Raw genomic sequence first — 144179 nt, forward strand, 5'->3', positions numbered from 1 at the left:
CGGCAGCTCGTCGAAGCTCCGTGCAGCTCCGTGATACAAAGCACAAACGTTAGTAACAACAACCCCGTCGATCGCTCGTCGTTAGTCGTCAAGAGCGTTTGGAAAGTCGCCAGATTTTGCGAGAAATCACTCGGATAGCAGCTTGAAAACCCCGCGATCTACAGTAGTGTGGATGAGGAACGGACGGCGCCGGCGAACGTGACGAGAGGTAAACGTGGTGGGAGTGTCTGTACTCTGTTGTGAGCGCACATGTCTGTGGCTGTGAGTTCAGGGGGCGTCAGCCAGAGCTGTCGGCTGTGTGTGTGTAGATGTGTGTGAGACAGAGAGAGTGAGTGAGACCGCTGCCTGCTGACCAGAGGAAGCTGGATCTGATCTAAAGCGCCGTGTTTCGGCTACAAAAACCTGTCGAACTGATCCGCGCGCGCGCGCGCGCACACACACACACACACACACACAGACACACACGCACGCACACACACACACACACACACACGTATGCACACGCACACGTCACGTACGCACACACACTAAAAAAAAGGAAAGAAAAAGTTGTAACTCAAAGAAAAGAAAGAAAAAAGGCTGCAGTAGTGTGTGTCAGTAGCTAAATATTTTGTCTTTTGTCATCAAAAGTCATTTGTCAGTGTTGATTTAGTTGTTGTTTACAAGAGAACAACTGTACAGATGTTGAGGCATCACTAAAGCAAAATATAAAGGAGCCAATTGTACTGGTTCACCTGAAAATGACGGCCGACACAAAAACCTCTTTTTCTCAAGATTTTGGTGCCAAAATGGCATTTTGGGCTAAACTAACCTATATTCAACCGTCAATTTCACAAGACTGGAACAAGATAGAAACAAACAGGTTTTTTTGCTGGAAACTAGAGACCCTCTTCTTTCCTTTGATGGGTTGAATGTGTATGTAGTAACAGTACATAATATTATGGTGGGTCTACGGAAATCAGTCAAAAAGCTGGAAAATGCCTGGCAAGCTGGAGGAAGCTGCTGTGAGAATGGCTGGCAGTCAAAGAGTTAAGAACCCCAGCTGTCACCGCATTTGTCTCTTGTTATTTCTGATTTGTTTAATTTAATTAGTTTGTTGAGTGTGTGACCACCCCCCTCCCAGCTGTCAGTTGGTTGCGCCCATGTAGCGGCGGCTTGTTTGAAGCTCCGCTCCGAGCCTGCAGTGACGGGCTACAGGAGCTCTGATGTCAACAGAGGGAGAGAGTCAGTCCACCTGTAGCTAAAAGAGGACTAGCAGGCATCAGACAGTAAGCTACTACATCTCTAAATAGCAGTGTTGTCAAAAATGACCGCGATAAAATTTGAATTCATGTGAAATATTAATCGCGTTGTAAACGGATCAGTTTTAAAGCTAGAGCGAAGATACAGATATTATATGAAACCAGGAGATGCTAGGCTTCTGTTGGTACCAACCATGGCATGATAGCTTGTCAGAAAACGGGCTAAATAATGCTCCAAAGTTCGGCTAGATTCTGGTGGGGAAAACTTTTAAACAGTGATCCTGAACACTCCTGTCATCATGTGTGTGTTCCTCTCTCTCTCTCTCTCTCTCTCTCTCTCTCTCTCTCTCTCTCTCTCTCTCTCTCTCTCTCTCTCTGTCTGTCTCATGCGCCGTGTGTGTGTGTGTGTGTGTGTGTGTGTGTGTGTGTGTGTGCTGTGTATGTGTGTAATGTGTTACTGTAACATGCATCTGGTACTTTATAGCTTGGCTGTGTTAAGGAAAATAACATTTAGCAGTAAAAACAGATTATTTAATGATTAATTTAAAATACTAATGATATCTGGTGACACTGCAGGCAGCACAGACAGACAGGGAGAGAAATGCTGTAGGGAGAGGCCAGACTGAGACATGCCCTGAAGATGCAGAAGATCAGGTAAGACACAGGAATATATAAAAACAGCATGATAACAATATAGGCTAGGTAATATATATATTTTTAAACCTAGTCCAAATAAAACTACTAATAAAAGCAGAATATTCAAATTAAAATGATTCTCAGGGTCAGTCATTTGCACAACCCCCCAATGTCTATTTCAGCTCAGAAAAAAAAAAAATCTGAAATTTCTTGTGGAGGTCCTGGTTGTGTAGAAGATGAAGGGGTTTCTAGGGTGAAATGTGCACTCTTTACCATAAATATCTGCTCCAGTTGGAGTCGCACTTCATTTCTGTTGTCTGGTCTTATTTGAAAATGTGAGGAGGTCTGGGTGAAATCAAAATGAGCCAAAAACAGCTGTATTTGGATGGAGTGTATAACCATTATGACACAGGCTACTAGTGAAATATAATTAGTTTTCCAGTCCACCTGGACATATCCATGATAGTCAAACACCTGAAATATTACTCAGGTTCACTTTTTTTAGCATCTACTTTTACACAGTAAAATTCAAAAGTAGTTGAATTCTTAGATTCAACTAGCCCATGATTCAATACTCTAAATGTACTCTTCTAAATATTGTATTTTTTCTGGGCCATTGTAAAAGTTCGTGCTTGCGCACTACATTTGCTCACATCCTGTGCATCTACTGGGGGCTAAGCCCCCCCTGTCCTTAAAACCTAGTGACGCCCCTGATCTCACACTTCTTTTTTCTGTCCACAGTGAACAGCAGCAGGAGGCAGTGTAGACATAAATAAATAATTGTTAATAAGACAAGAATAATTGTCTTATAGGAATAATATATAATGTCATACATGGATAAACTAATGACTATATAACTTCCATGTGGACCAGGTCTGTGTTTCTCAAACTCACCTGCTCATCTGTCAGTAAACAGCAGCTCAAGTTTCAGAGTTAAAACCAGATAATGATAAATAACGGTTAATGAGACAGACCTGTTGAACTGCTAATTAACGAATATAGAATATAATAGTTTCTACATTACATTATAGTGAAGGTCATCTGCTATAAATCAGTAGCGTATACTCTCTTTTTTTCTTCCACAGTTCACAGCAGCAGCTCAGGGAAGAGCGAGGGAGTGAAGGAGGAGAGACAGACCACGAGGTTGCCAGTCTTTCACAGAGCCGGCAAATAGAGACAAACAAGCATTCACACCTTAGAGTCACCAGTCAACCTAACCCTGCATTCTTCTGCTAATGTCTGGACCACGGGAGGAGGCTGGAGCATGTTTCTAACCACATGGAGTCATCTGTAAAACTGCAGCAACACATTCATTTAGACTCCTCATCAATGTCAGGGAGACTCCTACCCAGCCTGCATTTTGGGGAGCCCTCAATAGGTTCCCTTAAAGGAAAATTCCAGCCATTTTTGACCCCTAAATCGTTTTCCTTATGGTCACCCAGTGTTGGTTGGAGCAAAAAACGTGACTAAAATTGATGCAGGCAAACCAAAGTTACACCATGGCTGGACAACGCTAAGGATAGCGACACCGCTAACCCATGGGGGCAATTCTTTCAACCACAACAAACATTTAAAAAACAATCAAATATCTCTGGTACATGACTGGAATCCTTAAGACACACCACTGAACTCATATGCTGCTGTATTTTTGCACCTGGGATTGCGACCAATTTCGTTGTGCTTGTGCAATGACAACAATAAAGTCTAAGTCTAAGTCTAATATAGTGTACAGTTTAAACAGTATAAACTTTGTGTTTTTGCATGTAGTCATCACCTCAGACAGCCGAACTCTGAAACATCCTGGAAAGACATAAGGCTACTATCCGATCGCAGAGCGCCTGCTCTCCCCACCACAGAAACAAACACTTTTTCCTTGTTGTGATGATTTCTTTACTAAAATAAACAGTCAGAGATATTATGGACATTACCACTGCACTGCTCCACCGTTTATTTTTACAAAGTTTATACAGTTTATACTGTACAGTTTATAAGTTCAGTGGTGTCTCTAAGGATTCCAGTCATGTACCATAGATATTTGATTGTTTTTTTGCATGTTTGTTGTGATTGAAAGAATTGCCCCTATAGGTTAGCATTGTCACTATCCCCCAGTACCGTCTAGCCATGGTGTAACTCCGGTTTGCCTGCATCCATTTTAGTCACGTTTTTTGCTCCAACCAACACTGGGTGACCATCAGGACAACGATTTAGGGGTCATCATCATCATCCTCTGTGTTTATAAGTTTCTAGTTTCTACTTGGCAGGCAAGATAATTCAGGTAATGTGCTTTATGGTCTGTCTGACCTGGTGATGAATGCAGAAAGCTTTGTGCAGCTCTATTTTGTTCTCATCTTTGGTTGGCAGGGAGATTTTTAGGAGTTACTTTCAGCAGATTGTCATGGATGTCAAAAAAAAAAAAAACTAAAGCAAGGCCTGGACCGCTGTGAGCACAGTGTGAAGGTAACTGGAACCTTTTCCTCATTGTGAGTCTCTGCAAAACATTTAAATTGTAAAACACACATTAGTGTCGCTTAATTAGTTTACATTGAACTTGCTACATAGCATTGCACCTGAATTCAAGGTCCAGCAGCCTGAGTAAAAAACCTTAATATTCTGTAAATGTTTCAACAGGAAAATGTATCCACATACACTGTAGGTGTAGGTCTTTATATCCACCAAGTTACATTCATTTTCTGTTGATGTTCAGGTGGAACCACTTGTTTGGGCTTCAGGGCGATTAATTAATGCATTTGGCATAAAGACGACCGTATCGGAAACTGTTTTTATTTTTCAAGAACATCATGATATTACTTAGTTTCTCATAAAATTACAACTTTATTCATATGATATTTCGAGTTCATTCTTTAAGATAGATAGATAGAGCTGTGAGAAGTTTCAGAGTCCTCTCTTCCTTCTCTGAGTTACAGGGGGGTCCGTGCAGCAATATTTGTCCATATAATGGTTGTGAATGGATACCAATTTTCTTCTGTGGTATATTGATGTGTTGATGAAAAGAAGGGATCACCGCCGACACGTCTTCACTTGCATTCAAAAAAGTTGTTTATTAACAAGAAGAAGAACAGCGTACAAAAAATGTCGAATCTTGGAGCATCTCATGGTGCCAATGTGAGATCTCTCTCTATGGCTCAAAACCACAATCTTTATATGCTTTCTAACTCCAAAACTCCACCTTCTCCCAACATAAGGATATAGCTTACCATATTAGGCATTAACTGTTCAACATTAATGGAAGCATTCTGTAAATCCAAACAATAGCTGTATCTGTCTAACATACACAGTTCATGTATTGTGTTCATAAACACAAGACAGGATCTAGCCTATATATAATTTTACGACTTTGAGTTCATGCTTCGGACAAGGCTGAACATCACTGCCCTACAAAGCAAAAAGGCAGTAACTACGCAGAGTTCCGAACTGAGAAAAATGACTTTAAAGTTATCCTGTTGTCCAGCCTAAGTAGTTGTAGGTAGATTATTGGACATGAGGCAGTTTTGTTACTTTGTATTAGCTTATTCTTTGTACATATTAATTCTCATATTTGATGTGATGTTTCACCCCTATTTTGCAGTTACTGTATTCTTGCTTTGTATTACTTGCCAAAAATGTGGCACCATACCAAGCAAAAAGGCAGTAACTGCAAATTCTTCAAAAACTATTCTGTCACAACTTGTGCTCTAGGCATGTTAGATACACTGTATTTGGACTAATTAGAACCATTTGCTTCCCTGAACATGGATATACCAAACCCAAAGTCATCTGACCATTTTAGGCCAATATTTTCCACCCCGAAATTCTGATGCTGAAATTGCTGCTTAAAGTGTCTCACATTCCTAAGCTGTATCAAGGCCCAAATTAGGACAATTTATTTTGAATAGTACCACATTCTTTTGTGTGAATATTAGATTAATGTGTGTGTTTATCTAATGTATCGCCTATATCTACAACAAATCACATTAACTTTAAAGCACTGTCAACTTCACTTTGAAGCAATATAGGCAAGTTAGGCTAACTCCAATTCAACAGGGCAGAACTAAATAATTTTGATTGAGTAATGATAATGAGGAAATATTGGAAATCATAAATATATTTTTATATTCAGAAGAGGAAACCGGGGTATGGGAAACATGGAAACAGTAACTTCACTCTGCGGCAACACCGTTGTTTTTAGGTTAAGTAAAACAAAGCAAAAGTACAGTAACTGACAGAGTAACGGTAGTTACTGTCTTCTTGCTTTGTTTCACTAGGGCTTTTTGCAGTTACTGTAAAAACGACTACCATTTTTCTCCAAAACGACACACATTTGAGATAAGATATTTTGTCACATAACAAAGGATGCCTTGAATGTCATGAAAATGATAATAACTCATTTTCGACCAAAAATGCAGTTACTGCCTTTTTGCTTTGTAGGGCAGATCAGCTTAAGGCTCTGAACAACAAAAACACATTCACCTAGGGTGCATCTCACAAGGGTCACTCATGTCTCATCTATTACCGTTACTAAACACTTACACTTTCCTTCAGTTCCAAGAAAGAGAGAAGAACATAATGCATGATGTTAAAGCTAAAAGTTCAGGTGGATAATACACTACACTTCGTCCAAAAAGACACACCAAAAAACATCCAAATACCTCCACACAGCTCGTCTGTAATGTCCCTCCTGTATTGAAGCCCTGACATGATAAATTGTTCCGAGAAAATTAAATAAGTCTATATTTTAAGCTTGTTTGTAGCGGAAGCTCCCAGTGTCTCGGTTCACTGCTCTTCCTGTGTCAGTGCAAATCACCGGCGGAACAATTTTGGGTGAACTATCCCTTTAATATTGGCTCTGAAAGGATGTAGGTATGTGTGTGTTTCTGGGTTTGCTTTTGAATAGATGACTAATTTCATTGTAGTCCAGAGTTTCTGTCAGCTCTCTCAAATGTCACAGACAGAGAGGGACGGCTGCTGTGTGGGCGGGTCCAGGCCCGGCAGGCCCCGCAACAATGCTGTGGCTGCAAAGCTCACATCAAAGAAAAATGCTGGAGCAGCTCTAGGACAAGTCTCTGGCTGTCACTGAGTGACCCAGGCAAAAACCAGACTAAAACCCCAACCAACATCTGTGGAAAGACCTGAAGATGTTGTTCAGAGGCACTTCTCATCCAATCTGACACTTTGAGAGGATGGAAAGGGGAAAAAAATGGGATTAACTGACCAAATCCAGGTGAGCTAAGCTTGAAGAGACTTACCCAAAAAGATCCAAAGCTGTACCTGCTCCCTGTCCTCTACAAAATACTGAATTAAGGATTCAGATTCAGTTTTTATATGGGTAATCCATCCACCCATCCATCCATCCATCCATCCATCCATCCATCCATCCATCCATCCATCCATCCATCCATCCATCCATCCATCCATCCATCCATCCATCCATCCATCCAATGTCTATAATACTTATACTTATAACTGAGTAATTTAAAATGTTTAGAATATTCATTTCATTATAGTGAAAAAAATAAATAAATACATTTAACAAATAAATTTGAGAGCCCTGTGATAGACTGGCGACCTGTCCAGATACCCCGCCTCTCGCTCGAAGTCAGCTGAGATAGGCTCCAGCTTACCCGTGACTCTAGTGCAGGATAAGTGGTATAGAAAATGAATGAATTCATAAAAAATTAATTTGACTATTACAGGTTAGTAAGTGAGCTTGTTAGAAACACAATTAAGAGTGCACAAGTAGCACTCAGGTCAGGTTCAGGTCCAGGTACCTGACCTGTACTTTAATTGACAGAGTGCTACTTATGCACACTTTGTGTTTCATTCATCATAATCTTGTTTTCAGACGTATTCCTCTTTTTATCCTATTTATCCTTTTTATCCTATCCTATGTATGTGTATATATATATATATATATATATATATATATATATATATATGCACTGTCCATAGTGCACTGTACACATTGGTGACAGTATGAAGCTCACTAAACACCCATCTGATTGACTTCATATGTGTGAAAAAAAAAATCTGAAGTCACATCTCTCTCTCTCTCTGTCTTTGTCTCTCTCTCTCTCTCTCTCTCTCTATCCCCTGCCATACACTTAGTTTATTTCTGCACTGCAGTGAAGAAATGACTTGTGTGGGTTTCATCTGTGTCAAGTCACTGTCATTGAAAGGAAAATTAATGCACAAACAGTCGAGCAATTACCTGATTTTCACTGTTTTTTTTTCCTTTCTTTCTTTTTTCTTCCCCTCCCTCCGACCTGATCTCTTTCTCTCCCTCTCTCTCCTCAAGACCAATCAACATTTGGTGGCTGCTTTGAGAATGAGGCCAAGTGTTCTGGCAACTAGAAAGAGGCTCTGCACGCATGCACGCACATACACACACGCGCACATACACACACGCGCATACAGAGAAAGTCTTTAGAAGTGTTGGTGAATTGTAAGCAGGAGACCTAAAGGGAAAGACAGCCACCATAACCTATTTGCAAGGTAAATGCAGCCTCATTACATGGGGAAGCATGAAAAGCCGCGCCTCCGCCACACATCACATGAAAAGCTGGCATTGTTCCGCCACTACATGAAGACACTCTGTCTCTCCATTGTGGAAATAATAAAGTAGAGAACCCTTGTTCTGTTGAACCTTTCATTTCAACAAAAGACAAAAAAGTGTCTGATTCACTGTCTTATTCATCTGAGCCCGGTCGCCCTGCTTCGCAGAAAGAGAGGAAGTAGGAAAAACCATCACCTGCTGAAATATGTGATGCAGCTTTGAACTAATCAGGTAGAGGGAATCTTTTGAATTTGGTGTTATTATCATGCAATGTGCTTTTTTCTCAGGGCGCAGCGTGTCAGACAAATTCACACGGCAGGAAGTGCAAGTGCTGCCTTGAAGAGGGATGAGACGATAAGGCACTTCTTTATTATTATTATTATTATTATTATTATTACTTTGACATTATGTTTGATTTGTTTACATGATATCTACATTACAGACTTGTGTTTCTGCCTACCATGGAGATAATAGGGGCCATGGTTATTATAGGAATCGCATGACAAAGTATAGCTTGTAAAGCGATACATGTGAATCCAGGATTGTGATGATGATTTATGTCTTTATACTTATGTGAAAAACAAGCAACTTGTTTGCCAACTTTCCCATTTAAAAAGGTGAATGTAAGACGCCAGCATGTGATTCACTGGGATAATAAGCCCCCAGCAATGTTTTTAAAGACAAAAACAAAACCAAAACATCTTCAAATGAGGTGAGTACATGTATGCATTGGTAACAATGTCAAATTCATGACAAGTATGAATAATAATAACAACCTTTCTGAGCTTCTATCGGTGTGTATCTGATATAAATTAGCATTGAAAGATTGTATAATCCACCCACAGACTTTTCATAAAGTTCTAATGTTGACTGGAGAAACTGCGAGTGCAGTGTCTGAGGTCAATGAAAGTATGCCATCACTGCAGAGTGAGTTCGTTATGAGTTGAAAATGTTGTCAGTTAAAGCACAGTTGATGGTCTTCATCAGTGAACACAGGCGTCCTCAGTTGTCATCACATTAGCTAATGAACCGTCGGTCACATGATCACAAGGGAAAGATGGCAGAGATGGTGTGAACGTTTTTTTTTTTAAATCCTGATGACAGCAGCCATCCAAATGAGGACAAACAAATGTAGAAAAGCAGGTATGTGGAAGTTAAAAAGTTAGATATATGAAGGACACATCAGCTTTGTCAGCGCTATACTTAATGTTACATTAAAGGAGACATATTATGACACCTTTCCACTAATTAAAATAGTTCCCAGGTGTCTTAAAGACATGTCTGTGACATGCTTAGTTTAATTTAGTTTAGTTTATTTATTCATTTGGTTGATTAAAAAAAGAAGAGGCTGACAAAATGCATAGGTTGGTCAGTAATACATGCAACCAAAAGGTGTAGACTGAAGCAATGGCTTAATGCCTATACACTTTATACGATTTCGATTTATTTACATAGTGAAAATAAAGAGCATTAAAATAAAAACAAACAAAATACAAGCAAACAACTAACAACAAAACATAAAGAGCTTTGAAATAAAAACAAAGAAGCAAACAAACAAACAAACAAGATACACACAAACTAACAACAAAACCAAACCAAAACAGATCTGAACAGAGTTTGTGTTATGACTTGTATTTGCAAATCAAACAAGACTAAGTCTTGGGTTTGGAGAACAAACAAAAGACTAAATAGGCCAGACAAGCCGATTCTACATGGGTCATGGAATTGCCCTATCAATAATGTTGGATTTGTACATTTGTTTTGAATCGGTAGATTGAAATACAGTTTTTTAATCCATGATCAAGGTTGTTCCACAGGTTAAATCCCTTCATGGATGTACAATGACTTCTGACTACTTTGTTTTTGAAGATTCCAAATCCCCTTAGGTTTTAGCTTTGGTCAAAATACCCAAAGGATCAAACACCACAGCTCTTTTCATACAGTACTCTCAAAGCAGCACTGGTCCCTACCTGGGGCCGGTGCTATTTGCAAATTTGAATCCTAGTTACATCACTGGAAGACAACTGAGGGAACAGCTGGTAAGATCACATGGATTTCAACCTAGAGAGCCTGCACATTACAGATTTGTTTTTGTCAATTCTCATATTTTGGGGGTGGGAAGGCAAGACAAACACCCAAATATATGTTAAAGAGCCTTCAAGAAGTGACACTGAAACCAGCCGTTCTGAAGTTCTGCAGTTTTGAGAGGAGGAAAAGAGCTGTGATGTTTGATCCTTGGGGTATTTTGACTGAAGCATGTCACAGACATGTCTTTAAGACACCTGGGAACTATTTTAATTTGTGGAAAGACAACATCATATGTCTCCTTTAAGGTCTTGGCTCCACGAATGACTGAGGACAATCACTGCATGTCGAGGTCAGGGCTCTGTACAGGCCAGTCTTGTTCTCCCCGCACCGAACAGGGAAAGGTGTTTCTTTATAGAGTTCAGAGACGTTGCCATTTCCATATTGAACCAGGATATAAGCAGCACCTAGATGACCTCACCTGGTAGAGCACGACCTCTGAGGTTTAGACCAAACTGTAGCCGTCTGGGTGTGAGTCTGACCTGTGGCTCTTGGCTGTGTGTCAGACCTTCTCTTTCCACCCAACTTTCCCCTTTCTCTATCTCACTCTAATAAAAGTGTAAAAAGCCATTAAGAAGAAACAGGAAATGAGGAAATGCACACATTAAGAGGATCACTTTTGTCTAAAATATCACTGTATTATTAAGATTTCCTTTCATTAGGAGCTAAAGAGGTTGAGTCTCAGAAAAGATGTACGGCGCTTCTGGCAAAATCATTTTATGTCACTATCTTGTGAAAGGTCTATCTTTATCCCCTCATTTTGTAAAAGGCACAATGACTAAGATTAGAAGACATGAATTTTCCAGTAGTGTAGTTTGCAGGATGGTGGCAGTTTGGCGACAAGTTAAATTTGGTTCCAGACAACCGATGATGACTCTCAAAGGAAAATGACAAAGGATAAGGGATCGGAATCATTTTCCTAATGAGATCATTTTGTTGCTGACAAGACGCACAATATGCTTTTTGTGTCACCTTAATTAGAAGGAGAATATGATCTAATGGAAATCCTCGCACACACATACACACATCTTTGTGAGAGTGAGCTTCATTTCTTCTTATATTGAGATGTTTTCATCTCAGCACGCTTTGATATTTTACATGACAATTTCCTTGTACTGTTAACATTGAAATATACAGTATGTCCATGTTTAGTAACACTGTGGCCTTGCTTTGCCATTATGAATGAAGAAGTATTGAATTGAACCTTGTCAACACTATGTCAACATCATAGCTCAGTAACTGAATAGATATAACTGCTCGGCTCCATCCTAGTGCACCATTATAGTGTTTCAATGTATTTCATTTCTTTATCCTGATCAGCCATGCAGCCCTGCTTTTAGAGGGATGTGTAACTTTTTGTGGTTCTATTTATTTGTTTATTTTTTGCTGATCGAAATAAACTCAAACTCAAACTCAAATATGCATCAGTATATGGCAGCGTCTGTTTGCGCTCCAAACTTGAGGTCTTACCATGTTACATTGAATTTCATGGGTGTGTTTGTCACATTTAACTGTTATGGACATTTGTATTTCTGCTGTATGGTTGGACATTTTAACATGGGAGTCTATGGGGGATGACTCACTGTTGGGACCAGACACACAATATTGCATTGTGGCTTCTTTTTTCAGCACTAGATGTTGCTGCACACGGTGTGTGACGACGCTTTGATAACTCCCTGAGAATGAACCCTATTCATGGTAGTGATCGTCCTAGAGTTATATGACACTTAGAGAGTGTCTCTGATTAATCTTGAGCTGCTTTCCTGTCCATCTTACTGTCCACTCATCTAATTACCCAATAGTGTTGTGGTCTGGGCCGTCTAACCTGAGACTAAGTCAAGACCAAGACTTTGAGGGGGTTGAGACCAAGGTAAGGCCATTTTTTAAGGCCATTACTGTATTCAGTACCAGCACTCATAATAATAATATGGCTTGATATTTACATATTTCCTCAATTTAAACGATAATTTGCTATACAATCTAAACCACATTTGATTGAAACAAAATTTGGATTAAACAGAAGCACACAGCACAGAACCTGCTGAAGTCTCCTCCCACTGTTGACACTTCAGATGGTCAAACAAGCAGATACTTTGGTATTTTAATTATCTATCTTTAAATCAAAGTGAGCCAGTGACAGAAAGACATTTGTGGTTAAGTGGTCTTGACTGGTCTTAAAGGTGTTCAGAAAATAAAATTGTATTTGATCTCATGGGTCTCAAAATTAGTGTAATCACTCATCTGTCATCTATCAGACGATGTTAGAAAGCTATAACGTAGCTAGCCTACTAGCTAAGAGTTAACTACGTTAGCTAAACACTCTCTGTCACACACATACCGAGCTGGACAACATCCAATCAAATTCCCTCAAAACACTTTGTCCCACCAGGTCCCGCCCCAAACATCGAACATCCCGACCACTCGATAACGCCCAATAAAATTTGTTTTCCTTACTCGTGGAAACTTGTGGAAGGAGGTTGGACAAGCAGGTCAAACGGTCATTTCTAAACACCTTTAAAGCAGTGGCGTAGGCAGAATTTTAATTTTGGGTGGGCCAGTACAAAATTGGATGGGCCATCTTTTCTCAGGACAGTGCATTTAATCTAGCGCAGATCACTGTTAACCATTTTTTTGCACAACTTTTTTCTTTTTTTTTTCTAACTTGCTCTTGACCAACACTAATATTTGATACATACAGATGAAATGATCTTTCCTGCCACTATGATGATAAACTGTATTTAACTGTACCTATGTAAACAGTAAAACTCAGTAACCAATCACACAGGCAGCTCCATGTTGTCCCTGTGTGATGTTCAGGGACAGGTCAGGACAGTCTGAGGACAGACAGCTTTGAGGTTGAAGTCCTATAAAAATGAAATGCACCTGTGACTGTGAGGTCTGTAGCTACAGTACGTCTTGACCACATGTCAGCTGATCAGCTGTAGTAGAGTAAACTCCACTCCACCGCGAGGAGCGCTTTTTAAAATTTTTTTTTAATCAAGCTTCAATAGCGACTGGCTAATATACAGGAGGATAGGATACTGTAAACCAGCGCGGATCCACTGTTTATCAAAGCATCACCATGCTGAAGCAGCGGGTCTGTTTGAGCTGCGTTCATGAAGTAAGAGGCTGCTTTCAAACTCTTCAGGCAGTGATCAGTTATCAGTGTCTGCAGCTTTTTGACTCGTTATAGCCTACTCACTGGTCTCTGTGTTTTAGCGACCATGCTACATGGCTGAGCCCAGTATTATACAACAGGTAACATTGTCTCTTTTCACCTCCTCTCTCCCTTGTGTGCTCAGTGCGCTGCACCAACGTTTTAAACAGAGATCCGCTACATGTCTGTCGGCTTTGTTTGTTTATATTTCACAGAACAACTCCCATTGAAAACAAACGATTAACTGCAGTTAATTTAATTTAATCAATTAAATTTTTCTTCTTATGAAATGTGGACGGGCGGGCCAGTGATTCTTGTGGGCGGCACCGGCCCGGCCAGGCCCACTCCTGCCTACGCGCCTGCTTTAAAGGTACAATGTGTAGGAATTACTCCCATCTAGCATTGCGGTTGTACTATATCGCAAGCAACTCAATCGTATTTTTCATGCTGCATTCACATCAAATTGGGCAGACGGCAGACAGACGACAGCCGCTGCACGTAACAGCATAAACAAGCCTCTATGTAAACAAGTGGTCCGTCAGCATGAGACAAAAAAATACATGTGACAATACGTTGTCATGGCGATGTTGTATTGTTTACCTTACACACGTTTTTACCGGCTTTCTCTCGACTTCTGTGACTAAAATGACATCTGGCATCATGACCGACGGCCGTCTGCCCGACTGCAGGTGAATGCAGCATCGACTCAAGACCAAGACCTTGAAGATGTGGGCTCGAGTACTACAACACTATTACCTATGATGATAAAGAGTTTAGATTAGAGATTAGAGTTTTGATAGAGAGTCTGGACCCAGCTCAATCCCCATATCCGCTTCACCCCTCCCCTGCTTCCTCTGTATGTCCTCTTTCTGTCCGTTGTTCTGGACACCATGGCAGCTGGATTCATGTTAGCAGCGGAGCGGAAGGTACAGCCGTTGTGCCTGCTGTTGCTGGTTGACATGTACCGTAAACCAACGTGAAGCGGTAGCGTGTTAAATGACCAGTGTGTCCCCCTCAACACTGAATACGCACCAAGGTGTTTGATGACATTTTGTAATGACAGTGATCGTTACAAATATTGGAGGAGACTCCGTCTGTCGCACTCCCTGTCACACTAATTAAGGACAGAGAGAGGGGACACCGTCATCTCCCAATCTGCCACATACACACAGGGTCTGTGCACGGCCACCTCGCAGGCTTACACATTTATGTGCTAATTGACTACCTCTGCTGATGCACTGCCGCCATCTGCATTCACACAAATTTAGCCATATGTGTTTGTGTGTGTATGAGTGTAAGGGAGAGGGAGGCAGTGGGAGGCAGCCATTACAATCAGGGCCTTGTATTTAACACACCGGACTGTCGTTAAGGTGCAATGAAAAGCAGCAGTGTGGCAGATAACTCAGCAGGAATATTACTGTCTCCATGGAGAGGGACGAGGAAGAGCAGCTCCACCTGTTTTCTCAAAGACTGGCCGGTATATATTGTATATATATGTGTGTGTGTGTGTGTGTGTGTGTGTGTGTGTGTGTGTTAACCTTGACAGTAAAGTGTGTAATAAACACCATAAACATACTTAGATGTTCCTAATCATCTGATTTAAATCAATCACCTGTATGTCACCTTGCCCTCAGAGGTCACAATGGTGATTTCACCTGCTTAGTTTTAAAGGAGACATATTGTGCCCCCGTTTCCACATATTAAAATAGTTCCTAGGAGTCTTAAAGGGATAGTAGCATTTTTTTTAAAGTGGGGTTGTATGATCTACAAATAGCCCCTAAGTACTTTAATTGCAGTAGAAGACTCTCTGCACTCCTCCCGTTAGCAACGCCAGCCCATAATAGCCCTGCCCAGAGATTTACAACATGCAGTGTTGTGAATGGACCCAAAGAAAGGGCCTATTTTCACGGCCTTAAAGAGAAAAAACACAGTTCCATTGTTCGCTATAATATAATTTTTTCCAGCCCCTCAAAGTGCAGGAAAAACGCAGTTTTTATTTGGGCCATTAGGTCAAACAAATGAGATGATAAATAATAGTTTTAGTGTGTTTTACAGCTGATTTAAGACTCGGGTCAAAACTGACTCTAACACCATAGATGGTAGCAGAAAGCTGACAAGAGGAAGGTTCAATTGAAGCCAAGGGTCATACTGACAAAAAAGGCCCAGCGGCCCACACCCAAAAATATTAAAACCAATATTTCCATGGATAAGGAAGCCTAACAATGTAACCAAGAGATGAGAAACAAATGAGATGATAAATAATAGTTTTAGTGTATTTTACAGCTGATTTAAAATACGGGTCAAAACTGACCCAAAACACCATAGATGGCAGTAAAAAGCTAACACAAGACGAAGGTTGAAGCCTTCAAAAAGTGATATTTCCATAAAATGTCCCCTTTAATGAGTGAGATTCAGTTGTAACTTTCAAATGTAGGCTGTGATGGCTGGAGGAGTCTCCAGGGCCTGCAGCCAGCTCATCAGGCTGGATGACTGGCACCTGGTGGGGAGTGGCCACCAGGCCGGAGCAGAAAGGCTCAGCTCTAAAGCCACTCTCTCTCTGCACTCCAGCTGACCTGGACCTCCAGCACATTACCTGTGGGGGGGGTTTGGGCCTTTGTCTCTTTGTTTAGTTGTTTGGTTTGTGTTGGTTTGGGTTTTCTTCAGTTTATGAATACATTTTTTTTTTTTGTAAAAAAAAAAACGCTAAGCTCATGTGTAGTCTTTTGTCCAGTTCCTGGAACACGGAACATGACAAGGCTTACAACTCAAACATCCTGTTATCACATGAAATTATGTGTGTGTGTGGTTGTGTTTCATATAAATGTATGGGACAAATAGCTCAGAAATTTCAGTGATAAACAGCAGAGATATCAGAGGAGGCTCTCATTAATGAATTAGTCACAGCTGTGGCTCTGGCCTGAAGCTCACAGGTTGTTATGGTGACTAAAGGGGTTACCACGACGATAAGTAGACCCCTGGCAAAGGCAGGTAAATAAGTGGAGAAAGAGGGTGAATTTCTGCCTTGGTGATAGGCTCATATTTGGGCTGATTTTGACAAAACAGTAGCTCCTATGAGAACTAGAAGCAGACCGTGAGCAGACTGAGACCTTCCTGAACATGTTGAGATGTTTTTGGTGTTTCTAGAGGTAAAGCAGAAGTAAGCAGAATGTTTGTGTTAATATAAGTCTTAAATAGTTCTATCTTCCGACAGCAATCACTTATTCATGGGTTGCAGTGACGTCACGTCGAAGGGACCGCCGCCATATTTGTGTCCGATTTGACAGGTCTCCTCATATGACAGCATGCAAACCGCAGGATGGAAATGACAGATTCTTGACAAAATGACAGGGTTTCATACATCTTGTCTGGGTTTATATCTCTATAACAACAGACTAACTCTATATTATCCCACTTATTACACAGTTTATGAGTGAATTAATTAATCTGAGACGTAATGTTGATCAAAGTCCTTAGTCCGGTCACTTCTCCGCTGTTTGCTCCTCACCCTCCTCCCGGTCGACTCGTGTGTAGTTGTTTTCAACAAGCTTTTGATAATCAATCAGTAGTTTGATGAATTATCATGTAAATGTTACGATGTGCGCTGTGATACGGGACACGTTTGTGTCACAGACTCGCGGTGGCACAGACACAGCTGGTCACAGCTGTGACACTGCGCTGGCCCGTCCTCTCTGTCCGCTCTGGCGGCGTCCCTAGCAACGGCCCGTTTTACTTAGCAACGGTCTGTTATACAGAAATAAAAGACCCTAAATGCAGAATCAGTGAGTAATTAATAAGAAAGTAATCAAAATGCAGAATTCAATATATCCATGTTATTAAAAAAAAGTGAATCCCCTCTTTTTGTGAGACTTGTCACAGCCCATGCTGCGACTGATAGACAGCCTGCAGTCAACTATTTATTCCGCCTATAACTTTACGTCTTTTGGGATGGAATAAAACTGCAGTCCGGGGTTTCTTTGGCGACTGCTATCACAGTCAACAGCACAATTTAATCCTGGCATCTTTCAAATAATGTCAATTTTCGGTCTCTTGCTGATTTCCTCCTACTACTCCACTTGTTCTGGTAACGTGACGCTGTGATCTGTGCCCAGATTGCCCTGATTCGGACACAAATATGGCGGCGCAGAAACACAGTGACGTCATGTGAATCTAATGAATATAGAGTGTTTGGTCTGAAACACGGGTCTGTCAGTCACTCTGCTCTGCTGTAAGCCGAGGAGAAAACTTTCCTTGTATCCTACAACCTTTATCCAATGAGGAGAGAGAACGGCATAAAGAGGCGGTCCTTTAATATTATCTCCAAAATACCTTTTTCGGTCTTAAAATGCCATCTTATCTTTGTACTTGCAGTCATCATTTTTGTCTGGATATTCTTTTTTTTTACTGCATCCTCTAAATTCTGGGCAAAGTCAAGAGAAAGCTGGCCAACTTTTGTCACAAGTCATACCTCTCTCATGTCCATAGTTTCTATTGTTGGTCCAGATCCACAGTGAAATATTGACAACTGTATATTCCAAAAACCAACATGGTGAACATCTGGTGCCAGGAGGTGGAGTAATGTAATATTCCAGGGAAGTAGTCCCATGACTACCTCTGGAGCCCTGTGGGCTTTGGCTTGCATGGTCATTCCAAGCTGAGCTGGTTTCGCTGGACGGGCCAGATCAAAATCGATCAGCTTGATCTTGAAACGCTGATCCTTCCCATTGACAGGCATTAACACTCTCTGGTTTTAAGTCTGTGTGCATGATTCCAATGATAATTTTTTCTTTTTCCTCAGAATACAACCATGTTTTTATCTAGGTTATAATAATGAACAGAAAGAAACAGATACAGCACAAATGGCTGTCTTGGCCTCACCTCTCTATGCTGAATAGCATTCAGACTCTGCAGGGATAATGTGAACACCCTAAAACCAATTACATGGACAAAAGCTAGCAGGAGTCAGGAGTTCTCAAACCTGGAGACCAGTCAATGAAAACAAGTGTTCAGCCGACACGACTCCAAAGGGACAATGCAGGTGCTCAATGAGGTGAAGGAAAATAAGCTCCGTTAAGAGCTAAAGATTTCAAGGAATGATTGGGGCTGGTTAACAGAGTTCAGAGCTCTTTATTGTCCCTTGAGGGGCAAAACTGATTTACAGCAGAGGGCACACCAACACAACATGCAAGAGGACAGTGGATATTAATCAACGCAGTTACAGCAAACAACCAAATAAAAAAGATGTATCAGTACGTTAAAGGTGTCAAATCATAGGAATGGTAGCTGTAATAAAGATCTGTTGAGCAATGCAGTCAAGGTTTAGTGCATATTAACCACATTTATTACACTGGAACAAAGGGACATTTAAAACATATTGCATCAAACCCAGAGCGACCTGTACCTCTGTATCTCCACCCAGCTTTGAGAAGAACAAACACGTCCCAGAGCTGGACAATATCGACTGTTCCGTTCTCGGAGGTTGTCTTGCCAAATACAAACCTCAGTATTCCAATTCTTTTACTGCTCAAATAAATTAGAATTTACTAGTTGCTTTGCACTGTGCGGTACGAAATCTCCTCCTGAACATGAAAGGGGTAGGGTCATATAAGTTTTACTTCTACCTGCACCTTTTCGGACACTGCTCTTTTGTTTGTATTCTTTTTTTGTTTTTAAATTTTTATTTTTTTATGTTGGAAATAAATAAATAAATTAATTAATTAATTAATTCAACATTATGCAGGTCTGATCAGCAGCTACTGGAAGACTTATCTTACTGTTTCCACCAAAACCCTGAAGGTTTCATATACATAAGCATGAGCAATTGAAAATAAATCATTGGTGAATTTTTTTTTAATCTTACCTTCATTATTATTTTAGTAAAAAAAAGAAAGAAAAAAAAGAGTAAAGAATGAATTAACTAATATTAATGGCGTATTGTTACCTGTTATTTGTAAAATGTCAGACCTCAATCATTTTTTTTTCACTGAAGTCCGGTTCCATGTCATATTTTATTTTCTCATTTATTAATTGATTGATTTTTCTTCTCTCTTTTTTCTAATTAATCAACTATCTTTTAGGTACAACAAATAAAAGCTTTGGTTTCTGGTGGTGTCTAAGTCAGAGTTCACTTTGATATTGTACTAACAAAAAGTAAAAGAAACCCTGAAATGAACAAAATCACTGTTGATGAATTTGCTGTCTGTCAGTGAATGAATTTATCCAGCATTCATTGCAGGTCTGAAGTCATACGCCCAACCTAATTATTTCTACACACAAAAATCCAGGAAATCAGGGTTCAGAACTAAAACGGAGATTGGCAGTTGTTACATTAATGAGCCCTTTGTTACCGGCACAGTGCTGACTGATGAGGCACGTAGCTACACAAGATGCGGGTATATAGGACCAAGCCAGGCGGTGTGAGGCACATAAAGTACATGGTTAGTCAGTGTGTGAATTACACCACGCTGTGTCACACTGTGCAAGCTGTGGAGATGGAGAAAGTAATGAACAGGGCATTTCTGTGAGGTTGTAAGGTTGTACCATGCAGTGATGCTATAGTAACCACAGTGTTATTAGTTGTTGTCCTTGTTTTTGATCAGTGGCTCACTGAAAAATAAAAAAATCTATGTTTTTTTGTTGTTGTTGTTGTTGTTGTTTTTAATGCATTAATATTGTGCATCTCTCATATTTTTGTTTTTCTACCACACTGTGCTTGGACCAGACTACAAAGAATAAACCATCCCTTGTCCGTCACTGAAAACTGAACACAGTTGGTGTGATGCCGTGTGTGTTGAGAGGAAGTGTGCGGACGCATGCCAGAGCCCTGAGAAAGTGGAGCAGGACAGCATACTTCATGTCTGCTTACTTTGGCTGCCTGCTTCTGGCAAACCAGAGCTAAACGGAGGAGCATACGGTGACCTCTGCCAGCACAGCTGCAGGCAACTAATGGACATGACATATAAAGAGTGCATGCATGTAATGTGGATATGACACCAGAGAGCAAGTTAAGTATGTAGAGATGTTACATTTCTTTACAACAAATACAAGAATGATTGTTATTTTGTGACTGAATGAAGCGCTACATTTTTGAATTGCAGTGAGTCGAAGAGGATGGTGAACATAACGGTCACGGTGAGCAGGGTTGACTTCTCCATCTGTGGTTAGGTTCAAAATATATGTCTTCATATAGATTTAAACTCACATATATATGTACTAACGATCTAAAAGAAAAAAAAAACATTCACATGTTCCTACGCCTGCACATTCATAGCAACATGGATGCATTCATACTCACACATGCAACCATTCACATGCACACATACATACATCATTATAAGTGCATACGCAAGCACATATTCATCCACCTGAATGGAAAAAAAATAAACAGCTAGCATATGCAGGCTCCCATAAAGTACAATCCTGCACAAAAGACATGATGGGGACACTCTAATCCATTACACAGATCCAGCTGGTCATTCTATATGTGCAAAGGCTGGCATGCCGGAGCGATGTCAGGTAAAAGATATGTTCTCAATAAACTCTATAAAGGGAGTCCAGGTTTTAATAAATCTGTCTTTGCTACTGTTACGGCTATATTTCAGCTTCTCCAGTGGAATCATAGAGAGAACCTTCTTAACCCAGTTATGGATTCTTTTTTCGTTTGTTTCCTTGCTTTTTGTTGTTGTGGGTTTTTTTAAAGTCAGATCAGGGAGTTCACCAACTAAGTGCTGAGAACAAAACACACACACACAAAAAAATCCTGTAATAATGCCGGAATCAGAGAATTTCCTCACAGAAATGTTGAGAGTTCCACGGGTGATCTCTGTTAACATGGTAATCAGACCCATGACCTTCAGATCAAGAGTCACATATTATACAGACAGAGGTAATCAGACTGGCAATCTCTGGGTGCGTTCCGATCGACCTTTAGTTCCCTGCGCAGTGGACTACACAGGGTGTGCCGCCATGTTAAGTGTGGTTCCAAACCGCAGGGAGCAGTTTGAAGGGAACTGTGAACTGTGCAGGGAAGGAGTGAACAACGGTTCCTCACTTCGCCCAGTTCACCGGATGTTGACAACCGATATTACCCATCAGCCATTGCGGTCTGTTTACGTGCGTTACGTAAATTGGTAGGGCTAACGGTTACCTGTCTAACTTTAATAGCTCAGTGGCTCAATAAACGGTCCATGAAAAAATATTTTTTCCGGCGAATATCTTAGTTACAACCTGATTGAGCTAACAAGAGTAGTTTCATGTCGTGTCCGAGGGTTTTAACAGCTGACGTCCTGTTAGCTTAGCTGCGTTAGCTTAGCTGCCGCCGTTAGCTTAGCAACAGCCGTTAGCTTTCCTGTCAGCTGAGCCACTGATGCTTTCTACACATCCTGATACCCCCAAACTGAATAAATACCACGCATTGTAACACAAAACTGCTTTGCTTGTGCACACAGAAATAGTAATGTTTCTTAAATAATTTCAGATCTGTCTAAACGGTGATAGTGGCGTGAAACATTTTGAAACTTAAAAACTTTATTTTTGAACTCGACCGGAAACAGCTGTGACGCTGCAGGGTGTTCCGATTGGTGTAATATCGGTTAAATGAAGTTTCCTACGGCAGATTCCCTGTGCAGGGAGTAGGGAGTAGGGGGCTCTGTCCAAGTAAACTGTGGATCGGAACGCAGCTACTGTGTGTCAGCCTGATACCAGAGGTTACCATGGTGATTTTACCTGATTAGTCTTTACTGCGTGAGATTCAGTTGAACTGTTCCTCTCAAACTCAAGCTGACAACTTAAATATCCTGTTACCACATATAGTTACCAGTGTGTGTGTGGTTGTGTTTCATATAAATGTATGGGACAAAGGGCTCAGGAATCTCAGTGAACTATGTAGTAGATAAACAGCAGAGATATCAGAGGAGGCTCTGATTAATGAATTGGTTTCAGCTGTGGCTCTGGCCTGAAGCTCAGAGGTTGTTATGGTGACTAAAGGGGTTACCACGACGATAAATAGACCCCAGGCAGAGGCAGGCAAATAAGTGGAGAGAGAGGGTGACTGTCTGCCTCGTGCTGGTCTCACATTTGGGCTGATTCTGACAAAACAGTAGCTCCTATCAGAACAAGAAGCAGACCATGAGCAGACTGAAACCTTCCTGAACACGTTGATATGTGTTTGGTCTTTCTAGAGTTAATATTTGGGAAAGGGCAGTTTTGCTTTTCTCTGGGAATCTGCTCCAAATCTTGTATTGTAGTCAATGGGAAGCTGGATGGGACTGGTCTCACTCTGGCTCAAAGTTCACATTCTGTTTGCCTCTCTACTTTTTCGAAAACATTGTGACAAAGATGGTGAGTTTGTCTACAACTATGGATGTGTGTAGAGTGTAATATGTGGCCTGGAGCAGCGTGGAAAGAGAAAAATGTCTGACAATTTCAGACAACCTCTCTTGTATAGAAATTAATGTATATTTGGCAATTTCTTTAGACTTTGTATCATATTCTATTCATGTTTCACTCTATAGTAGTGTTTCTCAACCTTGGGTCATTTGAAATTCAAATGGCGTCGCCTGAAATGTCTAGAAATTAATACAAATAATTACTGATAAAAATATATTTCTTAACACATTATTATTCTTTTTAAAATTATGATTAATGTAACTGACTGTATACTTTCACTTTCTCAAATATAAATTGAGTTCATATAAAGCAACATATTAAAATATTTGAGCTAGCGCATTTTGATTGACGACTTGATGGGTCGCCAGATATTTGGGGTCACAAGCCAAAAAGGTTTGGACCCACTGCTATATAGACTCTGTCAGGGGCGGGGTGGCCACAGGGAGGTTCAGGAGGATTCCCGAACGGCCGGTCTGTTCTGGGCCGAACCGGCCGGTGGTCAGATTTTTTATTTATTTATTTTTTTTAATGTAAAACGGGGCCGCGGCCCGCGATTAAACAGGCAGCCTGCCCTTACAGCCCTTGTAGGTGGCAGATTGGAACGCCAGACTGGGTCACTCTAATATCTTGCATTTTAAGGGGGGATACGAGCGCCCCCCCTCTCAATTTGAGCTGATCCTTGTTCCTATTGACATGTGATTGGCTCAGCCGCTCAGTCAGAAGAACGGCTGTTTTCCTGTTAAAAAAACAAAAAAGGAAGGAAGGAAGAGGGGCAGGATCGCGATGATGAAAAGAAAGAAGCCAGAGAAAGAGATGGGTGGAGCAGAGAAAGTGAGGATGAAAAAGAAAAGAAAGTTGATAGAAGACGCAGCAAAATGCGCGAAATTAACTGATATGTTCCGTCGTGGTGGGACCAAGGTCGGCCAGGCCGGTGATGACGACACGGGTCCGAGCAGCACGGCCACAGCAGGTTAACAAGCACCGTCTACACCGCGCCATCATCCCAGAAAAGTAAAGTAAAGTTACACAATAAATAAATCATTAATTTGCTTTGTCAATTAAAAATAAAATCCATAGGCTACCACCTATAAAACATAAAACACTAAAATTCATTGCAATAATAAATAAATAAATAACATTCTGTTTTAAAGATATAATTTAAAATTATAAATATATATATAATATAATACGGCTATATTTCCTGTTATGTTTCTGCATTAGTGTGTGTGTGTGTGTGTGTGCGCGCGGCACTTTTCTTAAATTGAATTTTAGATTTTGTTTGTGTTCTAACACTGAATTATTTGCAAAAGTACTATAAATGTTATCATTGTTGCTGTTAATGTTAGACACAGATAATGCCAGTCATGAGAGTGAGGAGGAGAGAGGGACAGATGAGGAGGGACAGGAGAAGGAGGAGGAGGAGAAGGAGGAAGAGGACGAAGAGGAGGAGGAGGAGGTGGATGAAGCGGAGGAGGCGGAGGAGGGGACTGAGGAAAGTGGAGCAAGAACAGTGCCAGGTACAGGTGCAGTGTGAAGGTCTGGGTTAGCAATAGGTCTTTGCTTAGAATTATATGAAGATGTAAAGTTCCACAGGAACAAAAAGCTCATCCACCATTTCTGAATTATCCGTTTTCTTAATGACTTATTGCTAATCTTCGTTATTACTGATGCTCTTTTCATGCAGCACAAGATGCACAGGAAAAGGCAGGGCCAAGCACAAGGGAAACAGAGCCAGGGATACAACCAGCTGAAGATGAGGGTTTTGATTTTTACGCACGTCCCGCCTCCAAAGATTTAGATCTGTTTTTTTCTTACCATCCTCAACAACCCCCCAGAAAAGGGATGTCTATCTATCAAACCAAAGATGGCATTAAGAGAAAGTGGCTTTCCTACTGTGAGAAAGAAAACTCACTGTACTGCACAGTATGTTTGGCATATGCAAAGCCATCTGCAAGTGATAGTGCATTTGTTAAAGGTGGAATGAAAGCATGGAAGCATGTACATCAACGAATAGAAGAACATGAACAAAATCAAGTGCATCGAGAAAGTGCTGAAGCATATTTCATGAAGGCCACCCATGCAGACATAGCAAGTTTACTTGGAGGAAAACAAATGTCTCTCCATCGTGAACAGGTCAGAAAAAAACGTGAAGTCATGAGCCGTGTCATAGAAGTGATAAAGGTCATAGGAAAATGTGGTCTGAGCTACCGGGGCACTAATTTTGAGGCTGCCCACACTTGGGAAAACATGGCTCTTAACCATGGACATTTCTTGGAAATGATCCTGCTGTTGAGCAAGTTTGATGTTTCTCTCCAAGAACATGTGAGTGAATGTATAAAGAAAAGCAAGAGTCTACATGAAACAGGGTCTAAAGGAAGAGGGTCTCTCGTTACCTTGCTCTCTAACACATCTGTCAACAAAGTGATTGACATCATTAGCAACCTGATCAAAGAAAACATTTCAAGGGAAGTAAGAGAGGCCGGAATGTTTTCTGTGCAAATTGATACAACGCAGGATATTACCTCCACAGACCAGTGTGCTGTTGTCCTCAGGTATGTAACTGACACAATCCATGAGAAGCTCATTGGTGTTGTTTCATGTGAGTCGTCAACAGGAGATTATTTTGTTCAGCTACTCAAGGAGACTCTGGCAAAGGTCAACATTGATATCCGGAACTGTGTCGGTAACTCCACAGATGGAGCAGCAAACATGCAGGGCCAGTATAAGGGGTTCTCCACTTTACTGTCGTCAGAATCCCCAAACCAAGTGCACATCTGGTGCTATGCCCATGTGCTTAATCTGGTTCTGGGAGACACCACAGGTGTTGTGATAGAAAGTGCATCTCTTTTCTCCATCGTGAATGACGTTGCAGTTTTTATCAAGGACTCGTACAAGCGTATGAATATGTGGGAGAAAGTGAGTGATGACAGGCGTCACAGAAGGCTGTCCCCCATTGGGGAAACCAGGTGGTGGGCCAAGGACCAAGCCCTAACTAAGATATTTGGCTCTTTTGGTAGCCCAGACAATGCCTTGTTTGTTGATTTGATCCTAACTTTGAAAAGAATTGTGGAAGATATGTCAATGAAAGCACAAGTCAGGGCAAGAGCTAAGGGCTACATTGAGTCCCTCCTGAAGCATGAGACCGTGCTTACAGCCCAGATATTCTTGAGGATCTTTGAGATCACCTCACCACTGTCCAGATACCTTCAGACTAGCCACATGGATCTAATCACTGCACATCGGCTTGTAATGGGGGCCATAGATAGCCTAAAAAGATGCACCAGGGACATGGATGGTGTCACAAAAGCATCACATGTATTTGTCAAGTGGGCAAACGAGAAGCTGGAGGAGGGCGGATTTAAAGAGATGGTTCAGGTGGGTCTACCTGAATTAAAGAGCAGGAAAAGAAAGACCATGCCAGGTGAGGCAGCAGAGGAACAGCAGAAGTTGAAGGCAGAGGACCAGTACAGGGTCAAGGTCCACAATGTGATTTTAGACACTGTCACTGAGAGCATTCAGACTCGTTTTTCCTCAAATGGAGCTCTTTATGATGACTTTGCTTGCCTTGACCCAAAAAACTTTGGAGTCCTGAGAGAGAGGGAGCTTCCATCTGAAGCCCTCCAACAGCTCAGTAAGTGCATCCTTAGGTTTGATGATAGGGCCACACCTGGAAGGCTGAAGGCTGAGCTCTGCAGTCTTGCCAGCCACTGGGAGAGACTTAAGTTGCCCCATTTTGAGTCATACACTGTCTGGACAGCAGAAGAGACAGAAAATGGAGAAAACATGGAGCTGAAAAACACCAGTTGTACCTCTTGTAAAAACTGTGCAATTTGTGTTTATCACATACTCTCCAAATACAACCTGCTGACTGATGCCTATCATGTCATCGGACTAGGCTATAAGTTACTGACCCTGTCTTTCAGTCAAGTGGCCTGTGAGAGAACTTTCTCAACTCTTAAGTTTGTAAAGAATAGACTGAGGAGCACACTGACACAGGAGCATCTTGAGGGATTTATGCTAATGTCAACAGAGAAAGAGACCCTGATGACTTTGGACAATGATACAGTCATAGACAGAGTTGCAGAGAGCAGTGCATTGCTCAGACGCTTGCTGATAAAGTAAGTTAGGACAGTTTCCTTTTGTTGGGCAGGTTGAGATGACAAAAGCATGAGAGCATCTGAGAGTTTAGATGAATAACACAATATTAACAGAGGATAAGAGTAATAGAAACAGTGATGGGCATACAACTGAATAAAAAAAATCAGTGTTGATAAATTCTCAAGAGAGAAAATTACAGCAGAATGTTAACATCTAAACAGGTCAGAAAAGGTACTCACACTGTTTAGATAATAAGGAGAGGAGGAAGAGAATGAGCAGAAGGAGGAAGAAGGACGAGGAATAGGAATACATTGAGGAAGAAGATGAAGAGGAGGAGGAAGAAGAGGAGGATTAAACAGGGAGGAGAAAGAAGATGAGGAGGAGAAAGAAGAGGAGTAGGAGAAAGAGGAGGATTAAACAGGGAGAGGAGATAGAAGAGGAGGAGGAGGAGAAAGAGGAGGATTAAATAGGGAGAGGAGAAAGAAGAGGAGGAGGAGGAGTAGAAAAAGGAGGATTACACAGGGAGAGGAGAAAGAAGAGGAGGAGGAGTAGAAAAAGGAGGATTACACAGGGAGAGGAGAAAGAAGAGGAGGAGGAGAAAAAGGAGGATTAAACAGGGAGAGGAGAAAGAAGAGGAGGAGGAGGAGAAAGAAGAGGATGGGGAGAAAGAGGAGGATTTAACAGGGAGAGGAGAAAGAAGATGAAGAGGAGGAGAAAGAAGAGGGGGAGGAGGAGAAAGAGGAGGATTAAACAGGGAGAGGAGAAAGAAGAGGAGGAGAAGGAGTAGAAAAAGGAGGATTAAACAGGGAGAGGAGAAAGAAGAGGAGGAGTAGAAAAAGGAGGATTACACAGAGAGAGGAGAAAGAAGAGGAGGAGGAGAAAAAGGAGGATTAAACAGGGAGAGGAGAAAGAAGAGGAGGAGGAGAAAGAAGAGGAGGGGGAGAAAGAGGATGATTTAACAGGGAGAGGAGAAAGAAGATGAAGAGGAGGAGAAAGAAGAGGGGGAGGAGGAGAAAGAAGAGGAGGAAGAGGAGTAGAAAAAGGAGGATTAAACAGGGAGAGGAGAAAGAAGAGGAGGAGAAGAGGGAGGGAGGGAGAGAGAGAGAGAGAAAGGAGGAGCAGCAGTTTGTACAGTATATTGAACAGGTATTTTTTCACACACACACACACACAGTAGTTTTGTTGGTTGAAAATAAAGTATTTGTGTTTAAATTAAAGGGATAGTTCACCCTAGAATGATATTTCGCTCATTATCTACTCACCCTCATGTTGACTAAGGGCTGGAAGAAGTTTCAGATTCCTCCGTGGCTTCTCTGAGTTACAGGGGGTCTCGGCATAGCAGTGCATGTCCATATAACGGTTGCAAAGGGACACCGGAGCTCTTCGTAAAAAAACACACACAAAAAAACATCCAAATACCTCCATGATGCTCGTATGTAATGTCCGTCTTGTGCTGAAGCCCCAAATTGCGTAATTGTCCCGAAAAAAATTAAATAAGTCTATATTTTAAGCTTGTTTGTAGCGGAAGCTTCTCGAAGCTCCTCTTCCTGGTCCGTCCAAATCTCGCGTGATTTGCGCCGGCGTCAGCATGCGTCAGTGCGGTTACTGCGAATCACGCGAGATTTGGACGGACCAGGAAGAGGAGCTTCGAGAAGCTTCCGCTACAAACAAGCTTAAAATATAGACTTATTTAATTTTTTTCGGGACAATTACGCAATTTGGGGCTTCAGCACAAGACGGACATTACATACGAGCATCATGGAGGTATTTGGATGTTTTTTTGTGTGTGTTTTTTTTACGAAGAGCTCCGGTGTCCCTTTGCAACCGTTATATGGACATGCACTGCTATGCCGAGACCCCCTGTAACTCAGAGAAGCCACGGAGGAATCTGAAACTTCTTCCAGCCCTTAGTCAACATGAGGGTGAGTAGATAATGAGCGAAATATCATTCTAGGGTGAACTATCCCTTTAAATTACGGTTCTACTTGTGCCCTTCGTGCGATCGGATAAAAGGCCTCTCCAAACCAAGCTCCCGGGCTGAATTTCAACCCCAGCCCGCCCCTGGACTCTGTTGTCCGACAACAGTCATTCATTTTGCATGTTGTTTCAGACAAATGAACTTCTTTATGTGCAACAATGCAACTATACTCCAGTGTTTTATCCTAAGGAGAGTTGACCAAACAACCTTCACCTGTGTTGGAGTCACATAGGACCAGGAGGATCTGCATTATACTGCGACTCAACACTTTATTCAGCTCTGTCACTAACCACTGTGGTTATCGGTCCCTATAGCTGTCAACTGTACACAGCAAACTGCACCACCCTCACTCTGTCCTTCAGTCTTTCTTCATCATGCTATTGTTATTATCATTGTTGTTGCTCAGATTTCCACCCCTGTGCATTCTTCACTTTGCTTCTCTCCTCCCACCCTCTCAACTACAGCAACACTCAGACGTCAAGCTGTAAATCTGGTTGAGCACAGTTTCTCTTCCTCTATTCTTCTCCACTCATGCTATAATAAATGTTTGATTTTATATAGCCTTTCAGCTGGAAGAAGAACCCTACTCAGGACATTGTTGGAACATTTACATTTACATTTGACTTGAACACCTTTTTTCCCCAACAAATCCAGTTGCAATAAAGAAAAATTAAAAATGAATAAAATAAAAAAACATTCAAGACGTCAGGTTTTACTCTTGGAGAAGTTCAACTCCAAAGTCAGTGCTCTCATAGCTGCTTCCACATTTCATCAGTGTGTCATGAGGACTTATTTCTTCCTCAGCATCTCTCAGTACCACTGTTTTGCCTCTTCAAGCACCTTTCAAAACATTACCACGAGTCTCTGCTCTCTCAAGACGTAAGCACATAACACCCGGCAGTTAGACTTCTTTATACTCAAACCTTAATTGATGGGGAGAGTGCAGTCAAGTTGTAATTCACTGTAATACACTCTGCAGGATGATTCCTCTCACCGTCACACATCTTGCTCTGCTGCTCCTATCGCCCAGAAGAATCTGTAACTCTTTGGGCTGTGCACATTATTTCAAGGTCAGTCAATTTCTTCCCTAACAAAATATCAACTTCTGCTAAATCATGTTGGCTTTTACAGCTGATCTCATATTAGTGTTACCCTCAGATCCCAACGTTGGCAGTTTGCTTCCTGGGCCCAGTTGTTCAAAACAAAATCTAATTTGATTTTGCATAATGGAGTGGATCAAATCTTGAAAATGGGTTGTTCAAAACTAAAAACATATTCTGAGATCAGATTGGATCAGGTAATCCAGTCTTGGTTTTAACTCGTCGTAACACCCATTTTTACTCCTTTCAACTCTGCATAAGACTCTGCTCTTGTTTTAGTGTTTTATTGTTTGCTTTCATTTATTGTTTTATTGTTTCTAATTACTTTTAAAACAATGAAACAACTGTTCTACTGTCTGTTTTATTTATTGTATTGCTTTTAATTGTTTCATGTCTCTATGTAGGCCTACTGTACAGCACTTTGTTTTCAACTATGGTTGTTTTAAAGTGCTATATAAATAAAGTTGAGTTGAGTTGAGGTAATCCGGAACCCCCCCCCAAAAAAAAAACACAAAAAAAAACAGGATTATTCTGATCCCAGCTGTTTGGTGGAGGAACAAAATGTCATTTAAATGCAATTCAAATTGGTCAAATAAGCAACATTTATAATGTAGCACATTGATATTTTTACATTTTAGTGTTAAAGTAAATAAAGTTAACTTTTGATTATTTCAGAAAAAAATACTTGTCCCCAACAAGTAGATAATAAAATGAAAATTGAAATTTGTATTTTGAATTTTGAAGTTCGAATTTGAATTTTTATTATTTATATTATTAATTTGTTGTGGGTCAGACAAGTTGTGGCTGAGGAAGAAACAAAAAACAGCACAGAAAACAATGCATGCACCCAATTTTCAAATAAACAGACAAATGAACATTTCTACCTGTTTTTTTTGTTTCTTTGTTTTGTTTTGTTTTACCTATCAGCCTTCAGTGTGTGTGTCTGTCTTAAAAAGTTTGGATCTAGATCAGACTGTTACAATCCAACTTTGCTTTGAACAACTGGAATAAAATTAAAACAGATAATGCCGTCCTGCATAGCAAAAAAATGGATTTCAAAATCTAGATAATTTTGATCCAGATTACACCTTCTGAGCAAATGGAGCCATGACAGTGCTGCACACACTGCTCACACATTTGTAGGTGACTCTCATACACGCTTAAACACATGTGCAAGCCGAGGGAAAGATGAGAACCCTCTTCAGACTCTTCCTGCTGGCTGCTCATCTGCATGTGTTACTCACCACCGCAGCAGTGTTCTTAACTAGACTGCGTGGTCGTCTCTCTGATCAACATTAAAACAACAAAAGATAAACACAGTTGCTTCCTGCGCTCAGTCAGTGTGACTGTATAAGGACACACTGTCACCAGCTGCAGCAGCTGCTATTGTTTTTTTGTGAGTCTCTCTGTGAATGTGTGTGTGTGTGTGTGAGTGTGTGTGTGACTATGAAACTTCATGAGTATATGATGGACATTCAGGCTTCATCTCAGCTCTCCAACCAGCAGCTGTTTTTTCCATAGTGGACACATCAACAGCCCATTATGATTCATGCATGTTGTTTTATCTCTTTTAATCATGATGCTTGATTTAAAGTTAGTTTTTTATATTTTATGTTCTATCAGGTAGTTAATCATAAAAAAGTGTTCACATGGTTGTAATGGGCCCACGCGAGGTAATAATTTGAATAGGTTACACTGTATCTCACTGCGTATGCGGTCAGGTATTAATGTCACACAACAGCGTTTGCTCTGCAGTGTGTTTCAAGGATGAATCATCAGACACTGTTTTTGCTGAGAAGAAAGCTGCAGCCTGTGATGAGCTCTGGTAACCAGACGTCTCTTTAATAAATAAATAAAAAAAGCAGAGGGTGGAGGTAAACACAGAGGAAAGACTGGCTGGTGGGAGGTACAGAAGACCGGCAGGGCACTGTGGGCTGCACATAATCTCTCTCCAAATCGTAACTATCTGATGGAAGATATTATATGAATGGTGTGTCACAGGATGTACACACATATGGGTATAGACACACACATACACCTCTGTTAGGAGTTACTCAGTTGTACTCATCACATAAAGCTGCATAGCCACTCAATGAATGAGTGTTAGTGACAGCAGCAGCTATCACACATGGCAAACAGTAATGACAACTGAGTACTGATGCAATAGTGAAGTGATGGGTAAGGAGTACTAGTATGATAAAGCAGTAATCAGTACTACTGGGTGTTATCTAATTTGCTGACATATGGTATCTATCTATCTATCTATCTATCTATCTATCTATCTATCTATCTATCTATCTATCTATCTATCTATCTATCTATCCATCCATCCATCCATCCATCCATCCATCCATCCATCCATCCATCCATCCATCCATCCATCCATCCATCATCCATCCATCCATCCATCCATGCACCCATCAATCCATCCATCCATCCATCCATCCATCCATCCATCCATCCATCCATCCATCCATCCATCCACCACCCATTCACCCATCCATCCATCCATCTATTCATCCATCCACCCACCCGTCCATCCATCCATCCATCCATCCATCCATCCATCCATCCATCCACCACCCATTCACCCATCCATCCATCCATCCATCCACCCACCCGTCCATCCATCCATCCATCCATCCATCCATCCATCCATCCATCCACCCATCCATCATCCATCCATCCATCCATCCATCCATCCATCCATCCATCCATCATCCATCCATCCATCCATCCATCCATCCATCCATCCATCCCCCCATTCACCCATCGATCCATCAATCCATCCATCCAAACTGTAAGGTAGTAACCTTAATCAACATTAACATAAGTGTTTATGTAATATTATATTATATTTGCGTTAGCAATATGTACACAACAAACCTTTCAGGTTACCTAGGTTTCCACCTTCCTGAGATAAACCTTCATGTGAACAGTTACAAGTCTGTAATTTCACGAAATGTCCACACTTTCCCTCTCCTACCAGTTTTAACATGCTTCTACTTGTAAATGGTTGAGCTCATCAAATCTCCCAGCAGCAGATCGCAGCAATCACACACATTTTCTACAGGAAAAGAAAAAAAAAACACCCCAAACTTTGGTTGTATTTTTATTTTATTTTTCATCTTCATTCACTCTTTCGTCCATTCACTTCATTTTAGGCCAAAAGAATCACTGAGGCCACGCATACATTTTCAGTGGTGTGGAGAGTACTCTTAAAACAGATTAAATGCACCAACTAATCTGAACTTTTTTTATTTTTTATTTTATTTCATTTTGAATGTCTATTTTAAAGGACAAAGTTAATGTAGGACCAATGTGTTTAAGCCATGGCTTTCATCTGAGTCACGACTCATTATATTCAAGATTAAAGAGCATTTAACCCCTTACAACCCACTGGCCTGTGGGTTGTGATGCTTCTAATTAATGCTGGGCCTGCTGGGCCCAGTGGGTGTTGAGGGTTTTTAAGTGAGATGACAGCAAACATGTTTTTTTCTTTTTCTTTCTTTTTTCTATGTTTGATAAGTACAAACATAGAAAATGTAAATGAAATATACAAAATGCATCACCCATAGCAACTCTAAACCTGCTTAATGAATGATGTCATCGCACAGTTATCAACTGTGCATACAAACCATTCACAGGTTGATGTAGAACATTTAATTAGCTGACAGAGTTGGTTCAGTTCAGTTGCCAGAAGAGGAAGTTTAAATAAATACCTCATTAACCAATATGATAAATAGAAATACTATATCACATAGTGGTTATTTACACACGTTCGATCTGTCATATGTTGTTGTGCCTTGGCATGTTTCGCTGGGCGTGTGCGTGTGCGTTTTAGCGAAGTGAGGGAGGGGGAGGGAGAGACTAATGGAGGCGTGTGATATAAATAGATAGACAGATGGAGAGATGGACAAATAGAGACTGATGAAGACAGAGAGACAGAATCAGACAGACAGACAGAGAATCTCTCTCTGCCTCTCAGTCTGTCTGTTTTCCATTCGTCCCTCTCCCCGGCCTCATCTGCAGGCTGCCTCTCCATATTTCACTCTGCTCTCCTCTCCCTCGCTCCAGACATAACTCTGCATCAAATGGTCCTAGGGTGGAGCACAGTCGCTCCGCACAGCCCACATGCACGTTCATTAAGGACTGCAGGGTACTCAAGCATCTTCATTCACCAACGCTCGGCCTTCATTCTTCATCTTCAATCGTCCTCTGAGTTTTGGGCAAACAACCGGCGAGACAGTGATGGATTATATAATGTGTAGGTTACAGTAATTTGATGAGGAAAAAGGGCTCGTACATTACAGAGAACAAGCAGGACGCATTCATGTAAATCACACAAGAAACTAATTTATCTCTAACTGCACAGCCAAGGGGGTCGATGGGACTACGTGCAGATGTAACTCTGACTCTGGTGAGGTGGGTGATCCAGTCATCTGTAGTGATGGGTAACGACATTCGGTGCCATAATGGAACCAGTGCTGATGTAAACAGTAGTAACCAGACCGAAAAACAACGCAGATTTCGGTGCCACTGCATTTTTAATTAGCTCTACCGCCTCCTTAGCTCTATTGCTGTGCTGCGCTACACGTGTCATAAAGTCAGTTTTTTCTTGTGTGACATATAGAGCTGCCTGATAATTATTTTTTTTCTTCAGTTGCCTGTTTATTCAGCTGCAGCAGTGCGCCTAGTTTACAGCATCACAGCTTTTCCGGGGACCACTTGCGGTACGATCCACGGAGAGCGATCCAAACGGATCACGGATCAACAGCGATCCGTTGCACCACTACCTGTCCATTCCTGCTCACATGAACACAATGGATGTGATGCTGCACAGCTGTAGCTTGTGTGTAATGTGTTTTATAACATTGGCAAGAAAAAAAAACTGATCGACACAAGCTGCTGGTGTTGATACACTGTTGTTTTTAATATGATATTGTAATTATGACAGTTTATTGCTAATTTTATTTCATATTGGTTAATTTTTTCCTTACTCTTAGTTGTATTTAGCACCGGTTCGGGCACCGTTTAAGCACCGGCACCATTTCAAAAGTACCAGTTTGGCACTGGTATTGGATAAAACCTAAACAATACCCATCCCTAGTCATCTACACTAAAAAACTACTCATAACTCTGTGAAATTTTGACCATATATAGCTATTAGTTAAACTATTTTTAATTTAATCTTGTACATTTTCGAGAAAAGGAAAAGGGCCCACAGCAAAGGTTTGACCACCATGCATAGTTAGTACCTATAGTAGCCCCCCATTTGGAAACTATCACAGTGTGTAAATAGTAAATATCTTGTCTGATACCTTGGTCAAGGTTACCTGAGAGCTCAAGTCTCCTGGGTTTCTCATTCTTTTGCAGGCTGCTGCTTTGTTTTCCTTTTTCACTCTGAAGTTGTAGAAAACAAAAATAATACACTGGTATTGCTTCAAATATTGCACCCTTTTGGAGATCATTTCATCTTCCATGCGCTTAACTGTTCATATTGACAGAAATTTTGACTTTTGCATGCCACTCCACTGTGTCTGTGCACAGTGACGTGCCATGTTCCAGTTCAGCTTCTCTCCAGGAGCTGATTGGCTAAGGTCCGGATAAGGACTGGGAGCAGGAGCAAATAGCTCAGGTTTCCAACGCTGAGCAGCAGCAGCAGTGGTGGTGGTAATCACACACTGTACTGAGTTGGTGGCAACCTGCATTTTGGAAGTGGTCAGAACTCAGTGCAATATTTCTGTCACATAAAACACAGGAAAACCTTCTTGGTTTTTTTTTTTTTTTTTACGAGCATATAAATAACAGCCTCTTCCTTCAATGGCTTGGTATTTAAAACTTCCAAGTTTATGTGCAAGTCCTCCTTTTACACACTCTTTGCCTTCATGTTTTGTGTTGAAAAGGTCACCGCTGTGTTGTGTTTACGCAGCATCAACCTTCCTCTTACCTTTACTCTCGGTGGCTCATTCCGATCCTTCCGCCGTTACACACATCACCTGCTGTAAAGCGCGGTCAGCGATGACCCACGACCGCTCTGTATCACTTAATGGCAGAGACTAGCAAAGCAGACAGCTGTTGATGTAAAAATGTCACGAGCTGTTATCTTGAAATTCGGTTGGCAGTTGATGGAAACAACTCTTGACAGACTGCAACATGCACAAACAGGCTGACGGACAGACGGGCTCGTGGAGAGATGGACAAACAGACAGACAGACGTGCAGAGAAACAGATGCTGGCTGATCTTTTCGCATCCCTGGGGCAATGGACAGATTGGTCTCCATGGATACAGGATTAAAGCAGCATAAGACCATCCTGCTGTTAGGGCATGCATATGTATATGTGTGTGTGTGTGTGTGTGCGTGTGCAGATTCAAAAGGATCTGTGTATTCACCCAAGTATTTCAATGACTGTTGGCAACTTCATCAAACCAACCAAGAGCATCATTTTAATAAGTTGATGTTACACTTTTTAAAGATGCCTCTGATAAGAATCAAGTGTTTAACCTTGTTAATGCATATATATATAAACATCTGAGAGGGTTTTCCCCTTAGAATCTGTTTGAGGCTGTGTGGGGAGTGTGAAGGATCAGACAACAAGAGTGGTTCAGCAGGAAGTGGAGCTTTAATTCTGCTTCTTTAGGGCCTCAAAAGGATCAGTCTTCATTTAAACCAAACAACCGTAGCTCTGTCTCAGATTCCACTTTTTTGTACGTCTCTCGTTCAAAGGCCACATTCCTACGTCAACTGTTAGAAAAAAAGGAAATACTCCAACTTCCTTAGTCTCGTGTCAGCCTTCAAGCTCCCTTTCCAGCCTCCCTTTGTCTGTCTCTCTTTGCCTTGGTTTTGAATCCCAAACACCTGTCTGCTTCTCTTGGCATTGTGGGAGATGTAGTTTCTGGCTGAACTCTGGAGATGCCTGTGGCCTGCTAGTTGGGGAATCCTAGTCTGGGGCCGTTGCCTCGCTGTTTTGGTAGGAAACAGAAGCAGGGTAAGAGACACAGGCCTTTCCTTCAAAATAAAGGCACCAAGCTAATAAAATGTGGTGAAACTCTTTAATTTAAGGAATATAAATTACAAGAAAGTCCCAAGCCATTAAGTTAACATTTTGCTTTTATTGTATTGCAAGTTAATGTCTATTTTATAAGTTTTATGTTGGTGAACACTATTATTTTGGCGAATTTGGTGATTTCGGTATCCGCTACAGATGGGAAACAGAATGCAGACGAAATTCAGAGTAAACAGACACCAGGCTCTTCACTTGTCTGAAGAGCCTGGTGACGCGAGGCTAGGGGAATCCTGCCACAACATGAACCCAGTGGGACATCACTATACAGGTGTATTTCAGTAAACTAGAACATGATGGAGGTCAAGATAGTGAAGCTACTGAACCAGACTAGAGACCATTTAAAGGCTCAGGCTCCTTTTGCAGGTGTTTAGAGTTCATAAGCTGATTAGAGTGTGACACTTTTTTCACTATAGTCTAATGTTTTGAAATTTGGGTTTTCATTAAATGTAAGCCGAAAGCTGAAATACATGAAATTTTACATGATATTTTAATTTACTCTTTTTTTTATTCATTATAAAATTAATTGAGATGTTAAATGTTCTATATATATTCATACAAGTACATTATACTACCATTTAGGCTACATGGAACATTTAATTAAACTTTTTTGTAACACGAGTTGACATTTTTTTGTGGTTCTGTGTAAAATGTCTGAACAACTATTTGATTTAATGCCATTACATTTGGTTTAAATGGTTGTGTTATCATCAAGACAAACTCTGCTGGTTTTCTTTACCTTCAGATCAAAATGTGAATTTTTCCACCTGCAAAACAGATTATTTTCCCATCATCCTGATCTGTGTGACAGCCTGTTAGTTAGTTAGTAGCCTATACTCACTGTTGTGCCCACTTTTAAACCAGCATTATTCTAGACTAATAAGTGCCACTGAGGCCTCCTTCCATTTCATCCACAGTAGCATTCTGTTCTAACATTCTCACAACCAGCTGTCCTCGTCTGCATCTCATCTATAAACAGGCTTTTGAAGGATGTCATCATGAGACGTGGAGAACTCACGAGGAGATCAACATGAGAGGTTGTTATTGTGCCACAAATTGCTTGAGCAATGGGCGGAAACGTTTCCGTGTCCCAACAGGCTTCTCTTTCAGCTCAGAGTGCAAGATTATCCACATCTAACAATCTAATTGGAGCCGTGGATTCTGATCTGGTTGCGAGTCTGAAGGAACACCTGTATCACCGGCAGACACTCGAGACTGTTAATGCATTAATGGCTGATTAATGAACAGTACACAAATTTTGTCAGCAGCTCCCTGATCAAACACGGCCAGAATATCTTAATTAGGCCGCTATTGATCTTGTCAATGTCACTGGTGGAAACACAAACCGACACTGGAAGGATTGCAGCACGACCACAAACACATGCAAAACGACAGAAAGTGCTGCAAAACACAAAGACAAAGAGAGACACAACTTTTCCACAAAGCGAAGCAGAATCTCTACAGAGATGCAAGACGTCTAAGGAGAGATTTAAAACAAGAAACACAAACCAGCCTGTAGCGCCGCACACTTTATTTGACGCTTGTCTCTATAACGCATTATAACCATACTTATAATTATGCAGTTATAGCACTGTATAATTATGAACAATCATAAATGATCATAATGCTTTATAACAATAATCACAACACACTATAAAGCAGTGGTTCCCAACCTTTTTTGGCTCCTGACCCCCATTTTGACATTTCATTTGAACTCAATTTATATTTGAAAAAGTGAAAGTATAGAATACTGTTGTTTAAGATTGTGTGTGGTGTTTTAAAATCATAATTTTAAAAATGATAATAATTAGTAAAAAATATATATTTTTATCAGTCATTTTTTTTGAGTATCAAATACTAGACATTTCAGGTGACCCCATTTGAATTTCAGGCGACCCCACGTGGGGTCCCAACCCCAAGGTTGAAAAACACTGCTATAAAGAATTATCATGACTTATAAGGTCAGGTATTATAATACATTATAACTGTTAGTAACTCGCTGCATTATGATAATTTATGAGTGTTTATAATGATGGTTATACACATTTATAAGCCAATTATAACACATTATAACTATATTAAAATGTTGTGTGTTTTTAACTATAGTTATACAGTGCTATAACTGCATCATAACTCATTATAAGTATGATTATAGAGAAAGGCGTCAAAAAAGTGTTACCAAAATTCTTAAACGCAATATAAATTTTACATATTTTTATACATACATTTTACATAAAATTATTACAACATGTGGGTATTGCACTTTTTATGAAAAATGTGGTAAAGGTCAAGAATGTTATTACTGTGGCAGATTATTACAAAATGTGGCATTATCACCTCATGAGGTGAAAGTTTCTTACATTATTACATAATGTGGCGCTACACAGCCACAAATAGCTGCAGCAAGACTGCACTGAGACCCTGACTGACACCCTGAATGACCACAAAGACGCCCCCACAACAACCACAGAGGGACTCACAACAACCGCAGAGGTGCAAAACAACCACAAAGAGATTCAAAACAACATTAAATGACACGGCTGCGCGGGCATGACTAGTCGGCCTCTGCAAACACTTTTGTTTGCGGCATGTGTGTTTCATGCTCCATTAAGTTACGGCGCGGAGAAGTGTTTTTGTGAGAATGAGTGTATTTGAGTTGATGGAGGTGGCAGCCCGCCCACTAACCTCTAGCAAACAATCACACCCATCTGTCTCACTATCCCATTCAAAATCCATTTAGTTTGGTTAACTTTCAGTTTCAGATATGGCTGTGTGCATGCGTGTGTGTGTGTGTGTGTGTGTGTGTGTGTGAGAGCAGTCCATTGTGTTCATCTAGTCATTATTCAGGGCTGCCCCTCATCCCTCGAGTGGATGATGAGTCACCAAATGTGACTAGATTGTAACCACATTTTGTTTCCAAATCAGAGCCGTGCATGTGCTCACACACACATGCACACACTCACACGTGCAGTAATGTGTGTTAATGGGAGCAGGCAGCAGCCCCCCTGCAGTGCCATAGATCAATACTGTTTAAAGCGTTGCTGTGCACTGGCAGGAGGGCGAGGTGAGTGCAGTGAGAGTGTGCTGTAAAATGCCACAGGCCTAATTAAGGATTACTCTGTATGAAGTCATTTGGTTTTAAAAAGGAGGAGAACAGGCCCCATGAGTTCTCCACAACAAAACAGCTCCCTCGTGGCTCTTTAGCTCGGCTGTGATTTAGGGAGACAGGAGTGCAACTAAAAAATCACACCGTCTCTAACACGACCGTCTACAGCCCCGGTCTGGTGAATATATACGGCCCCGAGGGCAAATCCTCCGTTGTTTTAGAAATTTACCGTGGCCGTAACAATATGAAAATGAAGCACATTAAAGTCCCAGTTTGCCGTCTACGGTAATAATCAGTTGTCTATCATCGGAGAAATGAAACCACTTAATTTTAATGAGGAAAAAAATATCTGTTTCCGACGCAAATTAAGACGGAGAGACCGAGCGCCGATACCGGAGGATTCAGTCGTGCAGTTCGTTCATGTGGAATGTACGATGACGCACTCGTCGCCTCCTCACAAAGAAACATCAGTGACATCAGAGCAGGCGACAGGAAGTGAAGGTAGAACTCACACTAATGCTGCTGATATAATGAGCAAAGGAAGGTCAAAGATGGTTAAGAAACAAGACGCCCCACAACCATTTAGTTTTCTTTACCTGTGTCACGTGGGTTTCTCCACCACCCCGGCCCTTTATAGGAGAGCAGCAAAAGGCCTCAAGTCTGCTGACTCCAATGCCAACATTTTGGCATGAAAATGGCAAATTTCAAACAGACACATCAGGAGAAAATGAAATTTGTTCCAGACCTGTCTCTGTCTCAACAACACACTATCGCCATCTTGTCATAAGGTGGGTGTATATGGACACTTTATCCTCATTCCGAGTGAGTTTTTCTGGTTAACTGTTTACTAATTATTAAATTATATACAAACAACTATTTTTTTCCCTTCTTTTTTTCAGGCTGAGAATTAATACTGTGAGCCGCGTCAAGTCCAGGCTTCAACACTCGCCGGTCTGGTCCGGTCAAATTTGAATTTTCAGGCCTGTAGTGAACTCTAGTAAGCAAAACATCCAGCGACTGATCAAAGATGGAGATCTATGGTCTGATTAGCACAGTAGTTGTAATTGTTTCGACACTTTCATTCAAGCATCTGCAAGCTAAACAACACGGAACATGCACAAAAACAACGCAACCAGACGTCATTCTGTTTAACCTTTAACATTAGCCTATATAATTTTACCCTCAATTGGTCTGGGTAAAGGAATATTCCACCCCTGTGAACATGAAATAAATTCAGTTTGGTTTGGACCTGTTTATTCTGATTGAGGTGCTTATATGGAGCATTTTCATTGTAAGCCCATAGCTATAGTAGAATATCTTTGGTTAGGTACAGCACTGTCCATGTGTTTATTACTGTAACCATGGCAACCAAGGTCCAGTATGCCACCATAGGAGCACTATTTCAGGAGACAGTACTGTCTGTGGGTTAAAAAAAGCGGCCTCTGTGGTTGTTGGGGTTTGTTGGGAACAGCATCAGTGCAGCACCACGGTTAAAAGGCTGCTTTATATTGCAGCGAGGAGAGTGAGTACTTGAGTATAGTGCTGTGGAGTAGATGGCCAGCTGGCAGGCTTCTACACTCCTCTTTATTTGTTTGTTCATATATATTTTAGATGTATTAAATATACATTTTTGTTTGTGGAAAGACATAGCATATTGATTCACCACCAACTGGGGATTGTCGAGGCAACTACTAAAGGAAGCATTATCTTTATTTTAATATTTGTTTTTGCTTTTTTGTGTTGTTTTATTTTCCCCTGTAATTACAATCTTTATTTTTGGTGGACGCTAATAAGTTAATCTTATGAGTGGATCACAGGCTCCAAAATCCTGAAGGACACAATAGTCTTTTCTGAAGATCCGTCTGCTTTCAATATCACAGAGCTCCCTCAGGATGGTCCAGTCAGACCAGCTTTCCTCCTGTACCACACTAAACCTGCAACTTCACAGTTTCCTACGAAGCTGACTCCTCTTTAAGGACTTACAGTCCCGGCTGCAGCAGCAACACTACTAACACTAAGTAAGCAGAGCCGTTTGATTAAAATCAATGTTTTCCATGATAGCTACAGCATTTACAGATTTAAAACCACAAGTGACAAGAGTCAGACTGTATTACAGAGATCAATAAAATCAAGCTGAAAAGGACATGGTGTGCCCTTGGCAGCACATTTAGGCATCTGTGTCTTCATGACGTGTGACTCTGCACCTTCCAGACAAGAACATTGCTTTCCTTTTTTGGGAGACGCTGCTCCGAGCACACTCCATTACAACGTAACTGTCAGTTCACTGCAGCAGGCGACGCTCTGCTCGCTGCATCTGCACCTTCATGCATGAAAATAGGGCCATTAAGGAATAGTTCAACATTTTGACATAGGCAGTGATCTCTTTCTCTCTCTCTCTCTCTCTCTCTCTCTCTCTCTCTCTTTTTTCTTTTTTTTATTTCTGGGAGTGAGAGGAGAACACTGATGTCATGATATAATTAAGCAAGGGGATGGAATCAAGATATGGTCAGCTTAGCTTAGCATGAAGCCTGGAAAAAGCAGGAGTTTCTTGTTTGCCCCTTAAGCTAAGCTAGGCTAACCATGTCCTGTTTCAGCTTAATCACAGGCAGAAGATCATTTCCAGTTCCCCCTCTCTCCATCTCCCCCCTACTTTTCTTAGCATTCGCAGCTGTTCTTATCAAGCCAAGAGGAAGCGTTCAGCATCATCTCTCCTACAGTGAAAACAACACAAACCATACATAACAGACTCAGATTTAGGACAATGCACATTAATGAACATATCAGCCCGTTCCGATTTTATCTCATAGCGTGGTGAATGTGCAGGTCACAACTTGTCCACCAGAGCGTTGTGGAGTTGTTGGATTGTGTATTTGATGAGGGAAACCAAGAAATCCCATGAGCCTCCTTGGTTTAGCTCTGAGCAGCTCGCCACTCGGCTCGGATATTAAAATAGCTTGCACCGACAAATAAAGGTAACAAACCTACTGCTATGACTATAGCGATTATGACATTGGGCCAATTTGCCAAAATGTTGAACTATCCCTTTAAGCATCAATGCAAATAGTCCGTAATTAGCGCAATTGCTAAATTACAATCATAGTCCTATAAGGCAGCTTTACAGGACACTTCAGAAGACATTTCACAGGACATCACAACTATGTCCATCACGGCATCTCACTACTTTGAATAATCTATTGGAGGATTGTCCTCTGAGGCTAACTTTGTTGTTGTTGATGTTTCTTCCTTCTTTTTTTTTCTTTTTTTGACCTTTTCCTGCCTTTGTTTGATAGTACAGTTAAAAAGGGAGGAAATGAGGAGGCAGAGAGAAGGGGAATGACATACAGTAAAGGGCCACCCGATGTGGGATTCAAACCGGGGCCGACTGCAGCAAGGACTATAACCTCTACATATGGGGCGCCTGCTCAACCCACTGCGCCACACGGCGCCCCACCGTTTCCATTTTTTTTAGCAGATTATGCGGTTCAAGGTTAATTTATTGTCATTATACAACATGCTTTCACCTGGGGAAAATGTAATTGACAGAAAAAAATTAAATAAAAGATATATTCATTTACATAATCAATGCAAGTACGAAAGTCCTGATTATTTGATAATTAATTATCATAAACCATGATATCTGTAACCAGGGCTGTGCTGTCACTGAGTGTCATTTTTAATATTTCATCCCTCTGAAATTGGAAAGGTAAAAAAGAGAGAGAGAGAGAAGAAAAATAAGAAAATAACTCAGTTAACGAGACACTGAGGTATTTATTCTGGCAGCCTAAGAGCAGAGAGGTGGATGAGTGGTATTAGATGAGGCAAATAACTTCCTTGGGGGGTGAAGCGCTTGCTTTTAGTGGCATGATTTATACATTTTCAGAAACACACAGGTGGCTTTCATAATTTGAAGGGGCCACTGTAGAGATCGATACAGGAATAATGATGTTTCAGCGGAGAAAATACTTCCAACTGCATCAGAGAGCACTTCCCCCGCTGAGAGGTCTGTGAGCTGCCACCGCTGCCTGGGTAGAAAGCCAGATGAATAGATTCAAAAGACTAATTGTTGTGCATCCACTATGTTCTGAATGAAAAAAAAGGCTCTGTTGGAAAGGAAATGCAACATTCATTTGGGTTATATAAATAACTTATCTTTCGACTTTTACACTGGTCTACTAGATCAGGGCTTCCAATGTTATGTTTTTTGCGGTTGAGCCATACTTGTATTTAACTTTTTCTTAGCCAACTGTGTTGCCTGCTAGGGAAAGGTCATGGATACTGTAATCAAAAAGGGAGATCTAATTGCTTGTATGTGATGGGAAACAAACATCTGTTTCTTATGTGAATGCCAGAAATGCAACATGGCCATTCACCAGCCCTCAGTATACAAAAAACAACAATAACACACTTCGACACTTGTTGGCATTACACTGAAGAGTGGCATGAATTGTTTGGTATGGAAATGTTCAATCTGAGTGAATTTCATCTCTCAAAGTTCTTCTATCTCCCTCCTGTGAATTTATTTTTACTTGGACTGATTAATTGCTGTTTTTGATAAGCTTGTTAATGCGTCCATCTGTACCTCCTAACTTGGTTAACAGCATGAAAACATGCTGGAGAAATGATAGGTCACTTAAAAGGTATCTCCTCCCACTGCTACAGGGATGATATTCAGATATATGCCTCCTGTAAACTGCACTTTGCCATTCTGTTGGCTTTTACCAAATGTTATTAAAAAATGTATGGCTGATTTTTCTTTTACAAGCAAGCAACCTTTATAACTGGGGGGAAAAATGTGTTTCTGTTCCTTCAAGTCTTGTTCTCACAGTTGCGGATGGTCTGGGAAATCTTACAACAAATGCTGAAACCTCTGTTACAACAAGGGCCTTGACTCTGGACCAGGGTGTCAGTCTCCTCATCTGTTCTTCATTCTTCCAGTTGAGGAATATTGTGAAACTCAAGCCAATGGTGTTTCATCTCTGGACCAATTACAAGAGTTTCAGGAATGCAGCTGCCGGGCTGTTTAGAACACCTGAAAGAGCTCATGTCATTCCAGCTTTTATATCGTTCCACTGACTCCACTTTAGAATAATATTTGAACTTATTGTATACACTTGGTCAAGCCACTACTGACATGAGATATCTACTGCAACCACAGTCACCAGCAGGTCTCTGATGTCCTCAGACCAGGGTTTGTTGGCTGTCCTTCAGTCTCGACTAGAAGACTAAAACTAGAGACTGTGGTTTTGACTCCCTCCCAGTTGCTGTTGTATGATGTTTTATTGTGTTGTACATTGTCACCAAGCAAGTTATTAACCCCAGCCCACATGTGAACTTGAGGAAATTGTTAAAGATGAGGAGAAATGAAATGTTAACATTGCATCATGTCGTCTTTCTGTTTGAACATGTGTAAATTCCTGTTAATTCTTCTACCCAGTATTTCATTTCCAACAGCTTTACATTTCCTATACTGTCCCTCTACGGTCAAGAGTTTATTGGAAATACTGTTTTCACAAGGTGATTATAAGCACAACATGATGAGGATAATTAATACAAGTGGTATCCCATAAACCTGATATCCACAGCACAGATGGCTATCACTGTCACATAACCTGTGAGTGTGTGTGAGTGTGTGTTTGAGGGCTACCATGATAGAAGGAAGGTAGTGCAAATACGAAAGCTCAGATTTCCCCTGAGACTATACAGGACACAGCCTCTGCTGCTGTTACTCTCTCTCACTGTGTGACACACACGCACACACACACACACAATGGGAGCCATAAGGTTTGGAGTCTTCAATGATTAATGTCCCAAGCCAAGCCACATCACAAAGCCAGCCCAGATGAATGACAAGCCACAACAGCTTGGAGAAGCTGTGTGTGAATGTGTGTGTGTGTGTGTGTGTGTGTGTGTGTGTGTGTGTGTGTGTGTGTGTGTGTGTGTGTGTGTGTGTGGGTGTGTGTGTGTGTGGATGGGTGAGCTCCATCAAAGCCATCAATAATACATATTAACTTTGAATCAGAACATTTGTAATGAAATGACAATGTTATGCTCTATTATTTTTATCAGTCTGACTCAGGTGACTCTACATTATCATCATCCATCAGCTTAACACACGGGATCAAACTCTTCTCTCTGTCAAATCTGTGTTTTTTTCCTCACAAGGAATCATTTAACCTGAGTGTCATTAAGGGTGCTGCTGTTTTTTTTATTTTTTTTATTTTGCAACTCATTTCTCAAATGGAAAAATTCTTATGACCTGACACGGCTTGAAAATTATATAGCAGAGCAAAAGTACCCGATTACTGCTGTGAGCTGTCCGGCCCACAAATAGTTCACGTTTAGCCTTAATGGTTGTTTGTTAGATAGATAGATGGACAAAGCAATCGCAGCAGACATTTTGCGTTTTCACCCTTTACACGGGGATGCAACAGTGGAGCGTTTTTAAGATTTCCACTCTGGAGGGTGGTTTCACTTTTTTGCGTTTTCAAGCCCCGAAAACGCCGTTGCCGTCTAAACGAAAGAAACATCCGATTATTTTGCCGTTTTTATCCACGACCGTTGTCGTGTAAACAGGACCTAAGGTTAAAGTGTAGAGTGGTGGGGGGGTATGACATCATCGTTTCACAAAATATTAGTTTTGGGTGTGTACATGAAAAGGCAGGGGCGGCATTTTGAGATTTTCCCACTCTGGGACACGTTTCTATAAAGTACTGTTTTCATTCCCCCAAAACACTGTTTCCGTCTGGATGAAATGAAGAAATGATCAAAAAAAAAAACGTACGTAGATTCACTTAAACCCGTATCCGTGTGGACGGGCTGTTAGGAAAGTGGTTAGGTAGGTAGCTAGGTATGCTTGTATGTAGGTAGGCATTAAAGGAGAAGTGCCGTATTTTACAACCTGCATCTTATTTCTGGCATAGATTATGGTCATTTACTCACCTATGACTTTGGTGTCATTAGGAGTCCTTCAGACGATATTCAGATCCATTCGAGAGCCGCATATCCATATAGTGGGAGTGATCAGGGCACCAAAATCAGCCTCTAAATAATGCATTATCTGCCGCGACTTGTTCATTTCACCAATATTTTGTTATGATTCGCTAGTGCTATTCCACAAGAACACCACCAGTTACCAGTAAACCGTATTTTATGCCAGAAATCAGGTCCAGGTTGTAAAAAAACGGCACTTCTCCTTTAAGATAAGTAGGTAGATAGGTTAGTATGTAGGTGGGTAGGCAGCCAGATACGTGTGCTAGGTAGGTTGGCAGGGAGGGACGGTCATCTTCCAGGGAAATCCAGTTATTAACAGTTATTCATTTAAAAACGGCAAACTGAATACAATGCTTTCTGAACAATAGTTATATTTACATAATCATCATATAAGAATGTGTTGTTTTAGCTTCTGAATGCACCCCTCCTCCTCCTCCTCTACATTGTCAGTCAGTATGCAGTGGTTCTGTCTGTGTCAACAAATTATTTTTTCAAATAGTCAATCAAAGTATAATCCATTTTAAAAGTTGTGTCTGCTATAACAGTGGCGCTGGCAGCCAGACAGCCGCCTCGTACACAGCAAGACTTTAAACAACAATCCACATGAGCATTAGTGATTGTGCGTCACTCCTCTGCCAACACTTTTACATGTCGGTCATCTTGTGTACTTTGGCTCGTCCAATGAACAGAAAACTCTGCTAGCGTTAGATTGAAATTTTTAGAGCTGATTAGCATGTCAGCTGTGCTGCATTAAGAAACACTGTTAATGTCATGACCACATAGTTGAAATGCTAACTAGTGCGGTTGCTAATGCTCAGCAATCTCTGCTAACAAAATACTGATTGTGCTTAATGTTACACTTAGCAGCTGAGAGATTTTTTATTAATTTTTTTTTGCATTGATGACCCTGCTAGCTTCAGCTGTCAGTCAAACACCCACTCAGAGATTTTCTTTTTCCTATGATTTATCTCCGAAGACTTTTTTTTATTATTCAGTGAAAAAAGAAAAGAAAAAGAAAACGAAAACTTGAAAATAACTGACATGAGTGGTGTCTACCAGAATTTTTTTCATGATTTCAATTGGACTTGAAGTGAGTTAGTATAAAGCCTCTGAGTGTTAGTTGCCAGGTGACAGGAAAAAATTCTTTATTCTTGTACATGTGAATGAGACTCTTGGATGGAGAGTGGTTTGCTGTTGTTTTTTTTGTTTTTTGTTTTAATCTCACCCACTTGGTCTTCCTGTCTCCCATGGGCATGTCCACACATTTTCGATAGGGGAGGACAGTGCTTAAAAAAAATAAGTGCTGGAACCTTCCTTGTTCAAAAAAAGTAGAATAAATTAGGCGGTGGGCGGTTGGTACCAGCAGATCATTCAGTGATGCATTTATTGAAGTTAACCCACTTTATATAATGTCTTGATCCACTCAAAAGTCCTTTTTCAGTGTTTGTGCACTTGAATACTGGCCCAAGTGAGGTCTTCAGAGGGGGTCCTCAAATAGCTTGCACTGGAGGAGGCTGATGGTCAAGGGGACTTGAACTGGCACTAACCATTGCCTATGAACACACATACATCAGTAGATGGATAAAAGATGGACACCAGACTTGGAGAAGTAAGCTATGCAGTTGACAAGTAAAGAAGAAGTCCCAGTATGCCACAAAAAGTAAAATCTAGAAGTGCGTATCAGCCTACATAAAGCACTGGGGATGGCCCACATGGGGCACTGAATTACGGTGGGGTGGTATGAAGCGTGAGCATGAGCGCCTGTGCACACACTGTACGTACTCATGTTACACGTGCACACACAAACACACGCCCACACAGGTTTTGGTCATAGCCAATTTTGTCTGCAAAAAACAACATCTACTTCAATTACTAACACTGCAAGAAAAATTAGACCTACTCTGCCCTACAAAGGCAAAGTGCAGTATCTGCATTTTTTCTTTTTTTTTTTTTTTGACCAATCAAAAGTGTGGCACATTCTATTTAATCTGGTAGAATTTGATATTCGTACTGCAAAAACAATGGAAAGTGAAAAAAAAAGTGCAGTATCTGCCATAAACCGGTGCATATTCTCATTTGCCCAGGTCATAGTATTTCAAAGGAGGTTAAATCGAAAGCAACTGGACTTAGTTATTTGTCTAGGAAGACGTTTCACCTCTCATCCAAGAGGCTTCATCAGTTCATGTACGCATCTGACCAGGCTGGGACTGGTCCAACTATCTGGTGTGGAGACTCACTATTTAACCTCTTGTGTGGGCGTTCACAAGGGTGATGATGTCACTGGTTCCCTTTTGTGCTCCAAGTGCCAACGACAGTCAACAATCTAGCCTCAAAGAACAACCACTGTTCACAAGTGGCAAGTGACCCCAACGACTGTCGTTATAACACAATAGGGCACTAACGAAGTCGAAACCAACTTTCCATCAAGGCAGTCATTTTACGACTGTCGTTGGCACTTGGAGCACAAAAGGGAACCAGTGACATCATCACCCTTGTGAACGCCCACACAAGAGGTTAAATAGTGAGTCTCCACACCAGATAATTGGACCAGTCCCAGCCTGGTCAGATGCGTACATGAACTGATGAAGCCTCTTGGATGAGAGGTGAAACGTCTTCCTAGACAAATAACTAAGTCCAGTTGCTTTCGATTTAACCTCCTTTGAAATATCTGCCATAAAAGGGTCAAAATTGGTCAGCAAGACAAGCTACAAAATGCATTTAATTCAGTCCACCTTTATCTAATCAATTATAGACTTAGTTAATCGTAATTTGATGCTTAAACCTGACAATGGAAAACACAAAAAGCTGTTTTTCATTTTTACAGATACTGCACTTTGCCTTTGTAGGGCAGTACTAGTCATAATACAGGTGTGGCAACATATAATTGTGATAGAAAACCTCAATGTTTTATTCTTGAAAAAAAAAAAAAAAACTTGACAAAAGCCAGTACAAAGCAATCAATATAATGCCTCTGACTGGGCATATAGCCCATTATATTTTTGGTGGCCAATCAGATTTCAGGGGTGGCCCATGCCACCCAAGGCCACTCCCTGAACATGCCACTGCTGTCTCCCTGAGGTGTCAGGGAGCTGTGCCATTGGTGGCCCCTCTGTGGACGCTGACACTATTAAGAGATACGCCCCCTCCCCCCTCACTCCCCTCCAGCTCTACAGCACTCCCTCCCACCCTCAGTCGGGCCACTTAGACAAATATAAATCTTCAGTCACACACATGAGGAGTCACCGATGATGAATCACCGGGGAAGAAATGGGACCTTTACTTGGAGTGCATTGTCACGCAAGCAGATTATAAAAGCATCCCAAGTAGAAATCAATTTGAAAGAATGATTGGCTGCCTCATCCAAAGGAGAAGGAATGTGACTTCCTGTGAACTACTAAATGCTGTTATTGCTAATATTGGAGTTATAATACTTCCCCTTTTTTTCCAGATTTTTTTTTTATTACTTTTTTTTTCACATTCTTTTGTCGTCGTGCTGTTCAGACAGGTCCAATCGAGCAGCCTGAACATGAATCTTGACATCACACTACATCTCACAGGTGCACTTGGCTGTGTGGACGGTGCTTAGTCAGCTGTGAGGAATCAATTTTAGTGGCTATTTGAAAGAATTTGCATTCCCCACCCATTCTATTTCTCTTAGATCATGCACAAGAGTGCCAGCTTACGTTAAAAGGGTGCTTCAGCAAATTAGTTTGCACTTGCACGAAACTGGTCAAATGGTCCGACATGGTGGCGGAGGAACTATGGAGCCTAATATATGTGCAGACACTACGCGTGGTAAATAGTCTTTTGGCTGAGTCTTACATTTTTAAAGGGGAACGACAGTGACTGAATTGCAGTGGTATTGAACGTCCTTAAATGTGGAGGACTCACACATTGGATCTTACACCTCTATTGATGCAACTCAATTTGCTGAATCCTGATATCCATGATTTTCAAACCTTTGTTTGACAGTTGTTTTTTTATTTATTTAAAGGGGAACTATGCAAAATTTGTACCTTTTCTTAAACAGCTTCAGAGTAATTGTTACGGAAATTACTTGTTACAGGGAGAATGGAGGTTCTCTGCCTTCCGCCTAGCGTCTCTTAGCCATTAATTTCCTTCTTGCCTGCTTTGTTGAAAACAAACGCACATGGCCAAGGGGGAAGGGAGGGAGGGAGGGGGGTTAGCTGTGAGTTCTTACGACAGTCAGAATATGCACTCCAAAACTGAAGGGGGAGCTCTGTAGAGAAGAAAAGCGACCAAAAAACTGAAAAAGTGACCGGACTTGCATAGTTCCCCTTTAACCTTTATATAACCAGGTAAGTCAATTGAGAACCAGGGTCGCATTTACAATGACAACCTGTGCCAGAGGTAACAATAATATCATAGAACAAATAGGCACATTTAAAGCATGGAAGCACATGAGACGCCATGCCTACCATGGTCATTATGAGATCACAATAGCATCATCAGGGTTATTTTCACACCATGGACAAGCTCCAGCAGTATCCAGCATTCAACCTTTCCATGAAGTGAGTAACAGTTAGTATGTCAGTGTATAAAATAAATGAGTTTTTGCTTTAGTCTTGATTTGTCATGTTTTTTTTCCAGCAGTACAATTGTTTCAGTGGCAGCCACAAACTGTTGGACACATTTATCTGACATGTTTGTTTCTATAAAATGTTTGCTAACCCTCAGAAAAATCAACTCCCTTCGTCTTTTCTTCACTTAGGGGCAAAACTCCCAGTGAGTCATTTTCTCATCACCTCTAACCTGAACACGGCGTCAGTGGAGAAAACATGAATGCAGCGGCTGTTGTTTTAAAGGAATGAGACATGACAGGGCTAAAGTGACTGTTTTTTTTCTGACAGGGTAATGGTTAAAAAGAAAATCCTGCTTGGTTCCTCACAGCAGCCGAGACACAAGGCCCAGCTGTGAAATGATAGATGTATTGAGATGTAATGGGCCTATCAGTGGCAAAACCAACTTGTGTTATGAGGCCCCTGTTGTAGAGTGATGGCTGATGTCCGTTACCGGGCTGACAGCGGTGCTGCCGAGATGGGATTTTTTTTTTTTTTTTTTTTTTACGTCTCTCTATCTCTGACAACATCAGCTTTGTGACTCTGACAAATGTGCGGGGTGCATCACAACAGTCTGCGCGTTCTCTGAGAAATAAGACTGGAGGGGCAGATAATTAAAGAAGAGGCAGAGGGGGGAGTGGGGGGAGATGGAGCCGTGTTAGGCAAACCAATACTGCAGGCTGAGACCGGCCTTTTAATGAGAAAGACGCTCCCCTTGTTCAGCTCCACCTCACACATTACGCAGTTTAAATGATTTCACATTTTAGTTGTGTTACATCACGAACCCACAGTGATTTTTAATGACAGGTTTGATCAGATTGGACCGCGTGAGCCTCCGTCTGGGTGCTGCTTTTCTAAAAATGAATGTACGGAAAAATATATAAATACATAAATAAATAAAAGATGCCTAGTGTTAGTACATAAATGATGCACTGTGTGGTCGTTTAGGTAGAACTGCTTCCATCACAGCATGATGCCAGTTGATGCTGTATGATGTTGCAGATCCCCTGTCTTCCCTATTTGTCATGCACGTTGTGTTTGTCTCCAAGCAAAAATGGACAGAGGAAAGACCTGTTGATGTCATCACACCAACATCCACTGTGGTTTTCAATGTCATGGTTTATTCTATTTATCAAAGGGAGAGTTCAACATTTTGGCAAATTGGCCTATTGTCATAATCCCTATAGGTTTAGGAGTAGGGTTGTTACCTTTAATTGTCGGTGCAAGCTATTTTTAGAACGGCGGAGCAGAGCCACAAGCTGCTCAGAGCTACGCTACGGAGGCTCATGGGATTTCTTGGTTTTCCTCATCAAACTCATGTTCCGTTATTATCTCATTATTATCTCATAGCGTGGTGAATGTGCAGGTCACAACTTGTCCACCAGAGCGTTTTGGAGTTGTTGGATTGTGTATTTGATGAGTTTGATGAGGGAAACCAAGAAATTCCATGAGCCTCTGTAGCGTAGCTCTGAGCAGCTCGCGGCTTTGCTCCGCCCATCTAATTAAAGGTAACGGACCTTCTCCTAAAACTATAAGGAATATAATAATAATATAAAATAATATTTTTTTTTTTTTTGGAGGGGGTGTTTTTTTTGCTGTTATTTAATGACTGGAAAGCAGGGAGAGCGACATGTGCTAAATATCATCTCAGTTGAACCAGTGCTTCAGGTATATGTGCCTATGGGATGTGCTCTAGAAACCGCTCGACCAGCGAGCACAACTATAGGTTTAAGTTTTAACCATTTCAGCAGCTGTGTGTAGAGACAGTGACATTTCTGTTAAAGGGGACATATTATAGAAATATCACTTTTTAACAGCTCTTTAACGGGCAAGCAGTGCTTCATTTGCATTTAAAGGGACAGGCACTGAAACCAGCCGTTCTGAACAGAGCTGATTTGAGTGGATGAAAAAAGAGCTGTGATGTTTGATCCTTGGGGGATTTTGACCGAGGCATGTCACAGACATGTCTTTAAGACACCTGGGAACTATTTTAATTTGTGGAGAGGGGGCAGAATATTTCTCCTTTAAAAATAAATCAGGAGGAATTTCTAATGAAAATAACTTAATAAAACTGCCTGCAAACTATATACTATATACTACCCGTGAAGACGGGTTGGTGGCCGTGTGAAGGAGCTGCAGCAGGTCAGTTTCACACATAGCTGCTGATAAAATTAGCATTAGGACTAGATTGAAGAGCACAGGGACTTCATGACAAGATTTACTTCTTTGCAGTAGCAGTAAATGTGCTTTCTAATGACATAGAATAAAACTAGATAATGAGAATATTGAAGCTTGCATGATTGAATAATACTTTAGGGAGCTTTATTTGTGTGTGTGTGTGTTTTTATTTTTTGTTTGTATGTTATTTTTTTCCAACCATGTTATTTCCACTTTATTTGAAGGACAGCTCCTTTTTGTGTGTGGGCGGAAAAGCACATATTGGCTTTCTGCCTTTCTTTTTTCCTTTGCCACAAAAACATTTTTAAAAAGTATCATTGACGTTGACACTGATTCCTGCTGCCACACCCACTGGATATGTATTCCCTATGATAACAATTTTGTTCTTGTCTCTCACTTGTGCCGTGCACTGTTTGTTTCATGTTATCACTGCGTGCACTCCCACTGTGCACCAGTGACTGCACTTTGCATCGTGCAGCCTAAGTGACAGGGATGACACGAGTGCACTGTGACTGCACATTTACAAAACTCCCAGTTCTCTTATAGAGCCACTCAAGAATCCTCTGTGTAGCTGGGTCCTGGGAGACTTGACAATACGCTGCTTGCCCAACCATGATATCTTGATTGCCACAGTAACAGCTTCTCTCTCTGAGGACCAATCAGCCAGACTCTTTGTCAGTAAAGCAGACTGTTTTCTCTTGCCTGGCTGAATTGACCTCTCGCAATTGCTGCTTGACCCGTGTCACGGTGCAGACAAGAAAATACACACCAGCGGCTGAGAAGACCATCTATCAGCTGACACAACTAACATCCACACAACACAGCTGCCAGGTGAGGGGAGGAAAAGAAATGAAAAAAAAGAAGAAAAAAAAAAACCACTGACATTGACATTTGACACAATGCTTTTTCCAACCAGCCCACTGCTTCTTGCAGACTAATTCACAGCTTGTGGTTGCTTCACTCTCTTTACATGTCCTCAGACTGTTTGGAGTTAGGTATTTTACTTGCAGAGCACATCATAGATATACTATATATATATATAGCTACAGGTGCATCTCAGTGAAGTAGAATATGAAGGAGGTCAGCAGTCTTCTCCACTTAACCGGACTAAGAGACCGTTTAAAGCAGTGGTTTTCAACCTTGGGGTCGGGACCCCATGAGGGGTCGCCTGGAATTCAAATGGGGTCGCCTAAATGTCTAGTAATTGATAAAAAATAATTACTGATAACAATATTTTCTTATTCATTTAAAAATTATGATTAAAACACCACATACAATCTTAAACAACTGTATTCTATACTTTTACTTTCTCAAATATAAATAGAGTCCAAATAAAATGTAGCAAAATATCTGAGCTGGCGCTTCTTGATTTATCGGCGTGATCACGATCATCGCGGGGTCGCCAGAAATTTGTGATGTCAAAATGGGGTCACGAGCCAAAAAAAGGTTGGGAACCACTGATTTAAAGGCTCAGGAAACATTTGCTGGTGTCTGGAGTTCATTAGCTGATAAGAGTGTGACAGCATCAGGTTACAACAGGCGCGTTTCCACCGCAGGAACTTTGGGGTAATTTTACGGGGCCGAGACCGTTGGTGTGTGTCTCCACTGCAGGAACCTCCTCCACAGGGCCGTTTACAGGAACCTTTACGGGGCCGAACGGAGTCCCTGCCTGGGGGTAGGTACTCAGATCGGCCCTGAAAAACTCCCGGTGGGGCTTGAGATTTACTCTACGTTGATTGGTCAGACTCAAAGCAGGATGTGACACTAAGAGAATGCCCCGAAATGAGCAGCATTTTTAAAACACCATTAACCACTACTAAAAATGGAAAAATTGATGGAAAAAAGAGAGAATAACTCAGTAAAAAATGAGAGTAGCAGTAGGCCTGGTAAAAAAAAAAAAAAAAAGCGTGATAAGTATGCGTTCGTGGGATTACGTGACGATCAAGATGGAAATTAAGAACCCCATTTTTTTTGTTATTTTTTATAAAGCGTCTGTACTGCCAGAAAAAAAACAACAACAACAAGAGCAGTAAAAAAAACAAGAGTGTACAAAAGTTGAAGAAAAAACACAAAGTTGTATGCAAATAAATATTATTCATTTTGTCTGTTGAAATCCTTTTTGTAGACAAAGTCATGGAATCTTAGGTCAGTCTGATCACATTAACTACCTCCAGTTTGAGTTCTCAACTGACCAATCCCAGCAGACGCACTGGTTCCATTGGGGCGCAGCTGACTGATTTAAACTGTCTCTGGGAGAGACAAATCCTCCAGGAAGCCCCAAAGTATCAGCAACAGCGATCACGCTCTGTCCGAGGAATTCACTCTCATGCCGTCATGTCACCTGCCCCCACCCAGGAAGACACACCGTTACCCCGGGTCACTCATCCCCTCTGCCATGAAGCTGCTGAATGCAAAGTAGGTTTCCCATGTGCAATGTACTTAGTCACTTAGCTAACTCTTGTTCAGAGCAACAAACTTGTGCAATACACCTAGGCACTTTTTTATTTCTTAAAGTTGTTTTTTTTACGCTAGCTTATTGCATATTTTAATTGTTTTATTCCCTACTTGCTGCACACTGCACCCTTGTCTGAGACTGTGTATGTGTTTGTCTTGTTAAGTCAGTGACTGTAGGAACTGAATTGCCCTTCTGGGACAAACAAAGCATTCTGAATCTGAATCAGAATCTGAATATGTGTTTCCAATTTGAGTTCTCAACCGACCAATCCAACTAGACGTGCTGGTTTGTGCCGAAAATACAGTATATACAAATGACTTGGGTCGGGCCTCCGGCTGTTTTTGTGTTGTTTATAGTGAAATACACTGAATCAGATGCTGTTCATTTCAGTGATGATTATCTGCCGACAGGAGGATGTAGAAGTTAGTTCAGCTTCTACACAGCTCTCCTGCCTCCGGTCCCATTTGGCGTTTCATTCAAGTTTCATCAGGTCATTATGGTTGGTAGATTAGAAAATGAGTTTTACCATCAAGGTCAAGGTCAAGGTTTCTCTATTAGTACCAGATGGTACATTTGTTGTGCAGACGGGAACTCAGCAATCCCAATATAAAAAGACATGACAGACAGAAGAACGGACAGAAGAACAATACAATCATCCCCTCCCAAAAACTGCCCCCCCCCCAATTTCTGAAAAACAAGAATTGTCCCCCCCAATAAAAATATCCCAAATTATTCAACATTGAACAAATATATTTTCAGATTTCACATTCTTCACATTTTAGACTCACATCTAAAAAGAAATTATTGAAATGGTGGAACAAAAATATTTCTGACTCCACATCCCATCTCTGGTTTCCTCCACTATAATGCAAATGAATGCGTAGTTTATTACACAGACACTGATGACACCAGCAGACGTTAAAGAAATGACCCCCTCAGTCTTAGGGCTTCATATTTTGATATTCATCCATATCAATTAATCATGCATAAAGTTCCATACTGTTTAGGCTGTTTAGGACAAATAAACAGGAAAGGTAAGCACAATAAATGATTTCCTGTGTAGTACTTTTTAAATGATATGCTGAGCCTCTGCAGAGTTGTGATTTATGGTGGCATGGTATGAGATGCATATTGCATATGGGCAAAAAAAAAAAAAAAACACTTTTGTGCCCCCCCCCCCAATCCTGACATCGGATCAGCTGGCTTCCCCCACACCTTTTCAAGATCTGACTGTTTTTGTAGCAGTCTCTTTCACAACCTGACAAACAGGCTTACTTGTAGAGCAACCAGTCTCCACATATTACTTCCCTCTGATCTATATAAATAATTGAGAAGCAACACAAAGTGTGCAATTAATCATACCCCACCTCTCCATTATGTCAACCTATTGCCTCACCTCTCAGCAGGAGAGAAACACAATTTAAGACGTGGTTTGATGATCCTTTTTATACACCAGGTTTTATTTGATAAAGAATCCTCCTTAGCTTTCCCAGCAGGTCTGGGGATTCATTCGGATGTCTAATTTATGTCTGCACAATGTCTCAAGGAGCAACCCCCGAGAGGGAAAGACTGTCCATGTTGGTAATGGTTGTAGTTTATCAGCTTTTATAATGTTGTACTTGCCATGCTGATCACCTCCAGGAGCACAGGGACATCAAGAAACCTGTCTGGTCACCTGATTACTTGAATTTGATTCCTTGAAGTCCTTTAGAATGACAAAGACAATACAGCTGTCAAGATTGTCTGACAACATGTCCGCCTGAGAAGCTGAGAGATGTCATAACCTTGTAAAAAGAAGTCAATCCAATGATATCACTGGCCGTGTGTGTGTAGGTGTGAGAGCGTCTCCTCTGTAGAGATCTCCTGTGTCATTCTTCAAACAACTACAATCACATCTTAGCAGCTGAATGTAACTGTGAGAACGACACTAAGACACTGAAAGTGTTCGCCCTGATTCCCAGTGGTGAGGTTCGTCTCATCATGACTACAAAGACATGCTCAGCTTTTATACACTCAATCCCTCTGAATCTGGGTTCAGATTCCACCTCCTACTGAGTCTCAGTGCAGATTCTTTTTCTTCACATCAAAGGTCATGGCGTACTGCCAGGCCGATCGACCCTCTGCTCTGTAATTTAGTTAACCTTACTCATTTGAAATGTGTTAATTTCGTGCAATAGGTGTTAGATATGGAGAACCCCTGGGCTCTGTTCTTGAACCCCTGAATTTATATCTTTCTATTGTGCTTCTTTGCCAAATTCTGTAAGTGTAATTGACTTAGAGTTCAATTAAAACAAAGATGCTGGGCATTGGCCTCGTCCAACATAGACACTGGTATGAACAAGTAACATTATGTGGCTTATCAACATATGGCAGTTGATATTTGTAGTGTTATAGTTGTTCCTCGCATCTCTTTTGAGTCATCACCAACACCCAGAACAAAGCTAATTCAATATTTTCCATCTGTGGCAACAGATGAAGCCCTAATTCACACATTTGTTTGATGCTTACCATACGCTAAAGTCTTAAAAAAGGTCTTTCTGATCTTCCTGTATATTGCATCCTGTGGTCTTCACAGGGCCTCAAGTGGAAAAGCATCTGTGTGATTCTGTTGAGGCATTTATCTCATCCTTTGTTTCGTCCATAAAAACTATTCTCTGCTGCCTCATTGAAGTCCATGGACGCTGAGCTTCAACAGGCTTAATGCACTGAGACGCTATGGGAATGTGTGAGAAGAAAATTGCCTAACTAATGCATTTTTAGTGAATGAGATGTATTTTTTTGTTAGAAACTCCTGCACACGTTTCAGTCCTAGACCTTTATCAGGGAACCAGTTTGATGACAATGACAATGACATCCATATATATATAAATAAAACTGAAAGCTTCCATACTAAGTATGGGTAGCCTACTCTGCATAAAAAAAATAAAAAAAACCTTCTGTTGCAGTCATGTTATATTAAAAACCCACAACAAAAACCATTTACATGTCATCATAACAGAATCAGATACAGGAGGCCTAGGTCAATTCTTATACATATAAATAGACACATAAAGTAGGTCATCCAAAATTTTAAATGGACCTAACCTTGTGTATAATAAACATGGGTTGAAAAAAATATATGTATCTGAGAACACATACCTATCAAACAACCTTAAAGAAAAGCACTTTCGACACAACAGCTCATATTTGACCTTATTTTTTTGACATTTAAGAGGAACCAGAGCTTTCCATGCAGCCTTAGGGCAATCATGCCTGGTTTACAATTGTCTTCTCTAAATTTTGTGTAACTATGCTGTTATTTGATTTGTTGTTCTCCATGTCTTTCTTTCTTTCTTTCTTTCTTTTTCAAAATGTTATTAAGGATATTTATGAAGGATGTGCTATAATATTTTTTCTTACGGTGTGAGGTAACCATGAAAGAAAACCCAATTTGAAGAGTAAAAAAGAAGGAATGTACAGACCTAATCCAGACACAGAGCTACATCTGGCTACACCTTTGGAATTCCCAGCAGACAGCAGCACTCACCAGCAATCTAATCTAATTTAAAGTTAGTCTAATAACATTATCCATCATCCTCACTTTTAAAATAAAAGTTACTAAGGGCATTAGAGTTTTAAATCCCATTGTCTTTCACTCCTGCTGTGCTGTGCTAATTACTGACAAAGAACCATATGCATATGCTCATCTGACTGAAATAAGATGCGGAGTCCAGCAGTGTCGATTTGTTTCTTTGACAAGCTGTCACCAGCTGCACTGCCCAGGGGTTTCACACCGTAAAAACTGCTCATACTACACGGAAGACGTGATCTGCCCTCCCTTGTATATCTGCTGCGCTATTTGTAGCTGCCTACTTGAATTGTAATATGAGCTCAATGCTAATTAGAATGACAAAAGCGTGGTGACGCGCCCCCGATGCACCTGCATCAACACATAAGAATACTTCAAAGCCACCAATGTCAACACAACAAGGGGAAGACGGAGAGAATGAATAATGCAGATGCTCATGAGTTTGTCTGTGCATACATACACACACATATGCACATCCGTCCACTGCTCTCACAGAAAGAGAAAGGATGTGAGTCAAATTACAGAAACAAAGCCCAGGGGAGCAGCAACCATATTACAAGTTCAGTGTGAGAGAAAGAAAGCTACATTAATGCATCTTTCATGAGCTTGGCCCCCGTGGCCCCTCCAGTCCCTCAGCAGCCGGGATCACCAGCCGGCTAGCTGGCTATCTCCCAGCGGACCCTGGGTCCCCCCCCCCCACACTGTTACCCACATGCAGCACATCTGGGGACTGGGCGAGCTCTGGCTCTCAAACGCTATTGGATTACCCTCACACACTGATAGTTTGCACACACACTGTGCAGCTCTGCAAGCACACACCACAGTCTTTGTCTGTTCTGACTAGTTCACAGTTTAACATCCACATTAAAGGGATAGTTCAACATTTTGGCAAATTGGAGTAGGTTCATTACCTTAAATTGTCAGTGCAAGCTATTTTTAGATCGGCGGGGCAGAGATGTGAGATGCTCAGGTAACGCAACGGAGGCTCATGGTATTTCTACGTTTCCCTCATCAAACTAAATACACAATCCAACAACTCCAAAACACTCTTGTGGACAAGCTGTGACCTGCACATTCACCACGCTATGAGATAATAACTTATAATTATGTAACGTTACAACACATGAAGCAAATACTTGAAACTACTTGCGCTTTTGAGCAGCCATGGCCTGGTATCCGGCTACATATTTGCCTCGAAAACAACTATAATGTTACATTATTTCATAGCGTGGTGGATGTGAAGGTCACAACTTGTCCATGAGAGCGTTTTTGAGTTGTTGGATTCTGTATTTGATGAGTTTGATGAGTGAAAGGCGAAAATACCGCAGGCCATGCAGAGCTCACGCTTCTGCCCCGCTGATCTAAAAACAGCTTGCACCAACAAATAAAGAAATATCCCTTTTAAGCAATTAAAAGTTAAAACAAATGCCATAGAATTTGGTTTAAGTGGATGGGATAATAATAATAAGTTTACATTTCCTTCCTCTCTCTCCAGCTCTGCCAGTGACAGCACTCTGGGGCCTTGTTGACGCACAACTTCGCTAATGCAACATGAAATGTAACAAGAGCTCTCGCCGGCTCTCAACTCAGCGGCCTCTTCAAATTCCAACTTCAGAGACTCAGGTACAACAGAAAAGTTACAGTTCGTTCTCTTTCTATTTGTTCTTTTTTTTTTTTTTTGCAGTCTGTGTTTATTGGCCACAAACAGCCAATGGATGTGTTCCCAGACTGACAGCACTGTTGCTGTAACAACATGCTCTGACTGTGTGGGAGTGAAATGTGCCTGTAAATGTGTGTGACAGCTCAATCTCATACTCAGACTGATGATCATCAAGCACTTACTAGGAACTCTACTTTTTTTTTTCTTTTTCTCTTCTTCACCTCCCTGTCTGTTTACATTAGGGAAGATAACCAGCTCCATATTTTCCTGCGGCTTTTGACAATCCCCAAACTTTTCCCTCGCGCCCCATGGACACTGTGTCGACGCTGAGTTCTGACAGCTGAAACAGTTTAATCCTACAAGTAAAAAAACTGTTTCACACTTTGCACATCACTACGCAATTACACCTTCTATCAACACAAGCCGATGCCTTTTTTTTCTTTAAGTTTATAGGACCTAGAGGGATGCACATCAACAACAACACTACAATTATAATTAAAAAGGTGCAGTTGTTAAATTAACATGCACATCTCAACAGTAAAATGGTTTCAATAGTTCATCATTTGGGGGTTTCTGTCCTTTAATGGTCTGATATTTTGTATGGTATGATAGATTTATTTCTTTTTTAAATCATTTGTTCATACAGCAGGTCCACCCATCAGACATGAACATTCTGAGCACTGACAGGTGAAGTGAATGACACTTCATCATAGCTTCTGTTAGTAGGTGGATATGTCCGTCAGCAGGTGAACATGTTGTCCTCAGAGTTGATGTGTTAGAAGCAGGGAAAATGAGCAGAGGGAAATATCTGATCCTGTTTGACAAGGACGACTGGGTCTCTCTCATCTGAAAAGCTGCAGGAACAGTGAAATGGCCACAGGTTTATTGATACATGTATTGTCCCATCCAATAGACCAGCTACTGTTGCTCAAACTGCTCAACAAGTTCATGCTGCTTCTGATAGAAAGCTGTCAGAACACACAGTTTGTTGTGTATTTGGTAGCAAAAGGGACCAACATAATATTAGGCAGGTGGTCATCACATGATCTCATAACAATGAAAATGTCCTTGCCAGATTTAGTCTCTTCCACTTCTGAGTGTTTGAGACCAAAAAAAAAAAGTAAGAATAATCTTTATGTACCAGATCATGATCGGCAATCTAGCAGTTTACAGAAAAAAAACAAAAACATGATTGTAGTTCATGTGTGGAGCGTCCTGGGGCTTTGGTTGCAAAACGCGTTTTGAAGTCAGATAAAGGATTATTTCAACAGCCTTTGGCGCTCCGCGGAGAGATCAGCCACAGGTTAGAGGTGGACGCTCACGCTGTGCGCAGCATTGTCTGAGACCTCACTTCCACCGCGGCCTCCGGGGTTTTCACACATACACACAACTTAGACAAAGCTGGCCTTTGTCTACCACTGAAGTCTTTCTGGATCATCCAGGTTTGGTGCACACAATGGCCATCAAAGACCTCTGCACACACGAGGTGATTTTTGCCATAAGAGGTCTGAGGCTCAGAGTCGTTTTCAAAAGCTCTGCTCTGTCAGAGGTCAGTGTCGGTGCTTTATTGATATTTTGGCCAAACAGGTGAACTTTGGTGAAGTTTTGATGCTTTTTTTCTCTCTTTGAAAGATTCAATAGATCTATGTTTTTTTAAAAGGTGAGCCTGTACCTGCCCACATACAGTGCACTATTGACTAATTATATGTTTTTATTTGCAAAAGCATCATTGCACTACAGTACATACAGTTGTTATGTGCTGCAGATGTTAAGCTGATGACATTTTTGTGGAACAGTGCGTCTTAGAGCAGTTTGCTATGAACAAAAAAAAAACCATATTTCTTATTTCTGTGGAGCATTACAATGCTGAGGGTTAGATATAAAACTGAATACTTGCTGAATGACTGAAATGAGTTCACAGCACTGAAAAAAAAAATCATTCCCTTGGAATTGACCTTTCGCAAAAGCTCCGCCCCCCTTAGTTACCGTTGCTAGCCCGACAAGCTTCTCGATGCTGCCAGAGTGTCAACAGTGTTTTTATATTGAGCGTCTTGAGGCATCAGAGTCTCAGAGGCATATGAGCGCTATATTTATGAATATTAATAATCACTAAACATTCTGACACCACTACAAAATTGCGTGGTCACAATGTAAACATAATGATGATCAAAATACGGCTTTTATCGATTCCTAAATTGCATCATGTGGCGCATCTGCAAGAGAATACGGGTAACAGGACGTGGTGTTTGTGTCGTGGACCGAGACCAGAGCTTCTTCTTTTCTTTTTTTCTCCCCACCGAGAGGATTCAATCTGTGGAAGTACACTATAGTAGCCTACAGTGTTTCCTCATACGTACAGCTCCTTTTTAAAATTGTCGCAAATACACCGCTGCATGTCTTCCGTTCATTCATCTCCTCATAGCGTTGTTTGTTATTGACATTTACACACAGAGCTAGAGAGAGAGAGAAGCGCGCATGCTGCAGCAGTGCGTGGTGAAAGTGAAAGTTGTAAGGTCCGATCACCCCCCCCTTAAAAAAAAATCCTAGAGGAAGCACTGTGGTAGTGAGTGATTTGGGATACAGCCCTAGTCCTGCTAGCTTACCTTGGAGCAGATGTAGGCTGTATGCTTGTTTATTTTCATGACATTTAGCTGGGAGTGGGAGAAGGGTCCGGCTGCGGGGGGCTTCCACACGGTTTGACCCATTGTAGGCACCTCTCCTGTTGTGTTTTCAGCTTTGGGAAGGGAAAGAACACGACTCCCCCAGCCAAACTCTTCGGGTAACTACTGTCCGACAATACACTTTGCTTGTCGGAGGTCCGAAGCTTGACGGACCTTGTTTACATAGTAACGGTTGCTATGATGTCTGATTGGACAATGACCGTTCGGGGGCGGGGTTTTGCGAAAGGTCAATTATAAGGTTTTATCTGACAATTTTTTTTTTCAAAATTCAGTTATTCACATATTCCAGTTCTGGTACTTCATAATAGGAGGTGTTTTATGTATTTTTGGTCATTTAATCTGGAAAACAAAAGGGTTCTATCTATAAACTCAAACTCTGTCTTGGTTTTATGAGGTTCTAAACCTCTATATCTCAAATCTGGTCAGAATGCAGTTATTTATTTATTTATGTATATAAATCATAAACCAAATGTTATGACAGAAAGTTGTATTACAGTAGGTCTCAGTTCCAAAAAGATGAGAAAAAATAAAATAAAACTACTTTGTACTTTGTGGCTTGGTCACATGCCAAATAGATGAACACCTGACTTTTTAAGAAGGTGTTGTATTATGTGCAGTCATGTATTATTCACGTGTATGTATTCAAGTGGGACAACCCTAGGAGCTGCACTGAGCACGGTGAAAAGCCTGTAAGGACCTTGGGGCAGAACACCCGGGGGCATAACTTAGAGCACTGTATCTGCTGAGAACCAGGCACCGCTCATCATCTGGCTAATCCAATCCCTACAGTCAAGCTGGGTGGTGGGGGGTGGTGGGTGGTGGGTGGTGGGGGCTGCAGGGACAGGGAGGCTGATCAGAACTGAGGGAATGATGAGTACAGACAAAAAAAAAAAAAATGGAGAGAAATCTTGCTCCACTCCAGAGTGCACAGAGCAATGGTGCATCTCTCAGCACAAATAGCACACAGAGAATATAGAGCCAAGATGATGATGATGATGATGATGATGGAGCCGCTGTCGTTGTCCTTGAGTGACCCGGGCAAAGAGCAGACCCTGTAGAACCTCTGTGACCTGTTGAATGAAGATCGTTGGAGATGTTTCCCGTCCAACCTGACAGAACTTAAAGGTCCAGTGGGAAAACTGTGACTCCAGCACTCACCCCTCCCGTCTGCAAAGTGACGGTGGCCTCCAAGGACAAAAAACTTGTTTACCACGACTGGGATGACTGGGAGTATTTCAGGAGCAATGAGATGAAGATCTAAACCATTTTACAATATGTCCGCTGTTTCCTCCTCCTTCTTCTTTCCTTCCGCCTTCTTCTACGTTGGTTTATGAATGAACGTGAAACTCTTGAAACGTTCTCTCTGGCTGGCTGGATTTTCCATTCAGGCTGCCGTACAAACATGGCGGCGCAAGATGGGGACACTCTCTAAAGCAAGACCCTTGCTATATGTATAAAAGAATAATTATAACCAAACAAATTTTATTTTATAGCGATTATACACTTACACAAATGTATTCATGGGTAGTATATTCAGATTTTGCCAATAAACCTTGTCAATTATTACACACTTGACCTCCAAAATGGGATAAACTGACCAAATCTAGGTGAGTAAAGGGCCTCTATTGATGCCAATGGGGCTTCAACCAAGTATTTCATTACCGGTCTGAACACTTTGTTTTGTAAATGAGTTTTGCATTTCTACTAAACCTCTAAAACACTCTGTCATTATATGATGTTAGCAGCATTGTTAGCTTCACCAAAAAGCTTTTATAGCAGACTGATAATGATAACGAAGTGCAGTTATGTGGCACTTATCATTATAACAGATCACAAAGTGTCTCTCAAGGATAAAATAACAAAACAAACACATGCAAACAAATCCATCTCCATCAACAAATGAAGAAATACCACAGAAAGAGAAACACAAGCGTGAAATAAGAAAAAAAACTGTGAAAGAATCATGGTTTAGAAGTGATGAAGACCCAACCCCCATCTGTCCTCCCTCCTGCCCATCTATCCACCATGGGACTCAATCATGGCTCAAAACAGACCTGTTCAGACTGGATTACTCTCATTCTGGTTTTACTGTCTTTGTTCTGCCGTTTTGTATTTAATTATTTTTTATTATTGTATTGTTTTTCATGTAAAGGTGACCTTGACAGCCTTGAAAGCCGCCTCTATATAAAATCTATTACTATTGTTTTATTATTATCATTTATTTATTTTCTCTCCAATTGTATTGGTACTTTAAGGATTCTATAAAAGAAAAAAAAAAAACACTTCCACTCACCAGCTTTTACCTGTGACTAAACTGTGAAAAATCTGCTTTGAGTAATGTTTGGATACAATTTGATTCTGTAATTAGGAGAAGTATTTTTAACTTACATAATTTGGCAAGGGACAAACACGTTGATATTAAAATAATCTGTAAAATATTTACAGACAACACATTGTCCCCCGGTGGCTGAGGTTAGGACAAGATGGTGTGGTCTAAAGCAGACTTGAGACACAATGTGTTTGTTGGCTGTGAACTCCAGTCTCTGGTGTGACAATGGAGCGGAGTGTTGAGCTGCCATCGACCACCTTCTGCCAACTCCACCGCCGTTAATAAACAGAGCGCTTCGTTTACTCAAATAATGTGTTGCCCCTGAACGTAGCACAGTTTACACTCCCTATGTTCTCCTGCTCGCTTTAAAGAACTTAAGATCAACTTGTGTTACTTCTCTCCTCAGGCAAACTGTACGACTTTCTTTCTTTCATTTTTTTATACATTTGTATTTTGCCATTTTTAAAAGTGATGCACATTCAGAATCAGCACTTATTGACTTGACTTATTGTACACTATAATATGGGTTATAGCCCTAAATTGGAAAAAAAAACAAAAACAAACAAGAGAACAAATGTGATAAGCACAAACAAAGAAACAATAAAACTCCTCCAAATCTAGTATTTCAGAAATGGACAACGTGGGTGATACAGATTTATTGCAATTTAAAGAGTTCTTGAATCAGGACTTATTTAAATTCAAAGTGATAGTTGAGCTTATTTGATGTGAGGTTGTGTGTAGTGCTGATCTACAGTCAGTTTATTACCTGCAGTAGATCTGGACTGGTGGGCTGTCAGTTAAGAGAGGCAGCATCGGCACAGAAGCTGAGTGATGAGCTGCTGTGGATGAAACCCTCTCTAAAAATATAGTTACACACCCACACATACACACACACAAACACACAAAAACTCACTTTAAGTTCATGTGATATTTTGAATATTTTCACTGCCATCAAACAGCCCTGAGCGTGACTGTGTTGCCTGCTGTGTTCCTCTGTAGGTCAGCTGTTTGAGTCAGACAGAGGAGAGCAGTGGTGCACTTGTGTGTGTGTTCATAGCCTATATGTGCTGCTGTGGCCCTGCAGCCTCTGTGCTGCTGCCTGATTCTCCAAACTGAGAAGGCCTACATCTAGATTTACTCCAGGTGATACACCAACTATGTATACATAGTTGGTGTATCACACACATACACACATACTCACACAACCACATGTCGAACAACCTGACCTGCCCCCTGCCTCTAATAAGAGGTTTGAGTCCAGACTGTGGTCCTTGTGGTCCTACTTTTGAATTTTCCTGGTACCACTTCACAATAAGACACCATTTATAAAGGATTTATAAATGATTATGAAGAGGTTTTAAATATAGTTGTTAAGTCACTGTAAATCATTAATAAACAGTTAAAAATAAGTTATTTCACAACTTTCATGTTTTGATGCAGGCTCACTACTTGACAAAATCAACTTAATTCTTGTTTGTCACCAACTACAAACAAGTTCAACTCTTTTTTGATTTGCTGACAGCAGCGCTTGACGATACAGATGCATGTGGGCTCACTACTTGGCAAACAGCAGTTTCACTGTTCCTAATTGTTGTGATGTGAATGGTTACATGCCGTCATTCTGACATCCCACTATTCCAACATACAACCACTCAGACATACCGCTATTCTGATATGCGAACGTCCCACCACTCCGACAAGGCTATGTGTGCGTTACTCAACAGGTGACTCCCTTCTTTAAGATGCTGACAGTGTTGCCAACTCCTCAGTAAGCAAAGTCGCTATTGGCTGTCGTAAAAGTTGCTAGAAGTCGCTAAATGACGTCATTACCTTGGGGGGGGGGGGGGTGCCGGCGGCGGTGGCGGCGGCGGTGGCAGCGGCGCTATGTCTATGGCGTGGAACAGTGCGACAGCTCCGTGACACAACTGTGTAGGCTGACTACCAGTGAGTGCTCGCGGCAGCGCCGCCGCTCGTTTAAAACAGCTTTGATAACAGTGCTTTCAGGTCCAGAAACGTCACTGGAAAAAGTCGCTAGATTTGTCGCTAGTCGCTTTTGACAAAAAAAGTCACCAAGAGGGTTTGGAAAGTCACCAGATTTAGCGAGAAAGTCGCCAAGTTGGCAACACTGGATGCTGATAGAGGAATACCCATGATTGTGCGTAATGGGCTTTATGCACAGCTCCACTACTTCCACCTGGATTAATCAATTCATCCAATAATGTAAGACAGGAAATAAATGAGCTGGCTTATTTCAGGAAGTAGTGGAGCTGTGCATAAAACCTATTACTTATCACAGCATCGCAGCAAGGCCTGTCCCAATTTGAAGGCTCACCTCGCCTATCCTTCGTAGCCGCCTTAGTAGATTATTTGCGGCCGGTTATTATTAGCCACCTAGCATGCTATCAATCAGAATGTTGATGCGGTTTCACAATGTAGGACCTGTTAAAGGTGAGAAAAAGCCAGCACTTTCAATTATTTTTACATTAGGAGATTGATTACGTTGGGAAGCATTGGAAAAATGCTTCAGAGACTAGACCGTCCCATTTACCAATGGTTAACATGGCCGAAGGTGCCTTAAGACTAGCCTTGTAAACCAGCCGCTCCCGGAAATGCATTTCATTTCATTTCTGAGGGAGAGTCTGGCCTCATCCCCGTTGTAAGCGTTTGGCCTGAAACCCTCAGAAGGCCGAGCCAATCAGCGTCGCCGCTGGTGCAAAGCCCCTTCACTACACCAATTTGCTGATTGGCTGAATAGGGTTGTCTGTCAACGCTACTACTCCCGCCCACCCCAAACGCTTACAACGGGGATGAGGCCAGACTCTCCCTCAGAAATGAAATGAAATGCATTTCCCGAAGCGGCTGGTTTACGGGGCTACCTAAAGACGTCCATTCCACCTGACTATGTGGGGGCCTTAAAGGGGTACGCAACAACATTTTTTTTTCGTGTCTTGCCTCACTCCCGAGTCCATGACCAGCAGATAGACACCATCCTTTCGACTGTGCATTCAGTAACAAGGGAGATACGGGCAGAGCTGGCGCCCTGCTAATTAGCTTAGCTCAAACACTGGAAGTGCATAGTGTTAGCCTGCCTCATACCCGAGCCGAAATCAGCAGTCAGAAGCTGATTTCATTTTAGCTCTAAATTCTGCAAATACTGTATATCACTTTATCGACTCCGATTTCAAACATTTTTAGGCGAGAAAGTAGCCGTTTAGATCAGCAGTGTGTCACTAATTTGTCTAAATACCAGTGTGTCGTTAATTTGTCTAAATACCAGCCTTTCACAAAATAGAACACCCGTTGCCCTTTACATACAGAAAACCACAACGATAGAATTTGTGCTTTTACTTTGAAATAGGAAGCTAACCTACCCTCGATGTAGCTAGCTTGAACCAAAATAAAGCGTCTTTGCTTGAACCCTCCGTTTTGACCGATCTCGTCCCGTTACCGTCATTTGACCACTCAAGATGCCTTACCAGAGAGTTTTGTCAGCTCTGAGACGAAGATCGGCCCCCCGGTTTCCGTTTAGAGTTGCTGAAGAGTTTCTCTGATGACTTTAGGTGGAGGCAGGCTAACACTACCCATACACTTCAAGCGTTTGAGCTAAGCTAATCAGCGGTGCACCAGCTCTGCCCATATCTCCCTTTTTACTGCACGCACAGTCGAAAGGATGGTGTCTAGTTGCTTGTCATGGACTCGGGAGTGAGGCAAGACATGAAAGGCTGTGTCAGTGTTGCCAACTTGGCAACTTTCTTGCTAAATCTGGTGACTTTCCAAACCCTCTCGGTGACTTTTTTTGTCAAAAGCGACTAGCGACAAATCTAGCGTCTTATTCTGGTACTGTTACAAACGTTTCTGGTTTGAAGACTCTGACATGAAAGCACATTATCACTGCTGTTTTCAACAAGCAGCAGGTGCTGCCGTGAGCCCCGCACCAAAGCACTCACCAACGGTCAGCCTCTGACCCAGCGCTGCAAAATCATAGTAAATACAGCTTAAAGCAGAAGTAAGCGGAATGTTTGTGTTAATATAAGTCTTAAATAGTTCCATCTTCCGACAGCAATCACTTAGTGTTTGGTCCGAAACACGGGTCTGTCAGTCACTCTGCTCTGCTCTGAGCCGAGGAGAAAACGTCTTGTATACTTCCTTGTATCCTACAACCTTTATCCAATGAGGAGAGAGAACGGCATGAAGGGCTGTGTGTGCAGCCAAGGGATGCGCCTGAATGTGGTGACGTAGGGACGAGGACCAATAGATCCATGACGAGGGCGAGGGCTGCTAACTCCATCGGCTGACAAGAAGTTAGCCAAAACGACTGGATCGCTTACTTCTGCTTTAATACTGCTCAGTCTTTGTTTTAACTGGTGTGTGGTGCTAGATATAGATGTTGGTTATAAAATCTCAAATCAACCACCAACATAGGTTTTCACCAAGCCTTGTTTATATCTTTTCCTAACAATAGAAGGAATAATAATGATAAAAAAGTAATGAAAAAAAAAACGGTAGTACGATAGTTGCTACTCTGATCCGCTCTGTGCTATGTTCAGCACCTTTTCAGTTGCAATATACCTAAAGTATAAGGTAAAGCTTGTTAGGCCAATACTCTGTGCAGCCCCATAATAATATTCTCTGGTATGATGTCACGGTCTACCTTCACTTGATCTTATGATGTTGTATTAACCATGTAGTGTGAGCGGTGCCAGATGTTGATGTTGATGTTGCAAAGCCAGATCATCAAATATTTGTAAGAGTGCATGCTCTCCGGGAAACAACTTGCTCCACATATCAAGAGAGAGATTTTCTGATGTTTACAGGGGGGCCGGGGCTTTTTGGTGGAATCAATGCAGGAGAGCTGCACTTTTTTTTTTTTTTTTTTGTAAAGCAACAGACAACTAAAGAGTTTGTGAGTGAGTGGGTGAGTGTGAGGCTTCATTCCACGAGTCAAGGAGATAAACAAGGAGGGAGACAGGCTGAAAGTTGAAAACAAAAATAAATACCATGTAGTTGAAAAAAAAAAAAAAAAGATCAGCTATCGTGTTGCTTCTCCTGCAGCAGATGTGATCCACGGCCGGGTTCCCTCTTGACGGTGATGGATGAATTGCTCCTCTCAGAGCGTGGGTAGTCTTCAAAGCAGCGAGCTACATGTTACAGACAAAACAGAATGGTAAAAGAAGCTGATGGACTTCATTTATTAAATCTCCCAGTAGAGCTTGTTTGACATTTTTTTAATCACACTCTGTGGTGCTGTGTAGCCAACAGTAATTAAATTCAAACTGGCTAATTCCTCAAAACATATACTATCACGCTGCCATAATTTCCTTTCAATTAGTGCATTTTGGAGTCTGGGGATACATTATCAGTCTCCGACTCAGTGCGGTAAACAAGCCACCGGCAGCAGCAGCAGCATGAGAGGAGATGAGCGCTGGGAGAGCATGGAGACATTTCCTTTCATCTTGATATGCAAAACCAGCCTTCATGTCTGCAGTGACTGGAGTGACTGGGGGTCTGTGTGCTTACATGTGTTTTTTTTTTTTGCTGGACACTGACATAAATGTGACAAGATCTTCACTACCAGCTTCACATTTAAACTTGACATGGTTTATGCCAGAAGTACACGAGGGGCCGACTTGACCATCATGGTGGAGGCAAGTTGAGTGTAAGGTATTGTAGAGGCTGCACATGTTCCACCGCTGACATGTGAAGCTGTGGGTGAGGAGCTGGGAAACATGTACAGATACAGATACAGGAGAGCAGCTCTGGAGTGCAGTATCTGTAAAAATGCCAAACTGAGAAAAACAGCTTTTTGTGTTTTTCATTGTCAGGTTTAAGCATCAAATAACTACCAAGTCTATAATTGATTAGATAAAGGTGAACTGAATTAAATGTATTTTGTAGTTTGTCTTTCTGAACAATTTTGACAGTTTTATGGCAGATACTGCAGTTTTGCCTTGGTTTTGGTGCAGATACTGCATATTGGCTTGGTATTAGCTACAGATACTGCACTTTGCCTTGGTTTTACTCCAATGGAATTACAGAGTAAATTATAGAATGTAGGCAGTACAGTTACTCTTTGCAGATACTGCACTTTGCCTTGGTTTCACAGTGCTTTTTTGGATGGACAGTCAAATAAAAAGCTCAATAACTTTTAGCAGTACCAATATTAAATTCTACCAGATTGAAGAGAATATGCCACACTTTTGATTGGTAAAAAAAAAAGAAAAAATGCAGATACTGCACTTTAGCTCTTGTGTTGAGTTTTGTCCTTCCTTTCTTACTGTTCTTTGACAGTGGTTGACTATACTTCAGCTCAGCTTTCATTTCAGTATCAGACTAGGATTGGCCAATCAGCAGTGATGGGCATGTTACTTTGAAAAAGTAATTAGTTATAGTTACTGAGTTAGTAACAGACAGTAACATGTAATGATAAAAGTAATTAATTACAATTAAAGTAACTTTTTTATAAAATGCTCAAATGTGTCCAATTACTTGTGCTGTGCTTCCCTTCCTAACCCCCGTTTATCTAACTACTGCACTAAACAACCAGTGTTGCCAACTCCTCAGTAAGCAAAGTCGCTATTGGCTGTCGTAAAAGTCGCTAGAAGTCGCTAAATGACGTCATTACCTTAGCGGAGGGGGGTGCCGGGTGTTGGCGGTGGCAGCGGCGCTCTTTACATGTCTGTGGCGTGGAGCGTCTCTGAATGCAGCGGAGGCAGCTCTGTGACACTACTGTGTAGGCTGACTACCAGTGAGTGCTCGCGGCAGGGCCGCTGCTCGTTGAAAACAGCTGTGATAACAGTGCTTTCAGGTCCAGAAACGTTTGTAATATCACTGGAAAAAGTCGCTAGATTTGTCGCTAGTTGCTTTTGACAAAAAAAGTTACCAAGAGGGGTTGGAAAGTCGCCAGATTTAGCGAGAAAGTCGCCAAGTTGGCAACACTGTAAACAACTCAGTATTCCTCCACACAGGCAGGCTCCGCGACGCGCTATATCACTCCACCTATCTATTTAGATCAAGGAAGAGGTGGAGTGATACAGCACGTCGCGGAGCCTGCCTGTGTGGAGGAATACTGAGCAAGTTGGTTAGTTCCAAATAAACAGCTTTTTCCGACCAGTTGATGAACTGAAAAAAAAATGTATATAACATCCTACACTTGTACCTACAGTGTTTTATTTTCTGATGGGACTTATTAAGTCAAGTAATGGCACATTTTATTGTCATAACGGCGTTCTAACGGAGGAAACATTAACATTTTGGATTACCCGTTACCCGTTACCCTAACCCGATCCAGTGGTATTAGTGAGAGATGCTCCTAAATTCGGTTGTGCTTTGCTACTCAATCACAAAAAGGAATGTTCATTCATTTATTTATTCACCTTTATTTAACAAGGAAGTACCATTGGCATCAGAAATCTATTTTGCCTGGCCAGTGTAGCTGTGGCAATATAAAATCAGCACATCAAGATACACAATAAACGTGTCAATTCTTAAACGTCGACAAGTGTATCCACCAGGAAGTAAACATTTCTTGAGAGTGGCCGGTCTGTTTGCACTGATGAAATGAAGTGCAAGAGACTGGTTAGGACCAGGTTATAATATCTGACCAACATGTACAGATCTCTTAAGATCACTATTTTTCTGCATGTACTATTTATTACTTACATACAGTAAAAAAAAAATAATAAAAAAAATTGCACGTGTCTCTTGAATAAAATGCATGTTATAAACATTCATAATCATGAATGCATCAAATGACTGTAAATGTGCATCACAATGAGCAAGCCTGTAAGACAATGAAACAAGTAAGTACATGTTATATATATGGAAATATATGCAGGTGAAGTGCTGCTGAAAAACAAGTCATGCACACATGTCTAACTGATTATATTGTATTATTAATTGTTTGTGTTTGACTAATTATCTGTTGCGTCTCTTTCAACTCTACATGTGAATATTTTTAGCTAACTCTAAGATATTATTGTTTTGTTTGGATTATTTATTTGTTAATTTGAAGGGGGGCAGTGTACATTAATAAAACATTATAAAAACAAATGTAAATGTACCCAAGTTAGCTAAAAGGCTCATTTTCATTGGTAGTCCCTCTGCCTGATGTTAAAGGGCATCCTATAAAGAAGACAGCAGCAATAAAATACCACATAAAAAAAGATAACACATTCTATATTATATACACAATTGAAATATTTTTTTGTCATCTCTTCTAACACTGCACATCAAAATCAGTGTATTTTTGCATAGTAATTTATATCTACTGTACTGTGGTATATATTATAAAACTGCTGTGTTTAATTACAGTGTGAATGTAAAGGTCCAAAAAGGAACAAGAGCTGAAAATTAGCAATATGCTGTACACTCGTCGCACATTGGTTCCATTCTTTGTTTTATACGTGTGTTTAATAGAATTGTGCTTTTTAAAAATTGTTCAGCAAGTGATTTTGTGTGCTATCACCTTCCCACCCACTCTCTGTCTGTTCCATCCTAATCCTGTCATTTGACTCCTGAATCCATCTCAAATAAATGTTGAAATAAAACTGCGCAGGTCTGAGTACATCAAAGAATTATTGCAAATGTCAATATCACACTTCTACACTACATTGCTTTCAACTGAAGACTGGATGGTAATTATTAAAGGAAAGAAAAAACTATATGGAAACGTATGGAAAGTCATAATGCAGTTGTGGTCTCCTCCCCCCATGAGAACCATGTCCTGGTGTCAGATGTGGAGGCTTGTGGATGCGCTGGGACTTGTTGATGTTTCCTGCATGTTTCCTGCAAACACTCAGTCCAGACATCCAGTTGGCGATGCAGACAGCGTCCTCGGAAAACAATGCAAACACATCTGAATGCTGAGCTGTAGGAGACCAGGCTGCACACAAACACAGCACTGCCACTGCTTGGGTAAACATGTCCAACACCCTGCTACCAACTGATGCAGGGTTAGTTCAAAAATAATTCTCACAAACACTCTCTAATATGTTTAGGCCTGTAGTTTAACCATCATTTAGTTGAACACTCTACATCCTGAATAACTGAATATCAAAGAACACATATTGCTGTTTTTCACATGTCACTAAATGTCTTAAGAGATGACAAGACTTTTATTTTGAAAGCAGTCAAATTCCTAAAGTGTTATAAAACGCCATCTGTGGGTACACTGCTTGAATGGGCAGTGACCCTCCGAAGGGACCAGATGTTCATCCACCGTAACGTCTGGACTGGGACTGGAGATGAGTGGCAGGAGCTCCGCCCACTTGTCCTCAAACTCTGGGATCACACAAAGCTTGTCGTGATGGTGGACAGCCAAGTCGGGTGTCTTCTGTTGTCAGAGCGGTTCACCCGTAACAACACGTGAAATATCTGCAATAACATGGAGACCAAAAAAAAGTAGGAAAAAAAAGCCATAACTTGTGAATTAATTCCTGGATCATGATCATACAGCAGATACAGTGAGGACCAGTCTACCTGCCTCCACTTGTCTCTCAGGACCTGTGTTTCTCTGTGACTGTGGTTTAGATTGGCTCCGTCAGGACCACTTACTTTGTGATTATCTGCTAATCATATTACCTATTACATGAGGGTATTACTGTAAAATGAAAAATGATTAAACATGTTCAAAAAAAAAGGTTTTGCAGGTAAAAGACTCAGCCCTCATCATTTGATCGTCTCTAATCAACTGTCTCATGGTCTGGATCATATTCTGTTTTGTCGTCCTCTAACATTTCCTCCTGTGATGCGTTGTTGCTGTCAGCTTCATGCTATAACAAAGATCTGATTAAGAGTTAATTGTTTGTTCACTGCTGAAAGGAAAGCTTTATATACCAGGCTGCAAATTGGATACTCTGTATGATTGAGTGTGACAATATTTCCATTATCTTTGAATATGATATATATAATATAATTTAATATAATATAATATGTTTTGTCTGGTATGTGTTCTCACTGGTGTTGGTGGTCTGTGTGTGTGTGTGTGTGTGCAGACAATGGAAAAATAGCAGATTTAAAGCTTTGAGTCTCCAGCCCTGCTCTTCCCTCTCTGATGTGATGTTGTGATGCTGGTGGAGCTCACTGCTGTCTAACACACTGCTTCACCGTCTCCCATAGGTGTTCCACTCGGTTGAGATCTGATGGCTGCGGGGCCGGAGCATATGATTCACATCAGTTCCTTACTCATCAAACCGCAATTTGTCACCTGTCCATATGTGTTATGTGTGTGTGTGTGTGTGTGTGTGTGTGTGTGTGTGTGCCCCTAAACACATTGAAGAAGAAGAATTTGTTTTTCCAAATACAGCAAAACATGAAAGGCATTTAAAACACACTATAAAATAAAACATATACAAATAATGACAATCAGGCGAGGAATAACACAATTCTTTGAGATGATATTTTCCAACATATTTGTGTATTGGTTAAATTTGAAGGATGGATAGATGGCAGCAGCCTTGTTGCATTGACATGGATTTAAACCATCATCATCATCATCATCATCATCATCATCATCATCATCATCATACAGTGAGAGAGTCAGATTATGTTTTTACTCTGAAAAAAGATGCAGATCTCATCAAGCAACACATCTCAACTGAGAAATATACATATTTATTATCCGTATTCATTCATTTTCCTCATTATTATAACTACTACTTTCATAGGCCTTCTTTTGATGATGTTAATGATGATTGTGGAAGGAAGACAGGAAATGAGGCAGAGAGAGATAGAACAGGAGTCACTAGCCTGCGATATGCCAGTTAACCCCGCTCACCCAAAAAAGGGTTCTATGTTCCCTGCTTACTAAAAAAAAGGTTCAATGTTCCATGCTTATCCAAAAAAAAAGGCAGGAAACATGGCAGTAATATGTTGTTTTAACATCTCTAAACACACACAACGGAACATAAGACAGAGAAATCCCGGTGAAGATAGAACCTTTTTGGGGGAACATGGAACCTTTTATTTACTAAGCCGGGAACATAAAACCCTTTTTTGGGTAACTGGGGAACATAGAACCCTTTTTCCGGTGAGCGGGGAACATAGAACCTTTTTTGGGTAACTGGGGAACATAGATCCTTTTTTGCAGGGTAAGAGAGGAACATAGAACCATTGGAACATAGATACGCTCCCCCACCCTAATATTTGGCTGTGCTTACAGGGTTTTAGAGGCAGTGCAGCAACTTGAGTGTGAATGTGAATGAAGAACAAAATTGTGAAGCACTTAGGTATATGTACATGGAGGCCATTTTCAACACATGGCTGCTTAGTAACATGTCCATGTTGTAGCAGTGTACCCTGTATTCTACATTATATACATAAAGTGTGTGCTTAACAATGGCCGCACTCCAGCACTGAGCCCAATAAAGTCAAGCTCCCCGCTTGGAATTCACTGCCAAGACAGTGTCATTCCAGCCTCAGAGCCGAGGCTGGAATAGATTTCTGTCCTGGGCGACAATGACACGGGAGGGTAGAAAGGACAAAAAGCTTCAACAAGACAGAGGAGCTTGAAGCGAATCGCTGGGCCGCACCGAGCAGAGACGGCCGACAGAGCTGCTTAGGCAGCCAGCAACATTTAACACCAGCTGCATTAGAAGGAAAGCTACATCCTCCTCCTCCTCCTCCTCCTCCTCTGAGGTGGCTGCCATGCTCGCTTGTCTCCCTGACACACACACACACACATCCTTGTCTTATTGTATTTATAGAGACCTGTACGTTGGCCCTGAGACACACTTCAACTTAATAAAACTCACATTCAGAAAACATATTCATCTGTTTGACAACACTCGCTGCAAATACACACATCACAACTCAAGTGTTTCCAGGGCACACTAGAAAGTGATGAACCCAGCTGGGACGACATTTGTGCGAACATATTATGGTAAAACCTTCATGTATTATAATGCATGCATTGTTAAGCATCTGTGTACACTTGTTGTTCAATGATTTTACCTTCAAAACTCACAAAGCCAAACAATAGTGAGGGGTTGTTGTGTCAAGTGTTGCTCCTCGGTTGGGAAACGCTCTGCTATAGTGTCTTTGTGTCTGGCTGATTCTGTTGACTCTTCTGTTATTTAGACAAGCTTTTAGCTGACTGGATGGCGTGTTTGTTATTTCATTTCATTTCATTTCATGCTTTTACATGTTTTAATGTGATGTATTTATGTTGTGTTATTTTAATTTATTATGCCACTTTGTGATTTAATCTGTGATAAGTGCTCTAGAAATTAAGATTAGGCTACTTACTATTTGCAACATTCTGATCTGACACATGTTACATGATGGTGGTGTCCTCAGACAACATGAGGAGTAAGTACAGCCATAATAATAAAAATAATTATACATTGGATTTGTACAATGCTTTTCTAGGCACTCAAAGACGCTTTACATGAAGTGTTAGAACAAAGACAAGCACATAATGACACAATACTCAATTACAAACTGAAGCAGTGGGGACAGATGACAGATTCACTGAATGTACTACACAGAGGTTTGTGGCCAGCACAGCGACAGCACGGGAGGGCTGCTAGACCTGCTAGCTGTCCGGAAAATAGCTAAAGTGCTAGTGGTGGATGCTAGCTGTCACCGCTAGTGAGGTTAGCGTTGAGCTAGCAGGTGTTAGCGGTGGCGACTAGCACTCGCTTCCCTGCTCACTACAACATCCCTCCTACTCATTACAGCATAACACTGGGGGCTCTCGTTGTTGGTGACGTCAGAGTATCGCTGGCGCTGCAGCACTTCACTCGGACTGTAATTCCTTTCCTTTGCGGTCCTGACAACTGCTGCTGTCAGGGGCAGGAGGCTACACAGTTGAGCCCAAGAGGAGGAGCCCAGTTTGAATGTTTTGTTTACAAACTGCAATGAACAAACCTCCAGACTCTACCTTTAAAACATTAGACCTCAGCCCAGAGTGACAGTACGTTCAGTGAACGCATCACTGAACATACACTGTTCCCTCGCAATGAGTCTCCTCCATCAGATTTGTGAGTGATTCAGTGATTCAAGGACCACACTCTAGTTCCACTGCCGTCCTGCACTTTGCTGAGCTCAACTGGACCGAGAAAAGAAAGACTCAGGCCAGGAAGTGATCCCGTTCAGTTTGTTCACTTAAAGGGACATTGTGTAACTTCTCCTGTTATCTATTCACGAAAATTGATTATTTCGTTCCAAAGTATGTTTTTCATTAATCAGTTATCCCCCCGATCAACAAACTGAAGTGTTCCTTTCAGCTCTGAATTAGCCGTTCATATCATTCATATCTCCATGGAGCGGGTAAGCTGGGTGCTGCTGCCATGTGGTGTCGCCATGTTTTTACCTTCAGTGACAGCGTGACGGTAGGAAACCACGGAAACTCAGCGGAGACACCGGAGCTGTCGGCTCAGGTCGAGGTGGCGTCTGTGAAAAGTCACGTGGTGCAGTGTTGCCAACTCTCAAGTGGCTATTGGCTGTCGTAAAAGTCGCTAGAAGTCGCTAAATGACGTCATTACCTCAGCATCGCTGCTCGTTGAAAACAGCTGTGAGTCTCTAAACCAGAAACGTTTGTAATAACACCGGAAAAAGTCGCTAGATTTGTCGCTAGTCGCTTTTGACAACAAAAGTCGCCAAGAGGGTTTTGGAAAGTCGCCAGATGTAGCGAGAAAGTCGCCAAGTTGGCAACACTGCCGCGGTGCAGTGAGGAGGAATGGAGCGTTACACTGATGCTGCATTCACCTGCAGTCGGGCAGACGGCCGTCGGTAACAAACCAGATGTCATTTTAGTCACAGAAGTCCAGAGAAAGCCGGTAAAGCGTGGGTCAGGTAAACAATACGACATCGCCATGACAACATATTGTCACGTGTATTGTTTTGCCTCGTGCTGACGGACCACTTGTTTACATAGAGGCTTGTTTATGCTGTTACGTGCAGCGGCTGTCGTCCGTCTGCCGTCTGCCCAATTTCACGTGAATGCAGCATGAAAAATATGATTGAGTTACTTGCGATATACAACCGCAATGCTAGATGGGAGTAATTCCTACACAATGTACCTTTAAACAATTTGTTCTTTTGAGCAAAACGTCTGCGAATGAGACAACACTACTCCCCAAGTCCATAGTTTCAGAGTTTGCTGTAGTGGGGTGAGTCTAGTGGGCAGAGGGACAGATATACTGTACTGTTGTGGAAAAAGGCAGGGGGTCACACAAAGGTATTTACATCTTAAGGTCTTATTTTCACACTCAAATTACTAAGAGACAGGGAAAAAACCCACATTGTTCTTGGACAGAAGTATAGTGGACTGACAGTTTTTCTGGATCCCAAAAATATAAAACTAGCTCACATACACACACAGACCGAGCCATAAACACACCGCGCACACACCCTCTGTCAGCCAGGGAAATGGCGAACGCAGAAACCGTCTCTCGGGGGGGGGGGGGGGGAGTCAGGACATCAACACAAACACTGTGAAGCAGAGAAGTGACAGCGATGGCAGGGATGTGCACATGTCGCTCAGCAAACACAACCACACACACACACACACACGCACACACGCCTGACATTGCGAGGTGTGGAAAAGTCTTGCACAAATGTCATTAAGCGCACATCTCGTCTAATTAGCTGTCTCAGTTTGTGTGTGTGTGTGTGTGTGTGTGCGTATGCATCAAGGAGCAGCCTCTCAGGTTGACTAGAGTGTGTTGTAGTGATTTGTAACTCTTAAGTCATGTCGACTGCTTCGCCACTTTCAATTTACAGCCTTCCCTTAACAAGCTAACCCCAGGCTCCCGTGACATCCCCGACGACCCCCCCCCTCTAACACACACTATTTCCAATCATTGCCCCACCATGACAATCCCAGCCCTTACACCTTCACGCTTTGTTTCTGACAGCCCCCCCTCCCACCCATCCGTTTTTTTTTATTCCCCCTAAAGCAGCGGGGTGAGGAGGGGGGGTTGTGGGTGGGATCTGACTCCCGTTTTGTCACCAGAAGGCAAAACACGCAGAGCAACAGACAAGAAAAAGTGAACGCTCCACTGCCTCCCCTGCTTTCCCTCCAACCCCCCCGCCCCTCTCTTGCCTACGATGCTTCGCCTGTGGGGAATTAACAAACAGCCAAACATTATTCCTGTGATTTCCGACACGTGTTTACTGGAAAGTTTTTTTTTTTCTACCAATGAAAGGGAGGGGTGGGGGTGATGGAGGTGGTTTGATGGAGGGGAGTGGGCTTTTTTTGTCGCAGATGAAATCCAGCGGATAATGAGTGGAAAGCCGAGCGCCGCTGACTTGCTCCGTGTCTTTCGTGGAATGCTTTTGATTGTGTTTATGCCGGAATCTCTCTGTTGTCTCCTCTTTCTAAACTCATCGGGATCATGAAGAGATTCCTGTCAGACATCAAACACCCACCCCAACCCCCGGAGGAGGGGGCCGAGGGGAAGAAGGAGATGTAGGTTCACATTTCGGGATAGCCTCGAGATCTCCCCCCCGTCGACCCCAACCTCCAGCAATTCATTCACACAAACACACATCTGTTGCAGCATGTGAAGACATAATTGTCTGGGTTCAGTGTTAGACATCAAAAAAACATCCAAAGCCCCTAATAGGCTTCACTGAGGAGTCTTCACTCTAATGCTGCACACTGATTTCAGACTTTTCTCTGGCTTTAACTTAAAGGGCCCTGTGTGTGATCATGTTCAACACAAATCCCCCACTGTATCTGTTTACATTCTCTTCATCCTATGTGTCACATTGGTTACATTCAGTCTACTGCCATTTCTTCCTCACTGCTGACTGTGTTGACTCTCAGTGTGTACACCTTTTATTCACTGTGATAGAGGAAGTGTGTGTGTGTGTGTGTGTGTGTGTGTGTGTGTGTGTGTGTGTGTGTGTGTGTGTGTGTGTGTCTTTGGGAAAACAGAAAACTTTATTCAACTTTATTGACGCTGTCTTCTCTTTCAACAATATCCACCATGTGTTTGAAGCACAAATCAGCTCAAGTCTGACTATTTTACATCCTGTATACATTACATGATTCGTTAATACATAACAAAATAAAACGTTATGATATAATAACGATACAATCAATATCAATATAACTGATCATTCAATCAATGAATCAATCAACTGGTGGTTGATAAAACATCTGTATTTAAAAGATGCTGTTTCGCAAGTAATTTAAATGGAGTTTTACAGTTCTCTTGTTTGATGAGTGAGTTTCATTCCTGCATAGCTCTACATGACTGTTCTTTTTATAGCATTTGTCTTTGTTTTTGGTAATGACAAGTTACCTCCTGTGGCATGTCGGGTGATGCAATTATGTTGTAAATGATAAGTTTTGATACAGAATAAGTGGAGTCTTTAAAGGTATAATGTGTAGGAATTCCACCCATCTAACGGTGCGGTTGCATATCGGAATGTATTCTTGATGTTGCATTCACGTGAAATCGGGCAGACGTCAGACAGACAACAGACGCTGCATGTAACAGGATAAACAAGCGTCTATGTAAACAAGTGGTCCGCCAGCACGAGGCAAAACAATACAGGCGTGACAACATGTTGTCATGGTGATGTGGTATTGTTTACCTGACCCACATTTTACCGTCTTTCTCTGGTGGAGTAAAATGACATCCGGTTGATTTGCCGACGGACGTCTGCCTGACTGCACCTGAATGCAACACCAGTGCCTCCGTCCTTCCTCACACTACACAGTTTTAACAGGCCGAGCCGACAGCTCCGCTGAGTTTCCATGGTTACCTATGGTCACGCTGCCACTCAACGTAAAAAATGGCGATGCAACATGGCCGCCTCGGTTCGGTGCGTCGCCCACTTATGTATTTGTAACAACTTGTAACAACTCATTCTAAGGTACCAGAAAGCTTTCATTTGTATGCAGGTGTGATTCCACTTCAGTGAAATACGTATTTATGAAAGCAAATGTTGATTTTTGCTAATAAAAAGCCAAATAAGTTACACACCGGGGCTTTAAAAGTGACATTTCTAGTAATGAATATTAATCTGTTTTTCACCAGTAACCAGCTAAGTCTCTTATGCATTTCAACAGTTTGTTCTGTAGTTACAGTTGAGTACTGTGCGTGTTGCTCTGTTGTGTTGTAATTTTCTGATCATGTTTATAGTAGTATTGGACCATACTGCTGGGCAATAGTCATGGTTGGATAATATTAAGGCCCACTTGTGTCTTCGTAGGTTGATTAGAGACTCTAAATGACCCCTAATGTGTGAATATGAGTGTGTGTGTGTGTTACTGGTTTCTATATGTGGCCCTGTGATAGACTGGAGACCTGTCCAGGGTGTACCCTGCCCACACCATGGATGGATGGACAGTTGGATACGTGGATGGAAAAATACAATACATTGATAATCAAGCTAACATTGAGGGTGACTGTTATATGGCCCATCCTCACTGATTTGAATGAGGTGGACAAAATAATGGACACACCTGCCAGCAAACTGAAATGCACTTCAACAAGCACTACAACATGCACCACCTCTCTTCCACCCACTTGTCACACTGACCCATTCACTCTCCCATTCACACAGCGAAGGCAGTGGCTATTCAGGCTTGAGTATCCAGCCCAAGGACACTTGGACGGACGGACTGTGGGAGAGAGAGAGAGAGAGAGCGAGAGAGAGAGAGGATCCGGGGATCGATCGGCCAACCTGCTGACAGGTGGAATGACCTGTTCCATCTCTTCAGCCACAGCTGCTGCCCTGAAAAACTGTGAGTGTATGTTCCTGAATGAGAACATGTCATTTCCTGAGGTAGCTCACAGCCGTGTTTATGTTGCGCTGCCAGCCTGGATAATACTGTGAATTGTTTTGAGGTCTGGATGGACATGAATATGACAAAACCTTGGCTGAAATAGTATATATTCCTGTGGCGATACCCCTCGAGAATTCCTCCTAACGCACCCAATGTATGACTATTTATTTATTTATTTATTGCGTGACATGTATTATTTTGTAGTGTGTTGCTTATTTTCTGTATGTGCGTTGACTTGGGTGTTGAACAGACAATTAGATAATAAAGGGGATAAAAAAGACTGATTGAATTATATATATATAGCAAAAACTTGGATAAGTTGGATTGGATGGGCAAGTATTGCATTGCTTTTGATATATGATGCGCTTTTTGTCATTTTACAACATATGGATGAATCAGCTGATTCCTGAGCCCAGTATGTTGTAGTACACTACTAGTCAAAAATTTGGACACAATGTTTTTTCTTAATTTTCATTACTTTCTACAGTGAAGATTCAAACTGAAGATATCAAAACTGTGAATGAACACAATATGGAATTATGTAGTAAACAAAAAAGTGTTGAAGAGTTTTGAAGAGATGGCAGCTTTGCACACTCTTGACATTCAGCTTCATGAGGTTATCACCTTGTTTTCCAGCAGTCTTGAAGGAGTTCGCAGAGGAGCTGAGCACTTGTTGCCTGTTTTACCTTCACTATATGGGCCAACTCATCCCAAACCATCTCAGTTGGGTTTAGGTTAGGTGATGGATAACACATTTGTTTTAATGAAAGTTTTTGTGTATATATATATATATATATAATCCATGTTCTCCTTCATAATTTGGATGTCTTCAGTATGATTTTACAATTTAGAAAGTAATAAATGAAGAAAGACAATTGAACAGTCATGTTTTATGTGACATATGAAGCCAAAATCATCATCAAAAGTATTTAAAAACAGCCAAAAATAGGCTTAGACCCCTAACGGTTTAGTAAGAGAATCTTTGTGGTGAATAAATGAACAATAATTATAATAGAGAAGAAAAAAAGCATGACCAGATTGCATGTTAACACACAGGCTTTGTGGTTTGGTCTTGAGATGAGGACAGATGACTGTCCATCCTTTCCATGAAGACACAGAGCTCCTTCTGCCTCCTCCTCCAGTCTGAGTGCCCTGTGTGAAGAAACAATGTCCTCTCTGTGCTCCTCCGCCTCTGTCTCATTACCAGCAATATTAACTTATCTGCCACCTCTGACCCCTGGCCCCTGACTTCAGACAGGAAGTGGAGAACAAATTAAAGCACTGTGCTTTCAATCAGCACAGGAAGCCCCCTGGCTGTCCAACTCCATAATCAGTTTTATTTTAATTCCTTTAATTAATCTTCCTCTATGAAATCCACTGAACCAGGTCACATACCGGGGCGAGGAAGGACCGGACCCGACATCTGGCTGGGAGGAGTGGTATTCTTGCTCCTGTCGTTCTCGTGTCCAACATGTAACATTGTTCTTCTGTATTAATAATGAATGAAGCTTGGCCAGAGGTGGAGGTGTTTGATGTGAAACCCTCCTCAGCTGCCACACTCCGTCCCTGAACCGTACAATATTTCCTCTAAGTCCTCACTCAGTATTCATGCGACATCTCCGACATCTCACTCTTTAATTTGACTCTCCCTTTATCACTTGACTTCCTCCAGAATTCATAGTGGCTCTCCGTTGCTGTGCTCGGCTTTATGTGCTATTTTAAAATGGCAGACTGAAGCAGACCTGCACGGCTAAGTTTTATAAATTGTAGAATAATACACAGTACATTGCTCGTGGTATTCTTCCAATTTCACAGATATCTTTTCTTAAGGGTCACTTCAGCCACACTCACACTGAAAAGTAGTTTTGGTTTTATTTGTTCAGGGTCTCAAGGCGGCACAAGTATAAACTGTGAGACTGACAGCATGCGACCGTCCTCCTTTTTAAAACAAAATCTAACCCAGAGATCATCTGGGCAGCAGGATATTGTGACTTATAGTTAGGTTTTTGTTGCTAGGCAACATCTAGTGGCTGTAGTAATTACGACAGAAGCAAACTAACAAGGCCGGTGATGGTGTAGAAAGAGTGTGTAAGTGGTCGTTGGATGGACCCACAAAAAACAGAGATGTGATACATGAGAGTAGGTTTTCAGGCCCCACATGAAAAAAAAAAAAGTTTAAAATGGTATCCATGACAACAGAGAGTATAACTAAGGTATAACATCACTAGTGTCCATTAAAATGAAGGTAGAAACACCACTATCCATGTATTCCACATGTTTATTATTGTGTTCATGACAACTGAGGCCCACTGCAAAGGAGCACTGTTTTAGCCTATGGGTCGTATCAGAAAAGAAAGGGAAAAGAAAACAAAATGGTTGTTCGGTTGGAGGACTGGTTGATTACTACTGTGTGTACAGAAAGAGGGAGCTGGGATCCTCTATATTCCTCCCTCTCACTTCAGAATTCCACTGAATGCCGGGGACCCACGAGATCTCGCAAATTCACATGTTACAATAATCAACACTGTGTAAATTGTATTCGTACATAATACTCTTGAAATGATTTTGTTCATAACTGTAGCCTACATAATGTCTTTGTGTTTTATTTTATATGTTTGTTCTATAATGTTATATATTTGCATATTTTTCTACCTTATGACCTTCTTGTTGTATTAACATTCACATCCACATTTCCCAGTCTAATGTTGTATGTCTTATGACCAGCAGCCTGGAAATAAGGCGCCCTCACAGTATAAACATGGCAGTGCTTGTATTTTTAAGGACTCATTTTATTTCAGTGTTGCTGTTTGCCAGTTTCATTTATGTTTTTGGCTTGACTGCAACAGACTGCTGACTGACTGCTGACCGACCACCGGTCATCTGAAAGTAGTGTGATTCAGCCATTAGATTGACACCATTGGTCGGCCACGCGAGTGTCAAAGTTCCCCCACTAATTGGTGCTGTTATGATAGGCAAGGCAAGGCAAGGCATCTTTATTTATGTAGACCATTTCAAGGCAACTCAATGTGCTTTACATAAAGACAAAACATTTCATAAAACAGCATAAGAGAAAATTGTAAACATTAAACTGAAGAGAACATTTCCTGCAGAAAAAGCATGTAAATACTGAAAGCAGCTGAATGCTATTGCTGAAGCAATGCTGAATTAGCTGAAGAAACTGCTGAAGCAAGGTTAAAAAAGGCTGACGCTAAAGCTGAAACATACACGTGCAGTAAAAGCAGTAGAAATGTTAAAAAGGTAGTAGAAAACATTGAAATCCTTCATGTGTTAAATATAACAGCTGAAGAGTGGAAATCTGCAGCTAACCTGAAAGTAAAGAAAACGGATGAACCAATGCTAACATGGATGAAGCAACAAATGAGAATAGATTGAAAAGTAGATTTTGTAAGAAGTAGGTTGGTTTTTTATGAAATGGTTGGAAATTACTTGAATTGTTGAAGACTAGTATGAAGAAAATGAAGTAGGCTGAATGACATGACATGATGGAAATATCCCTGAATTGTTTTAGATAAGTGTAAATGATGTGTTAAAGGTCAAAAAGCAGTAGAAATATTGAAAAGGCAGAGGGATTTTTTTTTATTTATTACATTTAACAGATGAAGAGTCTGGAGATAAACAAATGATAGAAAAAGCAGAGTTGTAGACTTCGTTGCCAGATTTAGGCAAGACTGTGGTTGCAAAATCAGTGTTTTATCAACATCATGACAGTGCTGATTAGTATTAACACTAGAACGGCCATGGCGGTCATTTTGACCGTTTTGATATTTATATGTGCAATAACTTTGTTGAAAAAAAACATACAATCCTGCTGGTACCTGACTTTTCCTAAAAGTGTCTGTATTTTAATTCAAAATGTTTTTTAAATAAATCACACAAAAGGCAAAGAAAATATGGTCACTTTTACCTATTTCGGCCATACGCGGTCATTCTGACCGCACGGATTTCCCCGCGATTAATGTTACAATTTTGGTTGCTCGGCAACTAGCCTACCATTGTTTATGTCAAGTGCCGGTCTCGAGTGATTGTATTTATCAACATTGGAGTGACTTCAGACAATGGCTGCAAATAAAGAGAAGAGAAATATGACGGCTGCATGACGCACCAGGTGAGCTCCGCTGTCCTGTCCTGATCACCAGCTGAGCTGCATAATGTCCCACTGATAGATTCTGTCCTGTATAGGGCTGTAAAGTCGACTGGTCGATATTTCTGGCTCATCTTCATCTTCCTCATATCACATGCTCTCCTCACTGTGCTGTCGGACCCATGTCTATGGTCGGACCTGGCTCTGTCTCCGTTGCGCACGCTATAGCGCTTCATGTCAGAGCATTTTCACGTTGTGTGCTCCAGTCCGTCCGGTCCCGACCGGGTTACGGACACGTGTCCGGGTTACGGACACGGACACGTGTCCGGGTTACGGACACGGAGCACGGAGCAGAGACCAGGTCCGACAGTGCAAGGCTGTCCCTCTCTGAAGCAGAGGATCAAGTCTGCGTCACTCCCGTCAGTCTTCACAGACAGTCCGCAGACTTGAAAGAGTTTCTGATCGTTGTCAGTTTGTTCCAGGCGACAGAGTTTGTTCTTTGTTGTAATGTGAATTACTTTAAGTTATTACCTTTTTGAAATATATGTGTTGGTGTTATGTTGTTTAAAAAAGATATCACAACACAATAAATTAATTAACTTTTCAACTTAGTATTTTTTTGTGAGAGATGACAAGGTTTTGAATCAAACGGTCATTTTGACCGCTTATGGCCGTTCTAGTAGGTTTGGAATTCTGGCACTTCTAGTGTTAATGGACAACACAAGCAGAAAAAAACAGCTGTATTGTGAATGGTTTGTATTAAAATACTACACAGAGAAAACGAGAAAAAAAAGATCAAGTGCTGAATCTGGCCAACATTAGGGAAAATAGAAATAGCCTCTTTGACGCAGTCCAGCCACATACTACTGTAGGTCTTGACCTAGTCTTACTGGTTTCAGTGCTGCAATGGCATTGGCTTTGTTGTTTTCCAATGGCACAGATGGAGGCTGGTGAAAAGAGTTTCTTACAGATGTGAATAGACTGTTCGTAAAAATCCACTACTGGCAACCAACGCAGCCTTCAAATGCCAATCTCATAACACTCCTCAGTGCATAATCCCAGACCGTCTGGGTATCATAGGAGTGGCATGACCTGCGGGGGGGTCAGAGGGTGATGAACTGAATTTTAACTAGGCCTACCTCAGACAGATCATGGGAGTTATTTGAAATGTTAATAGAACACCCAAACCAAGTCATCTGCTGTGAATGGACATGCCCCTCATGCTGTTGTCTCTTAAGTGGTGTAACTTGGATTTCACACAAAATAAATTGAAAACAAAAAAAGTGGAAAACTGAATCTGAAGCTGGTTTACTGTTACTTCCTGACTGAGAAATGTGGATTATGATTTAAATCCCGCCCACCACCTGCCTGCTGCAGATTGATAGGTGATAGCAGAGAGCATCAATATGGATCAGAGGAGGAAACATCAGAGAAACCGAGCCAAGGAGGAGTCTGACCAGAACCAGCAGCGGATGGACTGGAACAGTTAGCATCTTTTTAGATGTTTCTGCAGTAAAGGGCCACCCAACCGGGGGCTGACTGCATCGAGGACTGTAGCGTCTGCACATGGGGCCTACTCAACCCACTGCGCCACACGGCACCCCATTCCCTTGTAACTTTTAGTTGCTTACACAGTGTAAGTGGTTTTGCCAGTGCTAAGCCTCCCTGTAACCCTATAGGTTTCTAGGTGTTTTATAATTGGGTGTTTGTCTTGCTTTCTGGCCCCCAAAATGTGAGAATTGACAAATTAATCTGTCATTTTCAGGCTCCCTAGGTTGAAATCCATGTGATTTTAATATCTGTTTCCTCAGTTGTCATCCAATAATGTCATTAGTTTTCTAATTTTCATAGTACCACCCCTACCTGTGTGTACTGGTACCAGTAGAAGGGACGGCGCAAGCAGAGGTTCATTTGCATTTAAAGGGACAGGCACTGAAACCAGCCGTTCTGAACAGGACTGTCTTGAGCGGATGAAAAGAGCTGTGATGTTTGATCCTTGTGGTATTTTGATCGAAGCATGTCACAGACATGTCTTCAAGTCACCTGGAAACTATTTGAATTTGTGGGAAATATGTCTTCTTTAAGAGAATAATTACTGAAAGTAGTAGTATTATTTTAGGGATGTATCATGTAATATGTTTTGCCTTGAGACTGCATTTGAAAACTAGTTTCTTATCTAATACTGGCACATTTACAGAAATGTTGATAAATGTGTGCTAAAAGTAAAGTTAATATGTTGCTAAATTTATGATTAAAGGTTGGCTTGGATGTTTTATTCTGGATTTTTTTTTTTTACTAATGCTACCCGATTGCAAGTGAGTAAATGAAGGCTTTTCACAAAAATGAAAAAGATCACTTGCCTGGGGAATGAACAAGCCTTGAAAAAACACCATCCAATCACGTACAATCACATAGTCAGTTGGATCGCAATGTGTCAATCAAGCTACCGTCTCTCTACCTTTCTCCCTCCTCTCATGTGCACGTTCAGAGACTTTTGACTTGTGTATCTTTAAAATGTGGCCTGATAGGACTGATTTTCCAGGATCTCCAACCTTACCTTTAATGGAAAAAAGACAGGGAAATCAGCAATATATTGAGCATCCACATCCAAGTTTTTTTGTTAAGAAACATACTTTTATTTATTTATTCTGTTTTTAGATGATCTATTTCCATCATGAAAAGTGTGCAGGTGAAATCGCATTAATGTGTTCAGAACAAGCAGCACTTTTGCGAGGCTTTCCTCAGCACCCAGCACACTTACTCTAATGGAGTAGGAACAGTGGACCTAACCTACTTACAGAGAGTGAATCTCCTCCAAAACATTCTTGTTGACATGTTTGAAGATGCCCAGGGCAACACATGCTGCTGTTATGTGCATTTCATTACCAAGAGCAAACCCATTTCCAAATCCTGTTAGGACTGTCAGTGGGATGCAGAGCGTTTGTTAACATGAGAGAGGGATTTCATATGAGTTCATGACTTTTTTGCATGTGTGTGTGTGTGTGTGTGTGTGTGTGTGTGTGTGTGTGTGTGTGTGCACGTATTTTGTGAACATGTGTGCACTTCTGTGGCTGAACTTATTCGGTTTTTAAAGATGGAAATTACAGAAATTGTACAAAGTCAAGTGCACAACCAGCTCAGATTTTGATGGTGATGCTCTGGTGGTCCTCAATATATTTGCTCAAAATAGATAGAGAACAGCAGCTGAAACATTCCACAGTTAGTTTCAACACTAAACACAGACTATAACTGTTGCTAATGGGAATGCTGCAAGGTTTGAAGGTATTATGTGTTGACAATTTGCATTAAATGTTGTGTTACTGTAAATAGTAAATGGACTGCTCTTATGTAGTCTTATCAACCACTTCTTTCCAATGGAAGCCACGTTCACCCATTCACATACACACACCAATGAACCACCAGTGCATTTTGGGTTTTGGTAACTCGCATCAAAAGGACAGATTATCAAGACTGGAGGAGCCAGGAATCAGACTAGAAACCTCTCACTTCATGAAGTCACAGCAGCCCATCCATCTCCATATTGTAAACAGCCAGTAACACCAACAGGCTGATAAGAGAGGTCACTATTGAAACTAATGAAGGAAAGAGCATACAGCTCTGGAAAAAATGAAGAGACCACTCCCAAAATGATCACTTTCTCTGGTTTTACTATTTATAGGTATGTGTTTGAGTGAAATTAAATTAAAAAAAATGTTTTATTCTATCAAGTTTTATTGGCTGAAAATGACTAAATAATATGAAATATCATGTCTTTTCAGACCTTGAATAATAATAATGCAAAGAAAACATGTTCATATTTATTCCTAAACAACACAGCAAGAATATTTTACAGTAACTCAGGAAGAGTTTATAAATCCGTTTTTTGTGGGATAATATCAATGTTTAATCCCAGCAGTGGTTTTTATAATCTTCCTATAAAATCAGATGTGGTTCAGGTGATGACCTCATCAGTGTCCCAGTAAGTAGAATGAGTTGTGTTTGTGTTGGTATTTATGGTCTCTTATTTTTTTCCAGAGAAATGGATGGATGGATGGATGGATGGATGGATGGATGGATGGATGGATGGATGGATGGATGGATGGATGGATGGATGGATGGATGGATGGATGGATGGATGGATGGATGGATGGATGGATGGATGGATGGATGGATGGATGGATGGATGGATGGATGGATGGATGGATAGATAGATAGATAGATAGATAGATAGATAGATAGATAGATAGATAGATAGATAGATAGATAGATAGATAGATAGATAGATAGATAGATAGATTGTTTTATCATTCTTTCCCAAGAACGCTGAAGCTTGTCTATTTATTTATTTTTATTTATCTATTTTTCAAATTTCATTCATAAATTTTCTTCCTCACCAAACTTGATGATCCCCGTTCACCATAATTACTTCCTGCCGTTTTCTAAAGTGCTTTGCACTCAGGCGCTCTGAGAGATGAACTTTGAAGACACTGCAGTGAATAGTCAAGTACATAATGTTTCCCCTCCACGATAACTGGGGTGAGAATGAAGAGACTTTTGAGTTTAAACAAACAAAGTCTGTGGTCTTCAGGGGCTTCTGTCAAATATCCTCCTTTTTAAGATGAAACTCTGTTGTTTCTTTGAAATCTGTGACCTTTAAAAAATGGAAACGAAGAACTGTGCTGCATGAGCATCACACCATGATTCCCCCGAAAGCACTCATAATATCCATTAAATAGTACCTAATAGTATACTACAGTTATTTGATTCTCATTCAAAACACTACTCACTCTCAAAGATGTCCACATATGAGCACACAAACACACACAGATGCTGCATTAACAGCCTTTTCTCCACATTATTCCCCTTAATGTTGTAAACTCTTAACTTTCACTTTCAGTTTATTCTTCAGATTCCAGCTAAGCACACAAACACATCCGCCATGACATGTTTAATGTATGAGATGCTAACAATGTAAACTCTGGGAACACATCTGGATGGGAACCAGAGCTCAAATAATTTGTTTACTGAGTGCCCACTCAGACAGAAAGTGGAACACTTAAGTTTACTTGTGAGTCATTGTGAAATACATGGTACTGAAGGCTTGGTGAAGCTCCAGCTGGTGAGTTGGTTTGTGTTGTTTTCACCGGATGTAATTGTTTCAAAGTTTTTGAAGATGATCAACATTGATCCACAGATATATTACCATCTACACATTTTTAATACAGACCAGTTTTTTTTTCTACACAGGTGAAACAGGTTTAGCACATTTTTGGATCGTTTCCTGTTCATGATATTGTGATTCACTGTTATTCACTTCACTTGTCAGTGGTCTGATCGGCAGTGATGGGAATACAGCGTTATAAAATAGCGGCGTTCCTAAGGGTACTACTTTCTTCAGTAATGAGTAACCAATAAAATAACTGTTTTCCCCATTACTGACAATATAATGCACCGTTACCTGCCATTACTTGGGTCAAGAAGTCCCATCACACAATAAAACACCTGTTTATTAAGTGTACATTATATACACATTTTTTTCAGTCCATCAACTTGTCGTTAAAAGCCATTTATCTAACTCAGTACTCCTCTGCACAGGCAGGCTCCGCGACACTGTATCACTCCATGTATCAGCTGTTTTGGTTAGTGGTGTTGTGGGGTCTGTCTGTGCGGAGTTGGTTAGTTCCAGATAAATGTGGGTTATGGTTAGGAGGTTAGGGGGGCAAGTCCAAGTAATTTGACATATTTGAGCTTTTTTTTTTTTTTTTAAGGAATGCAATAGTTACTTTCCCTGGTAGTTACTTACTTTTTCTTATGTAGTAACTCAGTTACCAACCCAGTTACTTTTTGGGGAAAGTAACTTGTCACTATAACTAATTAAAGCAGAAGTAAGTGGAATGTTTGTGTTAATATAAGTCGTAAATAGTTCTATCTTCCGACAGCAATCACTTATATAGAGTGTTTGGTCTGAAACACGGATCTGTCAGTCACTCTGCTCTGCTCTGAGCCGAGGAGAAAACTTTCCTTGTATCCTACAACCTTTATCCAATGAGGAGAGAGAACGGCATAAAGGGGTGGTCCTCTCTGTGTGTGCAGCCAAGGGATGCACATGAATGTGGTGACGTAGGGACGAGGACCAATAGATCCATGACGAGGGCGGGGGCTGCTAACTCCATCAGCTGACAAGAAGTTTCAAATGTCATGCAACTTGAAAGTGAAATGGTTAGAACTGTCACCTCTCAGCAAGAAGGTTCTGGGTTTGATTCCCTGGACAGGGGCCATTTTGGGAGGTTTTTGCATGTTCTCCTTGTGGAGACGCACCTTGATTATGCACTCGCGGCCTCGGCTGATGTTTTCTTTGCTCCCGCTTGGTCCGTTAAGTTGTGTCTAATAAATGATAGTCTTGTCTGCGAAACTTTGTTGGATATGTGCAGATCCATTTATTTTCAAAACAATAAAACAAAATGTATCGAACAAAGAACTCAAAATGCCGCCAGCCTGCGGTCAAAAAATATTACACTTCCGGTGCGCCACACCTGAACTCCCAAGTGGGCACCTTAAATGTCCTCTACTTAATACCCCACAGCGCCACTCAGGCGCACTGTGAAAATGGCTCCACCACAACCGGCCCCTAATTGTCTATGGCTGTACAAGACATAACAATTAACATATTAATAATGTGGAGCCATACATACTAAATTAATAATTACTGTATAATGAAACACAAACCCTGATTTTAACTAATTATTAGGTGCCAGACAAATTTCCAATTACCACATCACCATAGACATATCATACACCATTTTTCTTCCAGCATAAACAGTTTTGTTACTGGTCTTTTAATAACCCCCTTTTTTTTTCTTTTTTCCTTTTGGATACGAACAGATCGGACCCAAGAGTTCAGGGAGAGGTGGAACCCACAGTCTAAATAATGTTTCTCTTTTTCAGACTGTTTCACTTTAGTCCACTTCTGTCCTTTCTGTAGTGTGGCAAGGCATTCTTTTAACCATCTTTTCCAAGACAAGTTTGAGATGTATTGTGCTTGCTTCCATTCTCTTCTTGAACGCCAGTCCTTGTGGTGGACATCTGCAGAGGAAACCAACACGAGTTCTTTTCTCTTTCGACTCAGTTCCAGTTGAGCCTTTCGTCCCTTTAATTTCCATGCAATAGCAGTTTTCACTCTCTTCCAATCAGAGTGATAAGTGGTGAGCTGGCAAGTTTTATTGCTGCTCTGTACACTTACTGCATTTACTGAGATCTTCCCTTTGATCTCTGGGCCACCTTGGAGTTCCAAAGCTCCTTCCACTGGAAGTGGGTTTCTTCCCTTGTGTGTGGGGGAAACACCAACATGCAACTTATCTTGAGGAACCATTTTATCAAATCCATTGTTGATGACATCAAACTTTGTGCACTTTTGTTGAAAACTTTCATTTCTTTCCATTTTCCTTTTTAAAGTAGTGAGACGTTGCAACTTTAAACTGTTTCCAACTTGCACTTTTACAGGTTGCTCCGTCCTTTTAATGAACCTTGCTTCTTCTCTCGACATTTCCACTTTGTCCTCAGCATCCTTGAAGCCGTGCTCATACTGCCTTTCCAATAGCAGCTCTGTCGATTCAACAGACACTCGATTCACAGAGACAGAATGCAAATCATCATTATTACTTTTCCAGTTTTTCAATGAGCCACCGACAACCCACCCCAATAGGGTTTTAATGGCAAAGGGTCCACCTCCTTGACTATTAACAGTCCCCCATGGTTCCAGCAACTGAGAAGCGTTAGTTCCAATTAACAACTCCACTTCAGCAGGGATCTCTGGGATGTGAATGTGATCAAGGTAAGACCAGTTTCTGAGGAAGTCCGTTTTGGTTATGTGTGCTACACTCACCGGCATTGTTTTCTGGGTGTAAACATCTGGAAGACTGTGATACCTTTCTCCATTAAGGTTGGATACTTCCAGGCCACTTACAATGTAGGTTGACACAGTTGTTTTGGGACTCATTGTTAGCAGGCATATTCTTGATCTTTTTCCACTCAGGTTCAGTTTTTTCATTAAACCTTCTGAGCAAAATGTAGATGTTGATCCATTGTCCAAAAATGCATAGGTTTGAATAACTTTATTGCTGTTTTTTGCTTTCACCTGAACAGGTAGGATTGACAGCATTCCATTGCTTCCGGCCCCTGTTTGACTTCCAAAGGTTTCAGCAGATACAAGTGTGTTACTTACAGCTGACTCAGTCACTTCATTGTCCCATGTGTCACTGGTGCTCACTGACTTATCCACCTTGTTAACATGAACATGTAATGCTGTTGGATGACTTTGTTTGCATTTTTCACAGGTTATGCGCTTATCACAATTGTTACTCCAATGTCCAGTATCAAGACATGCAAAACAAGCTCCTTTTTCCTTTAAGAAGTTGATCTTTTCACGATGCTTGATCTTAGTGAACCTTGGACAATTATTCACATTGTGACGTTGTGAACATCCATCAGGCGCATCTTCAGGCACATCTTGCCCATCATGTGCAGCTGCTTCATTCAATTCAACCTCATCACCTTGTTTTTCACCCATTTTACTTTTGTTTCAAAATACACACAAAACCCGAAACATTTTTCAGAAAAACACACCAATAGTCTTTCAACATAAATAGTCTTGATTGTCTTGTTTGAACACCAAAGCTTTGGATTTTATACGTTCAGTTTGTCTTTTGTGTGCACACTTTTTTTCTTATTTTATTTTCAATGGCCATGTGTTTTATGAAGAGTCAACCCCATTTACCTCTGCTCCTTTGTTGCTTGTAACTTTGCTGCTTTACCGCGTCGCTCCGCCGCGGAGTCTCCAATCCCCGCTTGCTCCACGACCTGCAGCCCAACGCTCTCTCTCGCTCTCCAATGCGATGTCCACGTCCTCCGTCCGCTGCCCTCCTCTGCACCGGCCCCGATCAGACCTCCGCCGCCCGCTCGCTGCTCCCGGTTGGTTGCGCCCAATGCGCCCGCGATGCTCCAGCTGCCGTGGCCGACGTCGATCCCTCTCACAACGCTCTCCAGTGCGTTGTCCAGTCCACGTCCTCTGTCCACTGCACCGGCCCCGATCCGTCCTCCGCCGCCCGTGGCTGCTCCCGGCGTCTCCGCTGCCTTTGCTGCTCTCGGCTGGTTGCGCCCACGCGGTGCACCAGCGTCTCCGCTGCCGAGACGTGTCCGCGTTCCACAGCTGCGCCGTCTGCGGATCCTCGCTGGCTTGCGCTCCGTTCTGTTCCCTTTCTTGCCTTGACTTGAACAGAGCCGTGGCGTCAGGGTAACTTCTTGTGCATAACTCACAGAGAAGTATTTTTTGACTTGCTATGCAGACGCACCTTGATTATGCACTCGCGGCCTCGGCTGATGTTTTCTTTGCTCCCGCTTTGTCCGTTAAGTTGTGTCTAATAAATGATAGTCTTGTCTGCGAAACTTTGTTGGATATGTGCAGATCCATTTATTTTCAAAACAATAAAACAAAATGTATCGAACAAAGAACTCAAAATGCCGCCAGCCTGCGGTCAAAAAATATTACACTTCCGGTGCGCCACACCTGAACTCCCAAGTGGGCACCTTAAATGTCCTCTACTTAATACCCCACAGCGCCACTCAGGCGCACTGTGAAAATGGCTCCACCACCTTGGTTCTGCATTGGTTCTCTCTATGTTTTCCAGCTTCCTCCAAAAACATGTGCACTCAGTTGAATAGAGCTTCTACATGTATAGTGGTATAGTTAATGGATGGACAGATGTAGGTTATTACATTTTAAGTTTCAATATGAAAGCTGTTGTAGGGGGTGACAGCTCAAAAAGAGTCTGTTAAGGATTTTCTGTGTCACCAGCTCTTTGTGTCTTTACCTAGACAGCATTTTACGTCTGATCACAAACATTGTATGACCTTTGGATTTAAAAGCAGCACAATTAGCTCTTGAATGGAATCCTGCCGTTGTTAAAGTGTAACCATCATCCTCTCAGGTCACTTTCTTTATATTATTAGGGCCACGGGCAATCGCACCGGGCACTGGTCAAAATTTTGCATTGAAGTCTATAGGGGCGTTCACACCGGACGAGATAGACGCGAATGGAGCGGCAACTCTACATTGAAAATCAATGTAAATGGCGCGATGACACGCGATTCAGGCGGAGGCGGCGCAAATGGAGCGTCTGGAGCGATGAGACGCGGCGCGAATGAAGCGGCGCGTCTGAAGCGGCGAGAATAAAGTTGAAAATATTGAACTTTTCAGGCGGCATCGCGCCGTGACATCCAATCAGCGACGAGTTCAAGCCGACGACATCACTTCTCTGTACGGTTGTTTACACTCAGAACAACATGAAGGAAAAGCTAATTGTATTTGAGCTGTGTGTGGGCACCGCTGCCGTCTTCTACACAGAGTGGACACACACACACACACACACACACACACACACACACACACACACACACACACACACACACACACAGTGAACCCAGACACGACGGTGGGTGGTTTTCCGGTGTTTCTGAGACTTGTACAGCAGTAGTACAGTGCAGCAACGGTGGTGATATCAGCCATGATTGACGTGGAAAGAGAGCAGGTTGAGATCACCGGTTTTCAAATGAACGGGCGGAGCGTCTAGCGCGAATGACGCGATGGACGCGAATGATCCAAAATGACCAAGCGGCGCGATGGAAGCGTCTGGCGCGATTATATTCGCGTCTATCGCGTCCGGTGTGAACGCCGCTTAAGGGACGGGCGGAAAAAAAAGAGCGAAAAAGACCAATCATTGGAGTTTAACAAATGTCTACTGCTCAGGCATACTTTCACCTAGAGACTCCATTTAAACTTTAAACAGTAGACACAAGTCTTGTGTATTGTCGTATTACTCCACGTTTTGATAGGTCATATAGTTTTTGATCAATCCATGATCAATGACCATGATCATTTTTGGAGAAATTATTAGATTATAATGGGTGTGTATTGGACGGAATGTTCGTGTCAGAGTGGGTGACATCATCGGTTAGAGTGGGAGAGAGTGAAGAAACATTCTGTATTTTTTCTGGATAAACTGTCAGCACGGCCACAATTCACACTCTACACACATAATTTCGGCCACGGTTGTAGACGAGCTCATCCTTGATCTCTTAATCTGCTCAAAATATCAGAGAGACTTACAGAATTTAAACTCTGAGCCTCTAAGTGCGGCCACGTCTGTCTCTGCTCCTCATTGAGTCCAATACAAATATTTTCTGAGAGAAGCAGAACGGCCTGATGTTTTAAAACTGCCAGCGTTGCCAAAATATTTACTGTAGAAACACCAAATCGTACCGACATTTTCAGTAAGTCCTTAGAGCAACGTTGATCTGTGTTTTGTTCTGATAGGAGTTACCGTTTTCTCACCCTAAGCCTAAATGTGAGGCCGGTGCAGAGGCAGAAAATGGCTCTTTTTCTCCACGTTTCTGTCTGTCTCAGCCTGCGGGGGCCCCTATCGCCGTGGTAACCTCTTTGATCCTCAGGCCAGAGCTCGTTAACTTCATAAACAATCCACCTGGCGCTCGTTTAAATGTTTATAAACACAGACACAGCTAAATCAGACTGACACAGGATGCAGCTACTAACTAACTATGTGTCAAGTCAGTCACACACACACACACACAGACTCTAGAGCCAGCTTCATGTGATTACAGTCACACACACACACACAAACACACACACACCTTCATGTGATTAAAACACAGTCAACGTGCAACAGAATTTAAACTTAAACCATGATTTAATCTGGTTTTAAAGTTAAACCTTGTTGGTGTCAAATGCGTCAAATGCCTCTCGTGGGAGCAGCTGATAGAGTCCCCCCCAGCTGAAAGCAGCCCACCCCACCAGCCAGAGGGTCCAGGACCATAGGGACTGCAGTGGAGGAAGGCTGCCTTAGAACCGCCAAGACAGTCTCACAGACCGTTTGTGTTTTTCTTATATAAATTACTTTGTTTACATCAAACCTACTGGTCTCTCAGTCCGTGACTTTTCCTAAATATATGTGTTTGATGGTTTCTGAATCTTACAACTTATTAAAATGAAACACACTCGATTTCTGAGCAATTATACCTCGGACCGCCAGCAGCGGTCCCACAGACCGCTGCATATAAACGGCAGTTATAGATCGCTGTGTCCAGCTGTGATCACACAGCAATTATTACAATGTTTCCATTTTGCCGTTGTCGCGCTTCTTTTTTTCACTTATTGTTTTCCTATGTGGCTATATTTATTTTTATATGAGGAGAGTGAAAGAGAGAGAGAGAGAGAGAGAGAGAGAGAGAGAACACGAACGAGACACCGGGTGTATATGGGCAATAACTGAAACAGGCCGGTTAGAAAAGAAAAAGGAAAATCAGAGAATACAGGATATGTCCAGGAGACTCATCGGGACGTGAGGGAGGGGGGATCGGTTGGTGGCTCAGGTAGTGATGAGGACATTGTAAGCTGCATCTGTCAGATATACGCATCTGTCAGCTGTCAGCTGACGTGTGCTCCGTGCAGATGTAACGGAGGTGCGCGGACTGTCTGTGTAACGGAGGTGCGCGGAGCTCCGTTACACAGACACTTCACAAACTTTATTTTGTGGGCTCAGGACAGACTAGATCATGATTAGTCTGTGTTAGATATAAAGCGCCATATATATAGCCTACTCACTCTCGTTTATAATGATTATTGAATTATAACGTAATAATAGCCTAATTATCTCGGCTGCTGTCCAGTCCGGTAATAACGGGTTTCTGTGGGCGTGGAGCCTAAACTACGTAATATCCAGGTAGAACAACTGTAAAACACTGGAGTTGATAACAAACAGGCCTAAAAAAATAAAAATCCAGTGAACAGCGACATCGACTCTTGACATGAGAGCAGCACACGTGTCCAGATGCGTCACTTTCAGCTGTAGGCAGAAGTGTGTGCTGTAGGTGCAACAAGCGGTGCTGTAACATCACTCAGTCTAACCCCCCAACCACATCCAATCAAGACCCCAACACAACATAATATGAAGAAGGACTAACACTACTAAAAATTAAATCTTATTTTTTCCACTTACAGAACTGTTTGCGACTGGAAACAATGTAATTACACGTGACGGTCTGGGAGACCGCTGTGGGGTTTTAAGGGGGATTAGAATGTTGGCGGTTCTAGTGTTAACACCCTGCACAATGGCACCCAGTACACAGAAGTTAGACAGGACCAGTCAGCCCATCACCTGGTCCGTTCAACAAATCAGTTTATGCTACTGTGATTTATGTAGCCTAGTTAAATACTACAGTAATCATCATAGTGTATTGGCAGGAAAGACCATTTAAATCTGTATCAAATATCGATTAATGAATTAATCGATAATTTGCATGTTGGTCTTGGTTAAGTACCACCTCGAAAAAAAAAACAATGTTTTGTTGCTTAAGCTATTCAGTCATTCAATGGTATACTAAAATCCATGTGGAAAAAAATGCTTCTCACTGTTCTCAGGTCAAATATTTATATGCGATTAAAATGCAATTAATTGCGATTAATTAATTACAAAGCCTCTAATTAATTAGATTAATTGTTTTAATTGAGTCCTGGCCCTATTACACAAGACACACACACACACACACACACACACAGGTAACCTAATGTGGTTACAGCTCCTCCATATCAGTGCTTATAGAAAGATGATCATGTGTCTGTCTGATCAGCTCTGTCTTGACCTTAAGATCGTGGGTTTGATTCCCATGTTGACAGAGATGGCACAACCGGCAGTAGCCCCGTGGCCCATTCAAAATTTCCCGAGAGGAAATTTTCTAGTATCCCTATATTATAGTCGTATCTGTGCATATTTGATCAGTTAGAACAATGCACAGGATCTGAAGCTCTTTGTAGTATAGGCACATTTCATCTGTACAGCTGTGATTCTGAACAAATGTTTAACTTCCCTTTTTCTTTTTCCTATATTCATGACTTCATTTCCATAATGGAACCCAATGATTTATTGCTACTTACAGTTAAAATATCATTACTATCATCAGTTTGACAGCATTCATTTTTATTATAATGCCCTATACTTTCAGTTGACAGTCACACATTTGCTCTCTACACTTTTCTCTCTGAAGTTTTCGGCTGCACGTTTCCCCTCCCTCCCCTCCTCCCCCTCCCAGCCTCTATCTGCCGAGGACTGTCATTACTCCGGGGCCTACGTGGGAGTTGCCTCTGTGAATTGTCGTTCACGTGGAAACGATTAGTCTGGGCCTCTGTGGCTGAACCGCAGCCGTACACCTGAACGGAGAGGACTTCATCCCGGGCTGAGGTGTGGGGCAGACTTGTCTCCTGTGGCTCCATGAAAGCTGCCCTGTCCTGGACCTCACAGTATTGCTCTGGTCAACTCTCTCCCCCACTGCTACCTCCAGGCGCTGCAGCCCACTGACTTTTACCTGCCGTGCCTTGGGAACCATCCTGCAACCTCTCGCCTCCTCCTTATTCTTCATCATTCCTGCCCCCCCCCCCTCTCCCTTTTGTAAAAAGCACTTACAAATGACCACTTAGAGTGTGAAACAGCTGCTGAGGAGCAACCAAATAAAAGTCTGTGGGAGGAAAATCAATCAGGGCGTATTGACAATTTTAAATGAATGTGAAGGCAGAAATTCTTCACAGTCGTTGCCTTTAACAAGTGATATAGACCTGCTTTTTTTTTTTTCCTCATTCAATGTAAATGGAGCGACACATCAAAGCGGGTTTGATATTTAGATTATCACTTGAGTTCAATAACAGCAGGTAGCGTCAGCTCTGACCCTGTTTACCGCAGAAATTAATGCTTCGTAAAGCAGCGGGAGAGACAAATGATTTCAATATCGCAGCCGCTGTGCTGTTGTGGCAAAGGTGCACAACTCATCTTTTGTTATGAGATTAGAAGCAGTTTCACCAAAGTCTTCACAAGATGAATCCCATTAAAATCACAATTTCAATCTCATTTTCATGATAACCATCCGGCTGTATTTGCATTAGTGGGGGGGGGTTATCTCTCGCAACAACCCAAGCACTTCTAATGCATCAGCAAATGACAAGGCAGTGTTTCAACAGCAGATGAGCTTTGCTGTGGGAGGGAGGAGTGATGTGGAGAAAGAAATGCAGAGTCAAGCTCAAAGTGATCTGCTGAAGGAACTGCACTGTGCCGCGTGTCACCGTACCTGACGAGCTTCAAGAGGCCGATTCCGTACGCTCAAAGTTTCCTATTGAAGGCTTTGGTCAAACAGTTTTGTGGTTTGGACATTTAAAGACAAGGCACAGGTTGAGCTGGCTAGTAGCTACAACATGATAGTTGAAAAGCACAAATTATGGCCTTAATCCGACATTAAAGGGACATCAAAAACAGATAAAGTATTGTAATATATTATATGATGAAAAAAACAAAAACAATAACTAAATAAATACATTAACCCTCTACTGCATGAAATATTACTAAGGCATGGTAAAAAATGTTTTGCATGTTTTTATTACTTAAAATTGTCTAAATAACAGAAATATTTTTAAAAAATCGTAATTTTTTTTTAAAGGGGGGGGTCGTTGGTAAATTGTTGCCATATGGAACAACAATATGCAATCGTGGAAAGTCCCATAAAATCAACATTTTTGACCAAAAACTAATTTTATTTAAAGAAAAACTCAACAAATCCATCTCATACTCAACCAAAACCAACAAACAAACATTTATACAATAAAAACATTGTATAATTTCATCAGTTATCTAAAATGTCTGAGAACCTGGAACCTGGAACCCGTCTCAATGAAGTACATTGAATCACTCATTTTATTTCATTTCATTCAGTTATCTAGAACAGTGGTCCCCAACCACCGGGCCGCGGACCGGTACCGGTCCGTGGATCATTTGGTACCGGGCCGCAGAAAGATGAAATGAAAATGAAAAAAAAATAAAATTGTTTGTTTCGTCTATTTCACACTTCCGGTCGTTTTATTTTGAAAATGTTGCCACTTCCGTTCGTGCATCTTCCCAGTGCTGCGCAGGCAATTGACTGGCAGGCACAAACGTAAAAGAGTGAAAAACACACATCGCCGGGCCGGGAAAAACTCAATAATGAGACGACAGAAGACCCGACGCCTTCCAACAAGAAGAAAGCTGTTCTAAAAGAAAAAGCATGAGTCCTGTTTAAATTACGGGTTCATTGCAACAGGTGATTCACATGCTCCAAGCTCCGCAATGTGTGTGCGGGACCCGGCCGGCTCTCTGCCGCTTCATCACTTCACAGAAAACGTATCTCCCTGCGTTCTGGATTTAAGCAGAAAAGCACGGAAAACCTGCTTCCATTAGGCTACAAACATTATGTTTGTGAAACTGAGTTTTCTGCAGCTTCAGCAGCAAAACGAGATGACAGAGTAGACAGGAACCGAGATGACAGACGGAGCATCACCCCCGGATGACTGATATTATTATTGTGATACTATATTATGGTGAGTTGTAACAAAGAATGTAAACGTAACAGAAAACTAGGCTATGGGAACGTGTAGTCCTGTTTATACAGTAATACAGTAGGCCTACATGTAATGTAAACAGGAGAACGTACGCTACCCCCCCCCGAAGAGAACGACCACCGCAAACACCCCCCCCCCCCCCGGGCCGCGGTAAAATTTTCCACCGGTGACCGGTCCGCGGAGATAAAAAGGTTGGGGACCGCTGATCTAGAAGATATAAGTACAAGTCCATTAATAATATGTTACAAAATACCTTTAATCACAAAATATAAAAAAAATATAATGTTTTTACCTTTAAAATAAGAAAAGGTTGCAAACAAAGTCTCAGGGTAGGTTCATGCTATGTAAGTCAGTGGGACTCCATTGCATTGAATGCACCAGGAATTTTCCATATTTGCATACTGTTGCCATATGGCAACAAATGTATTTTAGCATATTACAAAAATACTATTACATCAAAACTGAATTAAATGTTAAAAAAATAAAGTTTACTTTCCCCAGATAGTGATTTCAATTTTTTATTTGATGAAAACTTTCCAAAATTCTGAATAAAAGACAGTCTTTGGGAGCCCCACACAATGATGTTTACATGGCAAATGTCCATGAGCAAAAGGGACTGGCAAACAGGATATCTTGGTCATTTGACCTCATAAATTGTATGTCTTTCATGAAAAAAATGTTTTTGTTAGTACAGTGAAGGAATGGGGAGAAACACTTTCTTAGACTCGACCTCAGAACCAGACTTTTATACTGCAATGAATGGTAAACGAAATCCTTAGAATTCAAGCCAAAGGTTAATCTGCATCGTATATGTAGCGGGTGCACTACTTTTCAGGGCAGTGCACCTGACCTATCCAGCATTTTTACCTCCAGTAACATGACTGAGCAGTATTTTTATTAATTTCCCACGCTTCCTGTTTTGTGACTTTACGGATATGTCGATTGAAAGTGTTTCAGTAGCCTACTGTTAAAAAAATCACAGTGCAGTGTGTTTTGTTGTGAGGCTGAAAAAATGACAATGACAGCTCACAGTACACACCTCTATTCAAATACAGTGATATTTTATAAGATGACCACCTTGTGACAGCCTTCAGCTGCTCAAGGTTTACCTTCAGTTGTATCCTGTATGTGACAAATTATTCACTTATTAGCTGAGAAAGACCGTGAGATGCTGTGGAAAAGTCTGATAAAGCAAAAGAGAGGCTAAGGTCATTGTGTGTACTTTCTTTTTTTATCACAAAACAACAATCTAAACTTAAGATCTGCTTGTTTCGTGTTTGTTTTCATGGTTTTGTGAGGTTTATTGCACACTGACATATTTTACATCTGGTAAAACACATGCTCTATGTGCTACTCAGGCCAGGCTTCATCACATAGGCTATTGTAAGTGTGGTAATTTATAACCCTGCATCAGGATCTATTTTTTTGATGATGGCAGAGTTTCTAAATAAAGTTAGAGAGTAATAATGAAGCAGGCCATACATCAGTAGTTTGGAATAAGAAAGAATAGGAAAAAAGCTTCAGGGTTCATTATGGCGCAAATGGTGTGGATCCTTCACCACGAGCCCTAATGCAATATATCACTGGATCAAAGTTTAATTAGAATTTCCATTTTTATTTATCTATGCTGGCAGAAAGCAGAACGTAGTCTTTGAAAAATCATGGCGGTGCCAGAGGATATTTCCCAAAGCAAACCTCTCAAAAAGATAATGAAAGTTGCCTTGACAGTGGAGCCAATCCCAACTGTAATGGAAATTCTCCCTTCAGCACTCCTGCTAATGCCTTTTTTACAATAGATAATTCAAGGAACCACTCTTGGATTGCCACAACAAGCCGCAAATATGAAAGAACACAGTCACATGATACAGGATGGATCCTTAAGAACATACACGTTTAAAGGGGGGGAAGCTTGAGATTTACTGAGCACGGTAATTGACCTAATTGGCTAATAATAGCCACCAATTACCAAGCTGAAGAAGCTCATCAAATAATAACTCAAATCCTTAAAAATGAAGGAGTGAATTACAGAGCTATTATGGGTGTGGTTGGCGGTGGGTACATAGAAGACATTTTACATGCTGGTAATTGGCAAATAATGGCAGGAGGGAGAAGAGCGAGACGGTAGGACTTGTCCCCTTCCCTCGACGGACCACCAACTCATTATTCTTGTTCAGTGAGGTGGAGAAACACCCCTTTCTTGGGAATATCCGCCAGCCACACACACTGACAGAGTGCACACACACAGATCACGCACCGTTCCTGCGAGACGGTCCAAGCTGATTGTTGTGTGAGAGGGAGTTTTAAGCGGAAATAAAGCAGCTAACGCCGTAATGAAACAGCTCTCCTTGGGGGGGGGGGGGGGCTTGTAGAAAAGTCAATAGAATCTAAAGGTAACATGGATGTGCTTGGAACATTTCCACCTGGCATCATCACTAATAACATTGTAGTTTATTTTATAATCTTTTTGCATAAGTTCAGCACTTTCATTCAACATCCTGGCTGGCAATTGGCCTGTCTCACCCTTATAGTCTATATCTGGCCCAGCGCTATCATAATCACCAGGGACAGCATTTTCCTCACTTTGAGGGACAGGCTAACTGCAATGTTGAATGCTTCACCTGGAAAGGTTTGCAAGGTCCAATATACAGTGGCAAGACAAAGTATGTGAACCCTTTTCTGCATTGATTGCTTTGCTTTCCTTTGCAGGCCTGAAGTGTAACACTCCACAACACTAATGGGAGAATGTTTTGTGGACTGATGAAACTAATGGTGAATACCAATTCCTATCTTGTCCCTCATTCTCAAAAATGTGCACTTCATGAAGTGCTAGTGTTGTCCCGATTCTCAGACTGTTAAAGGACAATTCCAGGCGAATTCAACTCGGGGGTGTATTTTCCTATCATTTTAGGTCTAAAAGAAGGAATCTGAAGATTTTCAGTTTAATTTCTCCTGTTTTGCGGTAGTTGCGTCTGTCCCTGCATCGCCACGGCAGCAATGAATGGGAGTGGATGCAAGTTCCGCTGTTTAGACTGTTTACATCCCTCAAAGCCGCAATTTTTTTCCACAGACAGCGTCAGATGGCGACTCAAACATGCACCGAGAAGTTTATTTACTTCAAGCAAGCCGACATGTTTGTAAAACTAGATCTAATTCAAAGTCTCCCAGAGTCTCGCGCGAGCCCGAAGTTGCCGTGCGCGGTGTGTTCAGGTGCAATGGGAGCTACCGTATGTGTCATAAACACAGGAATATCAACTCTTTACTTGCTTGAAGTGTACATTTTTTTTCCACAGACAGCGTCAGGTGGCGACTCAAACATGCGCCGAGAAGTTTTTTTTACTTGAAGCAAGTAAAGAGTTGATATTCCTGTGTTTATGACACAAACGGTAGCTTTTCCCACTGCGCCTGAATACACCAGCACGGCAACTGGGTCTTGCGCCAGACTCCGGGAGACTTTGAATTAGATCTAGTTTTACAAACATGTCGGCTTGCTTGAAGTAAATAAACTTCTCAGTGCATGTTTCAGTCTCCATCTGACGCTGTCTGTGGAAAAAAAATGCGGCTTTGAGGGATGTAAACAGTCTAACCAGCGGAACTTACATCCACTCCCATTCATTGCTTCCGTGGCGATGCGGGGACAGACACAACTACCGCAAAACAGGAGCAATTCAACCGAAAATCTTCAGATTCCTTCTTTTAGACCTAAAACGATAGGAAAATACACCCCCGAGTTGAATTAGCCTGGAATTGTCCTTTAAGTTGAGGGACAAGTTTAATGGCTATAGCCCGCCGTATTGAGATTCTCCCACACCACCCTTGGGAGCAAGGGCAGTATTTTCTTTGTTAATAGAGATATGATTATTACAAAAAAACATTGTATGGCCCATTTTATGGATTATTCATTGTTGCATACCATTCATTTTTTTATTTTACGGTCTTTTGTCACATAAACATCATCTCAAAGGTGAAGTACGCTGGAGGGAGCATCATGGTTTGGGGCTGCTTTGCTGCGTGCCTATGTTCCCTCAGCCCTATGTTCCCTCTGGACTCTCTCTACCTATCTGGACTCTGTCTATCTGGCCTGTCTAGCCTCTACCTGGTCTTTTTACTAAACTTAACCAACTCCTTTCTTCATTGCCTAAACCCAACTAATGGTGGGACCAAAGGGCTGTGGGAATAGGGCCTAATTTTCAGTGACAACAAAAGTTAGAAATGAGGGAACATAGGGCTGAGGGAACATAGGGCTGTGGGAACATAGGGATGACCCCGGCCTTGACAGTTTGCCATCATTGTGGGCAAAATGACTTCCATCATTTATCCAGGCTTCTACAGGATAATGTAAGGGTTCATCCTGAGTGTTGTGCAGTTCTGATCAGCAGCTACAGGAATTAAGTTGTTGCTGCCAAAGGAGGTTCAACCAGTTATTAAATCCAAGGGTTCACTTATTCTTTCCACCAGCACCGTGAATGTTTAATGGGTATGTTCAATAAATATAATAAATATTATTCAGTAATTGTTTGTGTGGTATTAAATTAAGCACATTGTGTTTGTTTATACTTGTGACTTAGATGTAAATCAGATCATACTAAATGGCCAAATAATGCAGAAAACTAAGAAATTCCAAAGGGTTCACATACTTTTTCTTGCCACCCGCACTTTAACTCAGTACCCTGCCCCCAGACTTGGCACTTTGACCCGACATGGCACTTTTGAAGGGACTTGGCTCTTTTTAACTATGACTTGGCACTTTAATACTTTTTATACTTTTAGAAGTATCTGTTTATGCCTCTCTCATGCTGTGATTTTATTTATTAATTTATAAAATGTATTAATTAATTGCCTTTCTCTAACCTATTATCTTTTTAAATGAATGTTGACTGCCTCTCGTATTGACTGTTGCTGTTTTTGACAGCTCGGTCTCCCTATATGGGGATAAATAAAGGTTTCAATCAATCAATCAATTAAAATCAATCAAATACATATGTCAATTCTAGACACATTAAAGATGTTGTGTGCCAAAAAATATCTATGTCAACCTTCTTTACTGACCGTCTGTGTTGGGGATTTGATGCGGCCATCTTCCTTGGATGGTGCAACCAGGAAGTAATCAGCTCTGATCATGTCACAATTTACACCAAACCACACTGAAAATGTGTTGATTCTCCATTCACTACCATTTTTAGGACCTTTCAACTGGAAGTGTTTTTGTTACAGTCACTTTTGTGACCTATGGGATAAACGGGACAGGAAACATGAATGTGCTTGGAATGTTTCACAGCAGCCCTGATACACCTGACACATTACCGATCATCCATCCATTAGCAACACTGCCTGGTGGAGCTGGTCTCAGGTGACGGTCGGCAAGTGGCAGTGGACTCCCAGGAGAGGCCATCCCGAGGCCTGACAGATTATCAAAATTGCAGTTTCCCCAGTCGCTCTGTTGTTGATCTGACCACAGTGGGATGGCAAAATGTGTTCATCTCTGAAGGAGTGAGGATGTGGCGGCCACCTGCCGCTGTAGGGCCTGCTCTGTGTTTTCCTCCCTTGTTCGGTGTATGTATGTGTGTGTGTGTTTGTGCTTTGTGCAGTGGTGTAACTTGGGAGCACCTGGCCAAGAACAGGCAGTCTCAGCCTAACTCTCTCTCTCTCAGGACCTGGTGCATCACACTGTAGCTTTGTCGGCTTCGGCCTGATTCGTTTCATTTTTGCATTGTACAACACCTTGCACACATCACCACATCCCACACCCATCTACAGACATATTGATATTCTTACTCACATCTTATGTTGTTATGATTTATTAGCTTTATTCAAATAAACATTGTCATTCCTTGCCTCTCTCCATATTTTGTAATGGCTACGAGCCGGTCATGCCACCTCATTGCAGACTTTGTCCTAAAATAGACATATTATGCCCATTTTCTACAAATTAAAATAGTTCCCAGGTCCCTGCCCTTCTACCTGTATTATGCAAATTCAAAAACTAATGACATAATTGGATGATAACAGAGGGAACAGCTTTTGTGTAGGTGTATGTATGTATGTGTGTGACGTGTATGTATATGCGCCATTCCGATCAGACTGCTTATGGTTTTTAATAATGAAATGAGAAATGAGGGTGCGGCAGCTATAAGCTTTGCTTCAGCCGCAACCCTTTTCGACCAGCTGTATAGTATTTGTTACTACCTTGAATTTGTTCTGTTGAAATTTTGATGCTGTGATCGAAATAAACACTCATTCATTCATTCATTCATTAAAACCACATGGATTCCAACCTCAGGAGCTTGGAAATTACAGAATTTTTTTTTTTTTTGGTCAATTCTCAGAAAGGCAACCAAACACAAGAGCCTTTAAAAAGTGATATTTCCATGAGTCCCCTTTAAGATTTGATTCTTGTAGTATCAAAGAAAAAACGCTTCGTGGTCACAAAGGGAAAACTATTGAAGGTAAACACAAGGACGCACACAAAATTACACATTTTTAGGACCAGGCAGTGTGAAACTAGTGGCTGCTGAATGGAGAGTTTGACCTTCATGGCTGCTTCCACCGTGGAGTTTAATTACTCATGTTCATGTTGTGTGTCTTATTCCACCATCAATCACGACTATGACTTAGAACAAATGGCCTCTGTAAGTGGTTCAGGAGCAGGGTCTCCTCATGCACACGTGTTGTGGTTTTGGAAAGTGTGACATCATCTGCAACTATTCTGAAAACTTGTATGCAACTCTTAATGATTGATGTGGGCACAGATACATTGCGGCTGTGTTTCTAACTACAGAGTCCTGATCTTATTTTGTATTTTTATGAAGTTATTTTAGGGGCAATTTTTGGTTTTAGTGTTTTGTGTAACTAATGAACCATAGAGTAGACAAGCTGCTTCTTGTTCAGACCAGCTGGTTCATGCTCAGTGAATGGTCCTGCATATGCAGTAAGTGTTTTTAGGTGTTTTACAGAGCTAAAACAACAACGATGAAAGTGTCGTTGTGTTACTGTGGCTTCTCCATGAGATCACAATCCTCTAAAGGAAGTTTTTGCAACTGCTTTATGACCAAATAAATACATGGAGATCATAGTGTATACAATAAAGATCCCATATTATAGAGGTAGATGTGAGTGTGTTGTTTGATTATAAAGAGGTTTAGGTTCTAATTAGGAGTGTGACAGTATCAAAGTCTCAGTGTTCAGAAACTGAGCCTTAAAATGAGCTGTCAGGACGTCTGTAACTTTGTGATGTCACAACAAAGCAGTCATTGCTCTCAGCCAGGTGCCAAGCCCCACCCACCTGGACTCACCCTCCAACCTTGCAGGATTTGGTTTCACTCTTACTCGAAAACTTGAATTAAATCACTCAGACATCAGTCATCCAACCAGAAGAGAGGCTCAGAGCCTCCTCTCTTCTGATTGGCTCACTGAAAGAGGAGCTGGAAACTACATTGACACCCTCAAATATATCTTCTTATGAATTAACACTTCAAATAAAACTAGAAAAGTGTAAAACATGGACCTTTAATCCACAAGTCATTATTATATGTTTTAATACTTTTTGGTATTTACAGTAAATTCAAATACTTTCATGTATAGTTTTTTATAGTGTAATATTACTACTTATAATAATGAAAATCTATTTATTTTTTCTCAAATGTGAAAGGAGTGTCGCCCCAAACGCTAAATCAATCATACCATAACACAGCCACCCAAGAATATTGCATTATTGAAATTGTTTTTCTTCATGTATCCAAACATACAAAAAAAACAAAAAAAAACCTCAGCAGAGGTACACAGTGTGCTTGTTTGTGTCTGTATCTGGGCAGATCTGAGGGAATACACTTCTCTTCAGTATGTTTGAAGTGCTGTATATGTGAGATGCTTCTGATTTATCTCTGCACTGGAACATATCAGAGCAGGTCACATCATTTGCATGCAAAGATAAACAAAGTGAGATAGGACTGTACTGCGGGGAAATTTGTTTCGGAAGCAACAAGGACACGGAGCCGAGGAGGCGAGGACATGTAGAGTACATGAGAACAAACCAGAGATGAAGACGGAAACACTTCTCCACCGCCACACGCTCCTCACCTGTGGGACCTCTGCTGCTGCTCTCACATGACTATTCACTCTGCTTTCAAATGTCAGTATTAATGTTTCTATGTTTCATTTTCATCTCGTTTTGTTAGTGTTTCACTCTATTGTGCAGGACTGTGCACTCCCACACACATCACATTCTAGTCATACATGGTTTATACCCCGGTTTGTGATGATGCCATCTCAAGACAGATCTCGCCCCCACCCCATCCCACCCCTCCTCTCCTCTTGCCATCTTATCTCTGTTCCTCTGTCTCTATCTCTCTGCTAGTCTCTGATCTGCTCTCTATTATCTCTCCCAAGAACAAGCGCATGGTGACAGTGTAGAGAAGGTTATTTCAAAATGCAATCTGACACAGGTGAAAGATTACCTCCTTCAAACTGTCATCCATTACAACAATCTGCCAGGAAACATCAGGGTGGCTCGGCCTCCATAACCAATCCAATGCAAACTTAAATGCTCAATCAAGACTCCGGTTGTAGCACTGTTATCATCATCATCTTCATCATCATCACCACTGATATAACTGCCTGTTAAGTTGTGTTGAGCTTTAACCAGCCCTCCCTCTCGTCCAAATGCCTGCTCCCTTCCAATAACATGGACAGCGCTCCGTCTTTCCAAAAAAGTCCCCTGAATGTAATAACTATGATGTCGTTCCCTGTAATTCAGTCTTATGCAGGAAATAAACTCATAATACAGAAAAGTATTACAAAATGTTTTGTGCCACTGTTGCCAATTTCTAGTAATATTACACCAGAAAAATGATAAATGTTGCAGAGTCATGTGATTCTGACGATGATTCATTCTGTTCCCCTTTGTTATTGTATTGCATGCTAGTATGAGTTTTGAAAAATTACTAGAATTGGGAAAAATTGTTGACCTGTGGTAGAATGATGGATCTGCAGCAGACTGGCCTGTATCGTCTCTACCTGACCGGGCCGACGGAGAGGACAGACGAGGTCTGCATGGATACATCCCATCCACTTTTTGGTGGAGTTCCAGCTACTCCCCTCCGGTGGCATGTATAGATACCCCAATATCAGAACCAACCGAGCAAAAAACTCATTTATCTCCACAGCAATAACTCAATTAAACAAGATGTGGAAGCGATGGGGAGTCTGGGGCAAAGCCTGGACTGGGGGATGTGTTTCATGCAATTTAAATATCTGCCTTGACTACAGTATGATGGTGGTATAGACAATTTTTAATATGCAATAGATTTTCTGACATTTTTTAATCTTGCCTCTGACAAATTTGTCATAATACAAATAAAAATAACTGAGAGTAACAAAGAAATTGTAAAAAAACAAAAAAAAACTAAATTCAAAGGCAAAAAAAAAAAAAACTAAGCGAGCAAAAACTTTCAAAACTAATTAAAACTAAACTAATTTAGGGAAAAAAGTAAAAAAAATAAAACATACAATCTAATGAAAAATCCAAACTTATTATAACCTTAGTGTGTGAGTTAATGTTGCTTCCATTCAAGCACTTTGAGTGATTGATAAGTCAGTGCAGTCTATTTATCATGAAATTCAAAGAAGACAAATGTCAGGTGTAGACTCTTATTTTGAAAGGTCCTCCATAATGAATGCAAACTTATTTTAAACAGCACTTCCACAGTATCTGATTAACTAGGACTGCTGTACAATGGACACAGATGCCACCGAGGCTCTGTTAACACCAAAGCTTGGTGTTTCGGTGCTGGCATACAATTAGAGCCTTTTGTATTGAGATGCACATGCAAATGTATTCAAATTAAAAATGCTGATGTTTTATCTTACTGCTTTGCGAGCCAGTAAATCTGTTGTGTTGAATCGGACCGAAATTAACCGAACGCTGGGGGGAAGCTGGCCATTTAATAAGGAATAAGAATAACCTCGAGGTTTCAGAGCAAACGCAGGAGAGATTAGAGAGTCACTACAATATTGCTGAATTGCTGACAGCGCTGATGTGATTACAGATATGCAGAATTACGACTACTTATCTCCAAATGTCTATAATTAATATAATGTGGATCTCAATTGATACTGCGTTGCTTTTGGTAACAGAAGCGTTTGTCAGGTCATTTTAATGAAACCAATTTGATTCTTGAAAGAAACTGGGAAGAGAATAAATCTAAACGTGCATGTGTGTGTGTGTGTGCATACATGTGTGTATTGCCGCAGAGCTGTCCACAGAGAGCTGACATTGGCTATGTTGAGAGGTATGTGTGGAGGAGGTCATCTGAGGAATTTAGGTGCACTGAGGGAAAAAAAATAAAACAAAAAGAGACCCTCACTGAGCAAGCTGCTCCAGTTCACTCAGCCAGCCATGTGAGGAGAGAAGGAGTTGAGGGGTGAGAGGTGGAGAGAGGTGGAGGATGATGAAACAGCATGAGAGCAACTAAAGTTCAAACACTAGAACACAGGGAGTTCAGTTTCTAGGAGAAAAAACCTCACCACACATCTCTCTAACATACATTACATGTAAGAAAGAAGAATGGAAAAAAAAATAGCTGAAAAATACAATGCAAATTAAAAGAGTTTGGAAATACTTAAAAAGAAAATTTGAAAAGTTACATTAAGACGGAGACACGAGAAAAAGGGGAAAGATGGTTCATGAAGTACATTCAAGGTTTAGACAAAGGTTGTGCACGAACACAGGTCAAAGGTGTTGAAAGTGGGAGAAAGTCTAACATCTTATGGAAGTTAGTTTCAGCTCAGGAGCTGCAGTGCCTAAACACTGCTTCTCCATGTTTAGTTTGAACACTTGAACACAACCCTCCGTCTGACGGGGGGGAAAGGTTGAGAGGGTTCAAATCATCACAGAGAGACGGTCAGAGATGTATTTTTGTATTTTGGTTTGGAGGCTGTTAAGAGCTTTCTAGACAAGCTGCGGCACTTTAAACTCTATTATCTGACATGCTGGAAGTCAGCGAAGAGACCTGAGATCGTCTGTGATGCGTTTGCTTTCCTCACTCTTTATTAGAACTCTAATAATACAACATTCAGAATGAATCGATGCTGTCTGAGAGTTGTTTTGGGGGAGACCTGAGAAAAGACCAAAGTTTGCTGGGGAAGAAGAAAATGTGAATGGGCTTATTGACGCAAGTCTTCTCACATACATTTGTATTAGACATGCCAAAAAAATGTGCAGCCAGCCAGTGTCACTTTATCTGCATTTCAATGCAGACGTCAAAGGACTTGAGCCTCCTGAGGTATTGATGAGATCAGTCCAGTTCAATGTCCAGGCACACACATATGTATTTAAAGGGATAGTTCAACATTTTGGGAAATTGACCCATTGCCATAATCCCTATAGTTTTAGGAGTAGGTTTGTTACCTTTATTTGTCGGTGCAAGCTATTTTTAGAACGGCGGAGCAGAGCCATGAGCTGCTTGGAGCTACGCTAGGGAGGCTCATGGGATTTCTTGGTTTCCCTCATCAAACTCATCAAATACACAATCCAACAACTCCAAAATGCTCTGGTGGACAAGTTGTGACCTGCACATTCACCACGCTATGAGATAATAACGGAATGTTACCATACAGAGTTGTTTTAGAGGCAAATGCAGAGACTGCTTGCTGAAAAACTACCCCCGACAGGAACGTGCATCAGCAGTAGCATGAATTTACCTAAAAAAAAACTCTGTCTCATCTTGTTCTGTTATTATCTCATAGTGTGGTGAATGTGCAGGTCACAACTTGTCCACCAGAGTGTTTTGGAGTTGTTGGATTGTGTATTTGATGAGTTTGATGAGGGAAACCAAGAAATCCCATTAGTCTCCGTAGCTTGCGGCTCTGCTCCGCCGTTCTAAAAATAGCTTGCACCGATAATTAAAGGTAACGAACCTACTGCTATGACTATAGGGATTATGGCAATGGGCCAATTTGCCAAAATGTTGATCTATCCCTTTAAAGGTGCCTCTGTGTGCTTCCATTATATGTTTACTGGTTAAGTGTGGGTGTAGATTTCTAGGGTGTTTTCACACCTGAAGGTCTGAATCAAGGTTGGTGTTTTTGCTACACTGTAACATAAGATTCGATTGGTTCTGGTTTCACTCTGAATTAAAAAATGACATATTGATGTCCTGGCCTCATTACCATAGTATGCTGTGTCTCCCTACACTTGACACTGAATGTCTTGTAAACAGGAGTCACCAAAGCTCTACTCAGACTAGTGAAGTAGGGTTCTAGGAAAGTGAATGAACACGAATGCATTGTGGCAACAATAATTATACTCATATGTCATTGCTACCAGCAGCATCAACACCATGCCCAATATGGAGCCTAGTTTGGATTCTGATGAACATCCTCGTCGTGCAGAGGCTTTATCATCGCCGGCAGGAAAGGAGAAGACGACTGCAAGCTTGCTCCGAGCCCTGCCTCCACATTTTGAGAGACCGCTGGAACTTCCTCTTACAAATTTGTACGAACCATGAGAAAAAAAAAAAAAGAAAAAAAAAAGCTTTTACACTGCAAAATACTGAACCATGGGTTAGTTTGGTCCAGAGCAAGAACACCTCTTTAGGTCGCACTAAATTTCAGGTCTTTGGTCTGGACCATGGTCTTGCGGAGCTTTCCCATCTGTACATTTCGTTTAGATAAAACAGAAAACTCCAAAAGTCTGGACCAAACAAGGTAAGTGCCTCCTAAAAGCCACACACCTTGGTTTTGTCTGTATTCAGAATGAGGCAGTTCTTGTAAGTTGTATTTAACATCCACTGTATCCAGGTAGGACAGGAACTGAGCCAGAGCCGTCCACTTTGCTAGATAGATGTAGAGAGACTGACATTAGCGAGTTGGTTGGCATGATATGACCCCTTTCTTGTTCCATTTTTTACACTTTTTGTTTATAAAGCATCAACCATTATCCTGTAAATGTCACTTGTGGTCACAGTGATGTTGCTGTTTAGCAAAAGCTGTGCAGTGTCGCTTTAGAAGGCATTCAACAAACACATTCCCCCCAAGAGGACTCTGGGTTAAATGTCACCATCTTGAAAAGAGCCTTTAATGGTTTAAACAGTTTTCAGACAACAGAGACTGAGAATAAAATGCTGTGAATAGAGAATTAGTGGATCCTGGATGAGGAGAAAACTCTAATTTGCATGTAATATGGTTTATAAATGCCATATACTTGCTTGCATTCACTACTCATATTGTTTTCTTATAATTTTACTATAATTTACTTTTGCAGAAGTTTACTGAATAAAAGGACAAACTGTTTGTAATTAAATAGGAAAAGAGATAGTTCAGAGAGCATAATTAGTTGAGCTACTTGTGGTTATTTGAAAAGCAGTTATTGATTTCCAGAGGAAGACTCTTTAAAGAAAAGCCCCATTTGAACCCCAGTGAATCATTCATCATTTACTTATTATTGGATTTTTTTCATTACTATTTATTTTTTTATATTATGTTGAATTGCCCACAGACAAATTACATTTTTCTGCATATTCAGCTGACCTGCTGAGCAGTGACTAAAACAAAAAAAAACTCTGGGCAATGTTGGAGCTGGAATCAACTGGAATTCTAACAATTGTACACTGTGTCTGTTCTACCTGTAAGGACAGCTCAATTACAGCTTTCTTTCTAGGAACACTTGTTGAGAATGATTAGTACAAATCTGTTTAAAAACCATCTATTACGCAGCAAGCAAGAGTGACACAGTGAGCTAATGAATATAAGTGGAATTTAGTGCAGCTGCTCCAACGCTGGTCAGAAAAGCTCTATTTATAATTCAACTGTATTAAATTGAAAAACTAAAAAATATCTTTGTACAGTTTTGTCACTGCTTTTGTCAAAGTGTTGGGTTGTTTTGTTAACACAGCTACCACACAGACTAATTAGCTAAAAATCAGCCACCAAACAGAGTGATGGATGCAACAGTTTATCGACTAGGAAATGTTCCTTGTGTGTTTGAGAGAGGAGCCCCACAGCTAAACAGTAAACCAACTGGACTCATTTACATCTCCCAACAAAAGTGTGTGAGTGCTGAGGGTTTGCTTTCAGCAACCAAACCCTCAGGATATGCAAACATGTCCACTTGGTTGTGTGGTTTATGTGTTTTACCACCATCTACTCTGCATTAGTCGCACCAGTCACGTCTTCCTGTGATGATACGGTAACAAATTCTCACAAAGTTTTGGAAACATTCTTGATGATACGCTTTAGTCGAAATCTAAAGTGGTGTCTGGTAAATACTAAATCCCCTAAGAAAATAATATATCAGTGAGGAAAGAAGAATGGAAGGAGAGGTGGATGAAAAAGACAAGCTGCTGAAGGATCCTGACAGTTACAAAGCGGAACTGTGAGGCGACAATTCAGACATCAGACAAGTGCGACAGTCATTCTGCAGAAACATTACTGATAACAATAAGAACAACTCTCCAGTTGTCACTCTCAACAATAGGAAACAATTCTCAAATTCAGATGAGCTATACACCTATGAAAGTTGGAAAGAGTATGCAGGTTGCCATGTATGGATTATGAATAACAGATTCCATGCTTCTACACACAATCCTGATCCTTACTCAACACTGATGCTTGGCCCACATCCTCTGCTGTGCACATGTCCAGTTTACTCCCTATCCCATATCCATCTCCCTAAGTCTGGTTTACCTCATATTTGTTGGACAGAAGTTGTTGATAATCTCTTATATCCTGCTTGGCTGACTTGTGAAGTACCCCAAGGTTCAATCCTTGGTCCCATTCTTTTTCACCCGGTGCATGCCTCCTTTTGGCTCCCTAATTTGCCATTTGTGCACAGATAATATTCAGTTGTATTATTCTTTCAACACAAATGACCTTAGTTAATCCTGCTCTGCTCAACAGTCTAACATCGATCAAGGTCTGGATATCAAACAACATTTCCAGCGGAAATAATTTTCACATTTCAACGAAAAAAAGTTACATCTGAAAAAGAACATTTTTTGCATGGTCAACACATTGATACATTGGCTTGAAGCAGCCAGCAAGTCTTTTGACAAGGATCCTGAGAAGTCATTAAGAAAAGGGAAGGTCATCATCACCATCTTAAACTCACAGTACAGACTTGTAGCCTATATGTTTTATGTTGCATTGCTATTGCTAGGAATCTCCATCTGTGACGCTACAGAAGTTTGCAATAATCTGGCAGTGAATGTGATGTGTGTACGATCTATACCACTGCTGACCCAGGGCACACTGGCTCAGTACTTGAGTTGTTAGCTTCTTATCAGAATGACAATTCTCTGTATGTCTTATGAACTTCAATGTCATAAACTTGCTGACACTACATGGAGTCCCCCAGGGCTCAATACTGGTTCCACTGCTCTTCAGTCTGCCGACAGATCAATGACAGACCACATCACCTTCCCTCCTCACCTGGAGCCTTCAGCCCTGTCAAATCACTGGTTGGATGCATCAGAAACAATAACTGTTAGATGTCCCACAACCACTCAATGGTTACAAGTCTGAGAATATATGTGCTATAAAAAACAAAACAAAGCAAAAAAAAAAAAACAGACTATGGTTAGACCGTGGTTAATTCAGAGTGCTGCTGTTAGAATCACTCCTTTTATATTCTTCAGCTTACCACTCACTTCAAGAATTCAAAGTACACTGTTGTCCAAAGTGACCATGCTCCAGGAGGACTCTCCCAGCCTTTATCTACTCTTTCAGCTCTATTTATTGAAGTTTTGGATGTTGTGGTCCTAGCTGCTGTAAAACCTTGTCAAACTGTATGAGATGTGGTGCAATTCAACAGTGTTAGGAGCAAAATGACTCCTTCTTGTTTCCCTTCGCCTGGTACAGAAATTGCACGGGTCTCTTGAGTTCACCGCATGAATCCAAAAGCATATTGAAGGGAATCCAACCAGGGCTATTAGCTAGCCATTGTCATTGGCCAGGGTATTATGTCCTTAATAGAAAAGGTTCCCCATGATCGTGAGCACTTTTTTCATTCTTCTTTTTTTCTCTATTATATAGATTCCAACCTCTCTCTTGAAAGGTATGTTGCAAAAAGGAGAAAGGAGCAAAGGAGGAAAAAAAGGACATATTTGCCTGTGGAAATATTCTTCTGACAAAATAACATGAATTCAAGTTATGTTCAAGTAATCCAATGTAGTCATCTTTTTTTTTTTTTAAAGAAAAAAATCTTCATGATTTATATCTTGAGGCTCAGATGTAGACTAATGTTAACAGAATCTCTGGCCTGTCCTCAGTGAATGGAATGAATCTGTTTTCTGTTTGTTTGTTTTTTTTGGTTTGGTTTCTTTCATTGTCTCACAATCAGTTCTCTGTCACCACTCTCCACTACGGTAGGTGGACTGCTGTTACTCCATCTTTAGGCGAAGCAAGACTCCACTGTAGTGTTTCCAAGCAAGTTTGTGGTGATGTCACTGACTTAAGGAACAAATTAAGAAACCAAGAATTTGTTTCCTCCTTGTGTGACTGAACACACTTCTTGGCCAGTAGCCAGTCAGCGATCAAGTGTCTTTGTGCTTGAATGCTTGCCTTATGTTTGCTAACATGGAGAGTTGTTATGAGCAGTGCAGTGCAAAATGTGGATCTTTTCTTCCATCACTTGAAAGCACTTCTCAAATGAGCTGAAGAAGAAAAAAAAAAAAAGGAATTATACAGGGCAAAAAGTAAGTGCATGAGAAATCAAATGAGAAGAGTCAAAGTTTTAAGGAGCGCTGGTGAAGTTTCATCAGAAACGGAAGGAGCAGCTGACACAGAGAAGGATGAGGAAGAAAGGATATACAGAAAGAGAAAGAGAGAGCAAGAATTTGGCCGACGTAGAGAGAGAGAGAGAGACAGCAGTCAGCTGGCAGCGTTCAGAGCAGGATGCCCGGTGATTTATCCCACAGTCCTGCATTAGTCAGATGGATGTTGCCGTGCGCAGATTAAGATTAGGATACATTCATCAATGCAGTGGAGAACGCAAATGAATTACAGCTGGGGAGTAAACAAGGCAGTGGCCGTCGGGTGTGTGTGTGTGGAGGGGTGCGATCAATGTGCATAATTAAAAGGACAATATGGAACAGCCATCCGTCACTCCGGCCATAGTGGCGTCCACCGTGAGCTGCAAATCAGCAAGCTGGACCGACGCCCCCCGAGCGTGAACGGAAAAAAAGAAAAACGGATGGATTTATGTTTTCACCAAGAGGTATTTGAAATTGAATTGTGTTCTCTATAATCTAGAACTGTGAGTTTGATCTAACAGCTGTTATCACATCGATATGCTCTTGTTTCGATTTTTTCCGCCTCTCTTTCTGTTTTCCCTCTTCTCATCCCAGGTCCCACATCTCCCAGTATAACCAGCTCTGTGTTGAGCTCCAGTTGCCGCTTCTCAAATCCATCCATACAGCTGCTCCTGGACCTGCTGTATAGACATCGATCCCCGGGCCAGAGGATCTGCTGAGCCCATCTTAACCAAATACTTACTTCTCCTGTTTACGCCCATGTTTTATGCCTGTTTGGACTGGTACCAATCGTTCCCTATTCCAGTGACTTAGCAAGCTTTTATTTTCTGGATTCCAGTCATTAGTTCCATGCTATCTCAATGGTGAGTATAATGCTTGTTGGCTTACTGATAATGGAAGGTTAATTAGTGAAATCTCAGAATCCAGCGACTTTGCAAAAACTAGAAAGGCACTCAGTAAGAGCTCATACTGCAACCAAGGCCAAACAAGTGCAGTCCTACACTGCGAGTCAAACGGCACAAACACAGTACATCAGATTATTTTATTTTTTTCCCAGTTTCTGAACGTCAAAAACTGAAGCCAGCTTCCGGTGGAATTGTATGTTTACGTTTCCTTGGTTTCACTAGTTGTCACAGTTGTGGTAGACGCATGGATCTATTAACACTGGCTTTTAACAATGGATGTCCATTAGTCGATTGTTAAAAGCTGGCGTGGTGATCCATGCGCTTTACACATTTACAATGAAAAAAAAAAGATCCATGTGTTTACCGCGACTACTGTGGAAATGTAAACGTACAATTCCACCAGAAGAGCAAAACCGGCCTACGTTTTTGACATTCAGAAAAGGATGGACAGAGCGACATGGTTACGCTCAAGTGGAAAGAAGAAAGGTTGTGAACAACAGGTGGTGCATCATTGATCATATGACACCGAGGGAGTTCTCTCACATTGTTTCCATTGTTGTTTGCATGAATGCAGCCTGTAGTGGTGTGATGTCATCCATGGCACCGATGCAAGCGAACACGCAGCACAGTGATGCTTTCTTTGCAATATCGGGGGATTTAACCACGTCACTCTCACCTCTCACCTGACTGGCCTCACTTCACTTATCAATCAATCAATCAATCAGGCTTTATTTGTATAGCACTTTTCATGCCCATGGCAGCTCAAAGTGCTTTACATGTTAAAAACAAGCAATATAGGGGACACATATTGGGAGACTTACTGTCCCACGAGGGAAAACAAGACACTTGATTGATTGTATGCCAAACATTAAGAGGGTTACACTGTTTCAGCTCTACCACATGTTCATTCAGCAACTTGACCGGTTAAGTATAGGAAAGTGATACATTTATGTATTTTATATTTTATTTTACCTTCATTTAACCAGGAAAATGACTCATTGGGAGTAAAAAATGTCCTGGCTTTTGATACCTTCTTTTTATAGCTTTTTTTTGGCAATATATAAACATGGGAAAAAAGAAAAGGATGAGCAAATAGAAACAAACATCAGAAAAAGAACATGTTGGATTGCCATGTTTCTATAGTTATTGCTTTATCATCAGTGTGATAGTCCTTATCCTGTTGTTGTTGTATAAACAGCCCATTTCTCCCCATTTTTGTTGTTCTTATTGATTTCTTATCTTGTGAGTCAACTCTTCCATTTCAGTCACAATTTTCAGTCAGTCATCTTGTGTTAGTGGATCTGACTTATACCACTTTCTCCTGATTGCTTTCTTACAAGCTGCTAACAAGATTTTCAGTAAATATCTGTCCTATTACCTTTAATGTTGCCAAAATGCAGTCATAGTCATGATGTAGAAACATCATAGCCCAAAATTATAACAATGATGCACATCTTCCCACAACTTTATTTTAGGACAAAGCCAACAAAAATGGGGATGGTCTACATTTATATCTCCACATTTTCTCCAACATGGCTGTGGTGTAGATGTGTATTTGTTCCTAATATTGGGTGTGACAAAGAATCTAATTAAGTTCTTCCAACAATTTAATCTCCAAGCATGTGATAATGTAGTTGACTGTTGTGTTATCCCAATATGCAACCATTCATCTTCAGAAATATTCACAGCCAGCTCTCTCTCACACTTCAGTTTTACACATGAGGTTGGATTCCCTCTTGTCTCCATTAGATGTCCATATATTGTAGAAATTATTCTAAATGTCTTTGACTTGTAGATTCAAATTATGGTTCCAATTATTGCATTTCTATCTAGATTTATATTTTGTTTTCTTTCTTTGTTGAAAAAGTCCCTTATTTGCGAATATCTGAAACAGTCTTGGTATATTTTGGAAACTTGTGACATTCTTGTTTTAATTACTGCACATATTGCTGTTATTCCATTGGGAATCCATCGTTTAAACATCTGATGAAGAGACCCAGGGGTAAAACACCTGTCATAGGCTATCCACCGAAGTATTCCAAGCGATTTCCACAGTTTGTATTTTTGTACCAAATCAAACAACATTTTTAATACCAATAAAAAAATGACACACTTAGTGGAACATAGATTTCCTACAGCAGCTATTCATTTGTTGATTTCATGCAGAGAGCTGTAATGAAAGAGAGGAAGAGTCGGGGAAATGGTTTACCAATGCAATTTGTTTCTAGAGGTCGGCATGTTTTTTTTTGTTTTGTATCTGGCACTTTCTTTTTTTTGTTCTGGTAGCTTCCCCCTCTCCATCCCATTGTATTTTATGACATTTTAACCATGCAACAGTGACATCTGTCTCTCATTCTAGTCCAGACTGAAATATCTCCACGTCCAATGGATGGACTTAAAATTTGGTCCCAGACTTCCATTTTCCTCCAGTTTTTATTAAAGGGATAGTTCAACATTTTGGCAAATTGGCCAATTGCCATAATCCCTGCAGTTTTTGGAGTCTATATTGTAGATATTGTAGACCCAGGGGTAAAACACCTGTCATAGGCTATCCACTGAAGTATTCCAAGCGATTTCCACAGTTTGTACCAAATCAAACATCAATTTTAATGTAAATTCAGTCACAGTATCCACCTGTTCAAAACACACACATCATACTTCTTTACATGCTCGTGCATCTCCAAGTTTCGAGTGCAGTGCTTTGATTCCAACGTTTGTGAAGACGCAGGAGAGGATAGGTCACACTGCAGGCGACCCTACTCCGGTTTGTTATGGCTGAGATAGGAAAGAGCCACTCACACAGGTCTCAAATGGACAAGGAGCTTTATGTATGTGTGTAAACAACAACAAACACTTTCCCCTCCTTTTAGTAGCCTCTATTTTATATGGATATTTTCAGCAGCGTATCAATTCAAGCAACACACATTCATAGCAGGACGAGTAATGCAACTCTAACATATTATGTAATATGTCTCATATATCCATGCCTTTGACTTGTGCTGTGAGCTGTTTTGCTAAGCATGCACCATGGTCCAAACACACTCTATTAAATTGTATGGATGCACTTTTATATCATTATTGCTGATAACACCATTATTGACTTTCCTTTTAATTACTTGTCATCCACTGATGGCCGAGTTATTAACCTCAACAGAAAAAAAGACTGTATAATGCTTTGGCAGCATCAGTGTCTCTCCAGTCATACCAGCATATTTGAAATTAATTGTTCATAAAGGACTATTAATTCAGGGGTGATGCAGATGGAATGCGAGACTTTAACCATGTGTTACTTCGCTGTAATCACATCAGAGAAAGAGCAAACATCACAACACAGGAAAAAAAAAAAAAACGAGAGAGACTGAACACTCCTCAACCGGAATGTGAACCCTCGGCCCACTCGGCTGAACCGCGCGGTCACACAAAGTGAGCGCTACACACTAGATGAAGTGTAATTTAAAAGGATTGTGGTGACCTTTCCTCTCTTTCTCTGTGGCATGGAGCAGCTTGATGCATCCATTTTAAAACCACTTTCTCTATCTGACTCTCTCCCTCACACTTTTTTTTTCTATTTCTCTCTTGCACTTCTCCCTCTCTCTCTCTCCCTCTCCCTCTCCCTCTCTCTCTGCCTCTCCTCTCCCATATGGCCCTGTGTAACCTCATCCATCCTGCCTGCTGGATGCTGCTGTATCTCATGAATATATCCAACATGTGAGCGGATTAAAAGTAATGAATGTGTATGGGTACTTTAGATGATGAGTGCATGGGGGAAACAAATGTGTCTTGTAAATATTCAATGGTCCATGTAAAACTGAAGAAAAAGAAAATGTAACTGTATGAAACACTGTGTAAATTATGGTTTTTTGTTTGTTTTTATTCCTCATATTTTCTCATTTGTCAGATCAATGTTTCATTAAGTATAAAGATTGTTGTTTGACTTGAAATTACATGTATTTTTTGTTGTTAAAAAATAAAATAGTTTGGTATATTTAATTTTCATCTTCTTCAAATTGAAATTTCTCCAATTATTACTATCTTCAACCAAAATAACTAATCTTTTTAAAGCCCTAAACAAACTCATGTGTCAAATTCAGTAGGCACAAGTAACACACTAAGAACTTACAGTATTTGCTGCCTTTCCCTGCATTTTAAAGATGTCATACTTTAAATAATTCCCTACAATAGGCATAGTCCAATTGAAATCATATCTGGAAAGGCCTGAAGAAATTCATTACATGACACATCACGTCACTTCATATCCTCAGGTTGACCACACCCACCTCAAACTTGGGTAGAAAATGCTGCTCCAATTTTCTTATTGTCATTTTCTGTTGCAGTTGTTCTGTTCATTTTCTTTTTTCTTTTGTTTTTCCAAGTTGGTCTCTACATTGTCTAGTCTTGTATGCCTTCGTGCCAGCCAGAGTCAGTTATCCATCTGCTCCACTCTCTCATTGACCCAACATTGGCAAAATCATTAACGTGCCTGTAAAGATGATGGCAGGATATACAAGGGAACTGGACCAAGATGCAGACAACAGACATAGAAATTGATATGATGGAACAAAATAATATAAAAGGACGTTTATTAGGAAATACCAAGCAGGAACACAAAGCAACAACACAGAAGACGAACACAGACAATCCAACAAAGGACAGAAAACACTGAGGTTATATACGCAGGGTTAATAGAGAGAAATGATCTCCAACTCCAATCCAGGTGGAGAGGATGCAGAGTAGAGACAAGGCTGCTTGATCCAATGGCTTCAACTGGAGGTTCATTAAGTCATGCGCCCACCAGCTGTGTGTTATCTATGAGGAGTGTTGATGTCATGCTGGCTTTCGAATGACTGGACCTAGATTCCCTTCATTATACCTTGCTAAGAATGTGTAATAGTATACCTGCTCCACCTCGCTAACATCAGAGACGGTGGAGATTACACAAGAGCACAGACATCCAGGTGTCCTTTAGGACAGGAGACAAGAGACTGGACCTGGACCGAACCAGCAGCTCTTGTGGCTCTCTATGGGATGGGCCAGAACCAGCTTTAATTGAGAGATAATAAAGAGGTGTGGTTAAGATGTGTTAATGAGATGATGTCACTGTTAGAGACGTGTCCATCCACTGGCCTTAACAAGGTGATGAGAATCACCTGTGTGGTGAGCACAGTTGCAGCTGGAACCAGTCTGTTTTATTTTGAAGATTCATCCACCATCAACCTAAAACCTGAACTGAGTGAGGACCCAAGACTGAGCTTGCCGCTCCCAGGAGCCGAGACCTCCACATTATTTCTCCTGTGTGGGAAACCGGTCTCTTTCCTCCCTGTTTCTGTTCCGCAGGCTTTTCTCCTTATGGAAATATCACTTACTGAAAGCTCTGTGTTTGTCTTGCACAGTGCAAAAGTGAGAATTGATGTGGTTTTACGAGCTGTTCCCTCCCTTTCCACAAATTAAAATAGTTCCCTGGTGTCTTAAAGACATGTCTGTGACATGCTTCGGTCAAAATACCCCAAGGATCAAACATCACAGCTCTTTTCATTCGTACGAAACAGCCCTGTTCAGAACGGCTGGTTTCAGGCCCCGTCCACACGAATCCGTTTTTTTCGAATCCGGATAAATTGGCCTCGCGTCCACACGGATCCGGCGTTTTCGGGGGGTGAAAACGGTATTTTTTGAAAACGGGTCCCAGAGTGGGAAAATTTGAAAACGCTGCCCCAGCGTTTTCGTCTGGACGGCCAAAACGGGTTTTTTATGAAACGATGACATCATAGCCCCGCCTCTCTAACCTTTAACCTCAGCCGCCGCAGCAAGACGCATCATAACAACAACAGCAGCAATGGCGGACTACATGCTTGTGCTCGTACTACAGAAACTACTCAGTCTATTAGGGCTGTTACAGCAAAACCTTCAGCTTCTATATTACTGCGACGAGCAACAAAAGGCCATGGAGAACAACATTCGCCACACGCTCTTGGATCCACCTCGCAGAGTAACCAGAAGGGCCACCAGGAGAAAGTTTTGGACAAGACCTGGACGAACTAGCAGCTGGTGGGACAACTTTGTTGCTGGTATGGTTGTGGATAATGAGTGGAGGGAGAATTTCCGCATGTCCAGGGCTTCTCTTGTCACCCTGACCGAAGAACTCCGTCCGTATATCGAAGCTCAAACAACGAACATGAGGGTATCGATTGAGCCGTTGAAACGAGTTGCAATAACCCTGTACTATTTCAGTGACGAGGGGAGGCTACGGAAAACAGCTAACGCATTTGGCGTGTCGCGACAGGCTGTGTCTGTTATTGTTAGACAGACGTGCAAAGCCATCGCTATCCACCTGGACCCAAAGTACGTTAAGCTGCCTTTTACGGAGCCCGAAGCAGATGACCTGGTTTCAGGGTTCCACCGTGCTCATGGCATGCCGCAGTGTTTGGGAGCAGTTGACGGGACACACATCGAGATCAAACAGCCACCCTCCAACTCCATGGGCTACATTAACCGAAAAGGAAAGCATCCCCTTAATGTGCAGGCAGTCTGTGATTATAAATACAGATTTATGGACGTCGTCATAAAGTGGCCTGGAAGTGTGCACGATGCAGGGGTGTTTGCTAACTCCAAGGTAAACAGGTACCTGAAGACTGGCATGATTCCCGCTCGGAAAAAACAGATTGTGGACAACGAGGATGAGATACCAGTTTTTCTTCTTGGTGACCCAGCCTACCCTCTGCTGCCTTTCTTGATGAAGGAGTACTCAAACAGTGGCTCCACACCTCAGGAGCAGTACTTTGGACTGTGTTTGTATAGGGCACGCATGGTCATCGAGTGTGCCTTTGGACGTCTAAAGGCTAGGTTTGCTGCACTAAGGAGGCCCATGGACATTAACGTGAATGACCTGCCCCATGTCATTTATGCCTGCTTTGTTCTCCACAATTTTTGTGAGGCCAGTAAAGAGACTGTAGATGAACACTCCGTGTTGGGAACAATACAGGGGGACTTACAGCCTCAGAATCCTACAGAATGTAACAACTACCTCACTGACTGTAATGAAGGAGAGGGAAAGAGAGTGAGGAGAGTGCTCACCAAGTATCTTGACCCTCAAAAAAGAAGAACACAAACTGATGATCTACTGTTTGTAGTATTTGATGCCTGTTTATATATTACCCATGCATCTTTTTTTTTATATAGTGTATATATTTTTTTTTTTCGGCTTTTTGCCTTTTTATTTGATAGTGCAGCTGATAGTAGCTGGGTGTGGTGTCATGCGCATAAATGCATGTTGTTGTCCAAACCCACTATTGCTGTGGGGGTAGGCAGGCTTGAGTAGCAATTCCCTCATCAGTGAAAAGCCTTCCTGGATTGTGTTTGTAATGTTCACAATATTTGTGTTGATCTGCTGTATGGTGTCCATGTTTCTTCTAGAGGACTCCTCCATTAGCTCCAACATCCTCCGCTTGATCTGCAGGTCCTCTTGTGCTGCATAGTCCCCTGGGAGCTTTCTCTTCAGCCTGTCCCCTCTGTGATTGTTCAGTCTTGCCTTGAATAAAGCAGAGCAAATTTGCCTCCATTATTATGCAGAACAAGTTATGGTCAAAGCTATGTATCAGAGGAATACACCTATACAAAGAATGTGCATCTACCATTTAACTCTTCCCACATTACTGTACCATATCATAGCATATAGCATAGCATATAGTTAGCTTGTAAAGTTTGAAATTATGAACATACCTGGAGCAAATCCCTGCGCTGCTGTATGACCGTAGGAGGGAGACTTTCTGGCGATTCTGATGTGTTTGCAGAGTGGGTAGAATCACTGAGCAGCTGCGGTACCGGAGAAGGAGTTCTGGTCGAAGGCTGGGACGAAGAATCCCCTTCTATATCAGCACTCTCGATTCCCGTGTCGATGGCGCGAGTGGCTGGCAATCCTCCCCATATCTCCTCGCACAGTTGGAAGAACAGGAGAACAACACGGCCTTGGCCACTACGACGCCCAGTGTCCACCGCGTGCCGATATTTTGACCTGACGCATTTTAACTTGGCCGTAACTTGTGCCCCTCGAAACGCTGTGTGGTTCGTGAGGGAAATCCCGCTCCGTGGAGTTCGGTGGGTACTGTGCCTGGAAAGCGTTGGTAATGTCGCCATACTTAGACTGGCAAGACTCCCAGTCGACATTTTCTTGCAGTTTTTTGGTCTTGTAGTCCAATGCGACACGTAGCAAGAGTTCGACCTCGTTGTCTGTCCACACAAAAGACTCTGCTCTTGTTCGTGCGGTGGCCATGTTCGTCCTCTTGTGTTTCGAGTGTGTTTGTAAACAATGTGGAAACCGGCAGACTTTAAAAGGCGATACGCATGCGCCATGTCTTATTTTCCGGTTGGTGTGGAGGCTGTCACAGCGCCACATACAGGCCTGGCATATGTACTACAGCGTTTTGGGTTGTTTTCACTGAATCCGTCTGGACGCAGATATTTCTGAAAATGATGCCGTGTTTACGAAGATTTTTTTGAAAACGATTAAGAAAAAGATCGGATTCGGTGAAGCCGCGTATTCGTGTGGACGGGGCCTCAGTGCCTGTCCCTTTAAATGCAAATGAACCACTGCCCCACCCCTTCTACTGGTCCCAGCTAGGGGTGGTATTATGCAAATTTGAAACCTAGTTACATCACTGGAAGACAACTGAGGGAACAGCTCGTAAAACCACATGGAATTCAACCGTAAAAATACAGATTTATTTGTCAATTCTCACATTTAGGGGCCCGGAAGGCAAAACAAACACCTAGATGTATGTTAGAAAGCCTTAAAAAGTGATATTTCCCTAATATGTCCCTCTAAAGACACCCAGGACCTATTTTAATTTGTGCAAAAGGGGCAGAATATGTCTCCTTTAACTTACACTCCAGGTTAGGATTAGTTTTTGCTTATGAGCACTTAAAACCCCCTAGACCTGACTAGTCCGTAACAGTACAAAAAATATATTTTATGTACATCCAACATCATATTGTTATGCCAAAAATAGAAACAATAAAATTGTGATGTCTCATGAATCCATTTTGTCCTGACAGACATTTGAGTTGAATTATGTGTTACAGTGACCTCTGACCTTTCACTACCAAACTCTTAAGAGGTCATATCTGACTCTAAGTGAATGTTTGTGCTAAAAAGTTCAACTTTTTTATATATATATATATAAACACTGTTGACACATACGAGTGCTGTGCAGTTGTTCCCTAGCTTTTCCTGATTCTGATAAGTGATTCTATTCATTCTCATCTTTTTTCATTATCTCTCTTTTTGCTCTGGATTCAAATTGCTTTCAGTTGTACTGGGGGATTGACAGGGCAGGATTGAGCGTGTAATCCAGTGTTACCCCTGATGTCCACGGGATCTGGCTGCATCATGTTCCGTGTACCGTGTGTTCTAGCTCGTTCAGGTCTAGGTTGTTGTTTGCCTCCTCTGGAAGTGTTTCAGTTCTTGTCCTTAGCTGCATCATTTCATACTGCTTGTGGAGTTATTCTGCCAGTATTTATCATGTTTTACAGCATCCTGAATACTCATTTTCAGCTTGTTTAGCTTCTTTGTGGCTGCACAATCTTTGGTGACACCAACTCTCTCCCATCTACTCTTTAGAAAAAAGTCAACAGAACAGATTTCAAGGCACAGCTGCTGACACGAACCTGTGTTTTTAGTTCAGACGATGAAGTGATGGTGAAATAACGACTTTATCTGCAGCACGCCACCTTGGTAATGAGCGCTGCTTTTATTTGTGAGCTGTGATCATATTTCACACCAGATGTGCCATCCAACAACAATGAGACATACACGGGAACAATCACATAGTGAATCCAGCAACAATAACATAACTACACAGTATTAGAGGAAGCAGTATGGGCCAGAGCTATATCACCTCTCTTTCCCCCGGCTCTCATTTAATCCCTCTGTCTATCTTTATGTCTTCCTCTAATTACAAACAAGAGAAAAATAGTTTTGCTGTATATGTGACAAGATAAAATCAGTAACAAATAAAACGCAGCATTAAAAATGAACTTTCAGTCAGCTGTTAGTAAATCCAGGCATTTATATGGATATCATATTTCACAGACAAATAGACCCAGATCCAGACAGCACAGCAGGGAGAAAAGACTCAGGCAGGAGACACGTGGCTCAGGGAAACACACACACACACACATGCTAAATGGAATGACCACACACACACTCACACCATACCGTAACGATTTCTCCGGCCTGAGAAATGATTGAAAAATAATAATAATAATAATAAAACCCACATTGATTCTGCTGCACTCAGTGAGAAACCTCAATAATGAAAAAGAGGAAGTATTAACTGGAGAGTATCTGGATTTTAATAAAATCCATAAGAGACCACCATTGGCTACATACAGTATATCAGCAGGATAATGTTGTGGACCGAACATGTGTTTGCGCTGGAGAAATGTCCGCCTCATGACTCGATCATTGTGGAAGATTCATTTCTCTGTGGCGGCTAACGATCGCTGATGAGGATTACACTATGGGTGTATTAGTGCTGTAGATTATTGTGTGTTTTGGCTCAGTGCGTGGCTATGGAGAGAGATTGACCATTGAATGGTGGGAGCCTGTTGACACACTTACTGGAACATAGATTTCCTACAGCAGCTATTCATTTGTTGATTTCATGCAGAGAGCTGTAATGAATGAGGGGAAAAGTGAGGGGAATGGTTTACCAATGCAATTTGTTTCTAGAGGTCAGCATGTTTTTTTTTTTTTTTGTATCTGGCACTGTTTGTTTCTTTTTGTTCTGGTAGCTTCCCCCTTTCTCTTCTCTCCATCCCATTGTATTTTATGACATTTCAGCCATGCAACAGTGACATCTGTCTCTCCAGAGTGAAATATCTCCACATCCAGTGGATGGACTTAAAATTTGGTCCCAGACTTCAATTTTCATCCAGATGATATGTGAGTTTTTATTAACACTAGAACCGCCGTGAGGTCATTTGACCTCTCTCGCTTCTTCAAATGCACGTAACACTGTTTGCGTAAAAACCCTATGTCTCCCAGTCGATGACTTTTCCTAAAAGTGTGTTCTACATCATCTTATGGGTTTTCACGATTCTAGTATAAAAGAGAACGAAAAAAAGAGTGATTTTACCTAGAACCGCCAAGAGGTCATTTTGACCTCCATTCATTCTAATGCAAAAATGCTAAATGTACTGCATTTATATAGCCATATATATTATAAAGCCAGCCAGACACACAGTTCAAAACACTTTATGGTAATGCTTCACATTCATATACATACACATACTTTACCAAAAACAACAATAGTCGTTGCTAGGCAACCAATATAGACGACTCTTTATTTTTCTATTTTTCGAACAGTGTGTGTATATAAAAAATTATAAAACTGATTTTCCAATCATTGAAATCTGGGCTAAAGAATGTCCATTTAGTCACTCAGTTTGTCAGTTAGATAGTTAGTTATTTAGTTAGTTAGTCATTTTGACCTCATCCCACAACACAACACGAGTTCAGATATTAAAAAGTTGTCAAACAGTTAAAACAGGTGTCAAACAGATAACAAGTGAACATTACTCATAAACATTGAACATAACAATGACAGTCCCTTGCTCTCATGAGAAATGGACATGAATTCAGAAATTTGTAACAATTTTGAAAATTTTTATATACACACACTGTTCGAAAAATAGAAAAATAAAGAGTCGTCTATATTGGTTGCCTAGCAACGACTATTGTTATTTTTTGTAAAGTATGTGTATGTATATGAATGTGAAGCATTACTATAAAGTGTTTTGAGTTGTGTGTCTGGCTGCTTATATAATATATATGGCTATATAAATGCAGTCCATTTACCGTTTTTGCATTAGAATGAATGGAGGTCAAAATGACCTCTTGGCGGTTCTAGGAGTACATGGAATGTTGGCGGTTCTAGTGTTAAAGGGATAGTTCAACATTTTGGCAAATTTGCCAATTGCTATAATCCCTGTAGTTTCAGGAGTAGGTTTGTTACCTTTAATTGTCGGTGCAAGCTATTTTAAGAATGGCGGTGCAGAGCCGTGAGCTGCCCAGAGTTACGCTACGGAGGCTAATGGGATTTCTTGGTTTCCCTCAGCAAACTCATAAAATACAGAATCCAACAACTCCAAAATTCTCTTGTGGACAAGTTGTGACCTGCATATTCACCACGCTATGAGATAATAATGAAACGTTACGAGTTGTTTTTGAGGCAAATGCAGAGACTGCTTGCCCCCAACGGGAACGTGCATCAGCTCTTTTGCATTAATTTGCCTCGAAAACAACTTCATCTTGTAACATTCTGTTATTATCTCATAGTGTGGTGAATGTGCAGGTCACAACTTGTCCACGAGAGCATTTTGGAGTTGTTGGATTGTGTGTTTGATGAGTTTGATGAGGGAAACCATCCCATTAGCCTTTGTAGCGTAGCTCTGAGCAGCTCGCAGCTCTGCCGTTCTGTATGTATGGAAGTTCTGTATGTGTGTCTTTTAACCACCAAGGGAGTTGCACTTCTATGTTGTGTGTTCATACAATGACAACAAAGGATTTTGTTGAACCTGAATCTAGGTCCATAAAAAGTGGAACTTTTGACCCATCCAATATTTCATTTCATGAGCAAGAATCAATTCAGACTCAAGCTAATTGTTTATATACTATAAAATGAATAAGTAGTCTCTGACAGATGGGGATGAGGAAAGGGAACAGGACTAAGTTTTGAAAAAACATCCATGAAGACGAAGAAAAAAAATGAAGACGAAAAAAAGATTTTAAGAAGCATCTCTTCATCTGCTGGTTCAACAGCTTGGCAGTGAAGGACACGAACTGTCTAAATACAATTGTTAAAGTTATTGAAACTCTAGTAACTAACTGAGTTGAACTGAGAGAAACGTGTCCTCAAAAAGGCAGAATGTGTTTTTAATCAAAACCATGCTCTGGCACGGTGTAACATGCAGCCTCCCAGGAAGATCAATCACCAATCAGATCAAAGTCATTTGTTCCTCTGCCATTAAGCTGTTGAATGCAGAGTTGAACTGAATCAGTGCAGTACAATAAAGTACATCAGTAGATGTAACTGCACTCATTCCCATAGGCCTCATCATGCTTCCTCTGGCACTTTGAGACTATTTGGTGTGTATGGTTCTATGCTGCTACACTGTAGAAACTGAATTGCCTTTTTTGGGATAAATAATGTCATGTATCTGTAACCAACACCTCAAGTAGATGTAAATGCAGCCGGTCTGTGCTGGCTGCCAGGCTGTGGTTTAGATGGCTCACAGTGGAGCTGGTGGGTTTAATGAAGTAGGAGCGACTGCTAAATTTTTTTTGAAGCTTGACAACTTGTAAGAGCCCGTATCACCACAGTATCAAATGGGAACGTGAAGTAAATTACTAATAGAGTCGAACTGCTTATTTGGCAGGAAAAGATCCACTCCGGTGAGAGGTTGAAATTGCAGTGGTGGCAAGATGGGCACATTTGTGGGATGTAGAGGTAAACTCAGAGAATACTGGAGGGAACCAGGTAAAATGGCAGCGACATTGATTCCACTGTGCTCAGGTCTTAGTTTAGAATATTAATGATGGCGAGGAGTCAATGAGAATTGACCTTTTTTCTCTCTATCTTTCTTGTTATCATGAGCATATCATATTCACCCAATCAATGACAAGTCATCCTTAAGTCTGTTTGCTGTAAAGGCTTCTATGCTGTTATGAAGAATGGCAGGAAGGTGCGGCTGCAGTCTCTCAGCTTTCCTGCATTACATTTACTCCTTTTTGTTTGACACATGCATCAGCAGTCCAGTAGTGTGTGTAGGTGTAGGTGTTTGTGTGTTTCTTTCCCCTTCTTTCCCTTTAGTGATCTAAATCTGATGACCAGGTAACATCTGTCATTGTTTTAATGCAGCAAAATATGGTGGCCATCACCTTACTGCTGCAGGTCAGTATAGACTAGGAAAAAAAGGAGATAGAGAGACTGAGAGACAGATTTAAAGATGTATTCAAACAATGAAGAGTGTGTGCCAGCAGATGTGTCTTATTCATGGAGGGATAATGCACCCACGGCAGAACATGGCTGACATTTCAGCCGGCACGAACAGGAACGTGGCACCCAGCTTCACGGGGTCAGCAGTGGGATGTAATGGAATATGATTGAATGTGATGGAGGAAAATGGCAGTAATAGCAGTGTTGGTGCTCGCTCGCTCGCTCGTGTGGAATCATGTGAGGAGACTTGATGAAAATACCGTCTGGCGGGCGGACGGACGGGTGAAAATGCACGTTGACAAAAATCAAAGTGTTGATGAACTGACAGGGAGACGTGGCGGATTCAAATCCAATCGGGTCTGACCGAGCAAATACTGAGCTGCAACATGAGACGACTGCAGAGGTGGAAACCCCTGCAGCAACAGTCATTACATTTACATCCTGCTTAGTACAATGTACTGCAATGTGAATGCAATAGAAGACAATACAACCACATCTGAAGGTTTACGTTGGGAATCGTGCAAAAGATTGATATAATTCCTGTCTGCTTTCCTTGGTGCACTGTAAACCCCCTCCAAAACATCTATTCTATTAGTTAGTTATTAGTTGTGAGGTTTCACTTTGACACAGCAGTTCTTTGAACTAAATGAGATCATCAATAATGCTAACATTCTCATAATAACCGTGCTGACATGCTGATTTTTAACGTCTCTGACTTTAATGAGTTAGCAATCACTTGTGGAACCAGCTTCAAATGATTAGTTTTCTCTAGCTTTCAATGCTAAGTCTTTCTTTGTGAAAAGCCCCAGTCAGTGCAGTCCAGACAGGACTGTTTGTCTCCAGTGTCCTCACTTCATTGGTTCAAGTGCAGGCTTGGATAAGGTGAGTTAAATATGATCATATAGAACATTATGTGACACAAAGTAAGGCCTGTGCACTTCTTCTCACTTGTGTGTTACACAATTTGGTGGTCAGAGGACGATGCTCTGAAGAAAACTTGTTATGCTCTTAGTCTCTGGTTACTAACTAACATTTGAGCCAGCACAATCAGCCATGTTCACAGCGTCGCCATCTTCGCTAAACGTCATCACTCGGGGTAGGAAGACTCAACACAGTTACATTTAAGCTATTTAACGTCCCGGTGTTCACCACAACATCTGATATCGGCTAAAAATACAAGCTTGTTAGCATCCTCGAATAACGTTAAATGTATCTCGGATGTTCATTGACTATCCACAGTTTTACTGCTTTCCTATCTTACATGACATTAGCTAGGGTGTCATCAACATTCACGTTACTGTGAATATGGTCAATAATTATGAACTGTCATCAGGCAGTTTGACCGGAATGTCTTTGTGGGTGCCCAGTGTCACCTTTTAATGGACACCTTGCAGCCAATCAGAATGGACTGGACTGAATTGAATCCACTGAATGCATTTGTATACAGTATACACATTTTTTACTTTTTTGGCTGGTATATAAAGTACTCTGGTCGGGTCAGCTCCGAGCTTTAACATCTGCAGTTGGGCCAGTTTTTGTTTTAATTCTCAGGCCTGTTGAGAACTTTAGGTAATTGTTCTGTGACAGTTTTGAAGTGTGCTGTTCTCTCTGGTGAGGCTGTCTGAGACTGCCGAGCCCATACCTGAGGTCTGCCTCGTTAAAGTCTCCTAAAAACAACAACCACGGAAAGTTTACTCTCCTGTTGTAGTAATTTGTTGCACTAGTTCTGTTCGTGCTGCTCGTACACAAACATGTGGTGGGCTGTGCGCTCCCATGAGAGTAAATGAAGTGAATTTCCTCAGGGAGTGAAACCATTTACAGTTTATGAAAAATGATTCCAAGTCAGGAGAGCAGCATTTGAACAGGACCGTGACATTGTTGCACCATCCCTCGATGATGTAAAAACATGTCCCCTCGCTCCCCATTCTGGAGCTGGAGCCCATCCAGCTGCAGCAAGCTGTCTGGGGCAGACTCACACAGCCAGGTCTCTGTTTAACACAAAGCAGCAGGGAGGGGAAAGCCCTTTCTGGAATAAGGGAAATCTGATAAAAAAGGAAATTGTTTTTTTATGGAGCCAAATACTCCAATTAGTTGGGTTAGATGCCCAAACCAAATTGAATTGCTCCATAAAAACACCTCAATCAGAATAAACAGGCCCAAACAAAAAGGAATTTCATGTGATTTCAGAGGGGTAGAATATTCCTTTTTACAGACCGATCAAAAATAAAATTATATCACGTAAATGAGGATCTTGACTTCTTTAATTAAGATGAGGCCTGAAAGAAAGCATGGCTCTGCTATTAGCTATGAGGCTTTAGCCAACATAAGTGGTTTGGACTAAATGCCCTTGTGAGACTGGTTGCATGTTATATTTGGCTTTGTCTTATTATCTTAGTTTAATGTGTTAGTATGCTAATATCAGTTGATTGTGAGTAAAAGGTCAGGAGATCATCCAGTTTAGATGTTATATCTGCATGGTTTATATAACACTTGTTCAGTAAAACCAAAAAAAATATTAACCTCATGGTGTTGAAAAGCTGCAGAATCTCAAAGTAAGTAGGTTTTCTCCTCTGGGGAATATTAACATGAGGACAAAGTTTATGCCAAAACATCTCATAGGTTCCCAGCCATTTGACCCTGAACCAAACATGGAAACCTGCTGCTGGTGCTAGAGAAAAGGTCGGGAGGTCACCAAAGTCTTTAGCATACATCCTCATTAGCAGTCAGATGGATGTCTGACCAACATTTCAATGCGATCAGTGTGAAAGTTATTGAGCTATTCATAGTTAGACTGACTACTTGAATGCCTTCATTCCCCCAGAAGCTTTTCACATCAATTTCAAATGTGACTGAAGAACAGCTAGAAACACATGTGTGTTCCAGCATGGCTGAACGAAACTGAAGCATAGTGAGACACATGTTAGGGGGTTATGTGTCGAGTGTCAGTGCCCATTGAGTAACAGTATAAATGGTTTTGTCCATAGTAATTGTTCATTAATCAGTATGCAAGACTTTTAGTATGCGACACTGTTGCTCCAAAACAAAGGATAAATTATAAAAAACACAATTTTATCATTGAAATGTATGGGAAAAGTATAATGTATTGAGTTTTGAGAATTAAGATTTCTTTTTAAATACGCTTGTTCTTGAACATGGACTTAAACAGAGGATTGGCACCAATAAATGGGACTGTGAGGTGAAGGACATTTGGACTGACTACGCCGGTGCACATGGGAATACATTTGGTAAATCTGTACCACCTGCAATACGTAAGTAATGGGTACATGATGAAATCATAGTCAGTAAGAAGCCATCAGAGGTTTTTATGCCAGGATACAAATCATCATGTCAAGCATTTCTTTTTCAATTCAAACTGTGATTTTTTCCTTGTGGTAACCATGCCAACAGATGTAGATATGGCCAACTGTGTTCATCATTGTAACCGTGGCGACTAATGACCAGCAGCCAATGACATGCTGCTGTAGAGGCACTATTTCAGGTGACACTTAGTTGTTCAGGATGGTAGGTGAGTTGGTTGGACTACATTTTTTTAAAAAAAGCCCTCACTCATGAGGAAACCAGACTCCATTTGACCCAGACCCTTTCAATCAACAACTGGACACAGCACAGTTTGTAGGAAACCACATGGAAAAACGTGCATTCTTCACCGTTGATATGAACATCACAGGTGTAGAGGATGGAGACGAATGGAGGTATGGTAACTGCAGCACCCTCATCACTTCACCTAAACAAGAACAACTGTGTCTTTGGCTCAACAAACAGCTCTCAGTTCAAAGTCAGTTCTAAACCACCATTTGTAAATTAATCCAGTTTGTGGATCATGGGGTTGGTGATTTTGCTTGAGATGTAATTTCAATATTTCAATCTTATCAAATATGATATTTAAAAACAGGGTTGCCAACTTTTGGTCCTGGGCTGGAGTGAGATTCTGTTGGTGGGGGGGGCTGTAATAGTAATGTGTAATGTCGATTTTCTCTCTGTCTCTCGCACATACACACACACATTATACCTGCAAATTCAGTAGAGGTGGAATAGGTGACAAAGTATATCCCGTCTAGGGGGGTCTGGGGGCACCCCCCCCAGGAAAAAATTGTGATTTTAACATGTATTTGAAGCATTCTGGTGTACTCTGAGAAGAAAATAAAGGGAAAACACAACATTTGCTTCAGATAAGAGGGAAAAAAGCAGATCTGTGGTTCCTATCATTGTATGGCTGGAGTGGATGAAACTGGTCTAGTGGGGAGCTCTGGCTTTTGGCCTGGACCAGCCTATTGAGCCTATTAATATATGAAAGGACAGAACAGACATGTCCTGTGATTTTCGGTCTTCTATTACAGCCTGATGATACAAGTCAGGTCCTGAAATGTGTGTTTCTCTTCTGTAATAAACATTCTACATCTACACACACACACACACACACACACCTGTTGCTGCGCTGTCTCTCTCTCCACTGCTCTCTGGACTGAGCTGCCTGGCTGTACTTTTGTGCTACCAAGTCTGCATCTTGATTTTATAGTTTTCAACGGACTGGCCCAACCAGCCCGACCGCAGGCGTCAGTTCGAGCCGCATTCAGTCTGAAAACATAACTCAGTCAGGTCAGGTTGTGCCTCGGGCTTCGCTCTCTCCCTCTTCGAGATTCGGACCAAGTCGGGTCCAGGCTTCAACACCCGCGGGTCGGGCCGGGTTAGCTTTTAACTTTCAAGTCCGTGATTGTAGAGTGTAGAGATGCCAGTTGCCACGCGCACCGTGCCGCTGTTGGTGGGGGAGGTCGCGGATCGACAACTCCCCGTCCTACTATGCTGTGATCACAGGCCTGAGCAGCCGTCCAATCGACACGCGGATAAGCATCGCGCACACCAATCAGAGAGCCTATTGATGAGTGCCAAAGCTTGCTTTTAAAAAACTTTTTTTTTTCCAAATCGCTTGATTTTGGCGTGAGAATTGTTTGAGTGGCGTGAGAGCGTGAGACAGGACCTAAAAGCATGTGACACACGCCAGATGCGTGAGAGTTGGCAACCCTGTTAAAAAAAAATAAAAGACTTTTCTCAGAGTTGTGGTGACCTTCCATCAAAGGGCATTTTTAGAGTTGATGGAAATAAAAAGTTGGAAAAAGAAAGAGTTTTGGTGACCAGATTGCTGTGGTGTAAATGTAGTGAGCAGCCCTGACTGACCACTTGCCTGCAAAGATGGTGCTGCTGATGGTGATGGTAGCGCCATTAATGATAAAAACCAATGATAATAATTTAGACAGTGATGAGTGTGGTGAAGCCACCGCTGAAATTGGCCTAAATTGGTTCCGATACATGAATTGAAACATTTCATTTCTGATAACTGATATTTAACTCTGACACTTCTCTGTGATTAATTTCTCTCATTCCCGTTTTGGGCTGAAGGGCCCTCATCCATGTCAATTCACTAAGTGTGAAGCATAATCCTCGCTTATTACTTCTAATAATATTGTTCTACTGTCTGCATAATAATTACTTCTTCTACCGTTAGGCTGCAATTTTCCTCTTGGTAAATTACTAATTAAAAAGCTCATGTTTAGGTGATGGAAAATGAAAGCAAATAGAGTGATTACAAAGATGGAAAGTGCAGCCTGGAATGCTCATGATCGTGAAAAAGACCCACAAATAAACCAAGGACCAGTGGAAAAGGTTATTAAACATCTGCAAAAGCCAAGGTGATTTACTCTCTAATTGGGATAATGCCTTATGAAATATGTTTCTGTGAAATTAACTCTGTGACCTTCTGGCTGCTCTTTAAGGGCCTCTGGAACCTCCACAAAGACATGTGCAATACATTTCATTTCCCTAAGGAAGCCCGGAGGTCCCAGGACACAGTTTAGAAGCTGCAGCAGATAGCTGGAGGCTACACAGGCCGGTGGCTGTGTACACTGGAGCATCTCAGTGCTGCAGAGCACAGGGCAATACATCTCAATTAGAGTTAGAGAAGCAACGCTCATGACCTGGTCATGAATTAGGCTGGTGACCAGAGCCCCATTGTGTGTGTGTGTATCAACCCCAATTCCCAGAGCCTATTCTCCAGAATAGAACAGGAGGCCTGTGTTTCACTCTTGCCCAGGCTTGATTGCTTGAGTCGGGTTTCTCCCCCCCAACCCTTAGACCCTCTGCCCCATTAACAGGGCCGACACCTGAGATGGGAGGCCAAGCAAGCACTTTCTTCACTGAATTTGAGGATACCATCCGCTGATAACATTTATTTTCTATTATTTGCAGGATTGTTGTGTTTCTGAACCTCGGCCCTTTAGCTGGTTAGAAGAGGTCACGGTGTTCTGATGAATAATGCAACAGCACCACTCAAGAACTGGACTTCATTCAATGGACTTGGAGATGTAGTGACCCACATGAACTATGACTATAAGATCTGAACTGGACATGCTGCAATCTTGGTATTGCGAGATATCATATCAAAAGAAAAATCTAGATATGATGATGATGACCTAGATTCTTGCAATAACTCTTGCAATAACAAAAAAAAAAGGATATCACCAGACTCTTTGACTTTGAAGCAGTGATGGATTGATACAACCAGTAGAGAGCTTGTAGTGAAAACCCTATTGTCTAGTCAATGTGGCTATTGCCGCTAACACTTACTTCTATAAAAATGAGAAAATACATCATGTTCGTGTTGTTCACTGAGGACCTTGACAGCAGCAGGAAACATTATTATATCACGTTACATTATGTTGTTGCCTTTAAAATCATTAGATCGGGTATTCATGGGCCTTTTACACCGCCTGTTCAAGGCAGGATAGTCACCAGTAAAGTTAAAGAGCTTATGCAGGTCAACACTTATAATGGCAGGAGTGGTACAGTAGAATGGCTGTTGTTGCTATATTTGATATTGAGGACCAGACACTAGCTGCTCTACTGTGCAAAGTAGAGGAGCCGGGACCTACTAATACAGGTATAGTGGCTTGGACACTGATGCCAGCAATAGGGAAGTGTAATTCTGGCCCTCGGAATCACTATCTACCCAACAGGTACGGTGGTATTATGCAAATTCGAAAACTAATGACATCATTGGATGACAACTGAGGGAGCAGCTCGTAAAACCACATGGATTTCAATCTTGGAAGCCTGAAAATTACTTTTTTTTGTCAATTCTCACATTTTGGGGGCTGGACGGCAAGCCTTCAAAAAGTGATATTTCCATAATATGTCCCTGTTAATGTTTTTTTAACATAGGCATTTTTGTGTGAACGCATGTATCAGTAATGTGGCGGTTGTTGTCGAAAGAACTAGTGGTGATGCTGACTAAAGCCTTGTTGCCATGATGGTCTTGGTGTGGTCTTTGAAAGGAGAGATAAAGGGTCCATGATGG

The sequence above is a fragment of the Trachurus japonicus genome, chromosome 10 (assembly GCF_045865225.1).
Source record: "Trachurus japonicus isolate A0001 chromosome 10, Traja_1.0".
NCBI lineage: Eukaryota > Metazoa > Chordata > Actinopteri > Carangiformes > Carangidae > Trachurus > Trachurus japonicus.